We start from the raw sequence: 139,411 nt of genomic DNA, 5'->3' as shown, positions 1-139,411 counted from the left end.
TGACCCTTGGAGGACTCTGAGCCACGGGCACGGGTTCTCAGGGACCGAGTGAACCGGTCAGAGGCAAGTTCTAGGAAGGTGTCTGGGTGCGGGGCACAACAGAGCTAAGAAGACTGGGGGTGTTGGTGGGTGGAGGAGGGGTGTGAGGTGGGAGCAGGGGGGCGCTCCTGGGGGGAGGTGCTCCTGTGGCCAGCATCACTGCAGGCCTGCAGTGGGGGGTCTCTCCAGCCCTCCCCAACCCAGGAGGGCAGGCTGGCTCCCAGCTGGGGGAGGGGCGGAGAGGCAGTGCTCCTGCCTCAGGCCCTGGAGGCCATCCGGGCAGCCCACTGCCAGGCTGGTAGCCCCCTGCGCCTGGCGGGGAGCACCATTTGGGAAAGGTCTGGCCGCACCTCTGCTCCCCCTCCCCTGCCTTGTCATCCCTGGCCTCCCCTCGATCAGGAACAGATGTGCCTTGGAGCTGGAATTCTAGCTATTTGGTTAGCCAGCCACTCACTGGGAGTTTCTGATAAGGCAAATTGGTTCTCTGCAGAGTTGGTGGAGGGGGAGGAGAAGGACAGTGGTGCCCACCCCCACCTTTCTCCTGCCTAGAATTCCCCCCAGCTAGGCCCCTGGCCAGCTCCAGAGGCTTCTGGTGTAGTCCCTGGAATGACCAAGGGTCTGCTCGTGCCCAGCAGGTATGGACCAGCTGAGGCCGGACCCGGGTGTAGAGCTTGGTGGGAGAGAAAAAACTTAGACCAGAGCCCTCTGAGAAGACAGAGCCATGCTGCCCTCCCCAGCCCTCCCCAGCCCTCAGCCTCTCCATTCTGTGTCCAGTTTGGTGGGGCACTCCCCCACAACATCCAGGACTGAAAGCTCATGGCTTCCTAACCATGGGTCTGCCCTTCTCTCATCCCTTATCCAGGTTAGGTCCTACAGGAACCCCTAGGACCATGAAAAGGAATCAAGTTCCACTGTGGCCCTTGGGTTACCCCTAGTGAACTCAGAGATGGTTCCTCAGCACAATGAGGAGGTTCCCAGGCCAACACTCACAGAGTCCTGCCCTGGGCCTCTCCCCCGAGGTCTTTCCACTCCAGGCTCTTCTCCTAGCTGAGCACCCACTGCTGCTTGGGTGAGCTCTCAGTGGGCCATCCCGGCTTGGAGCTGGGGCCACACCTCAGAACTATTCACTCAGATCTGCCAGTATGGATGCTGGTTCACTGGATCCAGAACAGCATCTTATGTTCTTTTCTGTCAATGGTTTTAGCCTGCTGGGGCACTGGTTCTCTGCAGAGTTGGTGGAGGGGGAGGAGAAAGTGGTGAAAGTGGAGAAAGGTGCCCACCCCCACCTTTCTCCTGCCTAGAATTCCCCCCAGCTTGGCCCCTGGCCAGCTCCAGAGGCTTCTGATGTAGCCCCTGGAATGACCAAGGGTCTGCAGGTATGGACAGGCTGAGGCTGGGGGAGCTTCCCCACCCCTGGACCAAATCTCAATTTGGTCTTTAGCACTTGGCTTATAGCTCCCAGACTTGGATCCTCAATAGCTAGAATAGAACCTAGTACAGAGACTTCCACGAATGGATGGGTGGAAAGTGGAGGATGGATGTATGAATGTGTGAATGAATGGACAGATGGGTGGATAAATGTGTGGACTGATGGGTGAGTCAATGGCTAGGTGGATGAGTGGAGGGACGAATGGAAAGACGTTTGGGTAGGTGATGGGTGCGTGTCAACTGTACATCAGCAAATATCTACCTGGGTTCTCATTGGAGATGTCCTAGTGGGGAATGAGGGAAGAAGGCAAAATGACCATAACTTATTGAGTGCTCATTCTCATAGAAAGACCAAATGCTAATTCAGGTTGTAGTATTTCCTGTTTCTAAGGTCTGGCACATTTGAAAGATATTTGTTGATTAAATGGAATTTAAAGTGAATATCTATCTGGAACTTGTCTCCAGAGGACCTAGAAGATAATATGTTAATATCCAGGTTGTCAGCTGAAATTTATAAAATCCTGCCCCACAAAAGGCACAGAGTCCAGAGAATTTTCTGGGAAAGTTTTTTAAACTCTCCTGATCATTCCTATATTGTGCAAAATGTTTCAAGCATAGAAGAAGGACACAATTCTAATGGATTTTATGTTAGCGTAATCCTGATACCAAAACCTAATAATGATAGCACAAAGGCAGAAAATCCTCAGTCCCAGGTCACACGTAAAGATAGATGCAAAAATTGTCAATAAAGGAATTAGCAAATTAAATCCAGCAGTGTATTGAATGAAAGAATAATACACTGTGACCAAGTAGAAACTTTGTCTCCAGGAATGCAAGAGTGACTCAACATTAAGAAATCCATCAATATCATCACGTTAATAGGCCAAAGGAAGAAAAGCCATATGATAATATTGACAACATACTTAACAAAATCTAAAATGTACTCCCAGTTATAATGCTATTTAATAGTGTAGGAGTAAAAAGAAACTCTCCTTAACCCAAGAGAAGATTTTGTTCCTCAGTCTCCCATCACCCCCTGAGAAAACATCCCTCATGTCCACCACCATACTTCTTATAGCCAAATTCAGTGGACACTTGTTTTCTTTCCCAGACTTGACTTCTCAGCAGCATTTGCTGCTATTGATCCCCCCATCCCACCCAGAAATTTCTCTGGGTTTCACTTCCAGTATGAGCTAGTCAACTTCTAACAAAACAGCACTCCTGCAGATAGTGATGATAAACAAGCAAACAAAAAGCTACCCAAGGACTCTAGAAAACAAGCAAAGCAGGTTGATTTTAAGGATGAGTCAGGGTTTCTATTGGGAATTCAACGTGGGTATCAGATTTCCTAAAGAAATCCTGCCATTTTTTCTTCTGGCAACAGAAACCAGAAAAAGGATCCTGGGGCAATCAAACTGGTTGGAGAGTGAGATGAGAATCCCAAACTTGGCCAGAGAAGGGGTACATCCCAAGTTCCTGGCATGGGATGGTCTGAGAGCAGTCTGAGCTGAGGTGGCACAGTTTACAGTTGGAGCCTGACCAAGTCCACTTGCGAGCTGATGCAAAACTCCAGTGCCAGCCAGAGAAGAGCCGCACAAGCGACAGTCCCAGCAACATGACCGTCACACGTGCAGGAGATATCCCACACCACACAGCATATGTGAGGGCCAGAACGTATACTTTATTCTCAAGGGAAAAGACCACTGAGGCCAACTCTGATGCTGGAATGATCAAAAAAAAGGATCTTAAGACAACCCTTATGACTATGTTCATGAAGATAAAGGAAAACATATTTACAATGAATGAAAAGACAGGGCATTTCAGCAGACAAGTAAGACACAGTACGAATATCTAAATGGAAGTTTAGAAGTGAAAATACAGTTGATGAAACTAAGAACTTACTAGAAGGGATTAGCCATAGAATGAAGGCATAAGGAAGGGTCTCTGAATGTGAAGTTCAATATAATGTGCCCCATGTGAAGAAAGGAGAAAATATTCTAAAAACATGAACAGAGACTCTGGGACATATAGAATAATTTAGCATTTGGGTAACTGGAGAGGAGAAAGAGAAAGAAGCAAAAAAAAAAAACAAAAAAAAAAACATTAAAGTTGTAATTACTAAAAACTTCCCAAATTGGTTAAAAACACACACTTACAGATTCAAGTAGTTCATTGAAATTCAAGTAGGGTCAGTTTGAAGAAAATCGTGGCTGAGTGAATCAAAGTCAAACGGATGAAATGAAAATTCAAAAGGAAACTCTTGAAGGAAGAAAATGGCCCATGACATAATGGGAAGGATGACTCAGTGATCCAGTCTTCTCCTTGGAGACCGTGGGGACCAGAGACGGTGGCACACACCTGCTGGAGCCTAGAACTTGCTTTCCCTCCTCTGTTGTGGCCAGGGCTTCAGTTTCCCTGTCCCGTCTTCTCAAGTCTCCTTTTGGTTCCCCCTTTCCCTAAGGGCCAGTGAGCCTCATATGGACCAGGCACCCTCTACCTTTCCCGTTCCCCGAGTTGGCCTCCGGGTGAGGTCACCCGCTCCCACAGCTTCAGTGATGGAATGCATCCTGGAAACCCCAAATGCAGGCCTCCTGCTCCATGGTTCTGCGTTTGTGCCGAGACCCCTGCCTGCTCACCTGGCCGACAGCACCTGAGGCTCTCTGTGTTGGCACCGGCTCTTCCTCCAGGGCTCCCCGCTCAGGGAGTGACTGTCCAGCAGCCCACTGGTCGGAGCCAGGATTCTGGGAGCCAGTGCTCTTCTTCTCTCTCGCCTCCCGTCACATCCGTCACATCCGGCCAACCTTACTTACCACCAACAAGCTCTCTTCACCTGGAACTTTCCATGGACGGAGAGCCACACTGTGCTACCTGCTGCACATCTGTTCAGTCACTTCGTCCCCAAACAGAGCTAATCCTCCCCATTTTGTTGATGGTCAACTGAGAAAGTGACTTGTCAACGGTCACTTAGTTGTTCTTGAGCACCCCGGGTCAGGCCCTGGGCTGGGCATCAGTCACGTAGAGGAGGACAGGCGGGCAGGCTGCCTGCCCCTGCAAACACCGTCTGGAGGGAAACGCTGGCAGCTGACAAGGACTTTAATGAGCTGATTACATAATTATGGGCTGCAGAGAATAACAGGCCATGGATCTGCCGACTGCAACGCTCCCCACTCCTCCTGTGGTTGAGGGGTGGTGCCCAAATCCTCTTGCCTCCCAAGGCCAAGGCCAGAGATGTTTGTGGACCTGCGCTGTCCGGCAGTCCTCTCCTGGCTCCTAGGCATCTCCTGTCCACCTCCTCCTCCAGCTGTGAGCTCCAGTGTACAGGTGGAGTGGGGCAGGCAGCCCCGCTGGCCAGGCAGCCTCAGAAAGGTGCTCTGAGGGGGATTCCTGGGGCCGGCACCAGATTCTCTCGTGTGGACCTCAAGCCAAGGGAGAGCCCTTCTAAGGCTTGGGAGCTCAGGCTCCTGCTCCAGAACCGCCCTTGGGTCTCCAGAGGGCTTTGGGGGTGGGGGTCCAGCCCCATGCTCACTTTTGGGCCATGTCCCCACCATGAACACAGAGGTGGCCAGCACCTGTTGCCCAGTTCCCCAGGCCCCCCCCGCCCAGACTCCTTGTGTGAGGAGGATTTATCATCACATTTTCCCAGGGGATCCCAGGGTGAAAAGCCCTCCGTGTGCACCCCCATAATGCTCTGGACACTCCTGGGGCAGGCTCCGTGCCCACCAGCCCCATCCCCCAGGTGAGAAGACCGAGGCTCCCGCAGGACGCGGGCAAGCTTAGGGTCCCTCAGGGTGCCTGCCAGCTGCTATGTCTCTCCTCCCCGTTTCTCTGACCCTGGTGCCCCCCACCCCCTGCCACCAGGCAGCTCCTAGACTCTGGCCCAGGAGACACTGCCTCGAGTGGGAAGTGCTGCAGGCTGGGAGGACGGCAGCTGTGCCTGTGTCGGCTCTGTCCTCAGGAGTCGCTGCTGGCAGCCTCCCCCACGGGGCAGAAGGGTGAAAGAAGAGGTTCTGAGAAAGGGGTGCTTGGTGGCCAGAATGCCTGCCCTGTGCAGGCCGCAGGCCCACGTCTTCTCTCCTCTTAGCTGGACAAGGCCCTCCCACCAGGTCTGGGGCCCCATCTGGACCCTCATAGGGGTCAGGCCTTGTGTGCCCAAGGTGCCTGGGGTCCCCTGGGCTCAGCAGGTGTCGGGCCCTGTGTGCATCCTCTTGGGGTGAGGATGAGTGGAACTGTTGGCTGCACAGTCCTAGACTGGAGCCCCTTCTGCTCTTGGGCTTGACTCTGGAGCACAGGCCAGCAGGATGGGAGAAGGTGGTAGGCACCTCAGCTTCTGTCCCTGTCCTCTTGCCACCTAGGACCCTGCCAGCGCCAGGTGCATTCAGGCATCTTTGTTCTCTCTTGAACTGGTGGATTTCCACATCACAGAGTCTGAGAAGAGGGCCCAGGGCCCGCAGTGCGGCTCATCTTTACGAGATCACTGCTGCGCTGTGGCCAGCGAGTGAAGAGAACCTCCCAGCGTCTGAGAACACCACGAGAGAGCATCCCTCCCACTGCCGCCCACCAAGTCCCCACGTCCTCACGTGCCTTCTCCTACAGGTCCAGCACACACCGCCAGCCACGACCCGAAAGCGGAGGCTGCCTAGGCATCTGCGCGCCCCGCAAGCCACAGAGACCCGCAGAACGTGGAGCGATGCCATCGTCCCCTGCACTTGTTTGATTTCGAACAGCCTCGTTATTTCTATCACACAGGCCGCTGTGTCCTGGGGACCCTGGTACTGGGGACCCATACGATGCAGTGGGTTTTTGTTTTGAATTTAAATGAGTTCATTTATCCTGCTTTAAGTTTTTCTTTAAAAATATGACTTAAATGTCCCGACTTCGACTTCTAACACGGTATCTAGTAATGGGTACGATCTCACATCCACAAAAGGCCTCTTTCTGGATCCTCAGTAGACCCTAGGACTGTAAAGGGGTCCCGAGGCCAGAATATCTGAGGGCTGAGTCCTCAGAGCCTGGGCTCCAGGGCCACCAGCTCTGCCGCGGGGGCCCTGCTTTCAGTGTTCTCCATCCTGGCGTGCTGCCCGGCTCCCCCAGGCCTCAGCGTGCCTTGTGTGACAGAGACCCCAGGAGCCCAGGGTCACGCAGGACGAGCAGTGGGAAGAGCCTGGGGCCACGCCATCCAAGAGCAGCAGGACAGTCCTTAGGCCAGGGCAGAAGCTCGTTAGGGCTACAGAACACTGCCCAGAAAGTCCAGAGCTCCCAGGACCCCCTCCTCACCCAGGCCCAGCTTCCTTGTGGCCATTGTGCCCCTAGGTGGGAACCAGTGGGTGGGTGCCGCTGACTGAAGCCCAGAGTCCCGAAGGGCCTGTTCTGTGCACAGGACAGGTGTGTGATGGCGGGTTCCCAGCACCACAGGAGCATGTAGCTTCCCTGTCCTCAGGCTGCACCTGTCCATTCCCCCTCCTAGGCCCTGGCCCTACCTATCTTTTACTGTCCCCTCGGTAGCCTTCTGTGGATCATAGAATGAGACTCAAACGGCTTTTTTTTCACATTGGCTTCTTGCACTGGGGACCACGCACTTAGGGACCCCAGGCCGCTTATGGTTGAGAACTAACTTCTTCTCAGCCCTAAACAGCATGCCCCACCCACATGGACGTCCCCCTGTGTGTCTCTCCTCTCGCCCACGAAAGGCATCCGGGCTGCTTCCTCATTTGGGTGATGATGAATAAAGCCACCACAAACATTCGTGCTCAGGTTTGGGTGTGAATATTAGTTTTCTCACTAGTCTAATTTTATTTCAAATTTATGATCAAGTCATCTCAAGATGATTTTGATCTGCAAGACAACTCCCCTTGGTTCCTTCGAAGATCTTCTTGGGTCCGAGCTGACCGGCCCAGCGTGCCGTGCCCATGTACCCTGCTGCGCTGCTGCTGTTCCCCGTGTGGACAGTCGGGTCCATTTCCAGACTCTTTCTCCCGGTTGACCTACATCTCCAGCTCTGCACTGTGGCCCAGCAGTTCCCACCGTCGCAGGCCTAGAACACAGCATTTACTGTTTTAACTGCCTTCTGTTTTCAACACCCTAGTAAAACTGGCCTGACTTCTTTAACCCCCCACCCACCTACTCCTGGCTCAGACCCTGCTTGTCGTGAGCCCACCTGAACCTGAGATTCGGAGCAGGGCTGACCCTGCGTCGTCACCCATTGGAGCAGTCTTTGGGGTTTTAAACATTGTCATTGAAGCAGATCCTACACTTCCGAGTTCCCCCTGTGACCGGCACTGAGCCCGCTGCAGCTGAGGGGCTCTGGCTTCAAGAGGGGCCTATGGGGGCTCCCGCCTGGTCCCTGCAGAGCCGTCGGCCTGGCACTCTGCTTGGGGCCTCTCTTGGCCGGCCACCATTGCCAAGGCACACAGCTGCCACTTGCCCTGGCTGGGCTCCCCTCCTGAGATCCCTCCTGTCCCCTTCCTATCAGCTGACTGGGACTCTTGTGGCCGTGCCCTGCTGGGCTGGGCTGGACGAGTCCTGACTACAAGGTCCTGCTCAGGCCTTCTTCCCTCCTCCCGTTCCCAGTTTCAGTCTCAGCATCCCTCCACAGTTAGGCCTAATGAGGCACTGACCACTGCCTAGACCTCAGGCGGGAGGCGGAAACCCACCTCTTCATGTCCAGGGTCCGGTCAACAGTGGGGCTGTGGGCAGGAGGGAGAGGCTGCCGGGCCTTCACACAGGCCTCCCCTGCAGGCCCAGGTCTCCTGGCTGCAGCCTCCTCACCGGGAAGGTCTGCCCAGGTCCTGCCCGGCAGGTCCCCTCTTCTGCCCCCACAAGGAGCCTGGCTATTGGTGGCAGCACCCTCAGAGCAGCTGGACCCCACAGAAGTGGTAGATGTACTGGGGCCATCCTCCTGGACACACCCCAGCCTCACCTGGCCAGGAGGAAGCCGAGGTGGGGGCAGCATGTTGGGTTCCTTGAGGATGGAACAGCCCAGCTCCAGGGCCACCATTGAGGTTGCTGTGTCCTGGGGACCCTGGTTCTGGGGACCCCAGCCCTCCCACACATTAGGGAAAACCAGCTGTTTCCTGTTTGTGTTCTTTCCCTGCGCCACAGCTGAGGGTCCCCGAGCACCCCGCGAGACGGTCACTCCCTGACCTGCAGGCCCTGCTGTTCTGAGAAGAGATTTAATCACTTTGTTTTCTTGGTTTAGGTTTTGCTTTTTAATAAAAAAATGACCCTGTTCTGCTGCAGCCCGGGGCCCTGTGACGCTGCCTGCATGACAGGCGTCACTTCTCCAAGCTCTGCTCCAGCCGGCAGTGCTGAGCCAGGAGCTCCCAGGGCAGGGTGGTGGCCTGGGGACGGAGGCCTGCCCGCTGCCAGGACAGGGCGCTGCTGTGGGGGAGCCAGGGAGAAGCCAGGGGCTGCCCTCCGCCCTGTCGCTGGGGTTCCAGCCACACCCTGGCCCCTCCAGCCTGGGGCAGCCCTGGGGAGCAGGCTCTGAATGCCCGGCCAGGCCCAGGGGTCCTGGCAGGGGAAGGGGAAGGGGTGCAGGGCTGGAGGGGTGGGGCCACCTGACTTCCAGTCGGCCCCTGTCACGTCCCCCACTTCCCTTCCTCTACCAGGAGCGGGAGCCCAGGGAAGATGGACAGACCCCACCCCTGCTTCTTGGCTGATGTCCCTTCTTGGCTGGAGCTCCAGGGCCCCAGGGTCCTGGCTCGGGTCTGGAGGGCAGCTGGACCAGGGGTCTTCCGCCTCTTACTCAAGGACCCCCTGGTTCTCCCCTCCTGGGGCTCGAGAATCTGCCACGTCACGGGGGGGCCTGGGTAACAGTGGGCTCCCCTCCTCCAGGGTGCATTGAAGGGTTTCGGGGCCCAGTGGCACCCAGGAGAGTCACAGCCTCACTCTCAGAGCTCCAAGAGCCCTGCCCACAGCACTCCCTGCAGTCACCCAGGGCCAGAGGCAGAGAGCAGGAGAGGGGCTGTGGCAGGAGTGCGCGGGGCTGGAGCCACCGGGCTGGGGGCTCCTCTGGAGAGGGTGAGGGAGGGCCGGGAGGAGGATGGGCGCACAGGGGAGGGAGGGGCTTCCAGGGAGAGGAAAAGAATGGGGTCAAGGGGTTGGCTGGATGAGTCACCTGGTGTCAAGAGGTTGGTTGGGGCTCCAGTGCCAGCCTCTCTCCTCCCACGCCGTTCTGTTGTGGGAGAAGAGCACGTTATCACTGCCTTGGTAGCCGGCTTCCAAACCGCCCCAGGAGCCTCGCAGCACCCCCTCCAGATGCACCCCCTTGTGCAGCCTCCCCCAGTTATGAAGACCAACTGTGTCCCCAGTGGTGGTGGGTGACTTCTGAGTCGGGGGCAGAAGGACCGTGTCCTCTTCTTTCCGTCTCCCGCTCACACGCTCTGGAGGAAGCCAGCTGCTACGCACGGGGGTGCCCCAGGGGCCCTGTGCAGAGGCTCAGGGGAGGAACCCAGCCTCTTGCCCACAGGGGCACCACATGCCAGGGGGGTGCGAGCCACCTTGGAAGGAGCTGTACCAGTCCAGGGGGGGCTTCTGTGGCTGTGGCCCTGGCTGAGAGCTTGACGGCAGCCCCTGGGGAGACCCTGGGCAACCACAACCCAGCAAAGTGGCTCCTGCATCCCCGACCCCAGAGGCTGAGGTCACGAACGCTTAGCTCCAAGTCTTTATTGGGTGACATTTTGGGGTAATCCAGTATGTGGTGACAGGTAACTAAGACAGTCTCTGGCAGGTATGAAATAGAAACTTCTAGAAGTGGGGGAGGGGCAGTGGGAGAAAGACATGCGCACTGGAGCAGAGCAGGGTGACGAAGCTGAGGGGCCGACCTCTGCAGGCCTGCCCTGAGTCTGCTTGGCTCGGCCTCTGCCGCTGTGTGTGCTGGCCAGGTCCACCCCTCCCATGCAGCAGAGCTGGTGTGTGACAGAGGCAGACAGCCAACAACCACACAGGGACAAGCCGTGTGCCTCGGGGACAGCAAGCAGGGTGTCAGAGAGGGCTTGGCTTGAAGCCTGGGCCCACGAGACCACTAGGGTAGCCCACAGAGAGTCCCGAGGGGCTGAGTCCCCAGAGGGGGACTGGAGAAGCCCAGTGGAACACAGCTCAAAGGGGCTCCTACCTGGCAGCTGGCACTTGCTCAGTCCTGCTGTGCACCTGTATGTTGGCCCCTCAACATCCGGGCCCAGTTGTCCTCAGGCCAGGCTGGATGCTCTAGGCAGAAATATACCCACCTGGGCCTTTCCATTTGGCCGCACTTCCTGGATGGCTTGCAGGGAAGGGGCACCCACCAATCCACCCATGTAGCTACCCACCCATTTATTCATCTATTTACCCATCCATCACCCACTTACCCATCCATCCATCCATCCATCCACCCATCCATCCATCCATCCGTCCATCCATCCATCCATCCATCCAGGTATCTACTCACCACCATCTACCCGTCCACCCGTACATCCTTCCACACATCCCCACCACACACACACACACACACACACACTCATCATCCACTCATCTACATATCTTTCACACACACACACACACACACACACACACACACATCATCCACTCATCTACATATCTTTCACTCCCCTACCAAGCACCCAGGTGGATATCTGGGGGGACGTGTCCAGGCAGGAGCAGTAGGTGTGAAGCCCCATAGGCAGTAGTGTGAGTCTCTGGGGAAGGAGGCTGCAAGCAGGGGTGGTTTGCAGGCATGTCTGAGAGGCCCAGGGGAGCTGCCCAGGAAGGTCCCACAAGCCTGAGAAAGGTGGCACTGGGCCAGTGGGGAGCCTGGCTTAGGCGATAGGATCCCGTGTGGCTGTGTGAGCAGACCAAGAGGGGCCAGGGCCAAAGTCAGGAGATGAGGGGTCCCTGGCCCAGCAGGAAAGCCACTGTGGCCAGGTGGGAGGGAAGAAGACAAGCGGTCAGATCAGGATGGGGTGGAGGAGCTGAGCAGCTGCAAGGATTCAAGACCACCGCCCTGGTCTGCAGAGCAACTGGAGGCCTGGCCAGGCCAAGGAGAGGGGCACGTGGGGCTCAGGGCGGGCCTGCATCCTGCAAAGGGCTCAGAGGGTCTGGCTCTGCCCTCCCCAGGCAGCCGCACCCCTTCCTCCTTCCTAGGGCCAGCCTCTTGGGCATCACAGGGCTCTCTGGGCCTCTGGGGCAGTCCCCTAATCAGCCGCACCACCAAGGGCTGACCAGATCCCAGACTCCTGGCCATGCTGTGCCTCAGAGCAGAGGCACAAGGGAGCCTGGGCAGAGGACAGTGGGGCCAGAGGCAGGGGGCCGCAGAGATGGCTTGGGCTAAGCCAGGGTGGGGAATTCTCAGGTGGAATTTGGGGGACTGGATGCACGAGCCCAAAGGCTTTTTGACTCCGCAGCTTCAGTGAGGCCGGGAACAAGTCACCTTTCTCCCTGAGCCAGGAATGACCCAGGTGTGGCTTCCATTCTGGTATCCAGAAAACAGCTGATTTTAGAAGCTCAAGATTTCCCAGGGAAAGTGCTGTGCAGAGGAGGGAGCAGGGCACAGTCCAGGGCAGCTTGGGGACTCAGGCCCAAGCCCATACTGCCCCTTCACCCAGGGCCCTTCCCCCTGATCCCAGGCTCAGGCTGGGCCTGCAGGAAAGAGTCTGCCAAGGAGTGGCCAGTCCCCTGCCGACAGCCGACAGCCAGGTTACTATAGCACCAGTGACTGGACCTCAAGGTTCTGGAGAGCTGGTGGGCTAATCCGGGCACTAATCCTAGCAACACGTTGGGTCTAAGCCACATCAGGGCTGAGAGACACTGAGCAGGCTCTGGAGACCCTGCCGCCTGGGGGCTGGACCTCTAGGGCTAGGCGGGTCTGCATCCTGGCATTGCATGGAGGTGGTCCGAGGAGTAAACCCTGCACTTTACCACCTGGAGACTGTACCACCTGGAGACTGCCTGGGGTCTCTGTGGCTGTGCTCAGCTGGCAGTTGTCAGGATTAGGGGAGATAATCAGGTGAGGGAGGCCTTACCCTGCAGGCTGACTCCCTGCTGTGAGCAGGCAGAGACCTGGGGGCTTTGGGGGTGGGCTTGGGAACCTTGGTACACTCACTGGGGGGCCCATGCGGGGGTCGGGTGGCCTCAAAGACCCCAAAGTGGGCCATTGGAACCCTGAGCAAAGACAGAGCTGCCCCCAGCTCCCTGCATCTTGCACGAGGGCCCCAGCACCCCATCAGACGAGGCGGGAACTTGGGTGGAGCAGGGTGGAGGTGCGGCAGGGTCCAAGCCAAGCCCCATTGTTTAGAAAAGAAGGAACTGACTTCAGCTCCGGGAGCAGGGCCTCCCACCCCCACCTGGACTTCCTGCTCCCTAACCCTGCCAGAGCGGACTTTGTCACCTTATTTGGGGATTGAGAGGCCATGCTGCCTTGTGGCCTGGAGGTCACAGCGTGGAACTACAGACACAGGGTGGAGGGTACTGCAGCTATTCATCATGACCAGAGCTTAGCCAAAAAAGGTGTCATGAAAAGACCTACTTGCTCCTTCATCATCCAGCTGTCCAACTGCCTTTCCATGTCCTCCCCACCCTCCACCAACACCCACTCCTATGTCCACTAGTACCCACACAGCTGCCCCAAACACCCCTCCACCCCTCTTTCATCCATCCGTCCATCTCTCCCTTCATCCATCCGTCTCTCCCTCCCTCCCTTATCCACCTTCATCCATGCCACCCTCAACCCATCCATCCATCCACCCATCCACCTTCTCCACCAGGCTCCCTCTCGGGGTGCTCTCTGTGCACCTTCTTGAATGCCGTCACCCTCACCCCTCATCTACTCTTCTGTAGTTCTAGTCGCCTCTATCCACCCATTTCCCGACTCACTCATCTGCTTTATCAAGATCCATTCTTCTATCCACCTGACTACTCACGCCATCTACTTGCCCTTCCATAGACTTATTGATCTATCACTCACCCATCCTTCCATCTATCATCAACTAATTGACTCATCCAGCCCTCTACTTTTCTATTTCCCTAGCACTCTAACTATCCACCCATCCAGCTGACATTTTTATGTTCATCTACCCATCCACCACATATCCACCCATGCACCATTACCTAACCATATCCATCCACCCAGCAAACTACTCATTCATTCACACTTCTAGTCTACTTTTCAGTTGTTCACTACTATGTTTATCTACCTATCTACTACCCTCTTACCTCCCCACCCACCCACCATCCATGCCATGTTCACCCATCTCCCATCCATCATCCATTCATCCGTCTACCTACCACCATTTCCGATACAATTTTGTAACTTCCCAATTTGATAACTGGAAGTCCATTGCTAAGAAAACTTCAGTAAGTCCCTTTGCCGTGAAATGCAATGCTGCCTTTATTTCCCTCCTGCATCTATGACTTGTAGATTCTGAGCCATTAGCAGTCATGTCTGAGACCAGGATCAGGACATAAGGACTGTCCCTGTGGGACTTTCTGTTTTCCATACTGGAGATGACGCCAGCACACAGGCACTCCAAGGGGCTGAGCCCAGTGACAGCATGTGGCAAAGGGTCTCTTAGGCTCTGCAAGGCCTGGAAAAGTACGATAAAGGTTGTCTCTGGGGCTGGGGACATAGCTCAGTTGGTAGAGTGCTTGCCTTGCATGCACAAGACCCTGGGTTCAATCCCCAGTACCACAAAAAAGAAAAAAAAAAAAAGGTCGTCTCTGTAAAATGGGTTCCCAAGATTGTCCTGAGGGCTGCTGCAGAGCAAGACTGCGGGATACGCTTGATGGCTTCCTGGAGGTGAAGGCCTCTCCTCCCCCGACCTGATCTAAGGACCTCCGAGGTGAAGCGACACCCTTCAGTCCCAAGCAGCATCTGTACAATAGCTCATGTGGGGGTTGTTCTGCGGACAAGAGGAGCAATCCAGGTGAGGGGGCAGAGGAGAGAGAGGTGCTGAGATTTGGGGAAACCGGAAGGGAGTCTGGCATGGCTAACTAATGCTGGAATGGACACAAAGGTGGCAGGAGGTGAGTGCTGGGGCACCAGTCCTAGTTCCATGGCAGCCCCCCTCTGGGCCCAAAGAGGGCTTCTCTGGTGAGAGGTGTTGAACAGCATCAGAACTTGCTCCCTAGGGCCCCCAGTGGCCCTGAGCCTGGAAGGGTGAGCAGCTTGCACTCCTGGATCTGGCCTGAGCCCCTCTCTTGGACCTCAGCCTCCTCAGCCTCTCAGGTCATCCTAACCCAGCTACCCTGGCCACCTTGAGTCTGCAGGGCACCACCCTCTAGCTTCTTCTCCTTCCAGCCTCTGACCTCCATGACAGCCCAGAGACCTAACCCAGAGGGAGGGGTCCCCTAGGACTCACTTGTTACTGACCCCCAGAAGTTCTCGGCCCAAACTCCCACTCAGTGGCCACTGGGCATCCAGAAGTAAAAGAGCCCTTTGAAATGGACCTCTAGCCGATGGCTACATGTTCCCCAAAACCTGAACCCAGGGAGCTCAGCCAAGCGCATGGGCCTGGGCAGCTGGCTGGGGCTGGGCACTCACCTTTGGGGCTTTGAACCCCAGGAAGGGCTGTCCTTTGCAGGCCCGCTGTGGACATGTGGGGTGAGAGCCCCCATGGGCACAGGGCACATGCTGCCAGAGAAGGCCACGGTGGCTGGGGGAAGTGTCATCAAAGAGCTGCAGGCTCATGGATGAGGGGACCCCGGGCAGGGTGCACCGGGGGGTTGCTTGTTAGGCTGGAGGGGGTGGGAGAGCAGGGGAGGGAATGGGGGCCCAGGGCCTCCCCGAGTTCCTTTCTCCTGGGGCTCTGCCCCGTGATGAGGTAACAGCCCGGGCCTTCCTGCTGGAGCCTGCGCAGCCAGGGCTGGAAGCTGGGTCCTGGGCTCTGGCAGCAGCTTCTGCCAGCAAAGAGAGGCGGGAGCCTGTGGGGAGCCCTCCCTGGCACAGCCCTCCCTACTCAGGTCCCTTCTCTTCTCCCCATTAGCATCTGCGTCCCAGCTTGGTCTAGAGCTGCCCAGAGCCTACACAAGTGCCCTGACCTCCTGCGGCCCTGGTCTGGACCAGTCCGGCTAGGGTGGAGGGAGCCTTGATGGCCGGCAGCAGTCAGGTCAGCACCTGCCCCGGCCAGCACTGTCTCCATCCTCCTGGGCACGTTCCTGAGGCCGCCCTCTCAGTGGGGCACCCGTGAAGACAAGTGTGCACCCTTCCCTGCCCCAGCAATGTGGGTGGCCACGGGCAGGGAGGGGAGGGTCTGTGACCCCAGCCCGTCTGAGTCCTCCTAGGCTCCCCTGAAAGTAGGGAGCTCCAGGATGGTCAGACTCCATTCGTCCCGAGCCAGCGCGAGTGTTTTTATTATCGTCACTGAAGCCCGTGCGTAGTGAATTAATTTCCTGATGTAGTAAACATTTTGGAAAGCCAAGATCCTCTCCTTCCTGTCTCCGTGCCAGCAAAATTCCCCAAGCCAAGACTGTCTTTCGCAGAGCACGAGAGGCCATCCTCCTGGATGTGACATTCCTGGGACTCGAAGACCCTCTTAGCCCCTAGAGCCTCCCCAGGGTCCAGAAAGTCCCCTTCAGGGGGGTCCCCCTGGGGGTGTGCAGGGCATCCCCCGTGGCTGGCAGGGCTTTCTGTGGGCGGTGCTCCCGGGGTGCAGAGCTGTCAGAGCTGGGTGAGCAGGGCAGGAAGTCCTGGGTTCCGATGCCAACCTGTTTTCTTGAAATGGAGTGTCCCAGACTAAGGAGGACCATCTCTAGGGGAGGACCCCAAGGCCAGTGGGGACATTTGTCCTCTGACTCTTGACTTTTGGGGGAGTTCATTTGGCCAGGCTTCTTCTGGTGGGAGAAACAGTTCTGGGGATGGGCAGGCTCAAGGTACAGCTGGGTGGCTCTAAAGGCAGGCCTTGTGGCCCATCCTTGGGCCCATCCCTGCATATCCACTGACCACTGCAAGGCTCCTCCAATCCCAGGGGTCTCTGGGAAGGAATCCTCCACATTCGGAAGCCCGGGCTCTGTCTGGGATGGTATTTCTCTGGCTCAGGGGTGCCCGCCTTGGAGCAGCCCCAGGGTCCCAGGACCTCTGAGGAATATGGAGATGCGTCCCCATCCTCTGTGGCTATGTGGGATGACATGCAGATCCTGCCACCACTGTCCTACTGTATTCTCCAAAGGACGTTGGGAGGTGGGGCAGGTGAAGAGGAAGCAGGCCAAGAGAGGCCAAGGGATGACCGGGAGGGACAGTGTGAGGGGTGGACCCAGCAGCCTGCCCTCACCAGGCTCCTCTGCCTGTGGAAGGGGATCCTCTGCCTCAGCCAAGCGTGTCTGCAAGCATGAGTGGTGCATGTGCATGGTGCCTGTGGGGTGTACACCCTGCACACATGAGCTTGCACACATATGCACTTCAACCGTACGTGTGTGCAAAGTTACATGCAAGTGTGTGTGTGTGTGTGTTCAGGCAAGTGTTGCACATGTGTGCACGTGTGTGTGCCCTTGGTCATGGAGTGGTTTCCGTGCCCCCCGCCGCACACTGTCCATGTTGCTGCCTTTTTTCCTGTTCGTGTTTGGCATTTTTTGCTGCTGAGTTGGGGGGCCGTGGTTTTGGGGCGGCTGGGCAGTGGGGGAGGGGTTGTTTATGCCAGTCGTCCATCCAGGCTACACATTCTTGTGGTTGTCTCTTTAACTTGGTAAAAATTTGGGAAATTTCTAAATAAAACAAAACAAAGGAAAAACATTTTCAAAAGGATTTCAAAATCCATGCTGCCGCTTCCCCAGGAACCAGAGCCGAGGGCCTGGAGACGCCCCTTGGGGGCGGAGCGAGGGTTCCTAACGACAACACCTACCCAAGGCCCTGTTCTCTGCTGAGCTCCCTGCGGGAAGAAGCATCCAAGTCATGGGAGGTCCTGGCAGGCCTGGATCCGGGAGGTCAGCCCTGGCTCCAAGATGCCAGCCCTGTCTGTGGCAGGAGTCCCTGACGCCAGGCCTGAGGGCCAGTCTGGGCATCTGTGGGTTCCGATTGCCAGGTAAGAGGGTGGCCTGGGTGGGGCTCCAGGGAGCTGGGTCAGGCAGCTGCCAGGGAGGCCTGGGAGTGAGTGAGGGGGAAAGGGGTGTTTGTGGGCGGGCACCAGGGGTCAGCTGTGCGGGCCTAGTGAGGGCGGGTCTTGGGCGGTCTTCCAGTCTGGCTGGGGCTGACCAGAGAAGGCTCTGAAAGGGTCAGTGTGGCCTGGGAGGTGCACTGGTCCAGGGTGTGGTGTAGGACAGGGCCTGCGCACAGAGCTGTGGGGTGGGAGAGGGGTCCTCTGAGGGATGGGAGGGCTCACGTGGAGAGGGAGGTGAGGTGGGTCTGGCCTCCCTCGGGCAATGGGACATCCCACAGAGGACCCAGGGGCCTGGCCCCTTCCTGCCTGACCACTCCTGTAAAGGGCTGGTGTGCAGATGGCCCCCGGGAGGCCTGTCCTGCAGCCCGAGCTCTGTCCCCGGGAGCAGGAAAGGTCCCTGGGAAACACTGCCTCTGGCCTTGGATTCTCACCCCATGCCAGGTGCACGGGGGCTCCAGATCCTTCCTGTCCTGTCAGGGGGTCATGTGACAGTGGGATGAGAGGCTGGCCTCCACGTGACCCTGGGGACCCCTGATTGGGGATGAGCTCTAGTGTGGTCTCTGGGTCTGGGCAAGTCTGGGTGGACTGCTTGGTGCAGGGGGTTCTCTGGGGGCGGAGGGGTGAGGTGGCCCTAAGTGTGGCCGCTTCCTGTCCATAATGGAGCAGCCCCTCGCCTTCTCTTCCTGACCAAACGGTCCTGGGCTGGCTTGGTGGCCTCAGGGCCTTCACACTGACTTATGAGCCACATGGGGTCCTGCTTCCAGGGGTCCAGAGCAGCAGTGTCTGTGGGAGCTGGGGCAGGGCATGGAGTGGACAGCATGTTGGAAGGACTCCTGGGGACTCCAGGCCTCCTGGGCTTGTCCATGTGGCTCCTGCCTCAGCCTCCGAGGCCACATGGCAGTGTGTCCTCTGCTATGGTCTCCCACTCCTAAGGACCCGCCCAGAAACCCCAGCACCATCTCCCCACCTCCGACCCTTCACTCTGCCACGTCCACACAGACCTCTCCTCCTCACAGGGTGGGGGTCAGCTCCCTGGGCCTGTTCACCTGGCCCTGCCAGCCATCTGGCTCCCTTCAGAGCAGAGCTCCCCGGGAGGAGGCCTCTCCTGTCCTCTCCAAACCCACATCAGATGGCTCTAGCCTCCCCAGGGTAGTTCTCTGGGGTCCCTGGAGTCCGTGAGGTGGCCCCGTCATGGCCCCTGGCTTCACGGCACCTACCCAGACACTCGCCGCTCCCTGGACAGTCCCTGCCAGGGCGGGTGGGTGACTCCCAGGCTGACCCGGTGGTCAGTCCCTCCCCTGACCTCTTCCCAGGTGCCCAGTTATCTCCTGAGCCCTCCTAGGTGTCAGTGTCTGCACCTGCCCTGCCCCCACGCCACGCCATCTCCCTTCAGCAGACCGCCACGATTTGACACTGGGCCCAGATCCCAGGGCATTTCCCTTTAGATCAAATGTCCTGATTTTTAAAATTATTTTTATTTGGCTTCATTACAGTGAGTTTTAGTGGTGAAGTAGAGGAGGAGAATTTAGAGCTTCAAGTGGACGTGGGGCCAAGTGGTTTCTGATCTGCGGACCTCGGGGCACGAACCTTCCCCGTAGAGGGTCGGAGCGTGGCCTGGGGTCCCTGCTTGATGGCTCACCCGGGCCTTCAGGAGCAGCCATGGACTATTCATAAAGGGCCCAGGGCGCTAGTGGACAATGGCCACCTGCCCACCACTTGCCTGGGGAGACCAGGAGGCGAGATTGGGTCTTTATCACCAAATGGAACCTCGCAGAGGCACGTGGCCCAGGCACTCCTGGTGCACAGTCTCCACTTTTAAACAACGGACGAGAGCATTTCAAAGACACCAAGGATTTCCCAGAGCACGGCAGAATAAACAACTTTCCCATCTGTTAAACAATGATAAGCTTTTCTAACTACACACAGTGAGTGTTCTGGTCAGGGCCAAGTTTCTGCATAGTAGTCCAGAAGTGGATTAAGAAACAAATGGATTTACTACTTTGTTATTGTGGTAAAACAGACAGGACATGAAACTTGCCATCATTAGGTTTCCAAGCTCACTCCAAGACTGCGCGGCTGTCACCCGCTCCAGAGCGTCACATCTCCCAGACTGGAAACCTTCAACACCGACTCCCCGTCCTCCAGCCCCTGATCCCGGAGAAGGGCGCCAAGGACCCTCGATGCCACATGCATGGCTGCTCCTCCCCTGCCTTCCTGCTGCCCCCCCCACTCATACCTGCCCCTAGGTTCGGCCCTCCCCCTCCTGGTGAGCTCCTTGGGCTGCCCATGACCCAGGCAAGTACACTCCCGGCTCCCCGGCTGCAGGCTCAGATCTGGGTCAGCGGCCTGAATCTGTACCCAGACGCTGCTCCGAGTCAGCTGCAGAACACGCCTGCCTCTCCCTCGGCCCCAAACCAGTCGGCATCTCTCCTGCCCCCGGATTCCTGGGCTCAGGGGACCCACCACCCTGGTCAGCACGCCTGCAGTACCTCGGCTGCCAAGGGGGACTGAAGTGAAACCAGGGCCCTGGAGACCCGTGTTCCACCCAGGAGAGACAAGAGACGAACAGCAGTGTGGACACCACCTCTTTCATGCTGGGGGACTCAAGTCAGGCCGTCCTGGTCACCCACATGGACCTGTGTGAGGGGAGCCAGAGGCTCACAGTCTGCCCAGTGTGCTCCCTTCTGCCCTGCAAGGCAGGCTGGACCAGCTCTCCTCACTTCCACCAGCACAGAGCAGAACCCAAAAGTGAGGCTTGCCAGAGCGGGCACAAGCCACACGATGACATCCTGGACAGTGGTGGGTGGCATATATGAAATCCACATCACCCTGTGACGTCACAGTCACCACAGTAGCTCAAGGTGTGATGTGCACACTCGCCCGATGCTGGTGGGCATGAACACAGCCGCTGTGGAGCCAGTCCTGAAAGTGTGGCATGTGTCGTCACACGGTGTATGATCCTGGGAAACGAACACCCCCACTGCTGGCTTAAGGGTTCATTCCACGCACTTTTAATTGTTATTTAGAGTCTACTCCTTTTACTTTTAAAACAGAGAAGTTTGCTGAGCTCGGTGGCACATACCTGTAATTCCAGTGACGAGGGAGCCTGAGGAAGGAGGATCTCAAGTTCAAGGCCAGCTTCAGGAACTTAGCGAGACTCTGTCTCAAAATAAAAAACTAAAAAAAGAGCCTGGGATGTGGCTCAGTGGTAGAGCACTTACCTGGCATGCACAAGGCCCTGGTTTCCATCCCCAGCTCTGCCAAAAAAAAAAAAAAAAAAAAAAAAAGGCATTCTGTGGATGGCAGCAGATACACCTTGTCCCTGAGCACACAGAACCCACTACTGCTGTCACAGTGGGAGGCCCCTGGAGTGACAGGCTGGACACAAAGCCACAGGCCACCAGCGGCATGAGGCCTCTCCCTTGCTGGGCTAGCTTGAGACCAGCCATGGAAAGCAACCTGGCCATCAGCCTCTGAGGGGACAAGGTGGCTCCAGGAGGTGGAGAACAGGCTGGTGGGCCACAAGGGGCAGTGGCTGCTGCTGATGCCCACTCCCCAAAGCCACCTGCACTGGGCGGCACCCTGCAGCTGGATGGCCATGGGGGAATGAGGTCACTCACCTCTGAGGCTGTCACGGGGGAGCCCACGCCAGGGCCCTGGGGTCCCCAGCTGTGTTTGTGACATTGATGGTCCCTCCAGTCACTGTCCCGGCTGCCACACGGTGTTTTATCTAGAGGAGGAAAGAGAAGGCCTGGGGGAGTCAGTGTGTCCTGGTGTGGGGCCGGCCGCCTTTCCCACCGTGTGTTCACGCTTGTCCGGTTGCAGTTAGAAAGGAACCTTCCTGTCCACGGACAGGGGTCAAGTTGTCCAGAGACGCTGCAGGGCTTCACCCAGCTATAAAGAAGGAAATCAGGCATGAGCGGGCGACGCACGGGGCTGCGCTGCGGGACCTGGTGCTGAGTGCAAGCTGGAGGGAAAGGGGGTTCCTGGAAATGGAAGGGGAGAGTTGCGTGGAGGACGAGGGGAGGGCAAGGGGCGAACCAGGCGGTGCAGCTGACTGATGGTGTCACGCGCAGACGCGGAAGTTCACAGCGCGACCCACTGCTTGTATAATTACACCATGCCAATAAACAGTGAATCACACCCTGAGGGGTTTCCAAACTTTAAATAAGAATATTGGAAGGGGAGGCTATTGAGAGAGTCCACATTCTAAATGAATCCAGGTAGAGCCTACATAGATGTGCTTGGTCGTCACTGCTGTGAGTGGCTTTACCTCGAGGCTGACACACGGCGGGAGCTGATTCTGTGCCAACGGACTTGAGTCCCGTTCCTACACAGGATACAAAATCATTTCACTGCATCACCAACTTTAATTTCATATTTCTCTATTTTAATTAAACCTTCATGTAGGTTGTAATAAAGACGACATAAAACAAAAGTAAGTGGGGGGCGGCGCCCACCTGTGATCCCCACAGCATGGGAGGCTGAGGCAGGAGATGGTGAGTTCAAAGCCAGCCTCAGTAAATTAGTGAGACCCTATCTCTAAATAAAATATAAAAAAGCCTGGGGTGTGGCTCAGTGGCCAATCACCTCTGGGGTTTAATTCCTGGTACCGACCAACCAGCAAACAAAAACCACAACAAAACAAAGTAAAGCGTTGCTTTGGGATAACGCAGGGGTGGAGCAGAGAGGCCTTGGGGGGTGACAATCAGGTGACAGGTTGATAGAAAGTTCCTTACTCAGGTCCCTACATTCGCTCCTGTGGGGAGTTTCCATTGAACACAGTGGGGACTCCCATATCCCAGGGACTTCCCAGGTCAGGGGAGTCCGCGGGCAGCCTGGCTCCTGGAGACTCAGGTGGCCGGGCTGAGCAGCCTGCACTCTGCTGGGTGGCCCCGCTGGCCCCATGGGCCCTGCCATGGACTGTGGGAACATGCAGCCCCGCCTGGGGAGGAACTGGAGCCCTGACCACCACCAGAGAGAACACAGTCCCTTGGAGCCAGAGCTGAGCCAGGCTGGAGCTTCAGGCAGGGTCACCCTGCACTTCCCCTGTGAGTTGGGGACCGGTTAGATCTTCCCTGATGTAAAATGAGTGGAAATCCAACTTCTGAAAATACATGAGGCTTTTGTCCGGGAGAGCAGGATGGAGGCCTAGCCCTCCCAGCAGCCCGGGCCCAGCCCAAGGGTCCGCAGCTCATGGACTCTCCTGGTTAAACCCATTCTTCCATTTTCAGCAACAGCCTCTTTCCCACCGTGGCCAATCCCCACACCCACAATCACTGAAGAGGGTAAGTGGCCACCGCTTCCCTCGTCCCCTGCCCCTCTTCTCCCATTCCAGGAAGTTGGGGGGAGTGGGCCCCCGCCTCGTGGCTGTCTCTGGCTCCAGGTGAGGAGGGCCATTAGCACCATGGGGGAGGGTCCTTCCTCCCTCCTGGTCCCTGATGCCCCTCGGCCTTCCCCTTCCTATGCTCAGCTGTCCTGCAGGCCGTGGCTCTGAACACCACATCCCGGTCAGGGCGGGGACTGGCCACTGCAGCCTGGAAGCCATACGTGCAGCTTGCTGTAGGGCTGGTGGCCTGGGCTGGCTCCAGGTCTGCAGGGCCCCTGCTGCCCACCCCGTCCTGTCTGGATTCCCACCCAGGGCCCTGCTCTGGCCTCAGTGCACCACAGACCCACGTAGGAGAGGTGGTGTTCCACCCTAGGGTCTGATGCCTGAGCACCCGGAAGTCTCCACAGGCTGCTGCAAAACTGGGCTGCAAGAGGCCCCCAAGGTGGCAGGGACCAGGCAGAACACGGAACCTCCAACCAGGGCTCCAGAGCCCTCCAACCAGGGCTCCCCTGCTGTGGGCCAGGGAGGATGGGGAGGGGCTTCTGCAGGAGGCGGCAGCTGTCCAGGAGAGAATGAGCCGCTAGGCCCGAGGACACCAGAGCAGAAATCCTGACTTTCCAAGGTGTTTCAGCCTTGGGACAGACGGAACACCAGTGAGGGTGGGAGCTGGAGCCTCCTCACTGCCAGGGAGGTGTTCGCCAGAGGCTGCACACAGCTAAGGGCCAAGCAGCACCCACCGTCAACCAACAAACACGGTCCAAGCACAGCCTCCAAAACTGTGAGGTATATAAGACCCTTTTCTTCATAAAGTTGGCCTGCCTCAAGTATTTGGTTATAGTAGTGTAACACAGATTAATGCACATGGGTTACACATCTGAGATTCAATCAACAAGAAATTGCAAATGGGAACTTTGTCATTATACTCTAAACAGTACAGCATAATAACTGCTTGAGTAGCATTTGCATTGTTTGGGGTGTTATGGGCACCCTAGAGATGATTTGAAGTATACCAGGGGATGTGTGTATGTTCAGGTAAATACCACATTTTTTATGAGGGATGAGGCTGCATGGATTTGGGTGTCTGCAGAAGTCCCCAGATTAATCCTCCATGGACATTGAACAAAGGTGCAACCAGGAGAGTGTCAGAGGACACATCAGGGTCTACCTGTGGATCTCTGTCAGCCATAGTAATCATGTAGGGCCTTTACTCTGAGTGAGGCAAGGGGCTGTGCTGGGCTCTGAGCAGAGGAGGGACAGGCCCTCCATCCCATTTTCTCCATGGAGCATGGACTTCAGGGGGACATGGCAGGAGAAGGAGGATCACTGAGAACCTCAGTGTATAATCCCGGGAGCTAAGAGGGTGGCCAAATGTGTAGGGAAGGTGGAGGTCTGAAGGCGAGTTAATGCTGATTCTAGTGTCATCCAGAGCTCTTCTTATTCTCATTTGAGGTGTGTGGGGGACTCTCCCCAGATACCTGCATTCCAACAGATGTAACATGGAGTGTCAGAGAAAGAGGGAATCAAACACGGCAGCAAGGATCTGCCCTGAGCAATGGGAAGGATGGAACAAGGTCCGAAGTCTCTTTGGTTGGAACAGCAGGCCTGCTGGGGAGAGAAGGGGAGGAGAGAAAGTCGATGCGGTTAGTGAGAAGTCAGCTGGGACTCTGCATGTATTTGCTTGTTTCAGGATGGAGGAAATGCCAGCCTATTGGCATATTAAAGGATCCTAAATAATAAAATGTTGCAGGGCCTGGAACTCCTCTCCAGTGATTGGGTGGCCTTTGAAGGAGCATAGAGATTTAATGACTGATGTTGAGGGAAAGACAAAAATATCATGGAGTGAGTAGATGAGTTTGTGGATAAAGGGATGTGCTGGAGAGAGATATGCACTCTGAAGTGGAGAAAACCAAGTTATTAGTGGAAAAGGAAGGCTCAAAGAAACATTGAAAACCAAAGAGAAATGAGAAACAAGAGGAAGGAGAATCTAAAAGGGATATGTATTAGTGAACATTGTGGAGTATGAGTACGGAATATAAAATGTGGGGCGTGAAGAATGGAGAGTGAAGTTTGGAGAAAGAAATATGAAGAATGAAGTGTAGGGCTGGGGATGTGGCTCAAGCGGTAGCGCGCTCGCCTGGCATGCGTGCGGCCCAGGTTCGATCCTCAGCACCACATACCAACAAAGATGTTGTGTCCGCCAAGAACTAAAAAAATAAATAAATATTAAAATTCTCTCTCTCTCTCTCTCCCACTCTCTCCCTCTCTCTCACTCTTTCAAAAAAAAAAAAAAGAATGAAGTGTAGAACACAAGGAGTTGAGTTTGAAGCAAGTAGTGTGGAATATGGAAAATGGCACATGAAATATGGAGATGGGGTTATGGAGTAAGGAACTGAGAATACAATATAAATAATAAAATATAGAATGTGAAGAGTAGTGTATAGAATATAAAGAATTAAGAATGATGACAGAATGTGGAAAATAGAGCATGAAGTATAGATGATGAAAAGTGGTATATGAAGAATGGAAATTAAAGTATGGAGAATATAGCACGGAATATGCAAAGTGGAGACAGAGAGTAGAGTATGGAGAATGGAATAGAGAATATGGAGAACAGAGTATGGTAAATGGAGAATTGGTCATGGGGTATAGAACAGGAAGAACAGTGTGTGGAATAGAGACAATAAGGAATGGAGAAAAAAGTATAAGGAATGGAGGAGAATGAAATATGAAGAATAGAGTATGGAGATAGAAAATGGAGAGTGGTGTGTGGAATCGAGTATGGAGACTACACTGTTGCTTGTAAAGTTTGGGATATTGTAATATCAGCTACTCAGAAGGCTGAGCCAGAAGAATCATGTGTTTGGGGTCAGCCTTGGTAACATAGTAGACCCTGTTAAAAAAAAAAAAAACAAGATTGGTGTATGGATTATGGAATTAGCAATAGAAGACTGGTGAAAGGACTTGGAATATTCAGAAGGGAGTAAGAGCTACGGAAAATTATGAATAATAGAATATGGAATATTGAGAATATAGTTGTAGAATGAATGGTGGAGAATGGAGAATGGACTGTGGAAAATGAAGAATGAATAACAGAATATAGAGAGTGGATTGTAAAGTGGAGACTGGAGGAGGAGAGTGGAGTACGGTGTGTGAAGTGTGGAGTATGGAGAATGGAGCATACTGAATGAAGTAAGGGGAAGGAAAATGAAGGGAAGTACCAAAAACAGAGTATAGAATATGGTAAAAAAATGTCTGGAGTACGGAATCAGAGATAAAAGAATGGAGAAAGATGGAATAGAGAGAGTAGAGTAGGAAAATGGAGAATATGAAGTTTGGAGAGCAGAGAAGAGAACATGGTGAATTAAGTGTGAAGAATGGAGAATGAACTGTGAAGAATGAATAATGTAATGTAGAATACAGAGAATGAAGTGTGGGGTGACTACAGGAAGGGGAGAACTCAGTAAGGTGTGGGAAGCATGGAGTATAGAGAGTGGACAATGGAGTGAAGAGTGGACATGGGGTATCAAGTATGGAGAATCCAATGGAGGACGAAGTGTGGCATAAGGAGAATGGAGAAAGTAAGATGACATACGGAATTTGGATAATAGATTATAGAGAAAAGGAAATAGAGAGTAAAAAAGCAAAATATTGAAAAAAAAGAGTATAAAGAATAGATATGAGAATGAATAATGGGATGAAAATTAGTATGGAGAATGCAATATGATTATGGTGAATAGAATATAAAGGAGAGACTATGAAATATATAGAATATGTATTCTCTGTACTCTCTGCTTAACAACATATTACATTGTCCATTCCGTGTAATATGGACAATGTAATATGTTGTTAAGTAGAGAGTACAGAGAATGGGAATCATAGTATGCTATTTGGAGTACAGGGTATACAAACTGAAGAAAGGTAGTGAAAATGGAATAAGAGGATTGGTTTGTGTAGGAAATGGAGTATTAAGAATGGGGAATTGAGGAGTGTGGAGTTAGGAGTTGAAGAGTAGTGTATGAAGAATGAAGATTGGACACTAGAAAGTAGAGTAGGGGAAATGAGGCTAAGAATGAAGTATACACTATGTAGATTGGAATATGAAGTACTGATAACAAAGAGTGGAGAAGGGGGTATGGGTAATTGACTATGGAGACAGGAAAATAAAGAATGGGTATAAAGTATGAGTACAGAGTATATAAAGTATGGATAATGATGCCTAGAGAATGGAGTATGGATTAAGGAGATTGGAATTTGGAAATGTAAGTTAGAGAATAGAGGAAAAGGCTGCAATATAGAGAAGGGAGAATGGAATTTAAGAAAAGAGGATGAAGACTGGAGAATTGAATATGGAACAGAGAATGGATTGTAGAGAGTTCAGGATGGAGATTGTAGTATGATGAGTGTGGAATAAAGAACAGTGTGTGGAGAATGTTGTGTCAAATATGAACAGCAGAGAAGGAAGTATGGACTGGAGAGTGGAGTATCATGTATAGCGAATGAAGAAAGAAGAAAGCAATGTGGCAGATGGAATGAAGTACTAATTGTCAAGTCAAAAGACTGGAGAATTGAGTGTGGTGAAAGGAGTAAGGAGAGAGGATGTGAAGAATGGAGTTCAGCTAGGTGCTGTGAGGCACACCTATAATCCCAGTGGCTCGAGAGGCTGAGACAGGAGGATCCCGAGTTCAAAGTCAGCCTTAGCAATGCCAAGGCACTAAGAAACTCAGTGAGACCCTGTCTCTAAATAAAATACAAAATAGGGCTGGGGATGTGGCTCAGTGGTTGAGTGTCCCTGAGTTTGTTGTTTTTTTTTTTAAAGAATGGAGTACAATATATGGAAAAAAGATTATGGAATATGGAGCATGGATAATGGAGAAGGGGTTATAGAATGAAGAATGAAATGGATAATGAAAAATGTGTAGACGTTTCTGTGTAGAGTGGAGAATGGAGAATAGAGAATGGAATGCAAAGTTTAGAATCTGGAGAATGAGCAAAGGAGTATGGAGATTGAAAAATAGAGTGAAGAGTGGAGAAGGGCGTTTGAATGGGCATAGATATGGCGAGTGTGGAATGCAGAATAGTGTTTGGAGACTGTTCCATGGAGAATGAAGATGGGCATGGTGTATGGAATATGATGGCTGAAGAATGGAGTACCAAGTACGGGGTATGGAAAATGGAGAATCACAACTGAGTATGAATATGGGAAATAATTGTGTACAGTGCAGCATGGAGAATGTAGAACATATGGGAGGATGAAGTACAGGCTAAGAAAAATGGAGCATGGAGGATAGAAAATAGAGCATTAAGGATAGATAATGGGGGGCCGGGGCTGGAGCTCCATGATAGAGCTCTTGCCTAGCATGTGTGAGGCACTGGGTTCGATTCTCAACACCACATATAAATAAATAAATAAAGATCCAACAACAACTATAAAAATATTTTTAAAAAAGAGAATAGATAATGGAGAAATGGAGAGTAGAACGTGGATAAGAATTATGTACTATGAAGAATGGTGCAGGAAAATGTACAAAGAGGTACAAAGTGTGCAGAACAACAAATGGAAAATAAAGAATAGAAACTGAAGAATGCGGGGAAGTAATAATAATGAGCAGAGTACGGGGAATGGAGTGTGAAGATAGGAAAATGGAAAAAGCCAGATTGAAAGAAAATGTGAAAATCTGGATCTCGATTATGGCAACAGGTCGGGTTGGACAGTGGGGACTGCAAAAAGGAATTCAAGTGCAGAGAACGGAATATACCATATGGGAAACAAGCCAGGTGACACACACCTGGGATCCCAGCTACCTGGGGGTTGGAGGCAGGAAGGTCACAAGTGGAGGCCCAAATGCATAACTTGTGAGACCTTATCTCAAGATGAAAATAGAAGGGGTTATAGAATGAAGTGGCTCGCGAGGCTGAGACAGGAGGATTCCGAGTTCAAAGTCAGCCTTAGCAATGTCAAGGCACTAAGAAACTCAGTGATTAACTCAGTGGGCCATGATATATAGACATGGTAAAAGACATCCGAGAAAGAATGGGAACCAACCGCCGCCTGCACCGCTGCTGCCTCTGATTCCGCTGCTGCCAGCCTGAGATCGCCTGGAGTCTTCTTTCTGGGTGTCACTGCCACAGAAGAAACCACTGCCCTGGACACTACTGAAGCTGACACTGATGCTGACCCCCGGAGATCACCTGGGGACCGTGACCCCCGCAGCTGCAGTTGTAGCTGTCTCTGCAGCTGCCACTACTGCTGACCTACTGCCAACCACCACCACTACTACTGCTGACCTACTGCCAACCACCACCACTACTACCGCTGCTACCACAGCCTGGGGGACTGCTGCAGGGCAGACTCCAGGTCTAGTTGCATGTGGCTGCACCCATTTGTGGACACCAGCCAGGGTCAGGGCCTGGGTGCCAGCAGGTTGACCACCACAAGAGCCTCTGTCTGGGGACTCCAGCTGGGACCTGCAGGTCCAGTGTGGGGGTGCTGCAGGTTTGGAGGAGCCTGGGGTCTTCCTGCTGAGAGTGCTGGTGGCCCTGGTCTTGATGTTGCATCTCGGGGTTGCTCCTTTGCATGAGGGTATCCCTGGTGGTCTCTCTGCAAGTAGGAGCAGCACTAAGATCTTGGGACTGCAGCATGGCTGATCCTGAGACGTCTGAAGCCCAGATTAGAGTGGGATAAAGACTGGGTTTTGAGGGCTGGTCTGGGTTTGGCGATGCTGAGAGAACACTGACAGAGACAGTTCAACTTTCCAGCAAGACTTATTTTATTTTTTGATTCAGTAACCTCTCTACCATATTTGAAATGGTTTTTTTTATGCATCAGTGTGTGGAGGATAATGATATATGATTGGCATTTTGCATTTTTGTTGTATTCTTATGTCTTTAATTTTTTCTCTTTGTTCATATTCTTCCTCTCTCTTGTCTATTTTCTTTCCAACTTTCCTCCAACCAACAGCCATTCTCTGTCGGCTCCTCTTCCACTCTTCCTGTGAATTCTTATTTCTAGCTTCTCTCTTCCTCCCTCATGAATATTGCATACTACATACCTCTGTTCTCTTGCCCACCATTTGAAACTGTATATTGTTTTAACAATATTCTGTTTGTACTACAGATAGTTATCGAACTCATCATTTTGGTTCAATGCAAGAAAGCAGTGGAGGGCTGGGGATGTGGCTCAAGTGGTAGCACGCTCACCTGGCATGCGTGCGGCCCAGGTTCGATCCTCTGCACCACATACCAACAAACATGTTGTGTCCGCCAAAAACTAAAAAATAAATATTAAAATTCTCTCTCTCTCTCTCTCTAAAAAAAAAAAAGAAAAAGAAAGCAGTGGACACCTTAGCGGGAGCTGTTAGGTTTAAGGCTGTATAGTGTGTACACTGGGTGCTGTTGATATTGGTCTCACCGTGAAAGGTGAAGTGCTGCAAACCTTCAGGGACACTATAGGTCTACGGGGTAGAATTGATCCTGCCTTAGATCCGTACTTTTAGATGGGAGAATACACTAGCAACATGGAAAAACAAGGGAATAAAGTGCCCCAAATAAACCAAGATGCTTCAACAACAGAAGCCACTGATAACACAGTGGAAGAAATGTCCAAGAAAGAGTTCATATTGTATACAGTTAAACTGATACGTGTAGTAAAGGGTAGCATAAGGAGTGAAATCAAAGAAAAAATACAGGGGCTGGGGTTGTGGCTCAGCGGTAGAGAGTTCGTCTATCACGTGGGAGGCCCTGGGTTCAATCCTCAGCACCACATAAAAGTAAATAAATAAAATAAAGGTATTGTGTCTAATTACAACCAAAAAATAAATATTATAAAAAAGAAAAAATACAGGAAGTAAAAGACCACTTTGTTAAAGTGTTAGAGATTGTGAGAAGAAAACAAGCAGAAATCCTCAAAATGAAGTAATCAGTAAACCAAATTATAAATTCATTTGGAAGCATCACCAACAAATTAGACCACTTGGAAGACAGAACCTCAGACAATGAAGACAAAATATGTAACCTTAAAAGTAGAGTTGAACACGCAGAGATGATGGTAAGAAACCATGAGCAGAACATCCAAGAATTATGGGATAACACACAAAAAAAAACAAATTTAAGATTTATTGGAAGAGATGAAAGAGCAGAGATACAAACCAAAGGAATGGAAAATATTTTCAATGATAAAATAGAAAAATTTCCAAATCTAAAGAATGGGATAGAAAATCAAATACAAGAGGCTTACAGAACCCCAAAAGTACAAAATTACAGCAGACCCACAACAAAAACATATTATAATGAGAATGACTAACACAGAGAATAAAGATAAAATCTTAAAGGCTGTGAGAGGAAAAAAAATCAAATTACATATAGGGGGAAACCAATTTGGATCTCAACTGATTTCTCAGCCCAGACCTTCAAAGATAGGAAATCCTGGAATAATATATTTCAAGATATGAAAGAAAATGGATGCCAACCAAGAATTTGATATCCAGCAAAATTAAGTTTCAAATTTGAAGATGAGATTAAAACATCCATGATAAAAAAAATGAAAAGAACTCACAACTAGAAATCCTACACTATAGAGCATTCTCAACAAAATATTCCATGATGAAGTGAAAAAAAAGTAAAGACCAGCAAAAGGAGAATCTACACTAAAGGGACATTCAACCAAATGAGAAACTAAGACAAATCAAAAACCAGAAATAAATCAAAATGACAGGGAATACAAATCATATCTCAATAATAACCTTGAATGTTAACAACCTAAACTTATCAATCAAAAGACATAGACTGGAAGATTGGATTAAAAAGCAAGACCAACAATATGCTGTCATCAAGAGACTCACCTTGTGGGCAAAGTCATACACAGACTGAAGGTGAAAGGGTGGGAAAAACTTATCACTCATGGATTGCATAAACAAGCAGGACATAACAATTATAAATACTTATGTCTCAAACAATGGAGCATCTAGGTACATTATACAAACCCTTCTCAATTTCAAGAGTCAAAAAGATCACAATACAATAATACTGGGTGACTTTAACACATCTCTCTCAGTACCAAACAGATCTTCCAAACAAAATCTAAATAAGGAAAATATAGAACTAAATACTATAATATATATATATATATATATATATATAATATTTTATCCATTAAGGAGCAAATATACTTCCTTCTCAGCAGCACATGGCTCCTTCTTTAAAGTAGACCAGATCTTATGTCACAAAGCAACTCTTAGATATAAAAAAGTAGAAATAATACCCTGCATTCTATCAGACCACAATGGAATGAAATTAGAAATAAATGATAAAATAAAAAATAGAAGTTACTATAACAAATAGAGACTAGTAATACACAATTGAATGATGAATAGATATTAGAAGAAATCAAGGATGAAATAAAAATTCTTACAGGTAAATGAGAACACTGATACAACATATCAAAATCTCTGGGACACTATGAATGCAGTACTAAGAGGAAAGTTTATTGTGTTGAGCTCATTTATTTAAAGAATAAAAAGTCACAAAAAACACCCCTTCATGTTCAACACACTAGAAAAGCTGCAGATAGTAGAGACATACCTCAACATTCTAAAAGCTGTATATGCTAAACCCAAGCCCAGCATCATTCTAAATGGAGAAATAAATGAGAACATTCCCTCTAAAAACTGGAATAAGACAGGATGTCCTCTTTCACCATTTCTATTGAGCATCATCCTTGAAAGTCTAGCCAGAGCAATTAGACAAAAAAAAAAAAAAAAGAAAGAAAAGAAATTAAAGGAATACAAATAACACTATATCTTAAAGCCCTGGAAAAAGAAGAACAAATCAACACCAAAATCAGCAGAAGACAGGAAATAATTAAAATCAGAACTGAAATTAATAAAATCAAAACAAAAGAAACAATTTTAAAAATTGACAAAGCAAAAAGTTGGTTCTTTGAAAAAAATAAATAAAATACATAAACCCTTGGCCATGCTAATGAAGAGAAAAAGAGAGAAAACTCAAATTACTAAAATACAAGATGAAGAAGGAAATATCAAAATGGACACATCTGAAATACAAAAGATAATCAGAAACTATTTTGAAAATTTATACTTGAATAAAATAGAAAATATCGAAGATATCAACAAATATGACCTACCCAAACTGAATGAGTTCCGACACAATAAAAACACATTGATTTCCAGTAATGAAATAGAAAATGCCATTGAAAGCCTACCAACCAAGAAAAGCCCAGGACCAGATGGATTCTCAGCCGAGTTCTACAAGACCTTCAAAGAAGAATTAACACCAATACTCCTCAAAGCATTCCATGAAACAGAAAAGGAGGGAACACTTCCAAACTCATTCTGTGAGGCTAATATCACCCTGATTCCAAAACCAGACAAAGACACATCAAGGAAAGAAAACCTCAGATCAATATCCCTGATGAACATTTATGCAAAAATTCTCAATAATATTCTGGTAAATTACATACAAAAACACATTAAAAAGATAGTGCACCATGATCAAGTGGGATTCATCCCAGGGATGCAGGGTTTGTTCAACATATGGACATCAATAAACATAATTCACCATATTAATAGACTTAAAAACAAGAATTATATGATCATCTCAATAGACGCAGAAAAAGCATTTGACAAAATACAGCAGCACCAGTTCATGTTCATCACACTAGAAAAGCTGCAGATAGTAGGGACATACCTCAACATTCTAAAAGCTGTATATGCTAAACCCAAGCCCAGCATCATTCTAAATGGAGAAAAATTGAGAACATTCCCTCTAAAAACTGGAATAAGACAGGATGTCCTCTTTCACCATTTCTATTGAACATCATCCTTGAAAGTCTAGCCAGAGCAATTAGACAAAAGAAAGAATTTAAAGGAATACAAATAGGTAAAGAAGAATTCAAACTATCACTATTTTCTGATGACAGGATATCTAGAAGATCCAAAAAACTACACCAGAAAACTTCTAGAACTAATAAATGAATTCAGCAAAGTAGAAAAATATAAAATCAACACCCATGAATCAAATGCATTCCTATACATCAGTGATAAATCCACTGAAAGAGAAATTAGGAAAACTACTCCATTCACAATAGCTTCAAAAAAAAACCTGGGAATAGATCTAGCAAAAGAGTGAAAGATCTGTACAATGAAAACTACAGAACACTAAAAACGAAATTGAAGAAAACCTCGGAAGATGGAAAGATCTCCCATGCTCCTGGATAGGCAGAATTAATATTGTCAAAATGGCCATAGTACCAAAAGTATTGTACAGATTTAATGCAATTCCTATTAAAATCCCAATGACATTCTTCATAGAAATAGAAAAAACAATCATGAAATTTATTTGGAAAAATAAGAGATGCAGAATAGCTAAAGCAATCCTTAGCAAGAAAAGTGAAGCAGGAGGCATCGCAGTACCAGACCTTATACTCCAGAGACATAGTAACAAAAGTGCCTGGTATTGGCACAAAAATAGACTTGTAGACCAATGGTACAGAATGGAGAACACAGAGACACACCCACATAAATATGGTTATGTCATACTAGACAAGGTGCCAAAAACATTCACTGGAGAGAAGATGGCCTATTCGACAAATGGTGTTGGCAAAACTGGAAATCCGTATGTAACACAATGAAATTAAATCTCTATCTCTTACCCTGCACAAAAATCAACTCAAAGTATAACAAAGAGTTAGGCACTAGAACAGAGACCCTGTACCTATAGAAGAAAAAATACACCCAAATCTTCACATCGGCCTAGGATCTGACTTCCTTAACAAGATTCTTAAAGTGCAAGAAGTAAAATCAAGAATCAATCAATGGGGTGGATTCAAATTTAAAAGACTTTTCTCAGTAAAGGAAACAATTAATAAAGTGAGGAGAGAGCCTACAGATTGGGAGAAAATCTTCACTACATGCACCTCTGATAATAATAATAATAATCTCTAGGATATTTAAAGAACTCAAAAAAAAACTATCATCAAAAAAACAAATAACCCAATCAATAAATGGGCTAAGGAACTGAACAGACACTTCACAGAAGAAGAAATACAATTGATCAACAAATATATGAAAAGGTGTTCAACATCTCTAGCAATTAGAAAAATGCAAATCAAAACTACTCTTAAGATTTCATCTCACTCCTGTCAGAATGACAATCATCAAGAATACAGGTAACAGTAAATGTTGGTGAGGATGTGGTGAAAAAGGTACACTCATACATGGCTGGTGGGACTGCAAATCAGTGCAACCACTATGGAAAGCAGTACAGAGATTCCTCAGAAAATTGGGAATGGAACCACCATTTGACTCAGTTATTCCACTCCTTGGTTTATACCCAAAGGACTTAGAATAGCATACTATAGTGACACAGCCACTTCAATGTTTATAGAAGCTCAATTCACAACAGCTAAAATATGGAACCAACCTAGGTGTCCCTCAATAGATGAATGGATAAAGATAATGTGGTGTATATACTCAATGGAATATTACTCAGCTTTTTTTTTTTGAGAGAGAGAGAGAGAGAGAGAGAATTTTTTAATATTTATTTTTTAGTTTTCAGTGGACACAACATCTTTATTTTATTTTTATGTGGTGTTAAGGATCGAACTCAGTGCCCTGTGCATGCCAGGAGAGCGTGTTACCGCTTGAGCCACATCCCCAGCCCATTACTCAGCTTTAAAGAAGAGTAAAATTATGGCATTTGCCAGTAAATGGTTGGAATTGGAGAATATCATGCTAAACAAAATAAGCCAATCCCACAAAACCAAAAGCCAAAAGTTTTCTCTAATATGCAGATGCTAACTTACAATAAGGTGGGGGGCACTTATAGGGAAGAATAGCATTACCTTGGATTAGGGAGGGAAGTGGAGGGGATGTGGGGATAGGAAAGATAGTGGAATGAAACAGACATGATTACTGTATGTATCTATGTGACTGAAAGACCAATATGATTCTGCAACATGTACACTCAGAAAAGTAAGAAATTGTACCCTATCTATGTATGATATATCAATGTGCATAAATGCATTCTACTGTCATGTATAACTAATTAAAACGAATTTAATTTTGTTAAAAAAAAGAAAAGAAAGAATGGATTGGAGAATGTAATATTGAGAATGGAGTATAACTGTATGTATGGAGAATTCAATATAGAGAATAGATAGGAGTGGAGAATGGAATCTGGCTGTGTGGAGTATATAAAATGTAGAATAGGGTCTTAATAATGGAATAAGAATGTGTATTTAACATTAGAAAGGAGTATAAAGTATGTAATGTGGAAAATGTTTATATAGATGGAATATAGGGTGTGGATACTAGAGTATGGGGAAGGAAGAAGGAAGAATGGAGTAAGAACATGAAGAATGGAGTACAGGAAATGGCAGATAGAATATGGAGAATGGAACATATTCAGAATGGAGAATGAAGAATGAAGCATACATTATGGCTACAGGAGTACAAACAATGGAGTGTGGAGAAAATGCAGAATAGAGTATAGATAGCAGAGAATGGAGTATTAAGTATGGAGAATGGAAAAGATTTCCAGAAACAGAGTATGGAGAACGATGAATGGAACGGAGAAAGGAGTTTAAAATTAGAATGGTGTTTGAAGCATAGGGCACAGGTATGGTAAACGCAGCATGGCAAATAGAGTTTGAACAAAGTAGAAGAGACAATCAAGTACAACAACAAATGGAGCAAGTGCTATGGAGCATAGACTTGAGAATGGAGTAAGATGTATGGAGTGAAAAGTGTATGGAGAACATGGAAAAGAATAAATACAGAGAACAAAGAGTAAACATAGAGAACAAAGAAAAGAAAAGAATAAATAAAGAGAACAAACAAAAGTAAAGTAAGTATAAATAATAGAGTATTGAATATGAAGTGGAGAATAGATCATGGTGTATGTAGTAAGATGGAAAATGGAATCTGTTGATTTGAGTGAGGAAAATGGAAAATAGAGAATGAAGATTGAAAATGGAACATAGAATATGGTGAATGATGCGTGCAATATGGAGGATGAAAATGGATAATGTGATATAGAATAAGGACAATGGAATATAGGGAGTATGCAAAAGAAATATTGGGAATGGCCTATGAAGAATGTTACAAGAGTGTGGAGAATGTTGTAGGAATATGGAAAATGGAGAATGCAGTATGAATAATGTTCAATAGATAATGAAATGTTGGAATATGGAGAATGGGTTATAGAGTGTGAAGTCTGGAATTTCTGAAATGTGGAAAGGAGAATGAAGTATGTAGAATGGACAGTGGAGTATGAAGTATACAATACAAAGAATGTCGAATGGAGTGTGGTAAATGGAACAAGAAAAATAGAGAATAGGAATAAATGGAGTATCGAGTATGAAGAATAGAGTATGAAAAGCAGTTTATGGAATGGTGAATGGAATGGGTAGTAGGAGGAGGATTATGTAATATGAAAATGTTTATGGAGAATAGTGCAGAGTTGGAAAATAGAATAGGGAGAATGAAATGTGGAATATGGAATGTGGGTTACAGGGCATGAATTTTGCAGTTTGGAGAATGGATAATAGAGTAGGTTGAATAGATAGTGGAATATTCAACATAGAACACAATTAATGTAGTAAGGAACAGAGAAGAAAGAATGGAGTATTAAACATAGAGAACAGAGTATAGAATATTGAGTGGAGAGTACAGGACGGATGATGGTGAATGGAAAAAGCACAGTACATAAGAAAGAATGGAGAATAAATTATGGAGAATGAAGTTATGGAGAATACAAATATATAATGTGAAGTATGGAGGGACAATGCTGTATAGTGAATGGAATAAGAAGAATAAAAATGAATAACAAAATGTAAGTGTAGAGAGTTGAATATGGAGTATGAAGAATAGAATGTGTAGAATAGATTATGGCAGAGGATAATGTAATGTGGATAATAGAGCATAGAGTGGAGTGTGAAGTATGGAGAATGGCATATGTTGTATAGAATACAGAGTTATAAAATAGAGAATACAGAATAGTATGTGAATAATGGAGCATGGCAAGTGAGGATGGAGGAAGGAGAATAAAGGTTAGAGAATAGATTATAGAATATAAACAATGATGTAAGTGTGGCGAATGGTGAGTGGAGTATGGTGTAGGACGAATGGTAAGTGAAGTATGGATTATGAATAATGGCTTATAAACAGGAAAAGGCATGTAGACTATGTAGCATGAAGAATGGAATATAGAAATAAGTTATGGAGTGTGAGTAATGTAGAAATAGAGTGAGGAGAAAGTAAAATAGAGAACAAAGTGTAGAATTTATTGAATGAAGCATGGAATTTGGAGTAGAGTGAGGAGTAGCATACATGGTATATGGAGAATAGAGAATGAAGTTTAGAATATGGAATGTAAAGAGTATGTCATACTGTATAAAGAAGGATGCATGGAGTCTGAACAATGATGTGTAGAAAATATTTTATGGATTGGAGAATAGAGTGTAGAGTATGGATAATAAACTGTAGAATGAATTATGGGTGTGGAGAATGTAATACAGAAAACAGAGTATGAAGTATCTAGGATGAAGAATGGAATATAGAATATGGAGAGTAAAGTAGAGAATATGAATATACTGATACTTGATAATGGAGAATGGTGTGAGGTGTATGATTATAGAAAATGGAGCATTATGTATGGAGAATTGTGGATGGAGTATGGAGAATGAACAGGAGTACTGCATATGATGAATGGAGTATAGTGTGCAGAGAACAGAGTATGGTATTTAGGGAATGGAAAACAGAATGTGAAGAATGATTTGTGGAGTTTGAAGAACTGAGAATGGAGCATGGTTAATAAAGAATGGTGAATGTTGTACGGAATATGGAGGAAGTAGAATGGAGAGTATAGGAAATGCAATGTGGAAAATGAAATAGGGAATATACCATATGGACTATGGAGAACTGAATATAGACAATTTTAATGAAGTTGGAATATACAGAGTGAACAATGGAGCACAGAGTACACAGAACAGAGAAGCTAAAATAAAAAATGAAGAATTTAGAATGTGGAGATCAGAGTATGAAGACTAGACAATGGAGCATAGAATCTGGAGAAAGGAGTTTGAAGTATAGAGGTGGGTTATGTTGTATAGAAAATGAATAATGGCACAGACAATGGAGTATGCAGTGTGGAAAAGAGATAATGGAGTACAGAATATGGATAAGAGATCACAGAGGATAAAAAATAAAGCATGGTGATTGGAAAATGGAGAATGGTGTATGAAGACTGGAGAGTGGAAAATGTTGTGTGGAGACTGTAGAATAGAGTATGGAAATGGAGAAAGGAGGATGAAGAAGATGGACTACGTTATGGAAAAAGAAATGTAAAATATGGACAATAAAAGATAGATAATGGAGTAACAAATATGGAGACTGGAATATGGAGATGGAGATGAACAACAGATCATAAAGAATGGAGAATAGAATACAGTATAAGAACAATGGAGTAAGGAATATAGAGAATAAATAACAGACCAGGAAATAGTTTCTTCAGAAAGGAGAATGGAAAATTGAGTATAGAGACTGGAACATAGAAAACTTATAGTAGAGCACAGAAAATGAAGTATGGAGAAAGGAGAAAAAATATGGAGAATTAAAGTGATACGATATATGGAGAACAGAGGGTGGGGAATGGGGTATGGAGAATGTAATAATGCACATAGTATGGCATATATCATATGGAGAATAAATAATGGAAAATTAGTATGGAGTGTGGAGAATGAGATGGGGAATGTAGGTGTGAGGATTATGTGTAGAATATGGAGTATGGAGACTAAGGTGTAAAGAATAGAGTATAGAACATGAAGAATGAAATGTGGCAAATGTTGTTTAGAGAATGATTATGCATAATGAAGACTAGAACATGTGTAATGCAGCATGGACTAGAGAATATGGCAAATAAAGAATGGAGTTTGCATTATGGAATTTGTAGTAGAGAAGGGAGTATGTAATAAATTAAATGGAGGCAGGAGATGGAATATGAAGAAAGTATAATGGAGCATGAAAAATGGCATATAGAGCAAGGAGTAAGAAGAATTGAGAATCAAGACTGAAATGTGAAGTTTAGAGAACAGGTTATAGAGAATAGAGAATGTGAGCTACAGAAAATATAGTATAGAGAATATATTATGAAGAATGGAATGTAGATAATAGAAAATGGTGTAGAGAATGGAGTACGGAGAATGAAGAATGATATGGTGAATGAATTATGAAGAATGAGGAATGGAGAATAGGGGATAGCATAAGAAATTTAGAATATGGAGTATAGATAAAAACTTGAGTGGACAATGGAGTCTAATATGGAAAATGGAACATAGAGTATGGCTAATGGCATGTGGAGTATAGATAATAGACTATGGAGAAGGGAGAATGAAAATTAAAGTGTGGAACTTGGAATATGAAGTGGAGGGTAAAGCATGGTATCTTTATTATGAAGAATGGAGTCAGGAAATGGAACATAAAATATGAAGAATGGCATTCAAAATACTGGGTATGGTGAGTGAAGAATGGATAATGGAATACAGAATGTGGACCATGGAAAATGGAGATTGGCATATGGAGAATGAGATAAATATGGATAATGACATGTGTATAACAGATTATGGTACATTAATAATGGGCAATGGTATATGTAGTACAGATCATGGTGTATAAATAATAAAATATGGAGAACAGAATATGAGAATAAGGAATGGGGAATGGTGGAGTAAGGAGAAAGAAGAGTAGAGAATGAAGTATGTGTATAGAGAATGGAGTGTAGTGCCAGTATATGAAGACTGGGGAGAATGGAGAATAGCACAGTGTCTAGAGAATGGAGTGTGCAGCATGGAGGCTGGATTGTGGAGCCTACAACATAAAGTGTAGAGAATGGTAGATGAAGTGTGGAGCATGAAGGACAGAGTGGAGCATTGAGGATGGAGTGTTGGGAAAATAAGACAAAGTAGGAAATGGAGGATGGAATATGGATCGTGGAGGACACAATGTGGATCATGGAGGAAAAAATATTGGGCAAGGAGAATGAAGTGTGGGGTAAGGGAGGATAGAGGGTGGAGGACAAAGGATGGTGTGTTAAGACTAAAGGATGGAACATGAGGCATAGGGGAGGGGAGACTGTAGCATGGAGGATGGAATGTGGGCCGTGGAATATGGCATATGGTTCCTGGAGGATGGAGTGAAGAAAGATGGAGTGTGGAACACAAACAATGGATTGTGGGGCATGGAAGGGGAGTGTGGAGACTGTGGATGGAGTGTGGGGTTTGGATGAAGGTGTAGAACCTGGATATAGGAATGTGGAACATTGAAGATGGATTGTAGAGCATGGAGGACAGAGTGTAGACACTGGAGGATGGATCATGGGGCATTGAGGATGTTGAGAAACTCGGAGGACACAGTGTGGATCATGGAAGACTGAGTGTGGAGCTTAGAGATTGAGTGTAAAGCATGTGGGATGTGGTGTATAGCATTAAGGATGGAGTGTGGATCCTGGAATATGGAGTATAGGGCATGAAGGACAAAGTGTGATTAAAGGGTATAATGTGGAGCATGGAGGATGTAGTATGGAGACTGAAGGTCAGAATGTGGAGCATGGACGACAGAGTGTGGAACCTACAGGAGGAAGTATGGAGCCTGGAAAATGGAGTGTGGAGTCTGGAGGATGGAGTGTGGGGCATGGTGAATGGAGTATGGGCCATGAAAAACGGCTTGTGGAACATGATGAAGAGACTGTGGAGTGGAGCACAGAGGACAGAGTACAGAGACTGTGGATGGAGTGTGGGGCTGGGTTGAAGATGTGGAACCTGGAGGAGTGCAGATGATGGAGGATGTCGTGTGGAGAATGTAGGACGGATTGTTGGGCATGGAGGATGCAGTGCGGATTGCGCAAGTTTAGTGTAGGTCATTAAACACAGAGAGCAGAGCTTGGAAGACTGAGTATGGGGCATGGAGGATGGAGTGGAGAGAATGAAGCGTGGAGCATGGAGGACAGATTGTGGAGCATAGAGAGTGGAGCATGGAGACAGAAGAATGGAGCGTGGGGCATGAAGGAGGGTATAGAAACAGGAGGGTGGAAAGTGGGACATGGAGGACAGAGTGTGGAGCATGGAGTACTGAGTAAGAAGCATGAAGAATGGAGTATGGAACGTGGAGAATGGAGTGTGGAACATGGAGAATGGAGTGCAGAGGATGGAATATGGAATATGGAGATTGAAGGATGTACCATGGAGCACGAAGGAGGCTGTGAAACCTGGAGGACAGAGTACGGAACATAGATGAAGGAATGTGCAGTGTAGGGGATAGCATGAGTCCTTGAGTGTGGGGCATATATGACAGAGTGTGGGGCATGGGGACAAGACTTAGGGAATTGAGCGTGGATCCTGAAGGATGAAACAAGGGGCAAGGAGGACGGTGTGGAATCTGAAAGACAGAAACTGGGACATGGAGAATGGAGGATGGAGTGTGGAGACTGGGAGACTGTGGGGCATGGAGGACATGAGGTGGGGCATGGAGGATGGAGTGTGGAGATTGGGAGACTGTGGGCCATGGAGGACATGAGGTGGGGCATGGAGGATGGAGTGTGGAGACTGGGAGACTGTGGGGCATGGAGGACATGAGGTGGGGCATGGAGGATGGAGTGTGGAGATTGGGAGACTGTGGGCCATGGAGGACATGAGGTGGGGCATGGAGGATGGAGTGTGGAGATTGGGAGACTGTGGGCCATGGAGGACATGAGGTGGGGCATGGAGGATGGAGTGTGGAGATTGGGAGACTGTGGGCCATGGAGGACATGAGGTGGGGCATGGAGGATGGAGTGTGGAGATTGGGAGACTGTGGGCCATGGAGGACATGAGGTGGGGCATGGAGGATGGAGTGTGGAGATTGGGAGACTGTGGCCATGGAGGACATGAGGTGGGGCATGGAGGATGGAGTGTGGAGACTGGGAGACTGTGGCCATGGAGGACATGAGGTGGGGCATGGAGGATGGAGTGTGGAGATTGGGAGACTGTGGGGCATGGAGGACATGAGGTGGGGCATGGAGGATGGAGTGTGGAGATTGGGAGACTGTGGGCCGTGGAGGACATGAGGTGGGGCATGGAGGATGGAGTGTGGAGACTGGGAGACTGTGGGCCATGGAGGACATGAGGTGGGGCATGGAGGATGGAGTGTGGACATTGGGAGACTGTGGGGCATGGAGGACATGAGGTGAGGCATGGAGGATGGAGTGCGGAGATTGGGAGACTGTGGGCCATGGAGGACATGAGGTGGGGCATGGAGGATGGAGTGTGGAGATTGGGAGACTGTGGACCATGGAGGACATGAGGTGGGGCATGGAGGATGGAGTGTGGAGATTGGGAGACTGTGGACCATGGAGGACATGAGGTGGGGCATGGAGGATGGAGTGTGGAGACTGGGTGACTGTGGGCCATGGAGGACATGAGGTGGGGCATGGAGGATGGAGTGTGGAGATTGGGAGACTGTGGGGCATGGAGGACATGAGGTGGGGCATGGAGGATGGAGTGTGGAGATTGGGAGACTGTGGCCATGGAGGACATGAGGTGGGGCATGGAGGATGGAGTGTGGAGACTGGGAGACTGTGGGGCATGGAAGACATGAGGTGGGGCATGGAGGATGGAGTGTGGAGATTGGGAGACTGTGGGCATGGAGGACATGAGGTAAGACATGGAGGATGGAGTGTGGACTGGGAGACTGTGGGCCATGGAGGACATGAGGTGGGGCATGGAGGATGGAGTGTGGAGACTGGGAGACTGTGGGGCATGGAGGACATGAGGTGGGGCATGGAGGATGGAGTGTGGAGACTGGGAGACTGTGGGGCATGGAGGACATGAGGTGGGGCATGGAGGATGGAGTGTGGAGACTGGGAGACTGTGGACCATGGAGGACATCAGGTGGGGCATGGAGGATGGAGTGTGGAGACTGGGAGACTGTGGGCCATGGAGGACATGAGGTGGAGCATGGAGGATGGAGTGTGGAGATTGGGAGACTGTGGACCATGGAGGACATCAGGTGGGGCATGGAGGATGGAGTGTGGAGACTGGGAGACTGTGGGCCATGGAGGACATGAGGTGGGGCATTGAGGATGGAGTGTGGAGACTGGGAGACTGTGGGCCATGGAAGACATGAGGTGGGGCATGGAGGATGGAGTGTGGAGACTGGGAGACTGTGGGCCATGGAGGACATGAGGTGGGGCATGGAAGATGGAGTGTGGAGATTGGGAGACTGTGGGCATGGAGGACATGAGGTGGGGCATGGAGGATGGAGTGTGGAGACTGGGAGACTGTGGGCCATGGAGGACATGAGGTGGGGCATGGAGGATGGAGTGTGGAGATTGGGAGACTGTGGGGCATGGAGGACATGAGGTGAGGCATGGAGGATGGAGTGTGGAGATTGGGAGACTGTGGGGCATGGAGGACATGAGGTGGGGCATGGAGGATGGAGTGTGGAGATTGGGAGACTGTGGGGCATGGAGGACATGAGGTGGGGCATGGAGGATGGTGTGTGGAGACTGGGAGACTTTGGGCCATGGAGGACATGAGGTGGGGCATGGAGGATGGAGTGTGGAGACTTTGAGACTGTGGGTCATGGAGGACATGAGGTGGGGCATGGAGGATGGAGTGTGGAGACTGGGAGACTGTGGGCCATGGAGGACATGAGGTGGGGCATGGAGGATGGAGTGTGGAGACTGGGAGACTGTGGGCCATGGAGGACATGAGGTGGGGCATGGAGGATGGAGTGTGGAGACTGGGAGACTGTGGACCATGGAGGACATGAGGTGGGGCATGGAGGATGGAGTGTGGAGACTGGGAGACTGTGGGGCATGGAGGACATGAGGTGGGGCATGGAGGATGGAGTGTGGAGACTGGGAGACTGTGGGACATGGAGGACATGAGGTGGGGCATGGAGGATGGAGTGTGGAGATTGGGAGACTGTGGACCATGGAGGACATGAGGTGGGGCATGGAGGATGGAGTGTGGAGACTGGGAGACTGTGACCATGGAGGACATTAGGTGGGGCATGGAGGATGGAGTGTGGAGACTGGGAGACTGTGGACCATGGAGGACATGAGGTGGGGCATGGAGGATGGAGTGTGGAGATTGGGAGACTGTGGCGCATGGAGGACATGAGGTGGGGCATGGAGGATGGAGTGTGGAGACTGGGAGACTGTGGGCCATGGAGGACATGAGGTGGGGCATGGAGGATGGATTGTGGAGACTGGGAGACTGTGGGCCATTGAGGACATGAGGTGGGGCATGGAGGATGGAGTGTGGAGACTGGGAGACTGTGGGCCATGGAGGACATGAGGTGGGTCATGGAGGATGGAGTGTGGAGACTGGGAGACTGTGGGCCATGGAGGACATGAGGTGGGGCATGGAGGATGGAGTGTGGAGATTGGGAGACTGTGGGGCATGGAGGACATGAGGTGGGGCATGGAGGATGGAGTGTGGAGATTGGGAGACTGTGGGGCATGGAGGACATGAGGTGGGGCATGGAGGATGGAGTGTGGAGATTGGGAGACTGTGGCCATGGAGGACATGAGGTGGAGCATGGAGGATGGAGTGTGGAGATTGGGAGACTGTGGGGCATGGAGGACATGAGGTGGGGCATGGAGGATGGAGTGTGGAGATTGGGAGACTGTGGGGCATGGAGGACATGAGGTGGGGCATGGAGGATGGAGTGTGGAGATTGGGAGACTGTGGGGCATGGAGGACATGAGGTGGGGCATGGAGGATGGAGTGTGGAGATTGTGAGACTGTGGCCATGGAGGACATGAGGTGGGGCATGGAGGATGGAGTGTGGAGATTGGGAGACTGTGGGGCATGGAGGACATGAGGTGGGGCATGGAGGATGGAGTGTGGAGATTGGGAGACTGTGGGCATAGAGGACATGAGGTCAGACATGGACGATGGCGTGTGGAGACTGGGAGACTGTGGGCCATGGAGGACATGAGGTGGGGCATGGAGGATGGAGTGTGGAGACTGGGAGACTGTGGGGCATGGAGGACATGAGGTGGGGCATGGAGGATGGAGTGTGGAGACTGGGAGACTGTGGACCATGGAGGACATGAGGTGGGGCATGGAGGATGGAGTGTGGAGATTGGGAGACTGTGGGTCATGGAGGACATGAGGTGGGGCATGGAGGATGGAGTGTGGAGACTGGGAGACTGTGGGCCATGGAGGACATGAGGTGGGGCATGGAGGATGGAGTGTGGAGATTGGGAGACTGTGGGCCATGGAGGACATGAGGTGGGGAATGGAGGATGGAGTGTGGAGACTGGGAGACTGTGGACCATGGAGGACATGAGGTGGGGCATGGAGGATGGAGTGTGGAGATTGGGAGACTGTGGACCATGGAGGACATGAGATGTGGCATGGAGGATGGAGTGTGGAGACTGGGAGACTGTGGGGCATGGAGGACATGAGGTGGGGCATGGAGGATGGAGTGTGGAGACTGGGAGACTGTGGACCATGGAGGACATGAGGTGGGGCATGGAGGATGGAGTGTGGAGATTGGGAGACTGTGGACCATGGAGGACATGAGGTGGGGCATGGAGGATGGAGTGTGGAAACTGGGAGACTGTGGGGCATGGAGGACATGAGGTGGGGCATGGAGGATGGAGTGTGGAGACTGGGAGACTGTGGACCATGGAGGACATGAGGTGGGGCATGGAGGATGGAGTGTGGAGACTGGGAGACTGTGGGCCATGGAGGACATGAGGTGGGGCATGGAGGATGGAGTGTGGAGACTGGGAGACTGTGGACCATGGAGGACATGAGGTGGGGCATGGAGGATGGAGTGTGGAGATTGGGAGACTGTGGGCCATGGAGGACATGAGGTGGGGCATGGAGGATGGAGTGTGGAGACTGGGAGACTGTGGGCCATGGAGGACATGAGGTGGGGCATGGAGGATGGAGTGTGGAGACTGGGAGACTGTGGGGCATGGAGGACATGAGGTGGGGCATGGAGGATGGAGTGTGGAGATTGGGAGACTGTGGGCCATGGAGGACATGAGGTGGGGCATGGAGGATGGAGTGTGGAGACTGGGAGACTGTGGACCATGGAGGACATGAGGTGGAGCATGGAGGATGGAGTGTGGAGACTGGCAGACTGTGGACCGTGGAGGACATGAGGTGGGGCATGGAGGATGGAGTGTGGAGACTGGGAGACTGTGGCCATGGAGGACATGAGGTGGGGCATGGAGGATGGAGTGTGGAGACTGGGAGACTGTGGGGCATGGAGGACATGAGGTGGCCATGGAGGAAGGAGTGTGGAGATTGGGAGACTGTGGGGCATGGAGGACATGAGGTGGGGCATGGAGGATGGAGTGTGGAGATTGGGAGACTGTGGGTCATGGAGGACATGAGGTGGGGCATGGAGGATGGAGTGTGGAGATTGGGAGACTGTGGACCATGGAGGACATGAGGTGGGGCATGGAGGATGGAGTGTGGAGATTGGGAGACTGTGGGCCATGGAGGACATGAGGTGGGGCATGGAGGATGTAGTGTGGAGACTGGGAGACTGTCGACCATGGAGGACATGAGGTGGGGCATGGAGGATGGAGTGTGGAGATTGGGAGACTGTGGGGCATGGAGGACATGAGGTGGGGCATGGAGGATGGAGTGTGGAGATTGGGAGACTGTGGACCATGGAGGACATGAGGTGGGGCATGGAGGATGGAGTGTGGAGACTGGGAGACTGTGGCACATGGAGGACATGAGGTGGGGCATGGAGGATGGAGTGTGGAGATTGGGAGACTGTGGACCATGGAGGACATGAGGTGGGGCATGGAGGATGGAGTGTGGAGATTGGGAGACTGTGGGCCATGGAGGACATGAGGTGGGGCATGGAGGATGGAGTGTGGAGACTGGGAGACTGTGGGCCATGGAGGACATGAGGTGGGGCATGGAGGATGGAGTGTGGAGACTGGGAGACTGTGGGGCATGGAGGACATGAGGTGGGGCATGGAGGATGGAGTGTGGAGATTGGGAGACTGTGGGCCATGGATGACATGAGGTGGGGCATGGAGGATGGAGTGTGGAGACTGGGAGACTGTGGACCATGGAGGACATGAGGTGGAGCATGGAGGATGGAGTGTTGAGACTGGCAGACTGTGGACCGTGGAGGACATGAGGTGGGGCATGGAGGATGGAGTGTGGAGACTGGGAGACTGTGGCCATGGAGGACATGAGGTGGGGCATGGAGGATGGAGTGTGGAGACTGGGAGACTGTGGGGCATGGAGGACATGAGGTGGCCATGGAGGAAGGAGTGTGGAGATTGGGAGACTGTGGGGCATGGAGGACATGAGGTGGGGCATGGAGGATGGAGTGTGGAGATTGGGAGACTGTGGGTCATGGAGGACATGAGGTGGGGCATGGAGGATGGAGTGTGGAGATTGGGAGACTGTGGACCATGGAGGACATGAGGTGGGGCATGGAGGATGGAGTGTGGAGATTGGGAGACTGTGGACCATGGAGGACATGAGGTGGGGCATGGAGGATGGAGTGTGGAGACTGGGAGACTGTGGGCCATGGAGGATATGAGGTGGGGCATGGAGGATGGAGTGTGGAGACTGGGAAACTGTGGGGCATCGAGGATATGAGGTGGGGCATGGAGGATGGAGTGTGGAGATTGGGAGACTGTGGGCCATGGAGGACATGAGGTGGGGCATGGAGGATGGAGTGTGGAGACTGGGAGACTGTGGACCATGGAGGACATGAGGTGGGGCATGGAGGATGGAGTGTGGAGATTGCGAGACTGTGGGCCATGGAGGACATGAGGTGGGGCATGGAGGATGGAGTGTGGAGATTGGGAGACTGTGGGCCATGGAGGACATGAGGTGGGGCATGGAGGATGGAGTGTGGAGATTGGGAGACTGTGGACCATGGAGGACATGAGGTGGGGCATGGAGGATGGAGTGTGGAGATTGGGAGACTGTGGCACATGGAGGACATGAGGTGGGGCATGGAGGATGGAGTGTGGAGATTGGGAGACTGTGGACCATGGAGGACATGAGGGAGGATGGAGAGGAAAGGATGAAAGACAGACTTGAAGAGTAGAGCATGAAGTGGAGACTGAAGGACAGAGTGTGGCAAATGTGGGAGGATTGGAAGCTGGACGACAGAGTGTGGAGAATGGGCAATGCCATATGCAATGTTCCGGATCGTGTGAGGCCTGGATTACTGAGTGGGGGCACATAGAACAGAAGGCATAGCCAGGAGAATGGAGTGCGGAAACCAAGACATAGATTGTGGAGCGTGGAGGACAGTGTGAAGAGTGAAGGCTGGAATTTGAGGCCTGGAGGAAGATGTGGAGCCTGGAAGACGGAGTGTGGGACATTGAGGATTGAATGGGTATTATGCAGGACTGACAGTGGAACAAAGAGGATGGACTGTGGAAACTGAAGGACAGAATGTTCAGCCTGGAGGACAGAGTGTGGAGCCTCCAGGAGGGAGTTTGGAGCCTGGAGAATGGAGTGTGGAGCATGAAGAACAGAGGATGGAGACCGAAGGCAGGGATGACAGCGGGTGTGGCGTGCAGGAGGGAGAGTGGAACCTGGAGAATGAAGAGGGAGGAATAAAATAGAGTATGGAGCCTGGAGGATGGACTGTGGAGAGTGATGGTGGAGTGCAGGGCATGGAGAACCTGGAGGTCAGAGAATGAGACATGGATGATGAAGTGTGCAGAATGCAGGGCTAAGTGTGCAGCCTGGAACCTGGAGTTTGGGGAGCCCAGAGGATGAAATGTGGGCCATGGAAGATTGTGGAGCATGGAGGACAGGGTGTGACGACTGTGGGTGGCACATGAGGATGGTGTAGAACCTGGAGGAGGGAGTGGGAGACATTGAAGATGGATTGTGTAGGGTGTGAGTCATGGAGGACAGATTGTTGTGCATGAAGGAAGGAGTGTGAAATAAGAATGGAGCAGAAAGGATGAAAGGTGAAGTGGGGTGCATGGAGGGTGGATTATGGAGCATGGAGGACAGGGTGTGGAGACTGTGGATGGAGCACGGGGCTCGGATGAGGGTGTGGAACCTGGAGGACCAAGTTTGGTACATGGAGAATGGAGTGTGGATCACGGTGGACAGAGTGCAGAACCTGAAGAATGAAGTGGAGAGGGTGAAAGATGGTGTGTGTGGCATGGACGATGGATTATGGAACATGCAGAACAGAGTGTGTGGCCTAGAGGATCAAGTGTGGGACATGGAGTGTGGAGACTGGTGTGGGCCATTGAAGACAGAGGTAGGACATGGAGGACTAAGTGTGGGGTATGGAGGATGGGGTGTGGAACATAGAGAATGGAACGGAGAGGTTGGAAGACAGAGTGTGGAGCATAGAGGATGGAACTGGAGACCGCAGGATCCAGCATGGGCGTGGAGAGTATGGAAACTGGAGGATGGAGGGTGGAGCCTGGAGCATGAATGTGGAGCATGCCGGAATACAGTGTAGAGCCTGGAGGACAGAGTGTGGCACATGGAGAATGGAGTGTAGAGACTGAGGACAGGGTGCAACACATAAAGGATGGAGTATGGAAAATGGGGCATGGAGAGGAGACGTTACCTGAAGGACTGAGTGTGAGGCATTGGGTGTGGAGTGTGGATCATGGAGTACTGAGTAGGGAGCGTGGAGGATGGAGCGTGGGACATGGAGGATGGAGTGGCTGTCATGCAGGGCTGACTGTGAGAGAAGAGGATGGGGTGTGGAGGATGGAGCATGAGGCATGCAGGAGGGTGCAGAACCTGGAGGATACAGTGCACTGTCTGGAGGACGGTGTTGAGCCTGGAAAATGCAGTGTGGAGAATGAAGGATGGAGTCTGGGGGGTGGAGGATGGAGGTGAATCAGGGAAGACTGAGCGGGGAGCTTGGAGAAGGGCGTGTAGGGGCTAGGGTATGAATTGTGGGGCATGGAAAACAAAGCATGAGACTAAGTGTGAGGCTAAAGGTGTCATGTGGAGCACGGAGACGCAATGTGAAGACTGAAGGGCAGAATGTGGAGCATGGAGGACAGAGCGTGGAGGACAGGAGGAATTTGGAGCCTGGAGGATGGAGTGTGGGGCACGAAGAATGATGGAGAGCCTGGAGATCAGAAAGTGGGGTATGGAGGATGGAGGACGGAGCCTGGGAAATGGAGGGTTGAGACTGAAGGATGGAGTCTGGGGCATGGAGGACAGAGTGTGGAGAGTGTGCAGGAGCGCAGGGCTTTGGTGAAACCTGGAGGGCAGGGTTTGGGACATGAAAGATGAAGGATGGAGCATGGAGGGCACGTGGAGAACCAGGAGAAAGTGGAAAGGATAAAGGACCATGTGGGGAGCATGGACGACGGTTTGTGGAACCCAGAGAGCAGAGTGTGGAGACTGTGGTCAGGCCTGGGCCATGGAGGACCGTGTGGAACCTGGAGGATGGGGTGTGGGACCTGGAAGATGGAGGGTGACGCCTCGAGGACAGGGTGTGTGGCAGGGAGGATGGAGTGTGACATTCGGAAGACAGCAGGTGCTTATGGAGGACAGTGTGAGGCCTATCCTCCCAGAGTTGGGGGCACATGGGCCAGGAGGCCAAGCCAGGGGAATGGAGTGTGCAGCATGGAGGACAGAGTGTGGAGCCTCCAGGAGGGAATTTAGAGTCTGGAGCCTGGAGGATGGAGTGTGGAGCTTCCAGGAGGGAGTTTGGAGCCTGGAGCCTGGAAGATGGAGTGTGGTTCACAAAGAATGGAGTGTGAAGCTGCCACCGGAGTGTGGGGGATGGAAGGCAGAGTGTGGAGCACGCAGGGGAGGGCGAGCCTGGAGAATGAAATGTGGCACCTGCGGGACAGAGAGTTGAGCATGGAGGAGGGAGTGAGGACAAAGGTCTGAATGTGACCCCTGGAGTAGGAGAGTGGGGCCTGGGAATAGAGGGTGCACTGGGAGAAGGGAGTGTGAAGAGGGAAGGACGGAATCTGGGGCATGGAGGAAGGTGTGGAACCTGGCGGTTAGAGAATGGGACGTGACGGATGGAGCGTCATCATGGAGGTCTGAGTGTGCAGCCTGGAGTCCGGTGTGTAGGACACGGAGCATGGAGGGTGGAACCTGGAGAATGAAGTGGAGGGAGGGAAGAGGGAGTGTAAAGCACTAGCAGTGGACTGTGGAGCATTGAGGACAGTGTGGCGACTGTTAATGGGGCATGGAGGGTGTGTGTGGAGTCTGGCAGATGAGTGTGAGGCATTCAGGACTACAACGTGGGGCCTGGAGCCCGGGGTGGCGGCACACACCTGTAATCCCAGCAGCTCGGGAGGCTGAGACAGGAGGATTGCAAGTTCAAAGCCAGCCTCAGCAATGGCGAGGCCCTAAGCAACTCAGTGAGACCCTGTCTCTAATAAAATATAAAATAGGGCTGGGGATGTGGCTCAGTGGTTGAGTGTCCCTGAGTTCAATCTCTGGTACCCCACCCCCCAAAATGGAAAAACAATGTGTGGCATGGAGGACAGTGTGGGGCATGGAGGGAGGAGTGTGAGGCATGGAGGAGGTCTGTTCCCAGAGGACTGAGTGTGGGACACTGAACATGGAGTGTGGAACATGGAGCATAGAGCCTGAAACCTGGAGAATGGAGTGTGGTGCATGGAAGATGGAGCATGGCATCCGAGGATGGAATCTGGGGCACGCAGAAGGTGTGGAGCCTGGAGGAGAGAGTGTGGGACGCTGAGGATGAAGCGTGGGCTGAGGAGGACCGAGTGTGGAGCATGAGGGACAGAGTGGTGGGACCTGGAGAAAGGGTGGAGAGGATGAAAGATGAATCGCAAAGCCTGGAGCACGGAAGATGGAGTGCGGAGGCTGAAGGATGGAGCATGGAGCACGTGAGGAACCTGGGGAAAGAGTGTGGACGTGGAGGATGAAATGTGCAGTGTGGAGGGTGCAGGCAGATCATGGAGGAAATGTCTTGGGATATGAGGAGGGGGTGTGGGTCTGAAGACAGAGTGTGGTGTGCGAAGATGGAGGGTGGAGTATGGAGGTCAGAATGAGGAGGCTGAAGACGAACTGGGGCATGGAGGATGTGAGAAACCTGGAGGCCAGAGCATGGGTCATGGAAGACTGAGTGTGGAGCATGGGGGGCAAAGTGGGGCAAAGAGGACGGAGTGTGGAGCCTGCAGGACGGAGTTTAGAGACTGAAGACTGGAATGTGGAGCATGGAGGAGATTGTTGAGCCTCCAGGATGGAGTGTGGAGCAGGAGGGAAGAGTGTGGAGTGGTGAGGATGGAAGACAGAACGTGGAGCAGGCAGGATGTGTTCTGAGATGATCAAAAAGAATTTAGGGCCTGAAGGATGTACCAGGAGGCCTGGAGGAGGGGTGGGACCTGGAGGGTGGAGCTTTGAGCCTGGAAATGCAGTGGAGACTGAAGGAAGGAGCAGGAGGCCTGGAGGACGGTGAGAAACCTGGAGGCCAGAGTGTGGATCGTGGAGGATGGAGTATGCAGCCCGGAGGGTGCAGGGTGGAGCCTAGAGATTGAGTGGGGGTGTGTGGCACTAAGGATAGAGTGTGGAGCCTGGAGGGTGGAGGGTGGGGCATGGAGGACAGAGAGTGGAGCATGGAAAACGGAGGATGCGGCTGGAAGTCAGCGTGTGGAACCTAAAGAAAGAGGGTGGACGTAGAGGATGAGGGTGAAGCCTGGAGGCCAGAGTGGAGCCTGGAATGTGGAGTGTGGAGCCTGGAAATGGAGTGTGGAGCCTGGAGAATCAGGCATGTGGCATGGAGAGGGTGTGGATCTGAATGACAGGTGTGGGACTTTGAGGATGTCGTGTGGTTGGAGGGCTGAGTGTGGAGCATGGACAACAAGTGTGGAATCTGGAGAGTGGAGTGGAGAGAATGGAGGATGGCGTATGGAGAGTGATGGATGGAGTGTGGACATGAAGGGTGGAGTGTGGGCCTGGGGTGGAGTGTAGACCATGGAGGTTGGAGTATAGACCATGGAGGTGGAGTGTAGACCATGGTGGATGGAGTGTAGACCATGGAGGTGGAGTGTAGACCATGGTGGATGGAGTGTAGACCATGGAGGTGGAGTGTAGACCATGGTGGATGGAGTGTAGACCATGGAGGTGGAGTGTAGACCATGGAGGTGGAGTGTAGACCATGGTGGATGGAGTGTAGACCATGGAGATGGAGTGTAGACCATGGAGGTTGAAGTGTAGAACATGGAGGTTGGAGTGTAGACCATGGAGGTTGAAGTGTAGAACATGGAGGTTGGAGTGTAGACCATGGAGATGGAGTGTAGACCATGAAGGAGGAGTGTGGGCCTGGAGTGAAGTGTAGACTATGGCGGATGGAGTGTAGACCATGGCAGATGGAGTGTAGACCATGGCGGATGGAGGGTAGACCATGGGGGTGGAGTGTAGACCATGGGGGTGGGGTGTGGGGGTGGAGGTGGAGGCTGGGGCCTTCAGAGCGAGGACACTGCAGTATGCTCTGTGTGATTTGGAGTGTGGTCAGGGGAGTGGGGTGTGAGTGTGGCCGTGTCCCCCTGTGTCCTGCCCTGCACTAGCCACCTCTCCTGCGGTTTGAGGACCACCCCCTGTCAGGCCCTGGGTTGTGCTGGGTGCCCTGGGGACACATGCAGTGCAGACAGTGCTCAGGGGCAGTGGCAGGAGCCTGGCCACGTGTTGCTGGGGACTCACTTACCCCTCGGGCCAGGCTCTGTGCTGGGTGGCATCTGAGGTCTCCTGGGCTCTCACAGCTTCCACCTCATGGCTATGCACTCACTGTGTGTCACACGCTGTGCCAAGGACTGGTGCATCTGTGGGCCGTGATGAGGGAAGTCTCAGTTTCCCCCTTGTTCAGGGGCCACACCTGCCACCTCTCAGGGGTGACGGGCAACTCAGGGACGTCCCCAGAGAATGGCCCATGCATGCCCAAGAGTGCCCAGGAAGCAGCAGGCCAGGGGCGGGGAGGCCAAGAATCTGGGCCTCAACCTGGTGGCCTTGGTGGAAACTGCATGCATCCAGGGGCCTCCAGGCTGCCCTTGCCCAGAGGGGCCCCCAGAGAAGCCTGGGATTGACATGATGCCACAGGTGGCCTCCCAAGAGGACCTTCCAGATGACCCCGTGTCCCAGCCTTCTCCCAAGATGGCCTCTCTGGAGCCCCGGGCCCCACCACTCCTGCCTCACCGCCCCCTCTGGGCCTCGCCCCACCGGCCTCACCCTCACCTTGGGTCTCTAGCTGGCCCCCAGAGCCTCGGGCCTTTTCCACAGCCAAATCCTGCCAGAGGAGGATGCGGATCTGAGGGAGCCTGCGTTGGCTAGCAGAGGACCCTCACTGGCCCTCCTTCAGGGCACTGACATACCCAGGCCTGCGGGTCTCCCCACCCAGCCCACAGACACGCAGGGCCAGGCCCCAGGCCCAGGCCCCAGGAGCTAAGCCGGCCAGGAAATCCACCCAGGCCTGCCGGTGCCCCGCCCCTCGCTGCCCACCCCGCCGGGGCCCGCTGGGCTGACTGACAGTGGCAGGTGGTGGCTGCCCTGCCGCTTCCCCCACCACAGCCCAGTGAGGGGCTCAGAGTGCCCCCCCAGCTGCTCCCGCCACTGCAGCAGGGTCTCCCGTGAGCCATGTCCCCCAGACAAAGGTGAAGGCCACCGAGAGGGCCTTGCACAAGCCCAGGCAAAGGTCAGAGGCAAACAAACCCAACAGGGCGGCTTCGATCCTCTTCCACGAAAAGGGCCCCGTCCCAGCCCCAGCCCCATGGCCAGCAGGGAAGCCTGCCAAGTCTGCTCACTGGGCCTCTGCCGGCCCCTCCTGTCCACCCTCCAGGCCCAGTCCTGGCCCTCGGCCCCTCCCCACAGGAAACCCCCGAGATGAGGCCTGGACCCCGCAGTCCTACTGCCCACTCTGGGCTGTGCTGACCGATCCACTCAGAGAAAAGCCCCCGCCCAGGCTGAGGACCCCAGGAGCCTCACCTGTCGGGGACACTCTCCTGCCGCCCGTGCAGTGCTGAGATCCTAGGACCGTACCTCCTGGCAGGCCAAGAGCCGGAGCACGTGGGAAACTGAGGCGGGAGGGAGAGGCACCTGGGGGCAGGGCTGGACCCCTCCAGAGAGCTCTGTCCACTGGAGCCCTCAGCCTGGGCTTTTCTCCCCGAGGGTTCCTGGTGCCAGGGCCAAGGCTGGAGCACCATGTCGAGGTGGGCTCCACCGACCAGCTAGGCAACATCTGCTTAGGGCAGTCCTTCTGAGAAGGGCAGGAAGCTGGTCAGAGTAGGCTGGTGGGGGAGTCTGAGTCCTCCCTAAGGCTGACCATCTCTGGTCCCACAAGTTCCTCCAATGGGCTCCCTGCTGGCAGTGTGGCTCCTGCTCTTGCTGTGCAACCTTCCATGGCTCCCCAGTGCCAGGAGAAAAGAACCTCAACTTTATCAAATGCAAAGGACTTTCTGTTCAACTCTTCCCTTAACACATTTGCGACTTTGGCACCTGAGTCTGCTCCCTACTTCTTACCCTTTCACCTCCCACCAGAGTTTCTTTCCACATTGAGTCCCAGCACCCAGGCTGGAAGGGAAAAAAGGCCTACCATACTGACCCATCCAAGGCAGCCCAGTCCTCCCTGGTCCCTGGTGTTGGCAGCCTCCGGGGGGGTCCCCTTGGGAAGGCTGCCAGTCCAGAGGAAGGGACATTTGCCTAGAGTCTCAGGAAGTTTCCTGCAGAAGGATGCACCAAGGTCAGTGGTGGTGGGTGAGCTGGCTCCCACTGGACAGGCCAGCCTGGGGAGTGTGCCCTGGGACCCTTTCCTGGTGCCTGGTGGGACAGATGCCCTGGAGTGACCTTTCACCTTCCCAGGCAGCTCCTGGCTGGGTGGCCCTTGCTCAGCCATCTTGCGTGGCTCCCGAGTGCTGGAGGGGGAGGCTGGAGGTCTTTCTGTCTCCTTGTACCCGTCAGCCACAGGCCCAGGAGGACTTCTCTAGCCGTGCCTGGACAGCTGCCCTCAGCCTCCTCTGGAGAGCCCATCTCTGCTCAGGCTCCTGCCTAATGCCGGGCCTCCTTGCCCCCATTCTACTCCTGATGACCCTGGAATCCTCCGGCCCAGGACCTTGGGCTGCCACCTGCCTGTCTGCACCCCCATTTGCCTCTGTTATTCAGTGTCCTACCCCCCACTCCATGTCCTTCATCCCCTGTCTCCACTGCATCCTCCGTCCCCCTCCCAGGCTCCTGAGCAGTGGCCTTGCCTCCCTTCCAGGCCTTTCCTAAAGCCACCTGCTGCCCTTTGTGGCCTGGGACCTAACTAAGTAAAGCCCCTTGAGCCTCAGATGTGGGTCCTCCTTCCCACACCCAGGTCCACCCCAGAGCAGTTGCCCTGGAACTTCCTCCAAATGCACAGACTGGCCAGGGCTGCCTGCCCTCGTCTAGGGGGCTGAGGCTCTTCCCCTCCCAGGCCCAGAGAGGAGAGTGCCAGGGGCCAGGGAGGGGGGGGGAGGGGAGGGGAGGGGGAGGGGAGGAGGGGAGGGGCTGGGAGAAGGCTGAGGCCAGAGGGTGGGGATGCTTATCAGGAGCTGCTCAGGGGCCAGGGAGCCAAGGTGGCGGGTGGGCCTGGGCAGGGCTGTGGGGAGTGGGGGTGGGACAGGGAGCCCCGCTGAGCCAGCTCACCCTGGAGGTTCAGCCACAGCCAGACTGCCTCCCAAACAGGAAGATATTTTGTTGTCTCCTGCGCCCCCTTGAGGTCAGTGGTCAGCATGACATGCATTTGGCCACTGAGGTGGGGCTTCTGGGGGGGTCAAGCGGAAGTGACCCCAGCCCCCTGCCCCACTACCCCCCCGATTTGGGTCCTTCTTCCTCCCCAGGTCCTCCAGGGGCCTCAGAAGAGGGCAGACCTTTCCTGGCTCAGCCTGGGGGGGGACGCAGTGAGAGGGGCTGCTTACCCCACCCCTGCCCCCTTCCCTTCCTTTTGACACGAGGCCCTGGTTCCAGGAGATGGAGGCCCTTCGGTTGCTGAGCCCACCCAGACTTCGGGGGTCGCGTGAAGGCAACCCCTGCCCAGCCCAAGGGAACCCAAGGCTTTCCTCAGCCCAGCATCTGACTGCGGCCTGGAAAGCTGACCACACTGGCCCCCCCTAGGCCAGCTCTCACCCCCTGGCCCCCCCTAGGCCAGCTCTCACCCCCTGGACCCCCCTAGGCCAGCTCTCACCCCCTGGCCCCCCCTAGGCCAGCTCTCACCCCCTGGCCTCCCCTAGGCCAGCTCTCACCCCCTGGCCCCCCCTAGGCCAGCTCTCACCCCCTGGCCCCCCCTAGGCCAGCTCTCACCCCCTGGTCCCCCCAGGCCAGCTCTCACATCTGCTGAAGACCTGGGGGACACAGAGTACTACACCAGGCCCAGCTGGACACAGAGCCAGGGTCCACACTGTCAGTGCATAAGCCCCAAGACCAGGACTACCAGAGAGGGAGGTATCCTCCCAGAGACTGGGTCCCCCAAGACCACAGGAAGCTGCAGTAAAGAGGAGCCCTGCACCCCCTCCCAGGCCCCACAGCCAGCTGGCACGGGGCTCCCTTGCTCTTCCCCTCATGGCAGGCACGCCCAGGGAGCTGGCTGCAGGGCAGAAGTCAAGTCCCAGGCCCCAGGGGCTTAGGGGACACCTTCTGGCTAGCCAGTTGTCCAGGAAGCCGTTTTGAGAAGCCCAAGGTCAGAGGTGGGCCTCACTAGTCAGGGAATGGAGTAGGGGTGGAGAAAGGACCAGGGCCCCTGGGCGGGCTGGGTTCTTTTTGCCAACACCAGCACCAGCCCAGCACCACTGGGCTTCCCTGCCAGCCGGGCAGCACAGGCCCACAGGGCTCCAGCGGCAGCTGAGGGTAGTCCAGGCCAGCTGCTCAGCCCCTTCCCTCTGGGGGTCCTCCGTAATGCCACCGAGAAGGGGCTGATTCACCCCTCACAGAGGTCCCCTCTCGGCAAGATGACTGAAGGGCCAGTCATGGTGAGCCCCCAGGCCAGGCTGAGGAGGGCAAGAGGTACACCTGGGAGCCCCTGCTGCCCCCAGGACGCTCCCTGAGAAACTGGGGGTTGGAAGTCACATCCCCCTCACAGAACAGTGGCTGTCTGTCCCCATCTCCGTCCCCTCCTCCCCCAGGCCTGAGTGCCTGACAGGCTCCACATCCTGAGCAGGGAGTCGTCCTCAGATCTGATGGGGCTGGAGCCAGGGCAGAGGAAGGGGCATGCCGGGAGCCCAGCTGGGACAGCAAACAGGCCTCTGGGGTCTCTCCTTTCCCTCGCCTGCCGCCACAGGGGGTTGGCCGGGGCCAGGGTCAGGGGACACTTCCTCGATTTATCTCTGCAGCCGGCAGCCAGCCCCAAGCCTGGAATCTGGGGTTAGGCTGAGGTTTGCCTGCCCTGCTGTGAGCAGCTTGTAGCTGGACAGAGGGAATGCAGGGCGGGGGCCAGGATGGGGTGGACTCTGGAAATGCCTCCCTCAGGCCTGAGCAAGTCTGGGGACCCAGAGAAGGCAGTGGCCATGTTCTAAGGCTGGCCGGGTAGACATCGACCAGCCTGCCATGTGGGGTGGGTGAGGGGGTGGGAGCCTGTGCTTCTGTCCAAGGAGGAGGCTGCTGGCCACAGGCAGAGGCTTAGCAAGGACGAGTAGAGTCAGGCCAGAGCCCAGAGGCCAGCTGGGGAGGAGGCAGAAGCCAGAGGGTTCCTAGCAGGCAGGACGGAGGCCTGGGCACTACAGGTTCTGCTCCCCCCAGAGGTGGGCAGTGACCAGAGGCCAGCTCAGCTCCAGAACTGCCCCAAGAAACAAGGCCCCACCAGCTGCCTTGTGGACGGGGGAGCTGGAGAAGCTGGGGTTCTCTGGCCCAGGGGCAGTCTGTAGCTGAATCGGGTCTTTCCACCACACATGGCCTCCCCCATAGCTGCCCCAGGAAGAGTCAGGATGGACCAATAGGGTCGGGTCACTGCAGATCTCCAGCAGGCCTCCGGGGGCCCATGAGTAGGTCCAGCCCCACACTGCCAGGCCCAGGACACTGCCAGGCACCTGTGTCCACTCACACCCCATCTTCCACTCCATCAGGCCCAAATCCCCAAACTGTTGCTGCCCCTCCACGATGAAAAATCGAGCTGCCAGGGTTCCCTCCGGAACTCCCACCCCTAGGCCTGCTCCTGTAGCAAGGTCCACCCTCAAGCCGACGGGCTGGTTTCCTCGTGGGCCAGTGGGGTGGTGGAGTTTTGCCCACTGACCCCAGAGTGTGGATGCGCTTGGACCACGCTGCCCACGGCCCTGGCTGCGCTCCCCACTCGGGTGTGAGCACGTCCTGGAGTATGGCCTTCTGAAGGGGCACAGAAGAGGCCGCCGTGGATACTCCACTGGGGCAGCCTGACTCCCTCCGGCCCCTCCTTTCTGAGGTGGCCTCACACTGTGGGACATTCCTCCTGGGTGCAGGACCCCACTGTGGATGGGCTCTGCTCAGTTGTCCTGGTAGCTACCAGGGGAGTAAGGGACAAGGTGAGAGCAGGTTCCCACAGCACTGGCTGACCAGCAAGGTAGGCAGGAGGACAGTGTGGGGCACTCCACCCACTGGTGTTACCCATACACAGAGGCTAGGGACACCTCTAGGCTTGAGGCCTGGAAGCAGTCATCAGCTCCCTGGTTGGGCTCCAGAGCCCTCTCCCACAGCCTTCCCATCCTGCCACCAGACACTCATGGATCCAGGTCTATGTGGAGGTTCCTTGGGGACAGGACTGTCCCTCCTCTACTGCCCTTGGAGCAATGCACTGGCTCCTACCCAGACACCAGGTAGTGCCCAGAGATCAGCCAGATCCCTAGGTGGCAGGTGACCACTAGGAAGAGCCCAACAGGCCTGCTGGGTCCCTAGGGCCGGCCACGTCCTCATGCAGGTCAAGAGTGACTGAGCACAGCCTCCTACTGGCCCCCCAGCGTGCCTCTCCACCACTTCAGGTGGCTAGTCATCAGGCCCAGCCTCCAAGGCCTCTGGACTCAGCCATGCTGCAGCACTGGCCGGGGGACCTAGTGGTCACTGGGACCTCAAGCATGATTCAAGTCAGAGTCCCAGGAGATGTCCCATTCTCCCTCTGGCTCCCCTCAAAGTCCTCTGTGGCCAGGAGAGACACCTCCCCCAGAGTCCCGGCGTGGGGAAGTGGACATTGGCGGGCCAGACGACTTGGGGACCCACGGCAATATGGCCCTTCTCCTCCAATGCCCAACCCCCTGTGCACTGGGTCCAGGAGATCCTGGGTGGCCACTTCCCCAGATGAGCTTCCCCAGATCCTGTGTTTCCTGCAGGAGAGGCAGGATTCAACAAACAGGACAGCGGGACAGAAGTGGGGACTGGAGGCAGAGGGAGAGGTAGCTCCCTGCCCACTTCCCGACAGGACAAGTGCGGCCCGCGGAGGGCCCAGTCTGTCAGAGGCAGCGCTGGTCCAGGTGATGTGGCAGAGTTGTGCCCAGCTGGTGGGGCCTGGATGATCCTGGTAGCACCTGCCCACAACTCTCGTCCCTCCCTCCTTCCCTGTGGATCCCCCCAGGGACCCACACTCAGGGCTGGAGGCTCCCTGTGGCCAAACCAGCCCAGCCTGCCCCCAAACCCAGTCACCCCATTCCCAGGGACTTCTGAGCATGCCTAGCAGCTCGCCATCAGCCGGGGGCAGGTGTGTCCCTCGGCAGGCCTAGGCAGGGTTCCATTTCTCTCCCCTCCACCTCCCTTTCGGCAGGCACCCATGTGCCGGTGCCCTCAGGCCTGGGGGAGGCCTCCTGTGGCTCCGAGAGGCCCGGGAGCCCAGGGAGCACCCAAGTACCCCCAGTTGGTCCTGCCCCGGTGCTCCTCCCTGGCTGCCCTCTGAGTCATCCCTGGACCATCTCTGGGCCTCTCCCAAAGGCCAGCTGTGTCCCCGCCTGGTGGGGAGGGGTGTTCACCAAGTCCCTCACACTGAGAAAGTTTGTTAGCTACTCCCCACAACAGGGACCTCCGTGACTTCTCTAAGTGGCCATGAGGCCCGAAGCAGGGCCAGCAGTTGGGCTGGGGGTGACTGGAGGCCGAGGTGCAGACCATCCATAGTGGGAACAGGGGACTGGAAAGTGCCGTTTGGAGAATCGGGGCACCACAGGCCGGGAGGGAGGGAGCGGGGCCTCTGGGCAGGCAGAGAGGAAGAGCCCCCCAGGTGCTCCAGCCCGACACACCTTGCCTCGTGGGGTCAGAGTCCAGGGTACAGGGTACAGTACGGAGGGGCCTGGGCGGGCTGCCTCGGGCACTGTGGGCTTCCCGAAGCGTCCAGCCCCAGCCCAGCCCTCCCACCCCAGGCTGCTGGGCTTGCTGCCCTGCCCTCCCCGAGGCCTCACCCAGGCAGCCTGGGGGAGCTGGGGGCGCCCTGTGGGAGCTAGGCGGGGGTGGGGCAGCTCGACCGACTCGTGTTTCCACTGGCCCTGCGGGCAGTGCGGTCTGGGTGGGTAGACACGTGTGTGTGGCACCATGGGCTGTGTGTCCGCAGCTCTGCCCCCACCCACCTCGTCATGTTTTCCTCTTCCCTTAATCCCAGGCCGGGCCGTTCCAGCTGTGTGTCCCACTCAGACTGGGCGGCCCAGCAAGTGGGAGGAGACAGAGCCACTGAAGAGGTGGCGTTTTGGGTGCCCAGTCCCCAGGGCCAGACTGGGGGGACCCGGGAAACTCATTTCTCAGGCCCATGGCCCCTGAGTTTGGGGTGGAGGCCAAGGTCTCCCTGCCTTCCCCAGACCCAACCTGCCTCACACCAGCTGGCCTGGAAGAGGCCCCGGGCCCACTCCTCCCAGGCCTTCCCTTCCTGCAAAAGATTTTGAGGGATTTCTTAGAAAGAGCAATTAGAGCGAGCCACAGGCCCTGTGAGGTCCAAGCGGCTCCAGGGCAGGCCCAGCCCGCTTCCTCCCCAGTTCTGCAGCGCCAAAGGGTCCCGGGGAGCCAGAGGCGCAGGCTGCCAGCCCACCCAAACTCCACTCCACCCAGACCCAGGAGCCTTCCTCCTCTCAGCTTGTGGGGAGTGACCCAGACTGAGAGCCCCTGGTAGGGAGCAAGCCAGGTGCTCAGGACCCATGGCTGGCCCAGCATGGGGCCCACTCCCCGGGTCCCATGTGCCCATGAGGCTCAGGGCCCTGTGCCTGCTGCTGGCCTCCATGAGATAGGACTGTTGGCTATAGCAGGGGAAAGGCATGTTGGCTTTGGCTACTGGCTGAGACCTGCATGGGACACATCCCAGAGCCAGTGGAGCCTGGAGGTCTCCCTGGAGGTGGTGGAGAGAGGGGTGTCTCACCCAAACACACTATGGGAAGCTTAGCTGGACCCACAGCCTGCTCTCTCAGGAGTTGTGAAGGGTCTTCCAAGTGCAGGGGCGGAGCGGGGAACATCACCGAGGTCTCAGGGGCTGAGGGGCCCATCAGAGCCTCCATGTGGGGTTCCCCTGGGTGGGAAGGATGGACAAGAGACCAGAGCCGCTGCCACCCCCCTCTGCTCTGGACACGTCCCCAGCCTTGGGTTTTGAGGCTGGGCCTTGGAGACAGAGGCTTCCCGTACATGACTCAGCAGGGTCCCAAGCCCTGGCCCACACCTAGCCTCTCAGGCCCCCAGAACCTCCGCTCCCTGCAGGGTCTAGGGCACACTGAAAGCCGAGCTGGCAAAATGTCGCCTCCTCCCTGAACTCCAACCCAGGGCTCTGAGCTTGCTACACCCCCCCAGCCCAGAACTCCCGGGCTACGTGATTCCAGGGCCCCCACGCTGCAGCTCTGTTCCCCAAAGCTGAGCTCCACCCAGGCTGGCAGGGCTTCCTGGGCAACTCTTAGGCCCCCAGGGCCAGCTCTGCCCCTACAAACCCCACGACTGGCCACCCCCAAATCACCACCCCGTCCATCCACAAAGCAGCCCTATTCGAAAGGCCCCGGTTGGGCCTCCAGGTCAACAAGACTGAGTTCAGAGGACTGAGCCCCTGGCAGAGCTGCCGGCTCCACGGGAAGCCATTTATCACGCTGAGGCCTGGCCCACACGCCCACTGTGCTGCTGCGCCAGAGGGCCCACGGCCCCCACCGCCCAGCGGCCCCTTGGCCGGGGCTCCCTCACCACGCACAGCCAGCACTTTCTGCCAGCGTGGCCTGCTTGGCCCAGAAGGAGCTCCAGCCCTTCCACCCAGACCCAAGCTCCCAGAACCCACAGCACAGAGATCGTGAGGGTCACATGGCCCAGGCGAGGGCCTCACGTGCATGGCAGACTGGCACCTGGGAGAGGAGTCATTTTGCAGAAGGCCCCAGAGGCCCCTTGGTGACCCCCAACCTCCTGTGCATTATTAACTTGGCTTTTCAGGAGAAAACCTGGAGCGGACGCCATCCCTCAGAACCCCACTTGGGACACGTGGCTGACAGTGGGCCACCACACCCTGGGGGCGAGTATCTGGGAACCGTGGGAGCTCAGGCAGCCCACGCAGCCCTGTGGGCCTCCAGCCTCTAGGGCCGGGGCGGGACTGGACTCTACCCTCCTGCCGGCCTCTGGCCCACCTAAGTCTCATCCGCATGGGAAAAGCCAGCTGCTGGGAGCCATGGAGCTATGGCTTCTTGTCTTCCCCGGTGAAGTCTGTGGGACCCTCCAGAGCCTCCCCATGGCTGCACTAGGCCTCCCACGGGCCAGGACACCTCCAGACACGGTGCCTGGCAGAGTGGGAAGGAGGAGGGGACCCCCCAGGGGCTGGGACACCCCTGGAAAGATTTGGACCACTGAGGAGGGTAAAACCCCAAACCTCCACTTTGGCCTGGAGGGGAGCAGGGGACTGGGGTTGAGTGCCAGCCCAGGATGCCCACGAGCTGGACACGTGGCGAGGAGAGCACTTGACTGGCTTTGTGGCCCATGTCTTTCCCTGCACTTGGACGCAGGCTGGTGGCAGTGGTAGCAGGATTGAGTCTGGATTCCGGGCTCAGTGGTCCCTGGTCCAGTCCCTACCTGAGACATGGGCCCTCCTCCTTGCTCTGTTATGGTAAGGCTGATCATCCAGAGTCTAGGAGCATCCCAGGACCCCACACCACAGCTCCCGCTCCCAAGAGGGGCACAATTCCCATGTCTTACACCTGAGCTGCTTAGGCTCTGGGGGCCTGGCGTCTGCCCAGAGAGACCACAGGCTCCCTGCGGGCAAAGCCCCCAGAGCCTCTAGACTGAAATCTCCCCAGGGCTGGCCAGCACTCTCCCTGGCACCCATCTCTGAGCCTGCAGGACCCCTATACCCTTGGCCCACCTCCCAGATCCCCATCAGGCCCAAGCTGTAGCTCAGTGGGAAACCTGCCGTTCCCCGCTCTCAGGCTGTGGTCACACAGGAAGTGCTGAAGCCTGCCTTAGGTCTGCTATGCTGATTGACCACCACAGCTGCCTCCACAGCAGGCTGAACCAGCTGCCCCCCAACTCAAGAAGGTCAATTGGCCCTGGTTCCCACTGTGCAGGGAGGATGGGAGACAGGCTGGCCCAGGGGTGGGGTATGCAGGGCTTCTGTGCTAGGTGACTGGGTAGCCCTGGGTCTGTTTGTGGGGTGCTCAAGCCAGGGCCTGGGTAATGTTTCCAGAGTGCCAAGGGTCCCAGCAGCATGGTGGCCAACCATGCCAACTTCCAGGGCCCTGGGCCCTAGCGGTTGGGCCACCACTGTACCCCAGAAGCCCGTTTTGCAGTTCCTGGGAAGGAGCATGTGCTGCCACCGTGGGCTGTGCCCTCAGCTCTCAGCGCCCTGAGTCCTGGGAAGCCCAGCCAGGGTCTCTCCACAGGGTACCAGCCCTTCAGCAAGTCCAGGCATTCCTAGAAGCTCATGGTGCAGACCTGAGGAGGCCGGCCGGAGGGCACTCTCCATTTCCCTGGCCTCTGCCCTCCACCCAGGGCTGCCCTGCCACTCACCCACCTCTCTAGGGGAGGGTGCCCTGGGGCAGGGCTGGCTCCTCTGGCCTTCCAAGATGGAGGACAGGTGGCCCAAGCAGAGACACCACTGGAGCCAGGGAGCAGTTTACTGTCATCCACCCTGAATCCTGTGTCACACCGCTCGGTAGCACTCAGGATGAGGCCACCGCTCCCCGTGGTCTGGCCAGCCCCCTCCAACGCCCTCTGTGGCTCTGTCTCGTCTCATGCCCACCCTGCTGCCCCACTAGCTGGCAAGTAAGGAGGGCTTTGATTTGTCTTCCATGACCCAGACAGCCCAGCCCAGACCCAGGCCCACATGGCAGAGGTGCCAAGTCCAGGTGGGCCAACGCACAGGAGTGGCCACCAGAAGGACCTGGAACCCTGGTCAGGTCTTCCAGAGTGAGGTCCCCTGACCCCGGGGCAGGGAGGAGGTGCAGGGAAGGACGGCAGTGCCGCAGACCCCTCTGGGCAACCCCAGCGGGCACGCTCTGGAGGAGGGGTCAGCTCCCCCCGATGATGCCAGAATGGGCTTGGGACAGTGAGACGGGGCAGGGCGGGACAGACTGGGAACTGCCCGAGAGCCAGCACCTATGAGCTCATGAGCAGAAAAGGCAACTGGGCAGGCCCGAGCTGACCTCCTGTTCCCTTCCTTTTTGGGGTCTCAGGCGCCTGGCTGGCGCCTGCAGGATATCTATATCCCCTTCCTCATGAGGAAGAGGACGGGGAGCCAGGTCCCAGCTGGAAATAGTCATGTCCATGGCCCACGTGCTTGTGAGGACAGCTGCTCTGGTTGACCTCCCTTCTGGGACATAGGTAGCCCTGCAGTGAACAGGCCCAAACAAGGACAACAGCCACCCTGGGCACACTGGGCCTCGTAGGCGGGCCTGAGGTGGGGACGGGGTTGGCAGGGGTACCTGCTGGTGGGCCTGGGCCTGTCGCATGGCAGCTGGGGCTGCCATTCACCACCAGTCAAGACGAGTGGAGATGAGAGGAGACAGCTGGGCAGGAAGGGACAATGGGGCAGCCCCTTGGGGAGGCAGGACTTGGGGTGGGGAAGAGGGTCTAGAATGGGAAGCAGGTAAATGCTGGTCACCTCCTGCTGACCATCAGCCCCTGCTGACCATCAGCCCCTCCTGCCTGAGCCATCGTAGATGCCGCATAGGCTCTTTGGCTGTGTGGGTGCACCCCCAGGAGGTGCCCCAGGAGGACCCCCGCTCCTTGGGCAACCCGCCCAGGCCCCACTACATTTAGGACAGTGCCGAGAGCCCATGGAGTCCCTTCCTTTCAAGGGCCTGTGACCTGGGGGCAGGAGGGGACCGGGCAGGGAGCCGGGCAGGCGCCTCTCTATCATGGTACGGGGTGGGGCCCAGGAGGGGGGCAGAGGGGACCCGATCAGGCCAGCTGTCCTTGCCTGTTGTCAGCTCGGCACATCACGCCCTTTCTGGGGTCTCGGAGCGCCTGACTGTCCAGCTGTCTCTGGTGCCCGCATTCCCTGCCTCTTGGGGAAGGAGTGAGCTCTGAGGCTGGAAATAACCATGCCCTCAGAGGCCCTCAGGGCTACCTGGGCAGCCAGGGCCAGCGTCCCCCTCCCTGAGCAGCTGGGAGGGACACCCCAGTCGCGCCGTATGGGTCAAGCCCACCCCCACCCCGCTTCTGGACTTTCCAGTCCTGTCCCCTCTCCCTCTCCCTCTGCCTAGGTCGGTGGTCCCCGGCTGGTGGGGAGCGAGGCGGGTGGGCTGGGGAGGAGAGCCCAGCTCAGGGGCCCGGGAGCAGCTGCGGCGGATGGAAAGAACGCGCCCGCGGGTGGCCCGGCAGGCTGCGGCCCCGTGCCATGGGCTGCGCGTGACGTCCCTCTCCTGGAGGCCCTGGGCCTCCTGTGCTCTCACTTGCTAGAGGTTCTCACTCTCCACTGCCTCCCGCTTCCCATGTTTGCTTTCCTTGGTCCAGGCAGAGAGGCTGGCTTCTGGGGGAGACGCTTCCTGGAACCCCTGGCGGGGCTGGCCCCGGAGCTGCCTGGCTCTAGGCGAGCAGCCCCTCCTCCTGCCAGCCCCACTCCCACGCTTCAGCAGGGCGCCCCCCAGGATGGCAGCGCCAGGCCCCAGACTGTGCTGACTGGGATGGGGGACGAGGGCCGTGTGCCCAGAGTCCCCACTCAGGGGTCCAGAAAGAAGCAGAAACAACTCTGGGCTCAAGCAGCGTGCCATGGCAAGGTGGCTCCCTCCTCTGTCTTCTCCGGCCTTGCTCAGGACACCCTTCCCTTGAGTGACCCCAGGCCAGAGGACTCAGTCTAAGCCTGGCCACCAGAGAGTGCAGGGCCTGTCCCCATCCCTACAGCCTGAGACCACACATTAGCCCTGCCCTGCTCTTCCTCTAGCCCCTCCTGAACCATGTCTGGGGTAGGCGCTCACGGGTGACCCTTAGGACCTGCAGGGATGGAGAGTAACCCCTACTGTGCCAAACATCCTGCTCCTGGCTCCTGGCTGGTCAGCCCAGTGAGGGAGTGGCAACAGCCTTGGTGGCCACTGTCCATACCTAGCCAGGGTCCTTCCTGATGCCAATTGCCAGGGGGTTCTGGGGCCAGGGTGCAGGAATGCCCCCCCCCCCAATCAGCTGGCCTCCCCTCTCTTCAGCATCTGCCTGGGGACTGGAAGGTGGTCTCAGAGGCCAGGGGCAGGATGCTGGAATGGGAGGAGGAGGTGTCCTGGAGGCTCCTGGATTGCTCATGGGCTCCCCCCCCAGGGGTGCTGTCCTTCATGCTCACCAGGTGGCAAGACCTGGCGGGTGGGGCAGAAGGAGAAAAGATGGGGTCTGACCCCTCAGAGTTCACAAGCCGCCTGCCCAAGAGACCAGGGAGGGTGGGCTGCAGGAAGTCCTGAAGAGCGGGGTGGGTGGGGTGGAGCCTTAGTCTGCACTTCCTCTGGGCCTCCTGGCACTAGGCTACCGCCCAAGGGAGGCCAGACTTTCTGCCCATGTGGCCCCCGCACACGGCCCTGCTGTGCCCCCATCCAGTAGCCTCTGGGTCCCTTGGCCAGTGGGCAGTCCCTGCAGGCCAAGCAGGCCTCTGTCCCTCCAGGGCTGGCCCAAGCACGGCCCCGCTGCCCCTCAGAGAGGCACCTGCTGCCTGCAGACAGGGAGGCCGGGTCAACGGGACTCTCTTGGCCAAGGGGGCCACAGAGCACCTGTGTGCCCGGGGAGCCCTGCCGTGGTGGGGCTAGGCGTGGCTGGGACCTGAACGTGGCACCGCCCAGATGCTGTGGCTGCACTGGCCCAGGTGTCTGTCAGAAGTCCTTTCCACTCCAGGAGAACCTGTGCCCTTCACGACTGTTTATGCCACGGATAAACCGTGGTGCCAGGACCCTGGACTCCTCGCGGAGTGGTGGCCAGGGTGAGAAGAAAGGGCACAGGAACGGGGTCAAGCCTGGATGTGGGGCCCCATGGGGGAAGGAGGTGCGTGGCAGAGGATCGGAGCCCCAAGCTGTGAAGGCTGCCCCATGGGCTGTGGCAGGTGCTGAGTGCCGCACCTCAGGAAGCCCCGCCCTCCTGCCAGGAGGTCCCTGCTGGCCAGGCCTCTCCAGCCCCTCTCTAGCAGGCTGCCTGACCACTTGACCCACAGCCTGGGTGTGAAAGCCAGTGGCCCGCAGCCCCACAGGATCCCCAGTCCTCAGAGGCAGTTTTGGGGAACACTCTAATTCCCAGCCCCAGGGTGCCTGGTAAGGAAGAGTGGCAGGCCCCCTCAGGTGCCAGATGCCATCTGCCTGGTAGCTCTGGTGACCTCGCTGGGAGCCCCTGCCCTGAGTGGGGGGTTCCCCATCTGGAAGGCACATAAGGAAATATGGAGCCTGGAATTTTTTCCTTTGAAAAAAAAGAAAACTTGTTTAAAAGGGGAAAGAGCGATGTTCTTCTTGCTTTCCCACACTTGGTTTGGGGCCAACGAGGTGGTTTGAGAAGAAATTCTTCTGTCTTCCATCAACTGTAACCAAACCCGGCCTCCATGTGCAAATCACACTGGGACCTGGAGACGGCAGCGCTCAGGAACACCCCCCAACACACAGGCGAGACAGACACACCTCTCACCCTCTGGCCAGACAGCTGGGCAGGGGCTGCGGGGTGGGCTCAAGTCAGGTGGTGGGCTGTGCTAAGGCCCGAGTGTCAGGAGGTGTCTCAGACAATGTGGAAGCGCTGGCCTGCTGCCTGGAGACTACCCACCACTGGCCAGCCAGGCCAAGGGCCCAAAGGACCCTGAGAGATGGCCTGGGGAGCGGGGAAGCCAACCAGCCTGGTATCCTACCCTTCACCTGCTCCATATATTCCCCAGGACAGGAAAGGGGGTGCTGGGGACACCCACAGAGCCCCCTAGGTCCCCAGAGCAGATCCAACTCCCAGCTGAGCCTGACTTAGCCTTGGCCCTGGGTAAGGCCAGTGGTGTGCTTTGGTTCTGCGTGGGCAGCACAGGGCCTTCCACCACACAGGTCCTGGCAGCATCCCTGCCTCCAGCAGAGTTGGGGACCAAGGCAGGCCCCACTCCCAGGACGGTGCCACATCTCAGTCTGCTCTCACTCGGCTCAGAAGCATGGCAGGTGGGACAGGCATCCTAAGGTGGTATCCACTGAGGGTCTGGTTCAGTCACTGGCTTCTCTGGCCCCCTCCTGCTTCCCTGGAAAAGCCCGTGTGCACACAGGTACCCAGAGACACCTCACCTTTTCAGATGCTTGCCAGAGCTGACACCGAGAGTCCCCTCTACCCCCCAGCCCAGCCCCGGAAGCAGGGATGACATCCCAGACTCCAGACCCTGAGCCATGCCAAGGGCCTGTTCTCTCGAGCAGGCTTCCACATGGTGACACCAAACCCAGCCCCTGGGAAGCTCCCCAGCTTTGGTGGCTTCTGGAAGAGTTGAAGACAGGCAGAGATAGGGTGCATGGGCAGGCAAGACCCATCCCCCACAGCTTGCTTGTGGGGGGCAACACTCCTATCCCTGGGGAGCTCCACAGCGTCCCGAGCAGGCAGCACCACGGCCCTCCTTGTGCTCAGCCAGGACATCCTTTGTCCCTGAGACCCCCAGAGGCCACTGTGAAGACCACCCACCGCATGGTAGGTGTTGGCCAATTCTCCTGTGGGTGGGGGGCCAACTACATCCAGGAAGATGAACAGATTCAGATAAAAATCAGAATGCCTGAAATTTTTGAACTTCAGATAAAGACCAGTACGTGCCCAGAGGTGACAAAGCCCAGCTCACACTAAGAACCTCCGTGACTCACTGCTTTGAGATCCACCTGGGCAACCTGCGTTTCACCTGGTGGCTGACGGCGGGCGGGAGATGCTGTTTCCACCACCCCTCTGGCCCCACCCTGCCCCCGTACTCAGGTCTGCCATGCAGGCCACGGCCTCTAGCCACTGGTGATGTTTGTTGAGTGAAAATTAAATTGGCCACACTTCAGGGTCTCTGGACCTGAGCTCTTTCTGTCCACTGGCGATCTGGAACATTCCATCTGCTAGAGGAAGCTCTCTGGGGTGCTGGTTTGAGCAGAAGCTCCCTCCTAGTCCTGGAGGCATCCTGACTGGCCAGCAGTCCCACTTCTCATGAGCCTGGCCTTCCCACCTGGAGCTCCCTGGGCCAGGCCTGACTCCAGAGCCCAGCCTGCCCTCTGCCACACCTCAGGAGCAAGCCTGCTCCCCAGGACTTGTGTGGTGGAAGCTCCCCGGACACCACTGGCTTGCACACCTCTGGCCTGCCGTCCCCACCTGGGAGGGCCGATGCTGTTCCACTGCCTCCAGGGCCCTGGATACACCGGCCTTCTTCCGGGCTCTGTCTCTGGAGGAGCTGCCCAGAAGGGACTGCTGGAAGGCCCCACCAGCTTCGGCCTAACAGACCTCAACCCTAAGTCGCAGCAAGGCAGGGCTCAAGCTGAGGCCTTCTGCTGCAAGTGGGGTCAGTCAGAAGAGAGCCCTGGGCCAGCACTGCCCCTGGAGTCCCTGCCTGACATGGTCCTGTGGACTCTCAGGACGCAGTGGGGAGGAAAGCCAGTGAGACAGCACCTTCCACAGGAGCCAGAGTCTGTCCGCACCGTGCCTGGGGTAGCTGGGTGCACAGGCCCACCATGTGTCCTGGGTCCTGGCACTCCCCTCTCAAGTCCCCTCCGCGAGGTGCAGCATGCCTACTGTGTGCAGAGCCCAGGGCCAGTGTGGCGGGAGGCAGGGGCTGCCACGACAGCCCAGGTGTGAGGTGACGAAAGCCGGGTGTGGAGGCAGGAAGGGGAGGGGGCTGAGCTGACTTGGGAAGGCGGCCAGCATGGGTGTCCGCCTGCCCCTCCTCCCGGCATCCCCGCTCAAATCTCTCCCTGTGCAGCTCCCCAGCCCAACTCTCCAGGGCCTCTGCCCCACCGCGCAGCACTGTGCCGGGTGCTGAGTGAGGAGAGGAAGACCGGCTGGTCACTGGCGCCCGCAGGCCTTGAAGCCAAAACCAGGTGAAAGAGGCACGGCTGCTCTCCTCTAGCCACCCAAGTCCCAGCCCCTGCTCACTGTCCCTGAGGCTGGAAGCCACCTGGGGCTGGGCAAGCAGAGGGGAGGAGGGGAGGTGTGGTGCAGACACAGGGCCCAGGCACTCAGGACCTCACTGCAGGCTCCCGAGGCACCTGGAAGCTGCTAGTAACTGATATGAGGAGGACCGGGGCACAGCCCTCACAGGTGCCATGGGGAACCCCTGCCCTACAGCTGCCTGGTCCGTTCCAGAGGGCCTGCATCTGGTAGGGCACGGAGTCCCCACAGTCACTTCCCCTGCCTGGTCTCCAGCAGACTGCTCTCCAGGGCCTGGCCTTCCAGGGCCACAGGCCAAGGGGACAGGCCCTAGGAGCACCTCACCTGGACCAGCAGCCAGGGACAGGTAACAGAGGCACAGTGACCAAAGGGCCCCTGGGTAAGGAGGGATCAAGGAGGCCAGCAAGACACCAGGGCTGATCTGGCCACCTTGAGGGAGCCTCTAGTCCCAGGGGCACTCCATCCACCTTGGCTCACCCTCACCATGTGACATCGGGGATGGTCCTCTCCCTACTCTGAGGACAGTGGCCACGATGGGGATCGTGGCTATCGTCAAACACAGAACATCAAGCATTTTCCTCCCAGGCCAAGCTGGGGCCAGGCTCAAAGCAGCAAACCCCCTGCCCACAGAAAGGCTAGCGTGAGGCCAGCCTATGGAGGGTGGGGCTCCAGAACAGAAATTGGCAGTTCTCCCCAGGATCTATTAAGAAGATCTCCCATCTGTTTAAACAAGGGCAGGATACCTGACGTGCCAGAGGCCCTCGGCCCCTCACTGACGCATCAGGACACGGAACACTCCATAAAAGTCCCTTCAAGGCCCGGCAGCCCCAGGCGGGTCCCTGATACCTGTCACTCTCCTGCACGGCGGGCGCCTGCTGGCTCTGCTGAGTGGGATTAGCTAACAGCACATTCCATCAGGCACTCTCCGAACAGGAGGATCTTAATAGGAAATTAACCTTAAAAGGTGAAGGTGTCCTCCCAGGGCCACCTTGTGCGAGACAGAGCATGTTGGGGAGAAGGGAAAACAAGAGTTAATCCCTAAAGCCTTCCTGTGGGGCTTTGCGGAGGAGACGGTCACGCTCACGACCCAGCTGGGCCTCCCACCTCCCACGCAGTCCGCAGCCCCAGGGCCTGACATCCCCCTGCCCTGGCTTGGCAGTTAGTGGGGGTGGGCACGGGGCCACAGTTACCTGCACCTTTGGGGCCCCAGGAGGAAGGGGCAAGGCTTCCCTTGGCCTGCGGGCCTGGCGCCCAAGAGCCTGATGGGAAAACCTGGTCCCCAGATTCAAGGGCATGCCATGGAGAGGGGAGAAGGTCACAGCCCCCACTCACTCAGCCCCAGGAGGTTGGCAACAGGGAGCCATTGACTTTTTTTTAACCAGAGCCACGTGCTGGAAGGGTGTCCACCTAGGAGTCAGAGCCTGGGAGAGGGCAGGCCAGGCCCAGGTGGCCTTGCACAAAGGGATTCTCTCTCCTCTGCCCAGGACCTCCTGGTCCAGCACCCGCTGGTCCTAGAGAGGGTCGTGCCCACACTGGGGTGCACACTAGGCCTCCCCTCAGCCCTGGGTGGACCAGATGCTACAAGTGTCCAAGCCAGCTCCCCTCTCCCCCAGCCCTCCTGGCCAAGCGGCACCTCTGCAAGTGTCACCATTACCAGAAGCCATTTACAGGGTGTACTTTGTGCACACCAGGGTTTACAATCCCTTTTATTAGTCATAAAAAGGGACGGGAGGAGATCCTGCGGTGTGCGGGGCTAGAGCCCAGCTGCTGCTCCGGCTGGAGAGAGCGAGGTGGTACGTGCACCTTTGCTGGCTCTCCTGGCCAGGCCTGCTCCCAGCACCCCAGGGCAGGGGACCATCCTCAAGATGGGGGAGGACCCCTCTGGGCCACCATGACTCTGCCCGAGTAGAGGGTGACCAGGAGACCCAGAAGGCCCCTGCCTTGAGAGCAGGGAGTCTGCACTGTACCCCTGAGGGGTCTCCCACTCCCGAGCCCTTGTCTAAGCCCATGGGATGGCTCATACCACCTGGACCTGCCAGGTCTTGGATGCCTGCCTCCATGTCACCATGAGTCTCCTCCCTCGACCTGGCCTGACTCATGACATCTGAGAGAGAGGCTTGGCCCAGCCCATCACCCCTCGGTCTCCCCTGTTCCACCAATCAGCCCAGATCAACATGGGGCCCAGAGCAGGCCTCCCAAGCCCTCTCTCCAGCCTATGGCTAGCTCCGCCATGGCCTTGGCCCTTGGTGGGGGTCAGCTTTCTGCACCACTCGTCATCCCATCTCCATGGGCAATACCATCTCCAGGCCCAGTTGGCCAGCAAGGATGCTGGAGGGCAGGTCAGGGGCTGCTGGCTGGACAGATGCCCTGGGAGGGCCAACCAGAAAGACAGCCGGGCCTCAGCTGGCAAGGGGAGTGTTTGCATGAGTCCCTTGGCCTGGGCCTCCCCATGGCTGCCCAGGCCCCTGCCCACAGTCAGGCCGCCCCTTTCCCCACAAGGAGCCCCATCTTTTCAAGTGCCAAGTGTCCTGGCTTCTGTGCACTGGGCCTGGGAGTGCTTCTGGGGTGAGGGAGAGGGAAAGAGATGCACCCTGGTGGCCCCCAGGGGGAACCGTGGCCAGTCTACTTCTAGGGTCTGTGATCAAGTTTACCCCCCAAATCAGCACTACCTCCAAGCGGGTCCCGGTCCTGCAGGAGGAGAAAACTCTTCTCAGGGAAAGGGGCCTACTGGGGTGGGAGGCTCCCCGGATGACTGGTCCCTGCTTGTGTTCCCTCCCCTCCTCATCACCCCTTTGCCTGGTCCATGGACAGGTGGACAGGGCTGGTAGCCAATTTTAGGAGCTCTTCTGACCCAGGAGCTCTAGAGTGGCCAGCATGGGGGGAAGAAAACCAGCAGGGACCCCTGGGCCCCCTGCCTTGGTGTGATCAGAGGGGTCAGGGGTCACTGGAACACACCTGGAAGAAACTGGCCTGGGGTCAGGGAGGGTCAGCCCATTCAGGTCTCTAGGCTGCTCCTTGGGTCTTCATACCCGCCCCCCAGCCTGCCTCTCTGCAGAAGAAAGGCCAATCAGGGAGGGAGACCCAGGCCCCCTCAGGCTCAGAGCCTTGTGTCCACCCTGCCCTCCAGCCCCACTGCCCGCCTCTTGCCCTTGGCACACACAGGCTTGGTGGCCGGGTCTCTGCTTAGGTCTTCCTGAGGTGGGGACTGCCTTCCCCGAAGATTGGTGCTGGCCCCAGGTAGGGGCTGCCCCCCTAGACCCCTCACAGTGTGGGGACTTCCTCTCCCAAAGGCCAGGCCCCGCCTAGGGCAGACTGGGGCCTCCCCTGGGCTGGCGGCTCCCCTCAAGGAGTGGGAGAGGTAGCCTCCAAAGTCTTCCCAGAGGCCCTGGACAGGCAGCTGCCTCCCTAGACCCCAGATTCCTGGAGGCCCAGGAGCTTCCTGGCCCGCCACCGTGGAAAGTTGGCCCTAATCAATAAGGCCGCACACTAAATCAATCACTCAAGGGGCTCAGAGCTGTTTCTGCAGCAACTGTAATAATAAAATTAATAACAATGCCCCTCAGAAACCTGGCAGTGGCCAGACTTGCGGGCGAGGATGGGCGGGGCAGGAGGCCACGCTGGCGTTCTGCGCCTGACGGGCCGGTCCCAGCTTCTGCCCACCCACCAGGCCCTGTCTACTCAGGGCAGCCTGGGGGATGGGGCCCATCATGGGGAACTCAGACCCAGGCCCACCGTGGCAGGGCTGGAACCCATCGGGACCTGGCCGTGCCCCAGGCCCGCACACACCCTCCAATGGAATGGGGCAGCGGGAGGACCCCGAAACACTCTGATCCACATGGGACTGGAAGAGACAGTGGCACCAGGTGGGGCACTGAGGCCAAGGGAGAAGCAGGCAGGAAGAGGGAAAGGCAGGAAGAGGCCGCGGGGGCTGGGGCAGGTCCACCCTTCCTTCTCAGGCCCTCTCCTCCCGTTTCCTGGCTCAGCCCTGAGGCTCCAGGAGAGAGTCTGTGGCCACCAGGCCACCAGGCCTTGCACATGGCTCGTCTGTTCCCATGATGAGGCTGCTCAGTCCCAGGGACATGAGCAGCAGTGAGTGTGGGGTCCAGGGGAGGCTGGGGGCTGAGGGCCGCCATCTGCCACCCCACCTCAGGCGAGTTCTCTGGCCACTCAGGGACACCAGCTCCAGCCAGAGACTGGGGAGAACTGGGGCAGGACCCTCCTCTGGTATCTGAAGATGGAAGCAGGCAACCCCGAGGAGCCAGTCTGTGCTCCCCACGTGGGCAAAGGAGGCCCCAGTGGGCAAGGCCTACAGAATACCCGAAGGCCGGCAGTAAGCTTTGGCTTTGGAGAGGGCGGTGAGGGCAGGGGTGAGCTGGGCACCCCGTCCACGTCCCCAAATACCCAGCCTGGGGCTGGCACCAGCAGGTCCCCTAGGACTGGCTCCTGGGACAGGCAGGACAGGGCCAGCTCCGGAGCTGCAGTAGGGAGGCCCAGGCAGGCCTCTCCCCGCAGATGGTTTAGCCTTCCAACAGGTCCAGAGAGAAGGCCGTGGGAGGACAGCTGGACAGGTGGGATGTGGGCAGGAGGGATGGGCACCTGGAGCTCCAGGTCAGCAAGGGAGAGGGCCCCTGGCTTGGCTGGGAGTCTCCAAGGGGCAATGCTAGAGGGTCCAGCTCTGGTTGAGCCCAGCCCCACTGCATGGCTTTGGAAGAGGGTGTGGGCCTGCCAGGACATCAAAGACTCCAGAGTTCAAAGATGTCAGAGGGCAAAGGTCACAGGCCCCTCTTGCCCTCTGTTTAACCTCAGCCTCTACAAGGGAAAAGGAGCTGAAGGGGAAGACTGGCCCCTGGGCTCTGCTCCTTCTCCCTGGCCTTCCAGAGCAGGGAGGGGAGGGGTCCCAGTTTGGCCTCCACGCAGCCCTGCCCCCTCCTTTTTTGCAAAAGCAATAGAAAACAAACACTCTCCCTGCCCCCTCCATCCCCCACCTCCCACGGCCCACCCCCAAAATAAACCCAAGATCTCAGCCGGCCAGCCCAGCGCCGCAGGAGGACTGCAGTGGTTTGCAACCCCGAGCGCATGTGAAAAATAAATTCCTTCTTTTATGACAGGAGGGGAAGGGGGGGAGTTGAGAAGGGGAGAGATTTATTATTTTCTCTTCTCATTTTTCTAAGGCTCTTTTGCCTGGGCACCAGGCTCCCTATCCCAGATTTACCTCAGTGGCCACCCCCGGGGCCTAGGGCAGAATAGGCTGAGGGAGGAAGAGGAGGAGGAGGAGGAGGAAAGAGAGGAGCAGGAGGAGGAGGGGGCAGGGGTGAAATTCAAGCTGGCTGTTGGCCCAACCACCAACTTAAAACAATAAAGCTAGAGGAAGCCCGTAGGAAAGAGAAACAGGGCGAGGGGGTGGGTGGCCAGGCAGCGGACCGAGAGGCCAGGGTCACCCTCAGGGACCCAGCTCTCCTCCAGGGGAGGGGACTGCTGTGTTCCAGAGACACAGGGAGATGGGGGCCAGGGGACTCAGCAGGGCAGACAGACATGAAGCCGAGTGAAGAGCGTGGTTCTTCCAGCCAGGCAGAGCACCCCGCACCTGCCCCAGAGTGGGGCTCCAAAGCCCATTGAGTGAGGTCCCCTTGGGGTGCTCCAGGTGACCCAGACCTTGGGTTCCAGGGACTGGGGTCCCTGCGTTGGTCCAGTGGGTGCCCCTGAGAACTGGGGCTGGGAGGGGCTGTGAAAGCAATAAAATGGCTCCCCGTGGGCTCCAGCCCTGCACGCTGCCTCCCTTCCAGGCCATGGCTGCATCCAGCGCCCCAAAGAAAGGGAGGCAGGGGCCTCCCAGCCACCACAGCCACTCCCAGGGCCCACTCAGCCCACCCAGCTTAGAGAGATGGGGGCTACCGAGGCCCTGGGCCCAGTAGCCAGACCACTTCCCTGCCTGGACACCCCACCGTATCAGCCCGGCACAGCAGGCACTGGGTCCCGAGGCGCCCTTACCCAAGAGCAGGGAACCCAGAGGCAGGCCTGGGGGATGACCCAGGGGGCCGAGGGGCTGCCCAGCCTCAGAGCATGGGGGCCCTGAGAGCCGAGGGCCACATGTGGGCACCTCAAGGCCAGGCCCACAGAGTCCACGGAGAGGTCCTGTAGGATGGGTGGGAGGAGGGCGACGTGCCCAGAAAGCGGAGCAGGCCAGAGTGCTGGGGGAACCGAGGCACAGCAGGGCTGGGGCCGCGTCCACTCTGGGGGCCTAACACAGCACTGCAGCTTGGCAGCTCCGACAGCCGACAGGCATCATCCCGATTCCAGAGGAAGTCGGGGTCCAGGTGTCGCGGGCTAGCTCCCCCACAGGCTCTTTCCTGGCCATCGTCCCCAGAGTCCCCACATGGTCGACCTCTGGGTGTCAGTCTTGATGGCCTCTTCTTAGGAGGACACATGCAGGTGGGACCAGGACCCCTGAGGGCCCCATCCTAACTTGACCACCTCCTCGGGGACCCCCACCCCCAGCTGTGGCACTCTAGCCTGCTGGAGCGGGGCTTCAACACACCGATTCGGGGGACACATTTCATCCGGTAGAAGTCCAGTGCCCAGAAGGGTCACCATGGGGAGCAGGCTCCAGCAGGGACACATGAAAGGGACCAGGACATTTACAGATGGCCAGGAAGTACAGAGACCAGAGTGACAGAAAAGGAAGAGGGCCACAGACTTCTGCTGTCGGCCACCTTCCCCATGGGGGAAAGGCCAGCCTGGAGCCCAGGTGGGGGGGGCCTGAGAAGAATGAGCGGGGGAGGGGGACACAGTGGGAAGACAGGCTACAGCCTGCTCAGCCAGGAGAAGGAGGGAGGGGAGTCTGGGCCCATCAGTTGGAAGCCACAGTGTGGGAAACGGCCTCGCCAGAGCCGGATGCGAGAGGAGACCCAGGAGAGGAGATGGGGGCTGTGGGGCCGGAGCTGCACGTGCAGAGACACGGCCCATCTACCCGGATCCTGCTGGCCTCCGGGGATCCAGACCCTGGCTCCGTCACACTAGCCAGGTGGGGACCAGCCTGGGAAGGGACAGGAGCTGCCAGCAAGGTCAGAGTGGGCATGCAGACCAAGCAGCTCCCACGCACGACCCGCCGGCTCTGCCCCCGACTGGCCCTGCCTGAGACGCAGATGAGGGAAATGAGTTAACGCAGAAGTTCCCTCCAAAAGAGCTCATCAGCAGAGCCCAGACGGAAAAATCCGCCTCCATGGAGCCCTTGGAGTTGGAAGCGATTTCTTTGTGGAAATATGTTATGTGAGGGGTGAGATAAAGGACAGGCCTGAATGTTCCTCAAGACAGACACGGGAGCTCTGCACCACGAGCCCCCTCCTCACAGGACCCCGCGGCTCTGCCCTCGCCCCGGCCTCTCCCCTCTTCCTGGCTGCCCAGGTCCTCGTGGCACAGGAGGGTCCCGGTCAGGGTCCAGGTCCAAGGCCCCAGCTGGATGGCCTGGGATGGCCTCCCGTGAGCGGCAGCAAGGCCACAAAGACAGCAATCTCCACGGGGCGTCCCTCTCCAGTCCTGCCTGGCTGTGCCCGGCTCTGCTGCCAGGCATCTCCCGTGATGCCTGACCACGCTTGCCGGTGCCCACACACTGCTGATGAGGGACTCTGCCTTCCTGTCCCCAGAACCTCCTGAGCCCTCGTGGCCCACCACCAGGCACCAGGATGCCACCCACAGGGTGCCTTGGGGAAGCCACAGCTGGGGTGGTTGGCCTCGGGAGGGGGCTCTGTTCTGGGTGTCGGGGGGGGGGGACCCAGGCTCCTGCCACCTTGTGGCTCTGCACTCTTGAAGCCTCTGGGAACCCCGTCCTTCTTCCTGGGACTAGGGGCATCCCCCTGGAGACCTCGATGGGCCAGATCAAAAGTGGCACGATCTCGTGGGCTCCGAGATGGGGGCCAGGCTCCGTGCAGGGGCTGGAGGGTGTGTCCATGAAGACTGCTGCCCCCTGAGCGGCTGCCCACCTCCCACCCCCAGGCCGTGTTCCCCTGGTCTGCACCCAGGCCTTCTCCCAGCCCCACAGGGTGGCCGTCTTTGCAGGTGGGTGGAACCTGCTCAGGCTGGTGACTGCTCTGGGTCCATGGTTGGGAACTACCTGCTCCTGGGGACAGATGAGGTCAAGAAGAGGGTCTCTGTCCTTAGCAGCTTCAGGGCTGCATGGGACAGAGACTGCAATGGAAAGGGAAGGTGCAAGCACAGCCCAAATCCAGGACTGGGTCCCCCCAGGACAGAGACCCTGGGCCCAGGGGTCCTGTGGGCTTGGGGCAGAGGCCTCGCAGCAGGAAGGAACACAGGGGTCCCTCGGGATGGGCAGGGAAAACCAGGATAGCACCGACTTCCTAGTGAGCCCCCAGCAGGAGAGGGTCCGCCGGGGAGAGGGCAGGACAGGAGCAGCAAGCGCCCCGGGGTGAGAGTGGACCTGGCTCTGGTCTTTCCAACTCCAGCCCCCCAGTGCGCAGCCTCAGCCTTCAGGAATGTCCTGTCCATGGCGGGAGCTGCCAAGCCGAATGGACGGGGCCCAGGAGCGGGGGCCCAGGCAGGTGGCCGGCGGCTCTGACACTTTCCTGGCCATGGTCTTTGTCCCCCACGGATGCTGCTGAGGAGGACTGGGGGGCTTAAGCATCTGGGCGTGGGGGAGAGTTCCCAGGCCTCTGGCCATCAGCTCAGGCTCCCACTTGGAGAGCCTGTGTTGTTGAGATGTCTGAAACATTTGTTTTCCAAAGGATCAACTTCCAGATGATTCCAGAAGGGCCGGGAACCATCAGCCCGGCTGGAGGAAGAGGCCCTTATTCCCTCTTGAATCCCAACCAGGAAGGCGTCCTCCACCTTCTTCTTGCCCTGAGCTCCAGTCCCCCCCCCGTGTCCTTGTTTATTCACCCAGCAGCCCCCTGAACTCCTGTGTGCAGACCCCGAGAGGGGCTCCCACCCACCTCTAGCCTCTTCTCACCTGGTAGGGAGCCAGCCATGGGGACTCGTGGGAAGTCCTGGGACCTGGCACACGACTCCCGTCTCCTTTGACTTCTCTGGACGGGGGGCTCCGTGGTCTTGTGCCCCCTCCCTTTACACTGTCAACCCCGCAGAGAGGAGGGCCCATTGCTGTGCTGTCCCTGGGGTCTGTTCCTGAGAAATTCCCCAGCCTTCCTCAATCTGCTCCAACTGGTGCAGGCTCACTGAGATTTGGGACGACAGTGGCCCTCTGGGTCAAGTGGAAGACAAGTAGGGGGTCCGGTTCGTAAGAGTGGGGAGAGCCCTGAAAGCAGCTTGTCTTTAAGGGGAAGGGTCTGTGCACATGGGGGGAAATGTGCAGGAGGGGCAGCCTACAGGAGCCCGGGAGAGGGGACCAGCTGGTGATCAGGACACTGTGCTCGCGCCCACGTTATCTGAGTGGGGCAGGAAGAAGAGGTCATGGAGGCCCTGGAGCTGGGAGGAAGAGGAGTTCCTTCCTGGGGTCATGAAGGAACAGGGGACTGGTGGAGAGTAGCATGGGAGTCGGGGAGCTTGGAGAAAAGGCCCACGGCAGAAAACAGACTGGGAGAGGCAGTGGCCAGGGACCTCTGTGTCCCCATCTTGGGAACTGGGAGCAGCCACCATGGTCCACCCATCTGCTCAAAATTGCTCTTGTTATTGTCTTCCCCAGCAGGGTGCTGGCCCAGGGTGAGCAGGGGACCATGCGGCTACAAGAAGGGATGGAAAAGGCAAGTGTCAGGAGTCTCAGGAGTAGTCAAGGGTCACCAGAGGCTGGGGAGGGTCGCAGGTAGAGGCTGCAGAGGCCAGGAGCCTTTGGGGGACTGCAGAGACGACAGACAGTGATACCGTGTCGAGTGTGAAAGCAATGACCCACCTCGCTGCCCGTCCAGGCCTCGGAGGGTGGACTGAAGGCTGCCGTGGGGTTCAGTGGCAGAACCCTTGGCCAGGATGCGTGAGGCCCTTGGTTCTACTGCCAGCACCCCGGGGGAGAGAGAGAGACAGAGACAGAGAGGGAGGGCGGCTGAGCCTCAGACACACTCAGCTCTACCCCCTCCAGGCACCCAGAGTCCCGAGGTGGGCAGAGCTGGGTCTCAGCTGGCTCGAGGTTGAGTCAGAGCCCCCGGGGAAGCCCTGTTGGTGCCACACCAGGGGCCATCCTGGGGCTGCTGCGGCAGACTGCTATGCCTTGTCCCTTCCCAGATCTGAACAAGTAGGTGAAAGTCCAGAAGGCCACAGGCCATGGTGGGCACCCAGGCTGGACCAAGGATCACAGCTGGCAGTGGGGTCCACCAGGGGCTGGAGCGCCTCTCAGCAGAGGCATCAGGGCCTTCCGCAGGGTCTGGACGATACTTGGCGGGTTGCTGACTTCCCCTGAGTCTCAGAAGCGCAGACTGAAAGGTGGGGCCAGGAACCCTGCAGGGAGCAAAGCTGGCAAGTGACCGTGGCCTTGGTGGACTGTGCCGTGGACCCACCCTCCACGGCACCAGGTCCACCTCAGCTGGCTGCAGGGATCCTACCTCACCCACCTCGGTCAGAGGAGGAGGAATGAGGCCCGCTGACGTCTCAGGACCCCGTCAGCCTCGTGACTAACCAGTGAGGCACTAGGCGCCACGTGCCACGGGCCCCACACAGATCTCCCCAGAAGGTCCACAGGGCTGCCTACCTTCTGTCTCCCCTCCTGGTGAACCCAACTCCTGATCTCCATCACCTGAAACCTCAGTTCAGGAGTTTGGTAGATGTGAGATGGTCTGGTGTCCCCGGCCTGCCTCTGGGGGCCCTCTGGGGCAGAAAGGTGTGGCTTGGAGAAGAGGACAGAGGGAGGACATCAGTACTCCTCGGTGCCTGACCCATGGTTCCAAAACAAGTGAACCAGGAAGCAATGACGTCTTGCCTCCCACGATGTGGCAGGTCAGGAGCTATGGCCGGGCGTGGCTGGGTGGAGCTTTCTGTCCACGTGGGACTGGTCTTGGTCACATCACTTGGCGGCATTTTTCTGCATTTTCACTTTTGGAGGTCATGACCCACATGGCTAGCTTTGGCTAAGGTGGCCTCTTGGCAGTGGACACCTTACATGGTGGGTGGTTTCTCAAGGGAGCAAAACCAATAAGCCTTCTTCTTTTTTTTTTTAAGAGAGAGAGAGAGAGAGAGAGAGAGAGAGAGAGAGAGATTTTTTAATATTTATTTTATTTAGTTCTCGGCGGACACAACATCTTTGTTTGTACGTGGTGCTGAGGATCGAACCTGGGCCGCACGCCTGCCAGGGGAGCGCACTACCGCTTGAGCCACATCCCCAGACCCCCAATAAGCCTTCTTGAAGGTGAGCCCTGGAAGTCATTCAGTCATACTTCACTGAGTTTTATGGTCCCCAGCACCCTCGGATCCCAGGGGAGGCAACTGGACTCCTCCTCTGGGTGTGGGCAGCGGCAAGGCTACCTTGAAGAATATATGGGGCAGGAAGGGACTGTGGCCGTGTCCCCGTGGGCAGGGGAACATCCCGTGGGTATGCCTGGGTAGAGGCAGAAGCAATCTCAGGCCACAGGTCTGTGCCCAGGGCAGGACAACAATATCAGACCTGGACCCAGCTGGGACTAGAGCTGTCAGCCCTGCCCCTCTAGTGCCTCTTCTCTTGAGACTGGCCATCTTGCTTTGTGTCCATCCTGTGATCCGTGAGACAGAGTATGCCAATCAGGATTCAACCAGGGAGGCAGAGGCACACGGCAGCCATGGAGCAAGGTTTCGTGATCGGGAGTTGGACCTGGCCTTATAGAGCCATGGTGCTCAGCTGTCTGAAGGAGGCTACTAGTTGGGCCTGGGGATAGTAGAACAGGTGGTCAGGAAGAAGAGGGGCAAGAAGTGGGAGAGGGACATCATCAGGACCTGCAGGAATCCGAATGGACCTGCTGGAGCTCCTGTGTGTCTCTTTCCACGCTGGGCTGTGTTGAATGCGACCACCCACTCCTGGTCCCTGTCTGCCTAGGACTTGTGCATGTGGCTTTATTTGGACAAGGGGTCGACGTAGCCATGACCCGTGGCACTTACTACTCCACACTGAATAGGGTGAGCCTAGACTCAACGACCAGGGCCTTCATTGCAAGACAGACTGTCGCCCAGAGACAGAAACGCAGGAAAGGCAGCCCCGGAGAGCAGAGGCAGAGACCGGAATGACGGGGCCACCTCTGAGGATGCCTGGAGCCCCAGCAGCTGGGAGCTGGGAGGAGCGGGAAGGAGTCCTCTCAGGGCGCATGGCCCTGCCCAGGCCTTGGCTCTGGACTCGTGGTCCCCAGAGCTGTGTGAAAATAAAATGTCTGTTGTTTAAGTCCCACCTCGAGATGGGGATGACCCATTCGGGCTGTCCCAGGAAACCAGGGTGCACCCAGACCTAGGGAGAGGGGACACTGGGCGAGTGTCGTGGGATGTGGGGCTGGGGCTGGTGCTGGCCGCTGGAGGGAGAGCTGGGGAGATGGCCCAGCTCAGCTGAGGGAGGACTGAAGTTGTCTCCACCGACTGTCCCTGGAGGGTGAGGAGAGCAAGGTGCAGGGAGGAGGCCTGGAGCCACGTCCCCAGGAGAGCCTTGAGGGAAGGGGAGGTTTGGGAGGCTGCCGCTGGGTCTAGGGCCACGGGAGCCAGAGTGACGGTGGCCTGTCACTCCCGACACGGAGGACTGGGTAGTCCTGTTTCGGTCTGGCGCTAGAACTGGAACCTCACGGTGAGGTGGACCTGAATGTCTAGAGGAGCCCAGCGGGAGCAGATGGCAGCCACGGTGTCCCCCTCCACGCCACCACGTGTGACATTGATTTTCATGCCTAGCTCCTCCTTTCTTCTCTGTGTCTGGGGAGCCCTGATGCCCAGGGACCCTCCTTGGTCCCTAACCCTGCTGTGCTCCTTCCCTGGCAGCCCATGGTGACCTCAGTCTCACTTCCTTCTTAGTCTACCTGGAATCCCCAGCAGCTCTGTGCACCGTGGCCTGGACAGGGCCATGCTGGGGGAGGCACAGCCACGGTGTGTGGACTGCAGCACCAGCCCCCCACTGTTACCAGGGCTAGCACAGACCAGAATTCCCCAGAAGACCCTAAGCTAGGCTCCAAGCTCCAAGACCCTGCAGTCCAACCACTGGCCTGACCTTGTAGCTGCTGCTGTAAGCAAAGCTTCTGGTGCCTTGGTTCCAGCTAATAGACCTGCCAATGTCCCCTGAGAGCACAGGAGGTGGGGCAGCTCTTAGGCAGAAACCTCCTGGTCCTCGGAGGAGACCAATGACATATGTCCAAAACCCCCAGGGGAGGGCCACTCCTCCGGGAGTACCAAGCTCGGTGGTACTGTGGCACTGTGGCGTGTGCGTGGAACGGCAACTCCCGTTCGGGGCCTAGATCTGGAAACCCACGTGTGGCTGGGAGCCCAAGCCAAGGAACAGAACCACTATCTAAGACCTCTAATCACTGAGGAGAAGGAAAAAGCACAAAGAGGGACCCGGTGCTGTCCCTGGGGCAAGCATTACGGGGGCTGCAGGACACTGCCCAGGCTCCGAGGAGCACCCTACCACAGCACCCCAATGGGCACAGGGGGCCCGCAGGACTGTGGGCCCGCATGGAAACATTTCCAATCTTCCTCTCCAGCCCTGGGTGCCAACCTCAGGGAGCCCGTCCCACTCCCAGGATGGTGCAGAACCGTTTGTGGTGGGTGACAGGAGCTGCCGCGAGGCGGCAGCACAGTCTCATGCAGCACAACCACAGGCGGCCGTGGCTGGGTTCGCCCGCGGCAATGGCCCGCGTCACCCAGGTCCAGCGGCTCCCTAGTTCACGAGGGTCAACAGGGGACCAGGACCCTTGTGCACTTCTGAAATTGTCCCCTGAGCCGGGAACCCCCAAACCAGAAAGCGCCTCTCACCCCCGGGATGGCGCGGAATCGGCCGTGGTTGGGACAACCCAAGTCGCCGCGAGGTGGCAGCACAGTCCCACACAATGCAGCCCCAAGACCAGGCAGCCGAGACTGGGGTTCACCCATGGCAATGTCGGGGGCACCCCACCTGGTGCCACAGAGGTTCTCCAGGGTTTTAAGGGGACAGAATGCCAGGGAAACCACTCAGGTGTCCAGCTCAGGTCATATTCACAGGTCCACAGCCACGTTCTCTCCTTGACACATCAGAGCCACGGCGTGGATCTCAAGTCAGATCTACCACGTGTGGTGATCGTGGCACGTGCCGCTAATAACAGAGCACAGACTACCTAGGTCAGGCCCAGTGGATAGAAGGATGAGCCTCAGTTCTAATCAGCTCCTGCTGCCCGGGAATAATCAGAGCGCTGCACCCTGAGCTCAGCATTAACATCTCCATTTGATTGGGGTTTTGAGATGCTAATTGGGGAATTTGGATGTTAGAGCTGCCGTACTCTCCTCCACCTTAGCGCAGGATCCTTGAGTCACCTGAGCTTAGTTACCAAAGTGGGTGACACCTTAGTGTCTGGGGAATCAGGAGATGGTGGGATGGACAGGGTCAGTGTGACCACAGCTCTGAGACTGTGGTGCCCACGTACCGTGGCACCCATGTGCCATGTCTGCAAATGCGAGGAGGCAATTACCCGTGGTGTGCCCTGGGTCTGCGTGGCTAGAAGATGGTACCCCTGCTCTGGAGGTTTAGCCAATATCTCCCAGGCCAGGGACAGAAGTTGAGGATATGAGAGTGAATGCTTGGAAAAAGAGGGACCCGGTGCTGTCCCTGGGGCAAGCATGACAGGGGCTGCAGGACACTGCCAAGGCTCCGAGGAGCACCCTACCACAGCACCCCAATGGGTACAGGGGGCCCGCAGGACTGTGGGCCCGCATGGAAACATTTCCAATCTTCCTCTCCAGCCCTGGGTGCCAACCTCAGGAGCCCGTCCCACTCCCAGGATGGTGCAGAACCGTTTGTGGTGGGTGACAGGAGCTGCCGCGAGGCGGCAGCACAGTCTCATGCAGCACAACCACAGGCGGCCGTGGCTGGGTTCGCCCGCGGCAATGGCCCGCGTCACCCAGGTCCAGCGGCTCCCTAGTTCACGAGGGGTCAACAGGGGACCAGGACCCTTGTGTACTTCTGAAATTGTCCCCTGGGCCCGGGAACCCCCAAACCAGAAAGCGCCTCTCACCCCCGGGATGGCGCGGAATCGGCCGTGGTTGGGACAACCCAAGTCGCCGCGAGGTGGCAGCGCAGTCCCACACAATGCAGCCCCAAGACCAGGCAGCAGAGACTGGGGTTCACCCGCGGCAATGTCGGGGGCACCCCACCTGGTGCTGCTGAGGTTCACTGGGGCCGTAAGGGGAGAGGACACTCTAGTCAACGCCAGGCCACCCCACTTGATTCACCACAGGCCACGCTGTTGATGTTAAGGAGTTAAGAGTGGATGATAGTGGACAGAGAGGGACCCCATGCCTTGACGATGGGAACCCGTTCCCAGGGTGGCCTGGCTGGCGTGGGAGCTCGGGGCCACGGTGCCTGGTGCAGGAGGGTGTTTGGAGCCCTTTTGTTGGGCGCTAACCTCCGCTTGCTGCCTCTGTAGCTCAGAATCCTTTGAAGGTATGGGTGTAGGAGTGGCCGCGAGGCGGCAGTAGAGACTCACAAATCAGGGCCACGGCAACCGCGGCAGGGTCCACTATTGACCAATGAGCTGGAGTATGCCTGAGTATGCCCATAGCCACGTCTGGAGGCTTCCACACAAAGGTGGACTTACCCACAGCAACTGCAGGGAACTGTGAGAAGCGAGCACCCAGTTCGCTATGGAAGGGTGACGGCCATGGGTCTGCCCAGGGTACTTCAGCCCCTCCATACACCTGAAGCCCTGCTGCATGGCCAGGTGTGGTCAGCTCAGAGTCCTTGGCCCTGGCGTCCCAGCCACATCCCCCAGAGCTGTGCCACTTTTGTCTCCAACACCCTTGGCTTGGTTGGGCAAACCTGATGGACAATAGAGAGTCCAAGGGGGCAGGGTGACCAGAATGGCCAGGGAGTGTGGAAGCCCTCCTCTCTGCATTCTGTCATTGAGTCGTGGTGACCGAGATCAGCTGGAGGGGCAGGACAGGGCTGAGGCTGCCACATACGTGGCTTCTCACCAGATAGTGCCCACAAAATGTGGATGGCCACATAGTGTGTACAGACCACTGGGAAGGGGGCCTTCGGTGCCCTAACCAGCTGTCCCATGGAGGCCACTGTGACCAGAACTAGTTCTGTCACCCAGATGGACCTCAGTGGGGAGTCAGCCAGGGCCCACCAGAGCCTTGCTCGCAGCTCTTCTATACAGCTCAGCTGACCTGACCCCTGCCGGAACCTCCTCGAAGTGCTCAGAGCCCCTCATGACCTCCCGCTCTCGCCCCTAGGACCCCTCGAGTGGACAAGAGGTCTGGCCACAGTGGTGGAAGAAGGTGGCTGGGTTCCGTTCGAGTTCCCAGGGACTCCAGCCAGGACCCTGGCCTCAGACAGTGCTCACCCAGCACGGGCAGTGCAGGGTTCAGGGAGCGCCGTTCCATGAGGGGAGCCAACAGTTCTTGACCCAGAGGGGGACGTTTGGGTACAATGCCAGGCCCTGTCTAAAGGATGCCAAAGGAGGGGTGCGGGGAGGCTGTCTTTGGAGAATTCCAGGACGGGTGTGGGGTGAGAGGAACGTGCGCTGGAACGGACCAGGGTGGAGGTGGGCCCTGCGGGGGCCCCGACACGGCCCGCTCTGATTGGCTGGCAGGGCAGGGGCGGGAATTCTGGGCGGGGCCACCCCAGTTAGAAAAAGCCCGGGCTAGGGGCCGAAGAGCAGGGTGAGGGAGGGGGGTGGGGAGGGTGGGGGGTGGGGTGGGGACGGGGAAACTGGGGAAGATGGGGTGCCGGAGGAGAGTCGTGGGGGCCAAGGAGCACCTTGGCTGTCTGGAGTCTGGCGGGAGTGGGGAAGGATTGAGGGGCTAGCTCAGGCAGCCGGGGCGGTGGGGCCTGGGAGCCCACGAGGAGAAGGGTGGGCTCCCAGGGAAGCAGGGCAACATCGGCAGGGGCGCTGGGCCTGAGCTAGGGCTGGAGAGGAGGGGAGCCAGACATTCATCCCGGGAACTTTTGGTTTCAGGACGTGGCGGCTGGTCGGACAAGGGGAAGCTGCTGGGCAGGGCTCGACCCCAAACCTGGGCAGTGGAGGTGTAGCTGGCAGCAGTGGGCAGGTGAGGACCGCCATCTGCCGGGCAGGTGAGTCCACTTCCCTCCCTGGGCCTCACTGTGCTGGCCTTCTAGAAGGTTGGAGAGCGAGGACCTGCAAGGAGAAGTGGCTGTCCTCCCGGCAGAGCGGCAGGAGGAAGGCAGGATGGTAGGCACAGGTGACATCTTCTCGGGGGGAGCCGAGACGGAGAGAGACTGGGGGGCCCAGGGTCCATTCCAGGTGGAAAGAGCATTTTGAATGGGTAGGATAGAGAAGGGCAGGGCTGCCAGCGAGGACCGAGGCTGCTGCCTCCAGGGAGGTGACAGGTGACCTGGGGGTGGTAGTGGAGTCTGTGGGAATCCATCTAGTACTGTGGAAGTATCCCAGGTCCAGGTCGGGCAGAGCGAGGTGGGGTCACAGGATACAGAGGGGTCCCCAGCCGCCACCACATCCCACCCACCGTAATTCATCTAGGAGAAGGTACAGAAGCGGCTCTGGCGGGTCTCCCGAGGCCTGTGCCAGAGCCTCGAAGGCTGGAGAGCGGGAAAGAAGGGCAGTGCGCGGGCAGCACAGAAGGACGTCACCTGGGGGGAGCGGTGGTCGTGGGTGGCGGGCTCCGGAGAGATATCGCAGCAAGGAGGCTGCAGCGGGCCCAGCCTGCGGATGCACCGTTCCCACGCGGCACTGCGGCCCAGAGGCTGGCGCGGAGAGGGCCCACAGTGGACTTGGTGACACTGTATGCCCTAACCGCTCAGCCGCTGGGTCTGGCATGGCAGACAGGACAGCACCAGGGGAGCCAAGGGCATGGGCAAGGCCAGACAAGGCGAGACGGGCGGGGTAGAGCGAGTGAGCTCTCTAAGGGGGGAGTCGGGGCAGGCAGGTGAGGGGCCACCAGGCGGCGAGCCAACGAGGCACTGGCCTCCAGAGCCCGTGGCCAAGGCGGGCATCACGGGCAGCGACGGAGCAGTGATCGGTGCCTTCAAGCTCAGGACTGGAGACAAGGGTAAGTGCCCAGCCCCGTCTGCTTCCCTGCTGCCCACCAGATCCTCCTTATCCAACCAGCACCCTCTGTTCTCCCCAAAGACAGGTCTCCAGCAGGGGTGCACACGCCAGCCCCCGAAGGCCAGGACGCCAGGCGCAGGGATGTACTGGAAAGACATGACATGGTCCGGTGTGATGGCGAGGACAGAGGGACTGCCGTCCGGCCTTCGTGGTGAGAATGTCCCTCTGCCCGCTACAGAGTCCAGCCCAGACGACCCTCACAGACACCCTCTTGCTCATGCCCAGCTCTGTCCTCTACAGAACACTCTGGCTGGCACCGCGGGGGAGGCTGCCACAGAAGGGTCTGGTCCTTTGCTTTTCCGAAAGAGTTAACACACCACTGCTGCTCTCTGGACCCCCTAGAACCCTCAAGAAATAAAGGTGAGGGTCTCCTCTGGCACATGGGCAGGGCGGGGCAGGCCAGGAGCTGGGGCCTCATTCTGTCTCCATTGCAGAAATGGTGCTACCCAGCTCACGTCTGGGCCTTCAACTCTGGGGACTTCTTCAAGTCCGTCTAGCTCTGGATCAAGAATATGCTGCGTTTGGGAACCACTGCATACCTGACTCAGGAATCGGCTCTGTAGGTGAGCTTGGAGCCCCTCGGGAAGCGCCCCGCCCCCCCTCCCCACCCCACCCCCCTCCTGCCCCCCTCTTCCCCCCCTCCCCACCCCACCCCCTCCTGCCCCCCTCCCACCCCACCCCCCCTCCTCACCCCACCCCCCTCCTGCCCCCCCTCCCCACCCCGGCCCCCCACCCACATGTTTTGTCACTCTCCACAGGTGAAGCCGAAGGACCAGGCCTGTGAACACCAAGGCAGAACAGACCCGCAGCACCCGCCGCCAAACCCCATCCTCGTGGCCACCCCACTGCGCCCAGCGGACCATCAGCACGCCTCCCTCTGCTTTTCTTCTTCCTCCTTCCCTCCAACCTTGTGTTTCTGTCTTTCTTCCTTCCGTCGTTTGAGAGATTCAAAGCATCCGTGACTCTGTTTCCCCACCCGTCCCTTCTGATTTCAATTTGCACTAAGTCGTTTGCACTGGTTTGGAGCTCGGGAGAGCCTTGAGTCTCTCTGTGCGCGTGTGCGTGAGTGTGCGGGCCTCCTTGGCCACGCCGCCCCAGCGCCTGCCTGCTGTCCACCTCTGCCTGGGGGCGCCTGGGCGCCGGCCGCGTGCTTGAGGCCTCGCCCCCCCCTCACCTTGTCTGGAAGCTCCACCACAGCGAGCCACCTCAAAGCATTCCTCACACCACCTTGCCCAGTGCCCCTCCCCACCAGGGCTCACCAGAGTCCTGGCCTCATCAATAAACACAGTTACAGCAACTTGTCTCAGGGACTGGAATCTGAGCTGTCTGCCTCGGGGCGCGCCGCGGGCTGGGGGATGTGGGAGGGAGGGGAGGTGCCCAGAGGGACATGAGGGTTCTGGGGTGGGGAGGGGGAAAAGATGGGGGTTATAGGATGGGGCACACATCTGGAAGAGGGTTACGGGGTAGGGAGGGGCTGTGGGCCACAGGGGCTGTGGGGTAGGGAGGGGCTGTGGGGTGGGGAGGGGTCATGAGAAGAGGAGGGGCCGTGGAATGGGGTGACTGGCTGAGGAAGTGAGTTATGGGAAGGGGGGGGCGAGGGAATGAAACCAGGAGGGCCTAGGGATGGAAGGAGCACCGAGGGGAGGGGCGCAGGGGAAGCCAAGGGGGTTATGATACAGAAGGGTCCCCTGGTGAGGTGGGGTCTGTGGACACTGGGGGCCTGGGGGGACAGAGGAGCGGACACACCAGGGGTGGTGGGGGCTGGGATGGCAAGGGGTGTCCTGGGCCATGAGGGAGAGGTCAGACCCCACTCCAGTGCCACTGGCTGTCCAGCGCTCCAGGTCTCCGTGGCCACCCGTCCTGTGTGATCTGGTCCTGGGTGCCGGGCCAGACCCCAAAGGTCAATGGAGGTTTGAAGAACCACATTGCAGGGACGGATTTCAGGGTGGACACCAGCTCTGGGAGCAGGGCTGGCCCTGGCCACTCGCACAGGTCCACGACAGCCTCTGGGTTTCCTGCCCCACCTGGCTCCTCTGCCCTGGGTCCTACTCGCTGGGGAGCTGGGGCCTGGGTAGACTGGGGGTACCCCATCTTCTCACTTGCTGTGAGAGGGAGTTGGGGGGACCAGGACACACACAGGTCTGAGCATGGCCACAGAGAGGGAGGGTACCAAAGAGATCCAAGGAGACTTGAGGGAGGCAGAGAGGTCAAGGGAAGAGAGGAGGAGGGAGAGGGGTCTGGGTGACCGAGGGCCATTATTGGGGTCTTGCTCCTGGGTGAGAGTGGAGCCCCCTGTGAGAGACCCCAAGGCTGGGCAGCACCCTGCTGAGCCCCAGGCCAGGCTTCCTGGCTCCTGGTTGGAGTGTACAGACCCTAGGAACTAAGATGAAGCTCCCGAAAACGAGACTGGGGTCTTGGGCCCTGTTTTCCTCCCACCAGGGGCAATGCTCAGCGCAGTCAGGAAGGAGCCTCCACAGATTGACAAGAACCAGACCCGGAACCGGGAACTCCCTCCCCTCCCCCACAGGCCCCGCAGACAGGGACCCGTCTGACTCCTCACAGGCCCTCACCATGCCCCTCGCCACCCCTGCCCCACCACCCATCTGAGGCCCTAGTTCAGACCAGTGGTGACCCACTGGGCACAGTTGGGTGAGAGAGTCTCTTGAAGCTGTCTCTCTCCATGAGGATTTCAAAGGCCAGCCGGCTGTGCGGGGTAAGCCACCTCCACCTTCCTGACCTCATGGCAGTGACTTGACCAAGTGACAAAGTAGCCATCCATCACGTGTGGGGAGGGAGGTCTCCACAGGCCTTTAGGGTAAACATCCGACCTGCTCGAGGTTCCCAAAGCGGGGCTCCGAAGATGAAAGCCAGCCCTCTGAAGAACGGCTGGTGGGCACTGCAGGTGGCCCAGGGGTTGGGGGGCAGTGGGGTCACAGGCTGTGGAGGTGGAGAGGAGATGTCAGCCCAGCAGCCTAGGGACACAGAAATCAAATCCCAGACGCGGAAGGGAACTGGGCCGTGTCCTGGTCATCTGGAGAGCCAGCCACGCTGGAACCCAGCTGCGTCCAGGCTTGGGACCCTCAGGGTGGCTGTGAAGGGCACATTCTCACCCTGGGCTTTCCCCAGGGAGTTCTCAGACAAAGTTGGGGGAAGAGCTTGCGCAGACTTTGGGAGAGTGGAGTGCTCCTTCTCTTGCCCACCCAGGGGAGCCGCTGGCCCTCAGCACCCCCAACTGTCGCACTCCCCCCGCTGTGGGCGTCTGCCCCTGTGAATGCCGAGGGTGGGGCAGGGTGACCTGGGCCTGTCCACACAGTCCCTCCTTCTGCAGTGGGCTTCGAGCTGGACCTGGGACAGAATCCAGTGGAGCCCCTGGAGTGCCAGGGCCTGGGGAGCAGGAAGGAGCTCATGGGGGCAGGATCTGGCGATGCAGACAGGCCAAGGCACAGTTACTCTGAAAACAGGTGCGTGGGGGTCCAGCCTCAAGCCTCGCCCCGGGTGGGGGCTGGGAAAACAGAGGTGGCCCAGCCCCCGCCCCAACAGAGCCCCTCCATCTGAGCTGGGGACCGCCAGGTTGGAATGTGTTTACCTTTGGCCCAACCGATTTCCTGCTTTTTAGAAAAGGGGCTTAGAGAGGGCTGTTAGACAGGCTCCTGGCGCCCCCGCCACCCAAAGGCACTTTCAGAATGCTCCTAGGCTGAGCTGAGTGCAGAGAAGCAAACAGGGGCTTGAATTTCATCCCCAAACCCCAGCAGGGGGTGGGTGGGGAGGGGCGGCTGCAGCGGTGCCAGAAAACCTTGGGAAAGAGGTTTCGAGGTTTCAAGCTCCCGAGAGCCTCTACACATGCCCCTGGGGGCCCCTGCACACCCACCCCCATAGGCACCCAGGGTAGGCTGCAGGGTCTTCACACTTGGCCCCCTCCTGCTGGTGTTGCTGTCCCGTGTCCTGCCAGAGAGAAGGGGGATCATTTCACACAGTGGGGTCACGCCTGCCGCGCCAGACGCCGCTGCCTGTGTTGGCATCTCTAACCCTGTGCTCCAGGGCCACGCACCCCTCCCTGTCCTCTGTCCTGTGTGTGCCCACAGCTGTGGCCCTGTGGGGTGAGGTCTCTGCAGGCGTTTAATGATCTGGGCAGGAATCATAGACCACAGTGTGGGGCAGGGGCAGGTCGCTCACTGTATCACGGAGGACAAAATTCCAGCATGGCAAAGGAAACAGAATCCTTTAAACAGGACTAAGGGGACCTTTGGAGTCTGACTACAACAGGCCCGCCCTGAGAAGTCTCCAAACACTGAGGTCGGTGCCTGAGAAGACAAAGATCTCTCTGGGGGAGGGGCATCCAAGTGCTCAGAACTGGGGGCAGTAGATCCAGTCTGGAGGCCCCCACAGCCCTCTCCAGCAAGGAAGGCCAGGAGGGCTCCGCTGCTGGTCAGTACCGACCCAAAGCTGGGTCTAGGCTCAGGGCACTGTATCTCTGCAGCCTGCTCTTGCCTTCTGCAGCAGACCAGGCCTCTATGTGCATGATTGCAGGCGCATGTGGTGCCTGACAAGCCCCGAGAGACTGGGCCTTCTCAAAGACTGTGTAAACCCCCCCAAAGGGGAAATGGAACATTCTAGAAAGAACTGTGGTCGGCTTTGGTCTCTGCAAGGCTGTAGTAACCATGCTGGTGAAGCCCAGTCCTGCCCACCCTCTCCCCCTCCCTCTCCTCTCCTCAATTTTCTCCTCCTCCCCCTCTCTGTGCATAGCTCCCCCAGCCTGCTCCTGGTGACACTGTTGGCCCCTTTCCAGGGCTGAGGGGAACTGGTGGGGGCCCCTTCCTGGAAGCCCACCTGCAGGCCGGCTTGCTGGGAAGGGGCCTGCTCTCCCTGGCGGCTCCCCCCGCCCGCAGCCATTTCCTGGAAGCAGTCACTGTGGGTATTCTGCTCCTTGTCAGCGCCCAGCCTGCAAATAAAGCAGACACTGTGCTCCTTGTCCTGGGGGAGCCCCACTCCATCACCCCACACCTGGCTGGACACAGGCAGGCAGCCTGTCCGCGGGGAGTGGTGCAGGGCGGGGGCTAGACCCATCAACCCAGGGCCAGAGGCTCCTTCCCCCTCTGCTGCCCCGCAGGACACCTCTGTGCCAGCACGTGCCAAGCCCCAGGGCACCACAACTAGCTGTGGGGACTGTGCCCCCAAAATGGGGCCCTGTGCAGACCCCAGCGAGAAGCTGGCAGGGCCACAGGGGAGGAAGGCCGCGGGCCCCACGCTTTGCAGAAGCAACTTCTGCCTGGATGGAAGATTCCAGAGGAGACCCCAGAGCTGAGGCTGCACGGGGAGGAGACTTGGGGGGTGGGGGGCTGGGCAGAAGCCTGTGCTGGAGTTGGAGGGAAGAGAGGTTGCTGGGCCCTGGAGGGTCCGGCTGGGGTCTGGCGGGTTCCTGGGGGGCAGGGAAATGAAGGCCGAAGATGGCTTGGAGGCCGAGGAACAGGCTGGCTCCAACAGAAAGGGGGACCCAGAGCTGCCCAAGCCCTGGCCCTTCCTGGGTGAGCTCCCACTGTGCTTCCCACTGGTGGGAAGGCGCCCAGCAGGGCGTGTGGCCAGCTCTGGGAGCACAGGCTGTGGGCTCCAGGCTGCCAAGAGACAGATGAAAGAGAGAGGACCCAGGTGTGACCACAGGGAGCCGCAGCACCCAGGTGGGATCCTCGAGTGGGGGTGACCGGTGGGGCTAAGAGTTGGGGGTCAGAAGTCTGAGGCCCAGATACCTGAGGGAGAACAGGCCCAGGTCATGAGGCCCAGCCGACCTCCAGCCCCAGGGCCCAGACCCCCAGTGCTGGGTCAAGAGCTTGAGGGGAGAGGAGGTGTGGAGATGGGCCTGGGGGGAAGGCGCCCCGCGGGATGCTGGGAAGGACTGGTTTATTCAGGTGGCACTCAGATCGGGCCGCGTGCCTGTCGGCCCCACGGGATGCAGGGAGGCGCGCGCAGAGCCCCCGACGGGCTCCCCATTGGCTGTTGGTGACATCACCCCTGTGTCAACAGGCCAGGTCTGCAGCTTCCCGGCTGGCCAGGGTTTATGGAGCGGGACCCGACCCCGCTGGGCCCCCACCCCACCCGGCCCACACACTGGCCCACTGTTAGGGGTCTGGGGGTGGAGGCTGCGCCATGGCCTCCTGGCGCCAACTGCTCTTCCGCCCGCCTCTGAGTTCCCGGCACAGTGGCTGCCCCTCTGAGCGTCCCTGGCCAGGGGATGTGGGGGCCCCAGGTCTGGCCCACACCCCTCCCTCTGGAAAGAGGCCTGGAGCCAGGGAGAGGGCTTGGAGCCCCAAGGCCAGGGCCTCTGGCTCCGTGGGGAGGGGCCAGCACTGCCTCCGACAGGGGACTCCGTCTGCTGAGAGCTCGCCGGGAGCTCTGGGGGTCCCTCCCAGGTGGGAGGCCCCCCAGACCTCCCCCCGCCCCCTGGTTGGCACTGCCAGCCACTGGCCAGAGGGAGAATAGGGCAGGGCCATGATGGCGACTGTCCCCATCAGCCCTGTCACTCTCCTTGGATGGGGACCTTCTTGCCCAGACACTGGAGGGGCTACCTCTGCTAGCCAGAGCCTTCTGAGCCGAGTGCACCTCCTGGGCCTGCCACAGGCAGCCAGGACAGACTTCCCAGGCCCTCGGGAGTGGCCGTTCTCGGCGAGGGGCCGCGGATCCTGGCTGTCATGGGAAAGACAGCCCCTTTTCACCCCAGCCCTGCCTGCCTCCAGAGCGGCCTGTTGGGTCCCCTCTCAGGTGTCTGCCACCCTCATCTGCTCCCCTCTCAAAGAGGTTTCTGGGGGCTCCACAGGGACTGCTGGTGCTGCCCTCAGAAGTGGCCGAATCCTCGTGGCCTGGCCTTGGACAGGCCAGAGAGGCCCCCGATGGGGAGGGGGAAGAGGGAGAGGAGGGGAGGGCTCAGCTGCCTCCTCCCCAGCCTCTTCTCACCAGTCTCCTCACCCCGTGAGCCTGTCCAGGGGCCCCTGGAAGAGCACATCACATTTGAGTGGGGTCAGGGAGGAAAGGTGGTGTGGAGGGGGGCAGGGAAGAGCTCAAGGAGGGGCAGAGAGCCCCTGGAGCAGCCCAAGAAGGTCCTTGCCAGGTGTCACCCTAAACCAGCTCCCTTGGGCTACCAACCCCCACACTCCCCGCCTGTCTGTCCCCACAGCCTTCCCCATGACCAGGGATTGGATCTGACTCTTCTTGCTCCTGTCCTCCTTTGCCTGCCCCCTGGGGTGGTCAGATCTGCAGCCTGTGTCTGCCCTGCCCACCACCCCTCCCCTCAGGCCTGGGACCTCCGGTCCTGTTGCCCCACACCTGGGGGTGAATGGCCTCACCTGGGTGGTGGGGCAGAGGGCATGTGTGCCACCAGGGGCCCCCATGGGACACGTGTCTGTTTGCATTTCAGGGGAAGCGGCTGAGATAAAGGGCTGTTTTCCCAGGGGCACAGGCCAACAGGGGGCTGAGGGGCCGCAGGGAGTCAAGGCCAGGTCCTGGGCTTCACACAGCCTTGCGCTCCCCCGCCCAGGCCTTTGTGGGGAGAACAACTGCTCAGCTGCTCCCCTATCAGCTCAGGACCCTCCCAGTCAGCCCACAGGGTCCCAGGTGTGACCTCCCACATTGGAGCCCTGTCATCTGATCACCTGACTAGGGCTGCATTTCCAGCGGGCTCTGGTTTGGGTGGGTCTGGCCCCTGCCTGCGGGGGCCCACCAACCTAAGACAGGGGCACTGGCAGGTGTCAGGGATGCGTGGGAAAACCCCTGGCAGAGATGGGAGGGGTGCGGACAATAGGATTAGGGTTTCCATTATGTTCATGTCCCAGGTAAATGCTCGTGGGGAGGGGGCTGCCTGGGAGCTCAGCCAGCAGACAGGCAGGTTGGGTGGGAAGGACCAGCGAGGGCCTCTCAGGAAGTGGAATTCAGACCCTCCGCCCCAACCTGCTTGGCAGGGCCTCAGGAGCTCTCTGACAGCAGAAGGCCTGGAAGTAGATACCCTGCCTGCCCAGTCCGGGCCTCATGGGGCAAGGAAGGGCAGTCCCCAGAAAAACTAGCCAGACGTGCCATCAGGAGGACCCCAGCAGCCCAGCCCAGGACGCCTCCTCTGTAGGAAGCATCAGGAGAGGTCCTGGGCCCTCCCTGAAAGGCCAGCCTCCCATCCCTGGTCTCCGAGGCTCAGAGGCTCTGTGCAGCACTTCCTACATGCCCACCAGTCCCTGAATTCATGGCATGCCCTCTTCTCCCACTGCCTGTGCTTGGGGGGTCTTCAGGTGGGTGCATGAGCAGAGTTGTGACTCCTCCCCAAGATACACAGCTCCAGAGCAGGCTCCTTCTCCTGGCCAGCGCCTCTGGCTCAGTGGGTGTCTCAGACAGGGTACCCCTGCAGACCCACAGGCCAAGGCCTGGAGCTCCCCAGCAGGTCTCCGGCTTTCTTCCAGGGCCCCACCCCAGGAGAGTGCAACCCATCACTCCTGGCCAACACCAACCTCAATGTGGAGACCGTCCCTACAGAGACCAGGGCTCCATCCCTCGGGTGGAGGTGGGTAGGGCTGAGCCAGGGGAGGGGGCGAGATGGAGCAGGAGCCACCGCTGGACGCACAAGGCAGCCTCCTCCACCTGCCCAGGAACCTTGCATGGAAGTGGACATCAGGAAGGGGCCGGTGAAGATGAGCAGAGGAGGCCCCTGGGAGCTGCTGGGGAAAGGTGGAGGGGAACCACTTCCTTAGAGAAGTCAGACGCTCCCACTGGCCCTCAGCCCTCGTCCCTGAAGTAGCTGGACTCTCGTGAGCTGCCAGCCCATGGCAGGGCAAGCTGGACTCCCTGGGAGCTGCCCCTCAGCTCCTCTGGCCCTCACCCCCCCAACCCCGTGCACCACGAGCACACATGCTTCAATGTTCCTTCATTTTTAAAAATTTAAACTGAGTTCAGCAACTGTCCAGGGAAGAGCAGAGAGCTCACACCAGGCAGCTGGATATCAGGCAGCGGCCAGGCTGTCCAGCCAGCCCCAACAGAGAGGGCCACTTGACCTGGCCTGACTGCTCTTTCCTTTTGGCATGGGGACTGCCATTCCAGGATAGGGGTGCCCAAGGAAGGGCAGCCACCGCCCCTGAAGATCTTCCAGAAGGTTCTCTGTGGTGCCAGGGTAGGAAGTGCTGGCCCTGGGGCCCTAGGGAAGTTGCATGGGCCATCAGGGAACAGGTCCCAAGCTTGGGGTGCCATGGGGTCCAGCTGCCGGGCAGGGTTGAAGTCTGACTCTGCGTTCCCACCACCAGAACCCTGGGAGCAAGGCCAGAAGAGCACGCTGTTGGGGCAGGTGGACAGGACTCGAATGAGGCAGCCATTGGGGAAGGAGGGCCACTTGCCAGGCCTGTCTGGGAGCCTTATGTGAACTGGCCTCTTCTTCTCATGAAAACCCCATTCTCCAGACCAGGAAATGGCACAACCCTGAGCTCCTGCAGCCAGTTAGAAGATACGTCAGGACTGCACCCCAGGCTACCAGCTCAGGGCCAGGGTTCCAAACACCCCCCGACACTACCCCTGGGCTTGGGTTGGGCCTAGGAGGCCAGAGACCCCTACCCTTCATGGGGCTTGGTCCCTGGCCAGAAATCAGTCCTAGAGTTCAAGGGACCGGATATGAGCAGACACAGAAATGGAGAACTTTCTAGAAGGTGAAAGGGCTCCACTGCTGGGGCGGGTAGAGGAGAGCAGATCTCTGACGAGCCCTCACAGCCCCCTCCCCAGCACAGGCAGAGTGGGCAGGACAGACAGGTGCAAAGTCCCAGGACACTGACCGCAGAGCTCAAACAAGAAGAGAGGCCGGGCCCCCTGCCGCGCGCGGGCAGCAGGGTGGGGACGTGCTAAGTGGGGGAGAGGGCACTGTCTGGGCTGCACAGGGGAGCCCCTCAGCCGTCCTGAGGGTCACCTCACACTGCTCACCGTCACCCTGAGAGGCAGCCTCTGAGCAGGAGACTCCCCAGGCCTGGCCCTGCTCGCACACCTGCCGGGTCACCCTCACGCACAAGCACACTGAGTGTCTCTGGGTCCCTTCCTGGCAAGCAGGGCCTCGCATCCAGCTCTGTGCACACAGGGCTCCTGCCTTCCTCCACACATGGCTCCACCAGGTTCTGGTGCCCTGCCTACTGTGAGGTGCTCCTCTCTGCCACCTTCCGCCCTCCATCCCCACACTAGGTCCCACTCACGTCCTAGCCCAGGGCACGGGCCCAATTCCAGGCCAGCCCCCACAGGTCTCAAGAAACAGAGTATCTCAGGAAGCCTAGGGACCAGGGGGACCTGCCCTCTGTCACGCAGAGGCTCTCCCTGGAGACAGAGGAACTCAAGCCCAGATGCCCTGCGCAGCAGGAACAGGGCACTGCTCTCTTCTGTGGGAATCCAGGGACAGCAGAGTCCCGCTGAGCTCGGGCGAGGGCAGGCGGCAGAAGATGACAGCTCCTGTTCCCCACAGCTCCATGCAGTGCTGGGAGCCAAGGAAGCTCCAGAGAGGGGTGTCCCACCAAGTGTGGACCCCAGGCAGGCGCAGGGGCCCCAGCCCAGATGGAGGTTCACAGAGCAGCCTCTCCCCCCACGAGGCGCTGCCAGGCTAAGACGTGAGAAGGAGGCCGGCAGACATCGGACCCCTGCTCTGGACACCTCTGAGGGCCACCGTCAGAACCCCTAGTCCCTGAGCTGCCCACTGGAGCACCTGGGGACTAGACACAGTGTGGGAGGCAAAAGAGACTTGGCTACAAGGTGGCCCCAGCCCCAGAAGGTGCCATGGGGCTGGACCCAGATGGTGGGAAGGACAGGGGCTGGCTTTGTTCCAGGAGGGGACTGTGCCTTGGTGCCTTTGCAGAGGGCTTTGGAGCTGGGGGTCCACAGCCAGGGCCCTCCCACCTCAGGGAACCCAGAGCCTCAGGTGTGCAGGTGAGGCTGACCCTGCCCTGGGTCTAGGACCCTTCCACCCATGGCCCACCCTTGGCCTGAGGAAGGAAGCCTGCCTCCTGAAGCCCCGGCCAGGCCAGGATGGGAACAAAGGGGCAGGGGTGGGGGACACCCAGCCACGAGGGCCATCTGGTCAGGGAAGAGGCTGGCCCAGTGGGTGTGGTCTGGCCAGCTCAGGAAGGTCAGAGGCCACTCTGGCCCGGAAGAGCCCCCAGACACCTAGATGATTGCATCCAGGCCCTGGTCTCTGCCTGTCCCTCTCCTGGGACCCGGGCAATCAGAGCAGTCCCAGCAACAGTGTTTATTTTCAGATGACATTTTTAAGAAAAGCGGCCTTCCTCAAACGCCTGACCCTGTGGCTGGAATGCGGGGAGCCAGCAGAGATCTCCCCACCGGACCCAGCACAGCCTCTGCTCGGGGCAGGAGCTGAGGTCCATCCTGGGGACACACCAGTCAGCCACAGTCAGACCGGCAACCCTGCCCTGGGCTGTGTTCCCAGACTTGCTGAGTCCCAGCGGGGTGTCCCCAGCCCTGTGGCCCAGGGCTCACACACATGCAGAGACAGCTTGTCTTGGCTGGCTGCGCCCAGCACCTCTAGTGTGGGGTCCTGGGACCCTTGCCCCTGTGCACACACGCAGCGCCGTGGGCTGCCTTAGCACCTCCGCCTCTGCGGGCCGCCTGCGCGCCTTGGCCTCCCAGACACCCTGGCCTGCCCCAGCCCTCCTCTCTGTGGCCCTTAGGTCACCCAATCTCAGCCCCTCTGGGGCACCGTCGGGCTCTGAAGGCAAAGGCTGGATGTGGGGGTGGCCCCTGCCTCTGGGATTCCCCAGCGGCCATTCCCCACTGACTCGAGGAGTCTGCAGCCTGAGGCTGGAGGGAAGGGTGATGGGGTGGACCTGCACCCTGGCTCTGCACCCGACCTGGCCCTGACCTAGGCCTGCAGCCTGGTTTCCAAATCTGGCTTCAGAGTTTCACCAGACCCCCTGCCCCCCCCCCCCGCCCCCTGCCCCAGGGTGTTCCTGGAGCTTCCTGGAAAAGGCCTGTGTTTGCCCACTCTTAGGGTGGTGTGTGTGGAACAGGGACAGGGCGGTCCCACAGCTTCTCTCCTGAGGGTCCCACAGGCATGCTCCCCTCTTAGCAGGTTCGGGGAACAGTGGGCCCTTCCCTTTCCCTGGTGGTCCTGGCCTAGGGCCCTAGGGGCCTGGACAGGCTGCAGAGGGGCAGAGGGGTGGAGGGGCTGCCTCTCTGCCCCCAAACTCCCAGCTTCCTGTCTTGCAGCCCACAAAGCACTAAAGGTCCCGGACATCAAAGGCCCAGGAAGCCCCTTGCACTGAATTAAGTGCAAATGGGCCCGGGGCATGTGGATTGCATTTCCCACAATTATGCCTGCTCGGCTGCGGGCTGGGCTGGGAGGGGAGCTGAGAAAGGCCAGGCCGGGGCGAAGAAGCCTCTGAGGATACCCCTGGCGCTCCACAGAGAGCGGATTTGCACTGGGGCCTCCCAGGTATGTGGCCACCTTTCAGCATGTGTGCTGCCCCGCTGCGGTCCCCAGCCAGAGCAGCCCACATGCACGCTCGCCAGACCAGGGCTCTTGGGGTCTTCACCCACATGGGAGGGTCCTCACCCTATCTGGACACAGCAGCCAGTGGGCTGTGGCACATAGGCAGGTAGATATAGGCCTCTGTCGAGTCCCATGGGGGTAGGGGGCCAGGGGGCTTCCAGGCCAGACCCACGGGGCCACGTGGGAGCCCCAGGAACAACACTGAAGAGACCCACAGTAGTGCCTGCTTTGCTCTCCCACCATGGCGGGTGCCTGGAGCTTTCACTGGGTGGGAAAATATTTCCCAGGCTCCCCAGAAAGTTCCAGAAGAGAGGGAGACCATGGCCTGAAGGGGCTGCCGGTGGAGTGGGCAGGGAGCTAAGACCAGTGAAAGCTAGAGGAGTCAATGACCCAGGGATTCTTATCCTTTGGGCCTCTCTCAGCATACACTGTCCCCCCTGCAAAGCAAGCTGAACAAACGTGGGGCTGAGGGTCAGGACCCCGTGGCCCTTCACCTGCTGCCCGAGCCAGCTCAGGCCCAGAGCCAGCTCAGCAGCACCCACAGGGTCAGCCCCGATTCCCAGGACACACACACACAATGTCTGGGGCACACGGGGTCTGTGAACCATCCTGTCTGCTCTGGAGTGGAATGTGCCCAGCTCATGGCCTGGACTCGGCTTGGAGCTGGCCGGGGCCACAGCGTCGGGTGACTGTGATGGCACTGCCCCCTTAGGGTCCCATCAGTGTGGGAGGTGAGGAGACCCAGCTGCAAGATGTCTCCATTGACCCAGCCTGTGTCAGTGGGCCTGGGGTCCTTCCTGGTCCTGGTGGAGGTAGCCCTGGGAGGCAGTGCTGAGGCCCAGGGGCCAGTGCAGCCCACTGAGCAGTGGGGGAGGGAGAGGCAGCCCACCTCGGGCCTCAGCAGCTGCTGGGCTTCCAGGCCCGTTCCCTCTGGTGTGAGTCTCCACTGTGACCCACCGTGTCGCACTCACCCAGGGGGCTGCAGCCAACCTGTCAACAGCCTCCAAGGGCAGGGACAGCTGCTGTTCCAGAGGGTTCCCAGGGACCCGCCTGTCCGGAAGCATCCTCGCTGCCCCTCCCCAGTGGGAAGCCCCCACCACCACCCACCCCTCCTTCTCTTGGGGAGAGAAAATGGAGCTCCAGGAGAGGAGGGGGCTCCTGAGCAGCCTTCCCCCCCCCAGGACCCCACCCTCAAGTCCCAAGCCCTGCTCTGCAGAGAGGGAGGAGAGGCCTGGAAGGGCCTGGGCTCAGCCACCTGCAAGGTGTGGCCAGGAATCTTGCTCCCACCCCACCTGGGTCGAAGGTCTTTGATTAGAGGCTGGGAGGAGGGGAGGCGCCCTGACTGATGGAGACAGCTGCTCGCCCCCATGGCGGCTTCCCTCTCGTGCCTGGGAGCCAGGCTGCCGCATCAGTCACGCCCACCCGGTCCAGGGATCACCCTCCACTTCTCCTAATCCTCCTGCCGGCGTCTTCCCAAGAGTCCAGGCAGTTGGACACATTTTCCAAATTCTCAGGCCACTGCTGTTTCCTCCTCAAATTCCTCGCCCGCCCCCCACACCAGCCGGCCCCATCCCAGCCCTGGGAAAAGTCTGCTGCCCGAGGGACACAGGCCCCTCTTGGGCCAGGCTGCACCCAGCGCCGGGGGTGAAGCAGCAGCTGGCGGTTCCTGGGCAGCTGCGAGGTGTGGGGGTGCCAGGGAGAAGAGCCCGTGATGGGGGTGTTGTGGGAAAGCAGCCGAGGAGGTGACCCAGAGGCCCCTCCTGCACTCCCCATCCCACCCTCTGCCTGGATTGCTGGCCTTCGAGGGGCCCTAGGGAGAAGCAGGTGGGAGTCCCAGCTGGGGAAGCTGGGGTTCTGTGGCTCCAGGCTCTGCCAAGAATGTCCATCTGCCTGTGTCACCTGGCTCCCAGCGTGGGTACCAGCTCACCCGGCCTGAGCTCCTGACCATTAGGTCACCAGGGCAGGACCAGGCCAAGCCCAGGGAGCCCGCAGGCAGCTCAGACCACCTCGCAGGTCCCACAGAGCAGTCCACCCTGCGGGAGGGGCTCCACACGGGTTAGAGCCCCAGCCCGGAAGGCTATCGGGCCTCGGCTCTGAGGCAGGAGAGGGTGGTGGGCAGAGCGAGGGAGGTTCTGTGGGCTGTGGGATTTCTACCCCACACCCATCCCTGTGACCAGGATGGCTGGGAGATAAGCTCGAGGCTTAGTGAGAAGACAATAACGGTGGCCACTGGGCCACGTGGTGACCGACCCTGCTGACAGGGCAGGTTTACTGATGATAACGGCTGGGGGAGAGCAGAGGCAAGAGCAGACCCTGGACCCCAGCCTCCCCTCGAACTCTCCAGGGCCAGCTGGCGTCTGTCAGCCGCTCTGGTCACCATCAGCCTGTGATTGTGTAACCAGCAACTTATCGATGCCTGTGGACATGCTGTGCAGGGTGGGCTGTGGGGCCAGGGCGCCCTTCCGTGCGGCCGTGTGATCATCGGCAGGTCCTCCGGCCGGCTGGGCCTTTGTTCTTCCCGCCACCCACCGCCTGCTGGCCTTGATCCCTGGCCTCTGCCCGCCAGCCCCCTTCACGGCCAGCTCCCCTGTGGCCGGCTCAGCCCCACCCTGGCCCTCCCTCCCTGAGCCCTGAAGTGCCTGCTCAGCATCCATTTCTACTTTGGTCTTTCTTATCTCTTTCTCATAATAAAAATCAGAATTCTCTCCCTTTCCTGTGGGAATGGGCCAGAGCAGTGGGCTGCAGGGCTGAGCTGGGCCTGGCCTCCAGGCTGGGAACGGCACTATCAGTCCCGCCCTCTCTGCGTGGACACTCTCACCCTGCCTTTTCAAACTTGTCATCTCTGACTGAGACCCTGCTTCCTTCCACAGTCCACTGCCCTTCCCAGGCCCCGCGGCCTGCCTGCGGGGCCTTCCTGGAGGAGCCGGTCTCCCCCCAAGGGGCGTCTCTGATAAAGCCACCATGTCCCTCCAAGGGGTTGGGGCCCATGTGCTCCAGGGGCATGTGGCTTTGGCACGTTGCACCCCCACATTTATAACCGATGGCCAGAGCTGGCCTGGGCTGAGGCTGAGAGGCACAGGAAAGCTGGGGGCCAGGACAGTGAGGGGCCGGAAGCGAGAGGACAGGGAGAGGTCTCGCGGGAGGTGAGGGCCACAGGGAGGGCTGGAGGTCCTGACTTCCGCCAGAGCTGGCAGCCCGGTCCGCGCTCTGTGTGCCAGGGACGGCCAACGGGACCCGCTGGTCCCCTGTGACGACAGAAGCTCCCGCCACCCGTGCCTGTCGCGGCCTCACAGGCCTTTCCACTTTATTGTAGTAAAATACAGACGGCCGCTCGGCGTCCTCACACGGGCTCCGTTCACCTCCTCTCCTGCTGGAGGCTCCTGGGCTCTCTTCTCCTTGGGCAGATGGAAAGCAGAGGCCACACCTCGTGAGAACAAGGGGCCACAGAGGAGGAGAAATGTCATCTGATGTCCCTCAAAAAGCCCCTGGCAGCAGGGACCATGGCAGGACCACAAGGGCCACAGGCGACAGGGTAGAGGCCCAAGTTTAATAGAAGTGGAAGGTGCCCAGGGCTGTGCCTTGGGGCAGGTCGGGAGAGTGGCCCCTTCGGCCTGACCAGACCCCTGCCATGTGGCCCACCTGCCGGTGAGGGTCCCACACAGTCCTGACAGCAGAAGGGCATCGCACCTTCCAGACTCTGGTTGTCATTAGCTGCTCCCAGCAGGAGGAGGGGCGGGTGGGAGGCTGGGCCCCGCAGCCAGAGAGGATCGAGCTCACACGGGGCCACCTGGACCTCATTATTCTTAAGTGGTCTGGTCTGAGGGTTTGGGGAGAGAGGAAAAAGAACTGCCACCCCCCAGGTCTGGGGAGCCCCACCCCCACCCTCCCACCCCCCTCTCCAGACTGGCACTTGGGGGCCCTGGCCACCAGGGACAACTGAACCCAGAGGGCGTCCTGTTGCCGGCTCAGTCCCAGCAGAACAGGCGGGAAGATTGGGGATGGGGGGCTGGGCCAGCCAAAGGGAGTTCGGAACTCAGGAGATAAGAGAGGCCAGACCCTCCCCAGTCCTTTCCTGTCACCTGTGGTCCTCTGTCCTTCAAGAAGTTGACAGCCAAGCCTGGCACAATGGCACACGCCTGTAATCCCAGTATACCAGGAGGCTGAGGCAGGAGGATGGGGAGGTCAAAGCCAGCCTCAGTAAAAGTGCAGAGGCTGGCTGGGAGTCTTTCAAGGCTTGGGGATCATAGCAGATGGCCATAGAGAACCCTGGGATCCTGACCCAGGTCTGCTGTTCCCTCTACCCCAGCTCCGATGCCCACGCAGAGGGTCCCAGCACCCCTCGGTGTGCCCAAGAGCCCCGAGGAGGCTCCTGACCCCTCCTGCAGAGCCACAGGAATGTGCAAGATGGCCGCTGGGGGAGAGGCAGGCAGGGGTGCCGCGGGCGGGGCCGGGCGGGGCCGGGCCTCTGTGGGAGGCTGACCTGAGCAAGGGCGTCATCCCCTCTGTGTTCAGACCCACTGGGTGAATATGCACTAAATGAAGCACAAATTAGCACCGCCAAGGGAGCAGTCAATTGTCCTTTCTTCTTAATCCCTTTGGCTTAGGGTTTCCCCCGCCTGGACACTGTGTCCGAGGGGAAGGCTGCCCAAGGGCACACGGGCATCCGTCCGGGGACATTCGGGCAGTGACCAATCCCTGGCCGCCCTGCCGTGTGCCCTGCACCGAGGTCCTTTTCTCAGCCGGCCGGTAGGGGAGCAGCCACTGTGGGTCCCTGGGTCTTGGTGAGACAGTCAAGGATGGGCCCGTGATGGAGACCAGCACGCAGCTCTGTCCGCGTCTGAAGGAGTGCGTAGGCCGGGAGAGAGGACGTCTTCGGAAAACAGCCCGCTCTCCTGACCCACCCAGCACCAACCCTGAGACCACCATGGGCTGGAGCCCAGCATGGCATCAATACCTCTTGTTCCAAGATGTCCAGACTGGACTTCTGGGGGTCCAAGACAGTGGGCCCTTGAAGAGCCTCCAGGTCTAGCCTTGGCCCTGGAGGACCAAGTCAGGGCCCACCAGGACCACGGAGAACTTCAGGAGGGCCAACATGGCCGGGCACCCGGTGGGATACTGCGTCCCTCAAGAAGATCCCCCAGGAGGTGGTTCCCAGCGTCCACCTCTGTGGGCCCAGGTACCCATGGCCCCAACTGGAAACGGCTCCCCTCCCCAGCAGCTCTCAGCTAGACGGGCCCTGGAGGGGCCACCGCAGCCCAGGGAAGAGGCCACCCTCCCACATCCCTGATCCCGTCTGACTCCAGCCGGCTTCCTCCCTTCCTGGCTTCCCGTGAGATGGAGAGCAAGCGGCCCCTCCCTGCCCCATCTCAGAAGGGTGCCCCTCTGAGCAGATAAGCTCCCAGGCTCCAGAACAAAGGTGCCAGCATTGCACCTCTGCTCTGAAGTCTCATTGGCCTTGGGGATAAGCCGACCTCATCAGGAAAGAGGCCTGAGCCCCTCTCCCTGGTCCCAGCGGGCTGGGAGCTGTGACCTAAGCAAATAATGGCTTCAGGGAGTCGAAGACTCAAGGCCTGGTGGCCAGGGATCTGAGCTTCGCTCCCCCCGCCCCTCCTGCCTGACCCCTTGGTCTGGAGATCCACAACATGGCTTTGCATTTCTCTAGAGCTTTTCCAGATGCCCTGCAGCCCAACCCAGTGGAGACGGGTGATGGAGCTGGCGATGGAGCAGGAGGAGAGGCGCCCAGAGGGCAGAGGGGCACCGCGGGCCCAGCCAGCCATGGACCCTGTCCATGGATCTGGTGGGCCTGGCCTCCTCACCAAGAGGGGCGTGTGGGAATACACCCCATTGTGGTGGGGTGTCCAGGAACACGGCAGTAATCGGGGACCCACCTGGGTTCCAGGAACTTCTCCATGTCTCCTCTTGGCCTGGGCCCCATGGGCTGAGACCCCTTCACCGGACCAGGGCGAGAACCAGACTCCCACCTCCCAGTCCTAGGCGCCAGTCCCCAGAACTCTGTCATGGCTTGGGAGGGGCCACTCAGCTGGTTCAGGGGACTACCATCCTGTGTCTACGACTTCAGGACCCCTCCTCCCTCCCGGCTCTCAGGTCACTCAGTCTCTTGGGTGGGACTGCCAAGAGGGGTGAGTGGCTCTCAGACCCTCTGTCCCAGGAGCACCTTTCCCACACTCCCACCGCACTGGCCTGCCACTCCTCACCCCAAGACACAGAGCTGGGTCTTCCTCCCCAGATCTGCTTGTCTTGTGTCTGCTTGTGGGTCTGCATCCCAACCATGGGGTGGCTGCAGGTCCTCTCCTGCCCTAGCCCTTGGAAACGCACAGCCTTATGAAATGGCACCCACCTGGCTGGCTCCTGGCTGGAGCAGGACCTACGTTTGACAGTATGGTGGCCAGGTCTCCTCCACCTCCTCTCAGCTCCAGGACTCCCCTCTCTCCAACCTGCTAATCTGCTTCCTGTCCATGCTTCTCCCAGGACATCTCTCCCATCAAAAGCTGCCCCTGGCCCCAGCTAGACACCCTTTCTGGGTCCGGCTGCTCCAGGCCTGCAGCCACCTCAAGCAGGGCACTCCAGGCCCCGGGCATCCCACTTTGTCTCCAACTGGTCCCTGGATTTGCTGCCCCTGAAGCTCTTCTCCTTCTCTAAATGTCCACTTTGTCCCCTGGGAGTCCCTCCATCCTCTGAAGACACTCATCTGTTGGGCCAGCCCTGGTCCTGTCCACCTGGCAGTCTCCTCTCTCCCGTCTTCCAGAAATTCTGTTTCTGATCCTCCTCACACAATGGCAAGGCATCAGAAGGGGAGACCAGGCTCCGGGGACTTCCCCCAGGGGATGGACGCGGGGAACAGGGGAGCCGTACCCAGGGGTGGCCAGGTCCCCAAGAGGTCTGTCTTTGGAGCCCATGGCTGGGACAAGAGGCTTCCCTTGGTGCCTGTGTGTCCTGCGTGGAGTCCTCCATGTCTAGCGCTGGCACACAGAACCTCCACTCTCCTGAAGGTTGGTGCAGTCTGCCCACTGAGTCCCATGGGCTCCCGGTGGCGCTGGACTTTGGGAACTCTTTGGTCACAGTAGGGTAGAGAATGGGGATCCAAAGCCAACCCGAGGACCACGCCAAACTACCAAGGTCTTACTTGAACAGGAGACTCCCATCCGGAGAGGTCCTGCTGGCCATCCTCTGGATCCCTGCCCTCCGGGGCCACCCACAGGACTCCAGCGGGTCTGGGGTGCCCTCCTCCCTGGGTTTGCCCACCCCTACTGGAAGAGGAAGCCGAGCCAGCCGTTCCGAGAGTGGGTGGTGCTGCGGCCATTTTGTGCCTCTCTGAACCTTCAGGAGGGCTGTGTGTAGGGCCGGCCGGGAGAGGCAGGAGGCTGGAGAGAAGGCAGAGGAGCGTCAAGGGGAGGGGGTGGAACGTGGGCAGCGTGGTGAGGAGAGGCAAGGGGGAAACAAGGTGGCCCAGCCGCCCTGGGGCCCGGGCCAAGTCCCCCTCCGGAGGCATATGATGCCCTGCTGGCCTGGCTCTGCCTAGGGCGTGTGGGGTTTGCAGAAAGTGCTGATCCGCTAAGCCCCAGGGGCCAAGCTGGGCTCGGAAGGAAGCACAGGAAGGAACATGGTGCCCCCAAATACTGCCCAGCCTCGGGCACTGCTGACCCATCTCCCATTTCCAGGGCACCCGGGGACGGGCAAGGCGTGGTGCTCAGCCGGGCCACGGGCCCTCACCCGGGGAGGAGGTTGACATCCACACGCCTTGGACACCTCTGCCTGGTGGCCTGGGTACCTCCCCACAAGAGCCCCCAGAGTGCTGAGCATCTGTGCCTCCGAGGGAAGAGGAAGGAAGGTAGAGGGCTGCTGGCCTGGCCTGGCCTCTGCCCAGCCCCAGAGTGCCCTTCTCTGGCAGGACTCCAGTGGGTCTGGGGTGCCCTCCTCCCTGGGTTTGCCCACCCCTCCTGGGAGAGCAAGCCTGGCTTTGGAGGGCAACCAGCTCCCACCGGCCTCACCCCTCCCACCTGCCCACTCGCCCTGGCAGGGAAGGGTCTCTGGGGAGGTGGGAGAAAGGCCTGGAGCTCCAAGGGTCGTGGGCAGTGGGGAGAACACGGCTCGTGCCTTTGTCTGGCCCCTTGGCCCTGCTGTCACCCCCTGGGGTCACAGACAGAAGTGTGACTAGTCGATGACTGGGCCCTGCACGTGGAAGGGAGGCCAGACTGGGCATGGAGACCTGTTGGGGTCCCCAGAGAGAAAGGGAGGCACTGGAGGGAAGTGGAGCCAGAGGCAGGCCGGGCCACAGTTGAGGGCAGGACAGAGAGCTGGGCCCAGGAGCCTGCCCTTCTGGGAGTCTCCGTGCAGCCCCCAGGGCTGTGTGCCACGTCATGTGGGAGCCAGGGAGGCCGTGCACTGGGAGGCTTGGATCTGAGACACAACCCCCCAAGAGAGTATGACAGGGAGCAGAAGAGAGGGACCCAGGATCAGGATGCTGGGAGCAGACAGGGGATGGGTGGCTGAAGTGACCCTCCCTTGGGCCACACGAGTGCCTGGCAGGGCCGGGAGGGGCCACAGAGAAGGACCAGGGGAGAGGTTCTGGGTGAGAGGACAGGGCTTGGAGGCCGGGCTGAGCTGGTGCAGCTCCAGCTTAGCCTGGCCCAACGGCAGTGGGAGCAGGGGACGGGTAGGGACCTCTGGGAGGAGAGGAGGCCCAGACCAGGGCCAGGGAGGGCCAGGACCAGTGGCCATCTGAGGGTATCAAGGAGTCAAGTTGGCAGGACTCCTGTGGGCTGGACCTTGGGCTCTCCGGCGAGGCTGCGTGCTCAGGGGCGCCCTCCTCGAGGCAGCAGAATGGCTGGCAGGCAGGCGGGCCGCTGAGCTAGGCCAGGCAGGCCGCTGAGCTCGGCCAGGCAGGCCCTGAGCCCCTTCCCCGCCCTGCCCGCCCCCAGGCCCCGGCCTCCCCCTCCTGCTGGCTTGGGCCTTCTGGATCCCATCAGGTGCCACAGCAATCTGGCTGTGACATAATGAGGCAGGCTGGGGTCAGCAGGGTGACCTCTCGTGGCCCCAATGTTTGGAAATCCCCAAATCAAAATGACCCACAGACGAGCGGCCCTCCAGTTACCCAGAGCCAGAAGACAGGCTTCCTCCATTACCGCTGCCGGGGGACAGGAATCAGGGCCAGGCCGCAGGACCACCCTGGGCTCAGAGGGGACCCTCAGACCGGGGGGCTCCCCTCTCGGGTGTGTGTGTGTGGGGGGGCTCTAGGGGCTGCCCAGAGCTGCACACAGGAAACTAAGGCCCGGAAGAGGGATCTGTGAAAGGGAGGGTGGAGGGCAGCAGCACCTGAGGGTGCACCCCGGCACCCACCAGCTGGGCAGCTCAGGGTGCAGGTGGGCTGGCGGACAGGGCAGGTCACAGGGTGCTGGAAGAGGCCCACAGGGCCAAAATCAATCTGCCTCCCGCTGGGGGAGGGTGGGAGTCCCTGTGGCCCCTAGTGTGGGGCAGGGGGATGGGATGTGGTGACCCCCAGCTCCGGGTTTTGTGGGAACAGCCCCCCTCTGTCTGCCTCCTCTCCAGGTGTGATTTGGGAAGACACACACACACTTTTCAAACTCCATGCTGAAAACCTGAGCATGAAAACTGAATGTCAGAGAGTCAGTAATCTCTTTCCCAGAGATAAGACACGGCCCTGGAGGAGGGGTGAACCCGATCCCTCTAACACAGAAAGCAGACGCGGGCGGGCAGGCGGGCGGGCAGGGCTGGGGGCCCAGCAGGAGGGCGGTCCTGGAGAGACGTCCGCCCTGGGGGACACTGGAGCTTCCTGGAGGGGCTGGCGGCCCTGCCTGTGCGCTGGGCTTTCCTTCTTTGGGCAGGTCATCTCTGCCGCGAGGCTCAGGTTTCCTGGTGGCGCTGTGGCCTCCTGACCTGCTCCCTCAGACCCTAATTTAGGCTGCGGCTGTCTCAGGTTTCGAACAGCTAAGCCGGGAAGGACTGCTTGGCCATCTCCAGGCACGACCTCTCTGTCCAGTGTCCGGCTGCCTCCTGGGCAGCAGCGCCACCCCTGGTCCGGGCCGGGGGACTCCCGACACAAGCAGCCCCTGCCTCCAGGCAGCCCTGGCGCTCTCTGAGGCGTGGGGGTGGCAGGGGGGGGGGGCTCATGAACTCTCCTGTCCAGGTACAGGCCTCTGAGAAATGGGAACAAAGAACCTCCACATCAGTTCTTGCCTCGGTTTCCCTGGTGAAGCACAGGAAATCTCTCTGGGTTGTCCCCAGCTGTCCCCACAGGGACAGCGCTTCTATTTCAAATATCAGGATGTCCTGGGCCCAGGATCTCCCTGCCCCGAAGGGGTGGTGGTCCGGGTGTGTGAGCCAGACCCACATTCTGTTCTGCAGCAGCATTCCGGGGGTGGGGGTGGTGGGAAGGCGCCCTGTGGAGTCAGCTGGCCTGGCTTGGGGGCAGGAGGCCCCGAGGTGCACCGCACACGGGACCATGTTCCTCTACTGCCCCCACCAGGCCACCTGAGCCTGGGGCTGCTCCCTGGGGACTCACTGGTGACCCAGCCCAGGATTCCCCTGAACATGGGAGACCCGGTGTCCTAAGAGGTGGGGTCCCTGCTTCATGGAGTACCACAGAAGCCCTCTAAGGGGTTGGGGCTGCTTGTCCTGTGCACAAATGGTCCCAGCGCCCCAGAACCTGGGGGTGGGAGGGGCCTGCACCACTATCTCCACAGACCTCAAGATCTAGGGACTGTCACCCCAGCCCTGGCACCTGACCCCATTCATCCAGGGCCCCCCTGAGCCCCTTCCAATGTCCCGGCTCAGGAGAAAGGGGCAGGAGAGGGGCGCACACAGCCAGTCAGGGCTGGCTTAGGGCCAGCCAGAGCTTCTCCCAAACTTGGTGGTGTCTCCTCACTGTCCCATGCCCTCCAGGGGACGGTCAGGAGCAGGAGACCTCTGTTGTCTTCTGTTTGCCTGCCCCTCCCAGCGTTGCCATGACGATGACACCAGGGTGCGGCGGGGGGAGTCATACCTCAGAGGTGACTAAGTGCGCTGGGGGCCTCGTGCCAAATGTCAGACACCCCCTCATGACTCTTGCACCCAGCCCCGGCCCTCTGCCCCCCGCCCTACCAAGAATGTTCCATGAGCTCCATACACAAGCACGTGGCCCAGTGCGCCAGGCCCAGGCAACAGGCTGGCGCCTACTCCCATCCCTTTGCCCCCACCTGTCCCCTCTTGGGACAACAGCCCTCAGCTCCGGGCCTTTCGGTGGGCACTCCCTGTGTTTCCAACTCATTCCCACAGCTTTAGGGGGGCTTTTTGCAACCTGCACCCCCTCTGTCCCTGGGGTCCTCCCAGGCCTTGGTCCCCCAGTTCCAAGGTTCCCATAATGCTGCCTGTGAGGGGGCCCAGGGTGGAGAGGAGGGTCCTCCGTGAGGAAGTGGTTAACTGTGAGGCAGGGGGGGCAGAAGCGGCTCCTGCGCCCTCCCTGTATCTGGGGAGGTGGCCTAGACCTGAGAAGTCGGGGTGCACAGAAGGCCTGAGCGACCAGTGCAGCCCTTCCTGGCCCTGTTCTCAAAGGGCTGCTGGGGGCACCTTGCAGTTTCCCTTGTCTGGAGGTTGGGGGTCCCAAGCAGAGGACCCTATAAAGCCCAAGGCTGGGAAAGTCTGGAAGCCGCCTTTCCGACTGGAGTCACCTTGATGGACGTGGGCAGCTGTGGCCCGTCCCCAGAGCCGTTTCTATTTCAGCAGAGGAGTTGGAACTCGGGCTTCCCGGCACCAGGGAGCCGCTGGTATTTCAGATGAAGGGCTTTTCTGGCATCCCTCATCACCTCCCTGGGCAGCTGTCGGCCCTCTACCCTAGCACAAGTGGGCACGTCCGCCCAAAGCCCCAGAGGGGGCCAGGACACATAGTTTTCCTGTTATGTACTGGCCCCGGGGCCAAGGCGGATTTAGCTGGGGAGAGGCCGAGGGGCCAGCAGGCAGGGGATGTTCTGGGAGGTGAGGACAGGCCGAGATGGGAACAGCAGCTGGCCCTAACCCCATCGGGCTTTCTTTACCACCATGAGCCGAGGATTTATTTTTAGGAGACTTTCCAAGGCTCAGGCTGCCCCCTCTGGAGGGCACAGTGACAAGCTGAAGGTGGTCACGTACCCCACCAGGTTGCCCCAGGATCTAGGGTTGTCAGTCCGGTCCTAGGATCTGGACTCTGGTAAAATGGCCTGGCTCTTTGGATGTTCTGTCTGAGCCCGTGACCCCAGGCACCTGGGCCACACCTGCACCCTAGCAGGAGCCCAGGTGGTTCCCAGCTCCCTGAAGCCCCTGGTCCTCAGACCTCGGCACAGGCTGAGCCCCAGCAGGCTGCCGCTTTCTGAAGGAGATGTGCATAAACCCACTGTCTCTGCACGGCCTGGCTAAGTCATCCGTGGGGGTCATGAGTCTGAAGTCACCCTCCTGAGTCCCAGGTCTGTCTGAAGGGAGAGGGAGGAGGGGGTGCCCACCAGGAAGGAGTCGGGCCACAGGTTTGCTTTCCTCAGTGGAGAGAAAGAACAGTGTGAGGTCCCCCTCAGCCAGCCGACCTCTGGAGGCCAGGGCAGGGACCCGGTGGAACCCTGTAACAGGAGCAGGGCTGGGCTCCATGAGTACAGGGCCCCACACCATGTCCCCTGCCAGAGGCAGCAGGAGGCAGCCTGTAGGGCTGGGGGCACAGTGCTGCTGAATGCCTTAGGGCCAGGGAGACCCCTGAGAGCGGGGACATCCCCAGAGGTCTGAGCCAGGCCCTAATGTGGGGTAGAGGCTGTCACAGGGCTGAGAGTCATTGGAATTGGCATGTGGGGTGGCGGTCTTGGTGACTGGATGGGTAGGCCACGCCACCTCGTGGCCAGGGTCTGGGCCGGCACAAAGCAAGTCCCCACCATGCCAGTAGCGGAATGCCACCTTTGAGGAGTGGCCAGCTGCACTGGGACTGGGCTTCCAGTGCCTGTGCCTGGCCACACTCTGCCACACCGTGGCCATGGGAGGGACAGACAGCAAGGGGCAGAGACCAGCTGGGCAGGGACACGGGCCTTGCTAATGCCAGCACCCCTGGGGCAGAGAAGAAGGGCAGGCCCCGGGGCACGGTCCCCAGAGGGCGCACCTAGAGGGTGCTGGGGCTCCTTCTGCCAGCCAGCTTGGGCCTGTGTACTCTCGGCCAGCATCACCATTGCCACCTTAGATGAGGACCAGGCCACAGCAGAGAGCCTTGGTCCTCAGGCTACAGCTTAGAGAGGAAGCAGGCAGGACTCCAGCACTCACAGCCCAGCCATGACCCACAGCCATGACCCCTCTGCAAGCTTCCACATGGGCCCTTCCGAGCCCCCAGCAGCTCCAATGTGCCCCTCTGTGAAAGCCCTGTCCAGTTCTGGTGGCTGTCCACTACCTGCTAGGAGCAGGGGAGACAAGGACCACCCCCAGCCCAGAGGCGGCTGGCACGTGGTCCTCAAACCCCAGATAGGCCCTGGGGTCCGAGGTCCCATAGCCTGCTAGAGACCCTCAGGAAAGGCAGGATGACCACTGAAAGAAGCTGCCATGGCTGGGTCCTGCGATGATCTATGGCCCCAGCACAGGGACCCCAGCAGTGGGCTTTCTCCTCCCAGAGGAAACACATGAGCAGCAGACTCCTCTAGGCCCCTGGCCTGGGCTACTCTGGCCCACCTTCCCAAGGAACGTGTTCAGCACCTTTGATCTGGGCCTCCAATGACCACCTCCTGCCGAGGAGCCCCTCTCCATAGCTGCGGCCTAAGCAGGGTCTTATTATCCAGACTCACTGACCAGCAGGGCCCACGTGGTGCTGGTGGCTCTGGCTCCCTCTCAGAGTCAAGAGAACACTCTGGGTAGCTGTCCAGGCCTGTCTGTGCCCAGGCCTCTGGGCACTTGAGGCCTGATGTTGGGTCCTCTGAGCAGTGCTCTGTAACCTCCCAGCACTGGGGGCGTGCTGGGGACATCCAGAAAAGCACAACACACAGACCCGAGTCCGGGCATGGAGGCCAAGGGCAGGGCGAGGGCCTCTCGGCATGACCCACCCCTCACTGTGCTGCACACTCGCTTGAGCCTCCTCCTGAGCATCACGGTCAGCTCCATCCCTTATTCCTTCCTAGGGCTCAGTCAGGATGGCTGCTGGGACAACCTCCGGTCCACAGAACTTCCATCCCAAAGCTGACCTGGGGCAGGAGCTACACCGTCTACCAGCCCCCAAGGAGACCGGCCCCCAGGCAGGCAGCCACTCCTGCTGCTGCTCTGACCGTCCAGCCCCTGTCGGCCTCCTCCAGCCATGGCCATCATCATGAAGCAGTCAGACCCTGCAGGCCGAACTTTGAGAGCAGTCGGGGCTCCAGCGAAGGAGAGGGGTCAGCAGCTTCTGCTGGTGGCGAGGTCGATGCCAGAGAGCAAAGCTGGACGGCGAGAGCCCAGCTCCTGCGCGACCCTCTGCCCCTCCAGAGCACCCTCCCTCCCTTCATGCGCGCACACACACATGCACATTCTCCAGCGGGAAATGAGACCCCTGCAGGTTGGCCCAGGCCCTCCCCCTCTCTGGCAGCAGGCATGGGGTTTTATGAGTGCTACAAATCAGATATCACACAGTTTGGGGCTGACATGGTTTTTATAAGAATTATTTAAGGCCCTGGCCGCCGGTGAAGTCCCAGGGAGAACTGGGGTAAGGCGCGTCCAGCTGCTTAGGCTGTCGGGATTCCAAACACTTCGTAAAGTGAAGGTAGGAGAGGAAAGGGGAGCACCTTGTTCTGCTTAGCGGAGGCTCTCCTGCCCTAGGCGCCACGGGGAGGGACCGCAGCTGCAAGGCTGCGTATCCACTCAGGGCCTGTCGGGCCCCTGGCACCTCAGCAAAGCCAGAGGGCCTGAGGTTGGGGGTCGGCCACTCTAGTGTCTAACCTACCCCGACCCTTTACCCCCAGGGAGCACTCTGCATCCCCAGGACACAGAGGCTGTACCCCTCAGGGTCTCTGTGCTCCATCTCAGTCTCTGCAGGATTCCCCATCTGGCTGGTGCTTCCCAGGGTCAGTGGGCAAACTCCTGCGGGCCTAGACCAGGCCAGGTGCCCAGTGGTGCACCCCCAGTGCTGTGGACTCGACCAACCAGTTGTCACATGATATTTGCGACTTGTTGGGCAAGAACAGCCCTGAGTGGGCCCAGCTGCAGGTCCTGGAATCAGAGGAGGGAAGAGGGTGGGTGAGCCAGGCACCTGGGCACAGAAGCCCAGTCGCTGCTGACATGCGCTCATGGGCAAGCAGCGCAGTGTGGGCACATCTGTCATTCATTCCTCTCCATGGGCACATTCAAGCCTGGATTCTGGGGTGCTGAGCACCTCCACAGTACCCAGAGAACAGCACTCCTGGTGAGGCCTCCCTTCCACTGCCAGCTTTAACACCAGATGTCTGAGGCTCACAAGAGACATGGGGACACAGGAACACAGTGGCTTTCTCTTGGGTCAGGGGAGGAAGGGGTGCAGTGTCAGAACTGAGACTGGCAGGGCTTGAGGGACACCAGGGGAGCAGGGCTGTGGCTCCCTCACTTGAAATGGAAGGCAGCTCATGGAGAGGAGGGGTCAAACAGCCCACCAGGCACCCCAAACCGGGCCTCGCTGCAGGGAGCTCTCCGGGGAGCCTAGGGGACGGAGCAGAGGTGAGCTTCAGGTGCTCAGCTCCTGTGTGCGCAAGTGTCCAGGAGGCAGGAGCAGAGGGCCCGGGTGGGGCGTCACTGTGGGAAATGGCCTGAGCTTCCTGGGGTGATGTGGTTCCGTGGCACCCCCTGCCTGTGACCCTGGTCCTGGCAGAAGTGTTGGTTGCAGGTGCTGGGGACATACACTCTCCTGTGACAGGGAGGCAGGACCCCTTCTTGCCAGACTCCATGAATTGTGGAGAAGGGCTGGGTGTGGCTTTGGGATCTTCTATGGTGGCTCAGTAAGGGAAGTGGCCGGAGGCACCTCTGGAGGCCAGCACCCTCATGGACACGACAGGAGGGCCCCAAACCTGAAAAGGCAGGATCAGGGACCTGCCCTGTGAGCTGTGCTCTCCTGTGCAGGGAGGGGGCTGGCCTGGTGCAGAGAGGGAGGTGGGACAGGGGCCCCCTTCCCCCATTGGTCATAACGTCAGGGCTCTAGCATCCACAGAGACCGGGGCAATCAAAGCCAGATGTAGCAGCAACAACAAAAAACCTGATTATTTTGACTAAGAAAAACACTATTTACAAAGAAATAATGAAGTGATTTGGGGGGATTGGTGCCGGGGCTGATCTCAGACAGGCTGGGGGTGGGGGTGCAGATGCTGAGAAGGTGGCTTTCCCGTGCATGGAGCTGGCTGCTCTGCAGGTGGCCTGGGCATCCCCACGGGGCGTCCTGTGAGCTGGGGCCTCTTGGTCTCCAGCTTTGGCCGTGGTGAGCTGGTGGGACACAGGCAAGGTTCCCAGGGACCACCTTTCTCTGCTCTCCCAGGAGGCTGTGGCGTGCCTGGTGAGGAGGAAGAAGGCCACGCATTCAGTGTGGGCACCCCCTGTGCCCGATGACCAAGGAAAACATGTACTGCAGCGAACCCTGAGGTCAGGACACACTAAAAGACCACCATGCTTGTCCAATAGGGACTGAGAGACAGTGGAGAAGGAGGGAGAGGGACCAACCACTCAGTGGCTGCTTGGGGCCAGAGCTGGGAGTGGTGCTTGGGGAGGGTGGTAAGGGCTATGGGCAGCCTCTCGGGTATTGGCCAGAGGCACTGAGATGGCAGTGGGTGGCAGGGAGGAATCCTGCACACAGGGAGGCCAACAGCCTTGGGCCAGGCATGTCCATCGCTGGGTGATGGAAACTCAGGTCCACGCAAAGATGTGCATCGCCACAGTGTCTTGCAAGGGCCGAAGGGTGGGAGTGCCCCCAGGCCATGGTGGCTGACTGCAAGAATGAAGCTTGGTCCATCAGGATAGAAACCCCCATCCAGGAGGTTCCGGGGGCCGGGGAGGAGAGTGGGAGCCACAGCTAAGCTAGGCAGGGTTAATGAAAGTGCCTGCCAGTCGCAGGTGTGCAGCCCCCGCGGCACCCAGAAAGCCACCGCGTCACCCCACTCAGGTGGGTGGAACGTGTGGTATGTGAGCCACCTTTCAATAAAGGCTTTGAAAGAACAGGAATGAATGTTGCCAGGCCAGCTCTCTCTGCCCCAGGTGAAGTCAGGTAGGGGACAATTGTGTCACCAGATGACAGGAAGCAGCCTCCTGTGCAGGAGGAAACCGCGGGGGGCTGGGGATGCCCACAGCACCTGGGCCTCTCGACATGCCCGGACCCCAGCTGTGGCCTGGCTGGGGCTGGGTGGCAGCTGCCTTCCTGTCTGCAGAGCTGACTTCCTGACAGGAGCCCAGATGATGGCTGCTCGGGGCTTCCTTCCAGGGGGCCTGGTTTCCTCGGCTTCCCCTCTGCCTTAGGACCTGGTGGATGACAGAGGAAGTACTGCTTCCCTGGATGCAGGGGACTGTGGAAGAGGGCCGCGGTGGAGGGCACGGAGGCCAGAAGACCTCCAGGACCCCACCTGGGCCACGGCCTCTGTGTGACCCGCACCCCAGGCCCCTGGAGCTGCGTGGGCCCGCTCTCTACAGCAGGGGCCCAGGCCTCCAGTGCTCCCTCTCCCCGTGCTAGCTCCCACAGGCCCCTGCTTCCTGGTACAGGAGGGACAGCATGTGGAGGTGGAACTGTGATGCCAGGCAGGCGAAACCACTGCAGGACAGTGCTGCTGGCCCTTGAGGAAGAGAGCTAGCAGAGGGCTGCTGCCTGGGGTGGTTCTGCTGGACCCAGAGGCTTGGCTCTCCTGGAGCTGCTGGGGGTCAGGGGTATGTCCCCAAAGGCCACTGATGTAGGCCTGCTGTGGCCATAATACAGGCACACAGGGGAAGGGGTGGGCCCAGCAGGGCCTGGACCAGCCCAGCCCAGTCCTTCCTGTGCAGCAGAGACCGTGAGGGTCTCTCCATCCCTCCTGCAGTGGAATTAGATGCCACGTGGGAAAACCCAGGGGGCATACCTCACTCAGGAAGCCCCTGTCCTTGCTCCCAGCAGCAGATGTCCCTAGGAGGGAGGGTGTTGGAAAGCCGGCCCAAGCAGAGACCCCACCCGTCTGGGTCTCCCTCCCACTCTTGTCTTGCTTGGGACCCAGGCAATGGGGCCATGGTTCCCGTCAGCCCCAGGAGCTTTATCTCAGTCAAGTCCCTCTGCAGGGACAGAAGCATTTGGTGGGACAGGGTCCCACCCAGGCGTGCAGGGACTGCAGTAATGTGCAGGGGAGAGGCCCACACATGGGAGAGAACCGCACTAGGGGGGCAGAGCTGGAACCAGAGGATGTCCACCACATCCCCATGCAGAAGGAACGCCTGTGTCGGGCAGAGGCAGGGCCCACTATGTGCTGGTCTTCTCTCTCCAGGCCTCACAGCAGTGGGGCCGGGTACCGGGGTAGGGTACCCAGCGGGGCCCACTTCCTGAGCGCAGAGCACCACACTCCCACTGGTACACCCCACCTCCTCTGCCTGGTGCTGAGCAGCCGGCCAGCTCCGCTCCGTCCAGGGAGGAGGGGTTCCTGGGGCACTGAGCCTCCTGGGCCAGAGGGGCAAAGTAGCATGAGGCCTCTGGGAAGTGTCCAGAGGGGGTCTTGGGAGCCTAGAGAACCCCTTGAGTAGGCAGGGCTGGTGCCTGGGAAAACCTGGCGAGGGTCAGGCATTATCTGTTAAGTAGGAGACCCCAAATGGGATCTCGTGTGAACCTGCCCTGGAGGCTGTGAGCTGGAGGTCGCAAGCTGGAGGCTAGCCCTCACCATGCCTCCAAGGCCACACCCATCTGGCTCCCCAGGGGTCAGCCTTGGTCTCTCCCACCATGGGCACCTCATTCAGGGCCCAAGCTGAGTGCTTGGGGGGGTGCAGAGGGCCTTCCCTCCAGGCTCTGCCCTCAGCCAGTCTCTTTCCTGGGGTCAGGAGGGTAGAGAGGCAAAGGGGGCTCCCAACCAGGGCTGGGGAATGTGTTCCTGACCCATGTCCATGAGCATGTCCCCTTGACCAAGTCTCCCCAACACATCAGCTCAAGCCGTCTCACTGCAGGAGACGACGTCTAGGCCAGAAGTGTCCACTGCGTCACTGAGTCACCATGGCTGGCCCAGGAAGCTGCTCAGGTGCTGGGGGGCAGGTCTCAGCTGCTCAAGGCCCCGCCTCCGCCCCTAGCTGGGCTGTGGGGGAATTCCGGGGGCTGGGACAAGGCTAGAAGAGGAGCCAGGCGTGGGGGCATGGCAGGCCTGATGAAGGGCAACCTTGGCCGCTGCCTGGAGCCCTGTGGAGCCGTTAACAGTCTGTGTGCGGAGTCACCGTGAAGGATGGGATCCCTCCTCCCCTGCCTGAGTGAGGGTCCTCAGCACGCCAGGGCCCCATGAATTATTTCTCTAAGGAAAATACAGTCGACTGCGTTCCTCCTGCCCCACTTCCTGACCTCCCCCCTCCTCTAAATCAACACTGAAGGTGCAGTCTGCAGGGCCTTCACCTCCAGCCAGGGTGCCCTCCCGCCTGCGGCTGGGGGGAGTGCGGGGGCTGACTCCCCGTCTCCATCTCCAAGCCTTCCAGGAAGAGGAGAGTTGGACTCTGCTCAGACCATCAGGGTGGCACTACACAATGGGGTCCAGAACTCAAGTGGGCAGGCGGAGGCACGGGGGGCGGGACACCACGTGGCCAGGCAGCCCTGCGGCTAGGTTCTCTGGAGTGCGGGGACTCTGCTCCCCCATCTTTAGCTACCCGCCCTCCTAGCATCCGATACACTCAGACACACGGCGCTCGTGGGTGCTCCCCGAGTCCCAGGTGACGGGGCTTTGCCAGGGCTGTGGCTTGTAGCCATCCACGGGGAGCCTGTGTGTCAGCAGGCCAGGGTATCCCCATCCTCCCCATCCTTCCTCCCTGGACCCCCGAGGCCCCAGCTCCTGCTCCACACCTGCTCCCTGGGGCCTCAGCTCTCCCTATTGAGACTCATCATACACAACCCCTGTCCTGGTGGCCTGGCTGGCACCCATCCCTGCCATTGTCCACCTCCCATCTCCAGTGCCCACCCATGACCTAGACACAGGTGCAGGTACATCCACCTGGAGCACCACACTACTGCTCACGTAAGCCAAGTGGCAGGTGCTAGGACTCCCTCGGGTCCCAGGCCTTCTCCACCAGGCAGATTCCGGGCACCCGCCTCTGCTCCCCGGCAGCCCTACTAGCACCCAATACATTATCACAGCCACCAAGTGCCTCAGGAGGCTCCTGTCCAGAGGCAGGGCTGGGCCCCAGCCTGTGCCCACACAGAAATGGACAAGACGCCCCCTGAGGGAGCAGGCAACTCTGCTTACTGGGGGTGCCTGGGCTTGAGGGTGCTGCATGTGCTCCCCTGTGCCATGTCCCAGTCCCTGCTTCTCCTCTGACAGAGGCCAGCTGCACCCCCAGGCCCTCGGAGCTACGGGGTGTGTGCAGGGCACGTGGTGCCTACGGAGTCCTCCCACCCACACGTGGCATGGCCAGGGCGGGGACAGTGAGGAGAGCCAAGTGCAGTGACCATTCCCCCCAAACTACACCCTGGTGTGGCCCCTCATCTGACTCTCCAAATCCCAGAGTCCACAAGCAGGAGAGAGTCCGCAGAGCCTCTGTGAAGAACTGAAGTCAACAAAGATGCTCTGAGATGTCCTGGTTGGGAGAGGGCATCAGGAGACCCAGGCTCAGGCACCCCGGGATCTGTCCGGACCCTGGGCCCTTTCTGGAAAAAGACCCATAGCCATTAGGTTGAGGTCTGCCAGGGGCTGCGAGCCCTGGGGGACCTGTTTAGGTGCAATGTAAGACGCTACCAAAACCAGAACTCAAAATTCCTCATGCAATTCAGGGTCTTGGAGGCTGTCCTGGTTTGCCCAGCTCAGCCCCAGCCAAGGGTGCTGTGTGGCTGAAAGGCCTTGATGCTAAGCTGCAGAAGAAACCAGGAAACACAGCATGCCAGCACCATGGCAGGACAGCCGGTGCCCACCCCACCCTCTCCTTCCCTGACCTGTCCCCACCACCAGTGAGCCACGACCCCCGCCCACCTGCCCTGGGGCCCTCACAAAACTCCTCTCTGCACCAGCGTCCTTCTGCCCCATCCACACTCCCTGGTCCATCCTGCCCACTGAGCCAAGCCCAAACCCAGCCTGGACAGGGGTCCTGTGCTGTCTCAATGAGGGTGGGGCTGGGGCTCTTCCTGTGGCACACACCCTCCACCAGCACCCACCTCTGCCTCCCGACAGTCTGAGCTCAATCAAGGCCCAGGCTGGCCCCCCCTCCCGTCTTCTCCCAGCCGGGGCTCCTGGCGCAGTCGGCCTGCCTGCCTGCCTCCCGCTGTGGGAGCCTGGCCTCCGGTTTGCAAGCCTCCCCCACTGCCAGGCCACATGCAGCACAGCCAGTGGCTCCCTGGGCCTGTGAGTTTTCGGAGCCAGGCTGCCCGCTGTGGGCATGCACGGCTGAAATTCAGAGGCCAGAACAGAAGGAAACAAAGCTTCCAGTTCTTTGTCCTCACAGCAGGAATTTTATTTGGGCTGTCAGAACTTCTCCACCACTGGGGTCTGGGCCGTCGTCCCTGACCGCTGCTCAAACCGCTGCTCGCTGCTGCTCGCTCACAGGCTGAACCAGTTGGGGATACCGCCCTGCCGGGGGTTGCTGCTCGGCTTCTGGGCCTCTGGAAACCCGCTGGGCCCTTCCTCCACAGGGCCTCCTGCAGGGCTCTGCTCTCTCTCAGGAAACAGATCTGGGAAGGTGAATGTCTGCCCGTGGGCCTGGGGGGAGAACAGAGCTCCAGCTCAGCACCGAGGCAGAGCCTTCCTGTCCCCCTACAGCGGACGGCTCGGAGGACAGAGTCACCCTGTAGTGGGATGTCTCAGGGGCCTCAGAGTGACCCTGTAGTGGGGTGTCTCGGGGCCCAGGCCCAAGGCCTGCCTGCAAATCTACATCTCCAGACTGCCGGGCCTCGCTTCCCACCAGGAGCGGGGCCTCTCCCTGCAACAAGGCCCCTTTCATCCACACTATCTCTGCAACGGTGGCTGCACCAGCCTGGGGCTCATGAAACATAGCCCAGTAAAGGCCCACTCACCGGCAGCAGCCAGGTCGAACTGGGGGGCAGGAACTAGGCGCAGAAAAACAGGACACAAACGGCGCCTGGTGCCATGCTAAAACATTTTCCATCCAAAATACCTAGCGGCCGCCCCTCCTCCAGGCTGAGCTTGGCAAATAAAACACACATAACATACACAGAAACCTACACATGCAGCAGTCCATAAATCAGACCGGCTTTGCTAATTAACTGGCTTTGCGTCTTTCACTAGAAGTTCATTCTGTGTCAGCATGGCCACGTCCCAACCCAGGCCCCAAGGACGGGGGCCAGGCACCAGTGTGGGCTGGTGAGGAGGGGACGGTGCTTTGCGGGGGCCTAAGCAGGCGCTGGGGCTGCCTTCACGCTATCAGCAGGCAGCTCGAGAGCCGGAGGGAGGGGGCCTTGGCTCTTCCACACAGATGAAGGGCCTGGAAGACCACCGAGGGGGCCACACTTGACCAGACAGGCAGAGGGGTGCTCTTGGCTGTCAGGGAATCTGGACTTGGGCAGGCAGCCAAGCATGACCTGAAGCAGGCACGGGTCCCCTGAGAACGGAAGGCCCTGCAGGTTCTGGTGGCATGGCGGCCAGCCGGTGGGCCCCATCTTGCACATTCGCGACTTCTTTTTCCCTCTTTAAAAGTACCAAAGGGTAACACTCCACAGAGGCTGAGCCCAGGAGGGACTTGGGTTTAATGCCAGGGTGATTCTGCTGGTCTTGGGGTGGACACAAAGTAGGGACAAAGGGGGGCACATGGCGTGGGGAAGTGCAGGGGCAGCCAGTGAGGGGACACTCCACTCCTCAGGGGAGGTGGAGGGCACCTGTGGGTGCAGCCAGCTTCCCGCAGAATGCCCCCCACCCCCCGCCCCGAGGAGGAGCTGGGCCACTCTGGGGGAGAAGGGGAGAAGAAGAGGAAAGGAGGAAGGTCAGGAGAGCAGGGGAACAGCCTGGCTCCGTAATCCCGGCCCCGGGGCCGCTGTGTCGGCCGGAAGGTGCGGGCCCTGGCCTGCAGCGTTTGTCCTGCTGGAGCTCACGGCCCATGAGCGCCACTCACTCAAATGCCGCTCTGTGTAACACCCTCAATGCTCTTTCTGTTACGTGGGTAACTCGGGGCTTGCTGCGGCTCCCTCCCAGACCTGGGGCCAAAGAGAGGTTTGTCAGGTTGTCAGGGGAGAGACCCTGGGGCGCCCAGCAAGGGGACCGCACCTCCCACCACTGCCAACGACCATCAGTCGGATGGCTCTCGTCCCTCCTGTTGACCCTGCCGTGCCTAACAATGAGCTGTTGTTAGCAGGCCCCCGCCCATGAGGACCCAGGGGACACCCTCAGCGGATGCTGTCCCTCTGGGGGGGACAGGGACCAACTGCCATAGCCCAGCTATGCTGTGCCAAGACCTGTTGAGTTTGGGGGTGGGGGGCAGGAAGCGCCATGCTGACAGGGACACGCGGGGCCCCTAGCTGCCTGGCCTGTCTCTGGCCACCTGGATTTCAGAGGGAGAAAGCCATGCCGGGCGGCAGCTGCAGACGCCGGATCTAACTGGCTCACGAGTTCAGCTTTCATGAGTGAGGTGGGGCTGGGGGAAACGCAGGGGCTCGGATGGCTCAAAGGCCACTTGTAACCGTAGCCGTCTCTAAAGTAACGTGTGGCCAATGCCGACACAGGGGACGTGGCCCACAGGCCATGACAAAAGAGAGGGTCGTCTGAGGCAGCAACACCCGGGCCCCCACCAGGCGGTGGTCGCTCTGCCCAGGCGGACAGGCTGGTGCTAAGCACAGAAGCCATCAGGAGCACAACTCGGGCCACGTTCAGAACAAGCACCACTGTGTGTGGAGACAGCTCTGCTGGCCCGGCCTCTGCACACACTGCCCTGGGACTCTGTGAGGCTGGGCCAGGATCTCACAATAGCGCTACTGCCATCTAGCGGCTGGGCCACCGGGCTCCCTGGTGGGTTGTTTACACAGAAACTGAAGAAACTGGAGGAAGCCCCCAACCCCCTGTGGGTTCCAAGCAGTGGGGGACAGTTAATAGACCTTGCCGGGGCGGAGCCAGCCCTGTAAGATTCCCACAGAGGCCACGGGGTCTGAAGCCGCCACAAGGTCAGAGGCCATTCTGCCTGAAGACAGGCCGCCCGCCCGGGCTGAGCATACTCCAGAGGGGAGCAGAGAAACTGTCTTCCCGGCCGGGGCGCAGGGAGAAGCAGCCTTAGCTGAGGCTCTGGTGGCCCGTGCTCAGAGGCTGTTTAGGGCTGAATGGGACCAAAGGCCTGGTGGAATGTGCTGGGCTCAACCACACATGACCCTGGACCCTACACCACCCCTCATGGCTCTGATACCCAGGCCCCTTGACAGGGCATGCGCCCCCAGGGACACTCTAGCCTGGAACCTGGCCAAGGACAGGCCCTCAAGGGGCCAGCAGCTTTAGATACTCAGACGTTCTGGTTTCTGTTGGAACCCAAGTCGGGGGAGGGGAGTCTGCGTTTGGAATGGACTGCAGTCTCAGGAGGCCCCTCTCCCCAGCCATGGCCAGTTCTGCTGAGCCCTGGAAGTCCCGTGGCGGCTCTCACCCGCCTCACAAAGACCTGCCCTTCCTCAGGGGCCTGGGTGCCCAATGACCAAGCGGAGGCCAGGGCCGCGCTCACCAGCTGCACGTAGGCCACCTTGTAGTCCGGCTTCTTGATCCTCACGTTTCTGTGGTCCCTCTTCCTGTTGGAACCTGTGGGAGGGAAGCCGACTTGACTCCCTGCTCCCAGCACAGATCCCAGTCCACAGGCTCAGGAAGCCCCTTCCAGAGAGAGGCTCTCTCCCCAGCCAGCAGCGCAGCACCAAAAGCGCTCAGACCCACTGGCCAGTGCCACTAAAATTAAGCAGTTTAAGAGAAAATCACCTTTGAAAATGAAAATAACAAATGTCTTTATGAGAACACCATCTGCCTCTGCAGAAACTCAGAGATTCCAACTCACAGAGTACAGGAACCAACAGGCTCTTCCCTTCCACCCGGCGAGGCTCAGAGCTCTGCGGTCCAGTGTGCGGGAGGGGTGAGAGGACCGGGAGGGGACTAGGGAACGGGGCTCTGTGGGCACAGCAGGGTCCTCCCCAAGCAGCTGTGGCACGGTGGGCTACAGTAGCAGTCTGCCACCTGAACGCCATGCGGCCCTGGCAAGTCACCCCAAACCCTCTGTGCCTCATCTCCTCGGGTGCCAAGGGAACCCAAGGTCCTATGCAGACACCTGGAAGAGTCCATGCAGACAGGAGGGCAGCAGCCCTGACACTTACCATGCTGCACCCGGGTCCGGACAGCAGCCACCGGTACATTGTAGATGCGCTCAAGATAATTCCTGAGGTCCACCCTGGTCATCCTGGGTGAGGGACAAAGGAAAAGAGGGTAGACGGGACTAAAAGGCAAAACCTACCAGAGGGTGAGGGGTCCGGGCTGAGGACTCCTGGGTTTCACTGGTCTGAAGCAGGCAGGGCCCAAAGATAGTGCTGATGCTAGCCCGGGCCCTGTCCTCTCTCTGGACACCCAGGACTAGGGTGACAGAGGGATGGGACCTCAGGCACTGGATCCCTTCCCCCCAGCCCGGCTGAGCTCCCAGAGAGGAAGTGCCAATGTCTAAGTGCCGCTGGGAGCCCAACCTGCCCCAGGTCTGACAGCCCTGACTGCAGACAGGCTTCCCAGGCAGGCCTCAGCGGGCACATTCACCTTCTTTTTAGAAAAATCTTAAAGGTTACCCCAAATTCAGCTTTGAGGCCTCTTCAGGCCTTGCCTGAGGGTTGGTAGCATGAACCCTCAACTTCCAGACAGACTCCCGTCCACCCCACCAGAGGACACCCGGGAACCCTGATGCTCCACAGCAACACCTCAGTTCTGGCTGGGGTAACTGCATCATCCTAAAGGTGCCTGGCACAATGAACCTGGCTAGCCAAGCCAGGCAGGGACTGACACTCTGGAGACCTGGCCGAGCTCTCAGCCCAGCCTCCTGGGATGCCTTTCCTGAGAAGACTGGGGCAAGAATTCAACAAAGGAACAGAGCCAGAAAATGAGCGGGACTGCAGGCTCTCAGCTGTGCCTTCCCCAGGTGAGGGCGAGCCAGGAAGCTGCCAGCAGCATGCTCCCTCCCCACTCTCTGGAGCTCTGCAAGCGTTCTTCCCAGGCAGGAGATCCTGCCCTATGAGCAGAGACAGGATAGCCCTCAAGATGCTCCACAGAACAAATTCCTTTGGGGCTTACTCCATGGGGATCCGGAATTGCACAGTGTCCTCGGGCTGCACAGTGCCAGGCCGCACCAGCTGAATGAAGAAGTTGGTTCGGAACACACGGAGTTGGGGGCCGCCCAGCTGGTACAGGGGATACCTGCAGGAAGGACAGAAGCCGATCATGAGGACCGGGGTATAGTTCAGTGGTACAGGTTTCCTAGTATGCCCGAGGCCCTGAGTTCAACCCCGGCACCACTGAAAAAGGAAAAGAAGGAAGAAGAGAAGCAGTGGGACACCCACAAACAGACTGGAGGTGGGCTCCAACTAGGAGTCAGCAGCCCCTGCAGGACAGCCTAACTGGGGCCAGCCAACCCTGCTGCCATGGGGTGCAGCAGCAGAAGCGGGCTGCCCCCATTCCCACGCAGGAGGACCCTGGCCTGGTGGAACAGGAAAGCTAAGGCTGGGCTGTGAGCGTGGTGCCTCAATGAACCCATACCTCTAAACAAGCTGGGCTTACCCCAAAGGGGACAGAAGCAGCTGAGGGGCATGCATAGCTAACACCTCCTTTCACCATTAGGCCATGCTCTGGGAGCCAATCAAGCAGAACCCCCAGTGGTCCTGCACATCCCCTGGCCTGGCAGGGTGGACACAGAGCTCCACCTACCTGGCCCCTGAGTCTCAGGGGTGGGGAGTAGCTGTCTTAGCTCCAGGACGCAGGAGCTCAAGGAGAGTCTGAGGGGACGTGGGGGGAACCACCTGGGGTCTCACCCAAAGCCATGTGAACAATCCGCAGCACTGCACTTGGGCCCTGCCCTGGGGAACATTCAGCTCCAGGGCAGAGGGGACTCCACAAGGCCCACAATGACCAAGCTTCAGGGATCACACACTCTGATCTTCAGCCCCCAGGTCTTGGGAGCACCAAGGAGCCAGGAAGGAGCTGGGGCTGGACAGGTGGACTGGGCCTCAGGGCTGAGAAGCACCTGGGGGTCAGACAGCACTGGCCATCTGTTGCCAGGGATTCGCAGAAACAGGCACCCTGGCAAAATGTGTGCCTACTTGCTGACCAAGTGGACATGTCAAGGCCAGGCCAGCAGCTCCAAATGGAAGAGGAGGCTGCCAAAACCCTCCTGGGCAGGGTCTAAGCTTCTCTGCGCCTGAGAGTTCAGGTGGCAAAGTGGGCAACCTGGGGAGGCCCCAAGACGGCTCTGAAGCAGCCGGGCCTTTCGTTGACAGGCCCAGGACAACGGTGGCTGTCCACAGGGCACACATATTCCCTCTGGTGCCCAGCTATGGCACTGCATGTGGGCACACAAATCTGGGGACCCACTCTTTAATGATGAAAAAGGGGGTGGTCACAGATCTCCATTCTCCAAGCCTTGGGAGTTGAGGTCCAAGGGTGGTAATGTGCTGCAGGTCTGGAAGGGCAGAGACCACCTGATAAAGAGGGCCCAGGCCCCTGAGGCCACCCTGGCTTAGTGTGGACCATTCACAGGTCCACATTCTCAGGCCCTATCCTAGGGCTTGTTGGTGGCCTGGGGCCTCTGGCTCTGGAACAACCACAGTGCCCACACCTTTCTCCGGGGTCCAGGGATGGGGCACAGCTCCCCCAGCCTCTCTGCCGGAGTGCAGATCCCCGGGGACAGGGAGGTCCTCTGGAGGGCCTGAACCCACGACTCCCCAAGATGTTTTACAAACACCTCAAACTTGACACATCTCAAGTGCAACTCCACTCCACCCTTCTCGAAACCCAGGACCTGGCTCCCCGCCACCAGCCCTGCCTCCCAGTGGCCCGGCGGGTGACTCATCTGTATCCCACCCTGTCCCTAGCCCCCACCCCACCACATCCCATCCATAGGACGTCCCTTCAGCTCCCTCCGGGCCCTCGGGTGAACACGTGAGCTGACCCGTGAGCTGACCCGGCCTTGCCCTGCCTCTCCTCCCGCCCTGGGCGGGCGGCCTGGGTTCAGAGGGCAGGGGCCCCTGGGTCCTGGTCAAGCCCTGTCCCCACGTCGGCAGAAGGAAGCTATGGGGGAGAGTCCTCGAGGTCCCACTTGCAGCCCTCTGCCCAGCTGTGCGTTCGGGGGTCCCCAAATCCACTGTGTTCCCCAAAGCCACTGTGTTCACCAAGAACATGCGTGTGTTCTGCTTACACTCGGGCAGGCTGCGGCCAGCAACACGGGCCAGGCACCTGCGGGAACCCTACGGGGACATGACGGGGACTTCGCTGGGACCGCCCCCTCCCCGGGCTCCCCTGCGGCAAGCACCTGCGCCCCGCGCTACGCGGAACCACCACACGCGCCTGCGCACCGCCGCCGGCAGCCCCCCGCCCCGCCCCGGGCCCCTGGCCTGCGGTCCCAGCTGCGTGGCCGCGCGGGCTCTGCGGCGACCCTACTCACAGCACGTTCCGCGCCATGGCGAACGCGCCTAGGCCAGCAGGAAGGAGCGGCGTCCGCCCCGCATGCCGCCCGTGCTGGCACAGCGCCCCCTCGCTTCCGGAGGTCGCGCCGCCCCGCACGGCCCCCCGCACGGCCCCGCATAGCATCCCGCACCACGCCCCACCCCCACCCCGCACCAGCACCACGTCCCCCCGCCCCCGCAAGCCCCCCCCCCGCACCGCGCCCCGCACCGCCCTGCCCGCATCAAGCACCACCCTGCTCCTCCACGACCCGCACCGCACAGGCCCGCGCCAGCCCCCCACCGTTCCCTGCTCCGCCTCGGCTCACGTTGCAGAGCAAGCGCTCTGCCCCACCCCCAGCCCTTGCTTCCACTCGGCAGGGCCCCACACTCCCCAGCGCCCTGAGCCAAGCATCTTCAGGCGCTGCACTGCCCTGCACAGTACACCGCATCCTGCCCTGCCGGCCCCGCCTGCTGCGCTGGGCAACATCTCCCGCACACCGCCAGCCCCGCATTCCTGGGAGGCCCTGCACGGTGTATCCCTTCTCCCGTAACCCTTTCGCCCACCTCTTCCCCACACCCGCACTCGCACCCGCCCCATGAGGCCCACCCTGGACATCTGGGCTTCAAATCCCCCGCCCTCTGCGCGCCTTCCACAGCAGAGGACACCTCTGGACACTTCTTCCCACCTCTCTTTCCCTGTGAACTGCCCCTGCCCCCACACCCCAACCCCAGCAGGATGCCGCAGCCCCACACCCCAGTGCCCTTTACTCTCTCCCCTCCCAGCAACTTAAGTCACAGCCTGGGGGGCACATGTGATAAGGTGAGCTGGTGCCCCTCTCGCTCCACCTGGCCAGGGGCTACTGCTGCCCGCTCAGGATTCTCAGGACCCTCCCCCGCCTCCTCCAGCTCCTGGCCAGGCCGGCTCACCAGCAGCCCTGCACACTCCCCAGGGCTGGCTCCCCAGCCAGGCCTCCTCCAAGAGGCCCCTGGCCTCTCCAGGCCTTTCGGTCAGACCATCCCCCTTCCAGGCCGGGCCTCTTCCAGCCTCTGGCAGGCAGGCCTTCGCTCAGGGGACCCCTGCCCCCCACTCCTCTCCCTGACTTGTGCTGCAACCAGGAACCTCCTATGGGGGAGGAGGGGACTGCAGGCTCCTGCCTGCCCCCAGGCCCCACTCTCTCTTCCTTTCCTGTTGGCAGGCTGCTCTCTGCCACTCTTCAATCCCTTGACTACAGCCTCCCCAGCAGGCTGGCTTACTCCTGTGTGCACCCATAGCCTTTAGGTGTCCTTGGGAGATGGGGCTGTCCAGCAAACCCAGGGTCTGGAGTCCCCAGGTAGGGGAAAAGGGTTCCCGCTGGTGCCCATAGAGGGAGACCAGGCCTCTAGATGGGGATGGCGACCTGAGGAGAGCCCAGGGCAAGTGGGGAGACTGGAGCTGGTGGACAGGAGGGCTGTGCTGGAAGGAACAGCCCCTGGGAGGGTCTGGAGCCCCCTTGTCCTGTTCAATGATGTCAACGATCATTTTATCTAGAATAAGGAGGGGAACTTGGGGGCAGTTTTCCTGGGAAGGGGATTTCCACTGGAGGAGCGGGTGTCCAGGCCCTAGGTGGGATGGGTGGGTCCAGGCACCATGTAGCAGGGTACCTACTGGTGGGGGGTACCATGCTCAGGGCAGCCCAGCCAGGCCGTCTGCTCAGATTCTTCTTGGTCTCTGCGAGGCAGGCGAGTCTTTCTCCAGGGTACAGGGCAGGCCCTTTCCTAGAATGAGGGTCTCTGGACCCCTATGGCCAGTCAGAGGCATTCTTTAGGACTGGCTTCTACAAAGAAAGGTGGGGGAGGTTAGAGAAATATTTTGGGGATTTATGGTTGGCTCTGGGGCAGGCTGAGGCAGGAGGATCACGAGTTCAAGGCCAGCCTGGACAACTTAGTGAGATCCTGACTCAAAATAAAATTAAAAGGGCTAGGGGTGTAGCTCAGTAGCTCAGTGGCAGAGCACTCCCAGGTTCAATCCCCAGTAAAAAAAAAAAAAAAAAGAACCAAACCAAGGAATCCTGTATCTGTGAGTACACGTTCCCCAAACCAAACAAACCAGTGGAATGTATGGAAGCGCCAGAGACCCTGGCTAGGAGGAGAAGGAAAACTCTCTGGGAGGGGGGCAGGAGGCGGGAGCTGCCAGAATGTCCCCTGGAGAGGACACTTCAAGTGCTGGGGTCTGTAGCTGCCCAAGTCTGTGTGTGGGAAGGACACTCTCCTCTCCCACCTCCTCCTTGGGAATCTGAGAAAGTTTTCCTAGAGGGCAGGAGTGGGGAGATGGGGTGAGAGGGGGGTCCTGGAGAGGAGGCATCCACCATTGAGCCCTGAGTCCCAGGAGCAGCATGCTCCACAGACCAGCCCTGGTGCCCGGCAGGCAGCTCTGCTGGGTGTGGGTCGTGTGGTGAGGAGTAGCTGACCCTGCCCCTGACCCACCCTGCCCTACCCGGGCCTAGCCTCCCACAGGGGTAAGGGCTCTTCTGTTTGGGGAGGTGTCAGATATCTCTGGTGTCACAGCACAGCCCAGGGAAGGCTGCAATCGCACCTCCTGGGGTCCTGTCCCGACTCCTGTGTGGTGGCTTTGGGGGTCTGAGGAAGCCCAGGTTGTGGGGCTGTTTGTGGGGGCCACAGGGTGCCAGAGGACCAGGGCGCATCTAGTACTGTGGGTCCAGGGGCCCTGTCCCCAGGCCTCGGCCCCTGCTAGACAGCCTCGGGCTTCTCCCCAGGTCTCCTGGCCCTGGAGGGCGAGGGTGCCCAGGGGGCCGATCATGGCTGCTGGCACCCTCCGGGCTCCATACGTTCCTCTTCCCTGGTTGGGCTGGGGAGCCTTTGGGCTCTGCTGTGGACCTGCGAGGTTTGCACTTCCGAATCTGACTCGTCCGTGTCTGTGGCTTCTTTTCCTAAAGGCTGGACTGTACCCTCCCCGACAGCTCCTCTGTTGCCAGTCCTGACCTCTGGCTCCTCAGAATGTGAACGTGTTTGGAGACTGAGTCTGGGGACCACCTGTGTGCCCCAGGATGCTGGGTAGGGGGGCCCCAATCCAGGATGACTGGGGTCCTTGAGAAGAGGAGGTGAGGGGCTGCCTGGAGCTCCTGGCAGGCCCCTGGCTGGGGGAGAAGAGGAGGTCACCCCCATGTGACCTGGGGAGGACACAGCCAGGAGGGAGGTGGGTGGGGCTGGCCTCCAGGATGTGGGAGAGTGGCTGTTTGCTGTGGAAGCCTCGGGCCCTGGCGCTGTCCCTGCAGCCCCCGCTGACTAATCCAGGTGGTGACGTTCCGTGGCTGTGTTTGCAGGTGCATTAGCGGCTTCACTGCATTACCCCTTGTCTGTCACAGCCGACTCCACGTCTTTCCAACTTGTCATCTGCCTTTGAATGTTGGAAGCAGTTCTTTTGAAGTATAATTGACAGACATGTTTAAAGCGGACGGTGTGATCAGTCTTGACATGTGTCACCACCACGAAACCACCATCAGGAGAGGACATGCCTGAGGTCCCTCCAACCTCCCTACCCCCTTCCTGAGCGACGAGTGCTGGCCCGTTCCCGTCCTGGGGGGGGGGGTGCAGGTGAAGACCTGGAGCAGGCTGGGTCCTGGCTGAGATCCGCCCCACCAGGCAACAGGATGTCGGTCCTTCAGCCATGGCGGGGGCCTACCACCTTTGCCTTGCCCAGTCCTCCGCTGAAGGACACAGGGCCGATTCCAGTGTCCGCGATGCACCCTGCTGCCGTGGTCATTCCCATCAGCTCTGCCACAGGGACGCATTTCCTTTGCTCCTGAGAAGAGGCCTAGAAGCAGATGACAGGGTCACGGGGGAGGCCTGTGCTCAGATGTTTAAAAACCGCCCAAGGACCACTGTGCAAGGCCACCAGGGCTCTTTCTCCACGTCCCTGTCAGCACTCCACCTGGCCTCCTAAGTGGGGGGTGCTCTCTAGAGATTTCTCCAGCAATTAATGGGATCCACCGTTCCCCACGGGCTTCTTTGTGCTCTGACATTTTGCTCCGTGAAAAGTCTGTTCGAACCTTTGCCCATCATTTTTTTCGTGGGCTGGTCTGTTTGCCTCCTGTTGAATTCTGAAAGTTCCTTGGGTGTTCTGGGTGGGCCCCTCATGAGGGGCACGCTCTGCAAAGACTCTCTCCATCTGTGGGGTTTCTTCTCATTCTCTCTCTAGCTGCCGTCTGAAGAACAAATCCTAAGATTTTTTGATGGACTCTGGTTGGTCTGGAGATGAATGAATGGATGCCATATCTAAGAACCTTGGCACAATCTAAAAGCCACAGAGATTCTCTCTTATATTTTTATATCATACTCTTATGTTTAGATCCATGATCTTTTTTGGAGTAAATTTTTACAAAAGTGTGAGGTCTGAATCCAAGTCCCACTTGTCTTTTTGTGTGTGGACGTCTAGTTGTTCCCACCTGATCTATTCAAGCAGTTATCATCTCCGTACCGAGTTACCGTGGTACCTTTGTGAAAAGTCTGTTGTCCGTAGAGGCATAACTTTATTTCTGTTTTGTTCCTTTGAGCTTTTCACGTGTTTACGCCAGTACCACCGTGTTTGGATTACCAGTTCTTAGAATGTTAGCACTTCAGTTTCATTGTTCTTGTTCAAATCTGTTTTGGCCATTCTGGGTCGTTCGCTTTGTCCTTGTCAACGTAAATAACGATCAGAGAGATTCTCCCAAGAATAGGGGCATTTATTGGGGAAGAGCAGGATGCTGTGGCGGGGTACATGTGCCACAGTAAAGTTGGTGCATTGAAAGAAGTCAAGGCCAGCGGAAGTTCTCAAGAGCAAGGAGGCAGACATTTACGTCAGCCACTTGGGCACAGAGTTCACGGATAGGTCTTGGAGGTCCAGGACAGACGTTGGCGTCAGCGCCTTGGTGGAGGTCCTGGTTCTCATGAGCAGTCTAGAGCATCTTGTCTGAATTGCTGCATTCTTAAAGAATGTCAAAGATAAACTTGGTCCCAAAGACCTATGTGTACGTGCGTGCGTGCGGAGACGGGAGGCCCTGGGTGTGTGTGGAATGGCCAGGGACCTCTGGTGGGACTTGAGAAAACCCTGAGAAACTACTTATCTCAGCCAGGCAGGCAGGAATCCTTTACGACTTCCCGGCTCTCATGTTGTCTGCGTCTGACAAGAACAACTTTATCTTGGCATCAGCAAGTTTCACAATCCATACACATTTTACAGTCAGTCTGTTAATTTCTGCGAATTTAGTGAGAACGCACAAGCCACAGATACTGTATAGACATCATTTGTTCAGTTCTTTGGTTTCTCTCGGTGATGTTTTCGTCCTCTCCGGCGCGTGGGCCTTTCACAACTGTTATGGCGTTTATCACTCGGCATTCCACATCCTGACGTTTCTAGGAAGTGCCAGTTTTGAAAGGGTCCGTAGCGGGTTGTTCATTGCCGTTTTGTATGTGGATCTGGAGTTCTGCGACCTTGCTAAACCCCTTTGCTTTTGTAGCATTTTCTTGGTTTGAGATCCATCGGATTAGATGATCCTGTCGTCTATCAACAAAATGGCTTCCCACCTTCCTTTCTAATCCTGTGGCTTTCATTTGTTCTTTCCGCCCAACTGTACTCCTGAGAGCCCCAGGAGGACTCGATGGGAGTGGAGGCCCAGAGGCGGTCCCCCTGAGTTCTCAGCAGGAAACGGTTCATCGCCATGACCAAGGGGGTTTCATAGCTAGTCTTCATCACTGAGCCGAGGAGTCCCCTCCAGCCCGACTCCTAAGTCAGGACCATGTTGGATTTCCCCCAGGCTCTCCTCTGCCCCTCCGAGCTGAGCATGTTTCTCCTAGTGGTTAATGCTGTGAATGACTCTGCTTTTCACATGTCACCTCAACCTGCCTTCCCGAGGCCAGAACCCACGCTAGATCTCCATGCATCATCCCTTCCACACAGAGTGGGATTCTGCAGGCCAAGTTCTCACTCTGAGTTTTTGAATCTGAATTTATGGGGGAGGTGACCTGGACTTACTTTCTCTCCCAGCGTCCTTGGTTGGGGGATGGGGGTAATTCCGACCCGTAGAATGAGTTAGAAAGCATTCTCCTTTCTTCACTCATTTCTTTTTCTTGAAGAATCCGTCATGACTACTCTTTTTAGCCTCTCTAAGTATTTGGTAGAGCCCGCCGATGAAGCCATGTGGGCCAGTTCTCTGGATAGAGTGGTTTTTAGATGTACTTTCAAGCTGTTAAGTAGATCGAGGCCTGTTTGGGTTCACTGTTTCTTCTCAAGTAAACCTGGGTATTTGGAGTTTTTCAAGAAATAGGCCCATCTCATCTAACTCCTCTCATCTGTTTGCTCAAAATGTCTCCTTAGGATCTGCAAAGGTGCCACCTCCCTGGCCTGACCTGGGTCACCTCTGTCTCCCAGCCCCACGTGTCTGGCTTGAAGCTGGTTGGTGTGGCCAGGGTTCTCGGGAGCCAAGTTCTGTCTTCCTGACCCTCGTCGCTCCGCCGCTCTCTCCCCCCTGCACAGCCTCCCTGGATCCCCGCCATTCCCTTCCTCCCCTGACATACGTGGTGACATCCATCTCCCCCATCCTGCCTGCTCGGCACCCCGTAAGTTCCCATATGTCGGGTTTCCTTTCCATCCTGTGGAGACTGCTTCCTAGCTTCCTTTTTGATTTGTCTTTGACTCATGGATTACTTAAAAGTGGGCTATTTAGTTTCCAAATACTTGGGGATTTTCCAAGGATCTTTCTGTTATTGATTTACAGTTTAATTCCATTATGGTCAAAGCATATAATTTCTATGACTTGAATCCCTCTCAACCTATTAAGACTGGTGTGAAGCCCAGAACATGGTCTACACTGGTGCCTGTTCCATGTACCCTTGGAAAGAACGTGCACTGGGTGGAACGCTCCGCGAATGTCGATCAAGTCGGCTGGTCGAGGGCCCTGTTCACATCAGCCCACCCTCTTATTAATTACTGGAAGGGAGGTGTGGAGACTCACAGCTTTCACTGTGGGCCTGTCTATTTCTCCTTTCAGTTCTATCAGTTCTTGGCTTCCTGTGTATTTGGAAGCCTTGTTTTTTCTTTGAACCTCTCTGTGTGTACATTTAAAGCTTGTTTTTCCCTGTGGTCCTGGAGAGTGAACCCAGGGGTGCTTATCACTGAGTCACATCCTCAGCCCTTTTTGTTTTTTATTTTGAGACTGGGTCTCGCTAAGTTTCCCAGAGAACTTGCGGCAGTCCTGTGTCTCAGCCTCCTGGGCAGCTGGGATCAGAGGTGTGGCCACCAGGCCTGGCTGACGCATGTGTTTCTGTAGGCAGCACAGAGTTGCCTTTTTTCAATCCAATCTGACAGCCCTGCTTCTTGAGAAGGGTATTTAGACTGTTTACTTTTGGGGGTTGCTGGGAGGGATCCAGGGCTCTTGCACGCCAGGCATGTGCTCTGCCCCAACCACACCCTGGCCCCAGAGCCTTGGCGTTTGGTGCCCTGACTGATGTGGGTGGGCTTGAGCCACCACCGTCTGGATGGTTCTCACTCGTCCCCCACTGCTCCCCTCGGCCTTCTCCACCTGCGTTGGCGTTGTTGGGGAGTCTGCTGCTGCTCAACTCCCCCGGAGTTTCAGCCACACCCGGTTCGTCACCCTAGAGTTTCGGAACTGCGGGGTCTTGCAGCTTTAGCGCGTCACAGTGGGTTCTGACGGGTTGGATCCCCTCCCCAGGCCCCTTTCCTGTTTCTCTACCTGCTCCATGGTTTGGCTCTGGACACCAGACAGTGTGGATTCTACCTTGGTGTGTGCTAG

General features: G+C 57.8%; 2 protein-coding genes and 2 long non-coding RNA genes across 18 annotated transcripts; 2 read left to right on the top strand and 2 right to left on the bottom strand.

Annotated features, from left to right (window-relative positions):
• Positions 1–7,232: 7,232 nt before the first annotated feature.
• LOC113200265 (uncharacterized) lies at positions 7,233–55,293 on the bottom strand. 13 transcript variants are annotated; one of them, XR_013343508.1, is made up of 9 exons: positions 55,064–55,293; positions 54,540–54,654; positions 21,146–21,255; positions 20,747–20,782; positions 20,608–20,631; positions 17,271–20,161; positions 10,580–17,133; positions 9,584–9,640; positions 7,233–7,498 (listed from the first exon to the last, which is right to left on the bottom strand). It is a non-coding gene; the product is annotated as an uncharacterized LOC113200265 (long non-coding RNA). The 13 variants fall into 13 exon arrangements; XR_013343510.1 differs by adding an exon at positions 8,118–8,425 and having other exon boundaries at positions 17,271–20,782; XR_013343509.1 differs by adding an exon at positions 8,118–8,383 and having other exon boundaries at positions 17,271–20,782.
• A 33,751-nt stretch (positions 55,294–89,044) lies between these two features.
• Positions 89,045–91,722, top strand: LOC113200273 (uncharacterized). Of its 2 annotated transcripts, none has more exons than XM_026413650.2 (5): positions 89,045–90,361; positions 90,446–90,571; positions 90,661–90,780; positions 90,855–90,983; positions 91,179–91,722. In XM_026413650.2, the coding sequence occupies exons 1-5, from the start codon at positions 90,163–90,165 to the stop codon at positions 91,202–91,204; spliced, it is 600 nt and encodes a 199-aa protein (XP_026269435.1). In that variant the 5' UTR covers positions 89,045–90,162; the 3' UTR covers positions 91,205–91,722. The 2 variants fall into 2 exon arrangements, 1 of the variants encoding a protein (XP_026269435.1); XR_003303029.2 differs by having other exon boundaries at positions 89,047–90,361; positions 90,442–90,571.
• Positions 91,723–107,630: 15,908 nt separating this feature from the next.
• LOC113200279 (uncharacterized) lies at positions 107,631–120,057 on the top strand. The gene is made up of 2 exons (XR_003303031.2): positions 107,631–108,086; positions 117,034–120,057. It is a non-coding gene; the product is annotated as an uncharacterized LOC113200279 (long non-coding RNA).
• A 4,395-nt stretch (positions 120,058–124,452) lies between these two features.
• Positions 124,453–131,705, bottom strand: Mrpl23 (mitochondrial ribosomal protein L23). 2 transcript variants are annotated; one of them, XM_026413663.2, is made up of 5 exons: positions 131,624–131,705; positions 129,262–129,384; positions 128,307–128,389; positions 127,673–127,746; positions 124,453–124,722 (listed from the first exon to the last, which is right to left on the bottom strand). In XM_026413663.2, the coding sequence occupies exons 1-5, from the start codon at positions 131,638–131,640 to the stop codon at positions 124,564–124,566; spliced, it is 456 nt and encodes a 151-aa protein (XP_026269448.1). In that variant the 5' UTR covers positions 131,641–131,705; the 3' UTR covers positions 124,453–124,563. The 2 variants fall into 2 exon arrangements, with proteins under 2 accessions (XP_026269448.1, XP_077653972.1); XM_077797846.1 differs by lacking the exon at positions 131,624–131,705 and adding an exon at positions 131,378–131,482.
• Positions 131,706–139,411: the final 7,706 nt, after the last annotated feature.

Source organism: Urocitellus parryii, chromosome 4 (genome assembly GCF_045843805.1).
Source record: "Urocitellus parryii isolate mUroPar1 chromosome 4, mUroPar1.hap1, whole genome shotgun sequence".
Lineage (NCBI taxonomy): Eukaryota > Metazoa > Chordata > Mammalia > Rodentia > Sciuridae > Urocitellus > Urocitellus parryii.
This window is presented reverse-complemented; position numbering and strand designations above follow the sequence as displayed.

Excerpts from the sequence above, each read along its gene's own strand:
- LOC113200273 (XM_026413650.2), top strand. The coding sequence starts at position 90,163 with ATGGGCAAGGCCAGACAAGGCGAGACGGGCGGGGTAGAGCGAGTGAGC. Across the intron at positions 90,781-90,854 it reads AGAACCCTCAAGAAATAAAG|AAATGGTGCTACCCAGCTCA; the intron begins GTGAGGGTCTCC and ends TCTCCATTGCAG. Across the intron at positions 90,984-91,178 it reads CTCAGGAATCGGCTCTGTAG|GTGAAGCCGAAGGACCAGGC; the intron begins GTGAGCTTGGAG and ends CACTCTCCACAG.
- Mrpl23 (XM_026413663.2), bottom strand. Across the intron at positions 128,390-129,261 it reads CAATTCCGGATCCCCATGGA|GATGACCAGGGTGGACCTCA; the intron begins GTAAGCCCCAAA and ends TCCCTCACCCAG. Across the intron at positions 127,747-128,306 it reads CCGGACCCGGGTGCAGCATG|GTTCCAACAGGAAGAGGGAC; the intron begins GTAAGTGTCAGG and ends TCCCTCCCACAG.